General features: G+C 44.0%; 2 long non-coding RNA genes across 2 annotated transcripts; both read left to right on the top strand.

Moving 5' to 3' along the window:
• Window positions 1–18,626: 18,626 nt before the first annotated feature.
• On the top strand, window positions 18,627–110,917 carry LOC146198815 (uncharacterized). The gene is made up of 3 exons (XR_014704727.1): window positions 18,627–18,755; window positions 109,275–109,607; window positions 110,668–110,917. It is a non-coding gene; the product is annotated as an uncharacterized LOC146198815 (long non-coding RNA).
• Window positions 110,918–115,671: 4,754 nt separating this feature from the next.
• LOC146198816 (uncharacterized) lies at window positions 115,672–136,837 on the top strand. The gene is made up of 3 exons (XR_014704728.1): window positions 115,672–115,991; window positions 116,865–116,973; window positions 136,562–136,837. It is a non-coding gene; the product is annotated as an uncharacterized LOC146198816 (long non-coding RNA).
• Window positions 136,838–144,179: the final 7,342 nt, after the last annotated feature.

Raw genomic sequence — 144,179 nt, forward strand, 5'->3', positions numbered from 1 at the left:
TAATATTTTTTCTTCTGTGTTCCCGCCAACGAAAGAAAACCCACGCTGTTCAAAACCAGTGTCAATCAGATTCTTTCAATATAGTTCTCCTGAAGCGCTCATACCATCCGGCTGTGCGAGGAAGTGTGCAATATATCTTGAGTTGTGAAGAGTCATGAACCATTTCTTTCATCGTTTTGACGGCGAGCGGCCAAAGCACGTTTCCACCGAAGAGTTCAGTTTCTGTGGAGGAAATTAAAAATGTCAACTGCGAAGCAAAAAAACGGCCGTGAAAGAAGATAAAAAATAGATATATCATTCCATGTCGCCTAAGTGCAAGAATGCCGCTTTACTCGGAGAGCTCACTCAAGAAAGTTATCAAGGTCGACGTACCACTCGTTTGCTCTTGTTTGGTCATATCAGCGCAAATAAGGACCTGAGCAAAGACGTCGCAAGTTCTGATTCTTAAGGCCCCAATATAGTCCGACGTTTTCGTCGCGTCTGCCAGAGCCGGCGACGTCGGCCACGGTACAGTCGAGCGCGATTTGAAGGTTATCGCGCGAGCATCGACCAGTCTAGCACTCCAGGCACCAGGCGGCCAAATTCGGAACAGGAAAAATTATGATTTCGCACAATTCTCTCCCTCGTTCGCTGTTCCATACCACAATCATCCCCCCCGCGACAAACTCACGGCCCTTCCTCTCTATTCTAAGCTTTCCATTTGATGCGATAAACTGTCCAATTTCAGATAATACCGAATAATACATCGTGCGCACAACGATCACTGCCTGTTCGCAGAACCAAAGTAAAAAAAAGGAAGTGATATCCCAGCAGGGAGTGACGGCTGCTGAAGGAACAGCAAAAAGAGTGAGGGAAGCTGGCTTGATACCCCCCTCGCCTCGGCAGAGAATTCTGGGCCATGGCACTGTTTATGTTCCTGGTCGACGCTCGCGCGATAACCTTCAAATCGCGCTCGACTGTACGTCGGCTACGACGGGCGCGTCAGAAAACTGTCGCCTCTACAGTCTGGCGCGGCCGGCGTGCATGGCGCCACGGCGCGCATGCGCACAAGACGCCCTCGAGGTCAAGTTTTCGGTGTGCATTTTCGAGCAGACGACAGTTCACCTGCAGGGAGGAACTGGCTGCCTATCAAGGCACTAATTACTGTTGTGATCAAGGCAATGATGCTATGTGTTTACTGCGAATGTTCAAATGGCACAAAGCATGTACAGCCAGCCGTGGAGACGCCCAGCCCAGAAACGGCCTGCCCGCGTCGACGACGGATGGAACGATGATTGTGCACGTGCGTGTTTTACTGAAAACTAATCATTATTTAAGTATCTGTACGATTACAGAAGATTTAGAGATTACACAGTAATTAGCATCCCTTTCTCGGTCGGCCGCAGTTCCTGTAAAATTCCATCAATTTCGCGAATTCACTGGTAGTTGAGCCGCTGACGTTCCGTGTGGCCAAATCGTGTACGGCCTTCGATTCCAGTGTGTACCAGTCACAACTCTATGCGAAGCCGCTTCCGCAGTTTCTGGTATTCTTGCACTGAATGTACTGCAGATAAGTGAAACACCACTATCGTCACACCTTCCACACCACTGCATAATTAAAACGGGTATGGCACACGCACTGCGGCGAAGAACTCACAGCTGTGCCCTGCCGCACTGCTGACAGATTGCATCTCAGGCATTTTTTCCCCCTCTGAACGTCTCTGTAGTCGATCCGCTTGGTATCATAGATGCAGGGCTGCCCTCGAATGCCTTCTAGCAGCTTTTCCGCAACAGTGTCTGAAACGCGCGCGCGGTCGCTGTCTACATAGCAAGCCGCCATCTTCACTGCGCATGAGGAATGCTGGGATGCGTGGTCGGTGCGGCCGGCGCGGTCGGCGAGAAATAGGCGAGATTCTATTCGTGCGTCGGCGACGTTGGGCCGCGCCAGCTCGCGTTCGCTACGTCCATCACGCCGTCACATTGGACTATAGACCTTGCTTTTTCGCCGACGTAACGTCGCGGAGGCCGGCGTGCGCGCGCGTGTGCGTTACGTCGGACTATATTGGGGCCTTTAGTTTATCTAGATTCTAAACATTATTTACCCTGTTCTTGTCTCTATACGCATGTGCCTGCTCGTTGGGTTGATATCTACATAAAATCATGCACAACCTCCCTGTTGAAAAAACCTATCTAATATAGGACCTATTCATATCGGCTTATTAGACATGGGAGTTGTGGGAGTGGTAGGAGCAGTAGGAGTCGCCGGAGTTGCAGGTTATGTGCGTTGTAGAATGTGGTCAGCGCCCCTTGTTGTGGGGATAATGCGGATGCAGGCTAAAAAGATGTTCAGATAAATAAAAAATGTACGTAAATAAACAAAATTAAAAAAAAATTGCAGCGCAAGGAATCAAACCATGTTCTTACGGATTACACCGCACACAAGCCCAGCACCCTAACCACTACACCACGACGAACAATGATTACTGCGCTCAGATTCATCTTCTATTGCTACTTAGCTGTTTGCACTTTGCATCTTTTTCTCAAGTGCCTTCATCCTTCGACGACTGCCCTGTAAACGCGCTGAGCCTTGTTCTTTTCTATCAACACCGATAGACAATATCATCTATCATTCAAACGTATCAGTGTTTTGCCCGTACACCTAAGAATATGAGAATATGTTACGTACTGGCTATTTTTTAAATCGTGTTAGAGCGCATTTTTCTTTCTACTGCCGAGATATCTCGTACGGAGCCGCTTGTCATCTATCACCTTTTAGCTTCACATGCTGCCAGCGGAGCAGCGGCGGCAGTATTTCACTTCCCATCACTCCTTTTGCATATGCAAACTCTTAAATAAATATCGCTGTTGATATGCAGCTATCAATGAATGGTTCGGTAGGCGGCGACGTGTGTTTTGAGTTGTGCTCGAGCATAACGTATGTTCATGTGCAAAGGCGAATTTATTACCTGCACTTCCGTATTGCAGACTCGTCATCAGTTACAGATATGAACGTGCACCATAACGTTGGAAGACGTGCAGCGATTGTTGATTGTAATTACCGCATGCGCTCACAGCTAAGGGCGCATGCAGAGATCAAAATGCAAAATAAACTTTCATGTTCATTTCATTCAAATTTGAAAAAGGCTTACTTGTTTTTAATTCTTGATTCAATTTAGCTGGGACACCGCATGCGTATATCAAACGTTGCCTTTTCAACCTTGCATAAACAAATCCTGATTAAGGAGCCCATCCAACTCCTGTATCATGGTACGCAGGACCTATTCACAACTACGGTAACTCCTAATATATATCCCACATGTGATATACAGGAGTTAAAGGAGGGTGAAAAAGAGAAACAGGACCTATATGCATACACTGAGCCTCCTCCTACTAGTCCTTAATGCTTCTTTATAGGTCCTTTATGCCCCATTTCGGCTCCTACATACTCCCAATTATTTCATACAGGACCTATTAAAACTGCAAATTGGTTTTTTTCAATAGGGCTGGGCCAATGAAATTTTTATTGAAGGTCTAGATATTTGAACACGCATGCACGGCCGCTTGCTTCAGAACTAACAGTAAAGTGCAAATCACATTTACTATCATATAATGCTAACGGCAGTAAATAATTTATATAAGTGTTATGAATGTCAAGATTGGAGGGAGTAATCCTTTTTAAATACCGGCTGCAGAATCCAAGTGTTGACTTTCACAGTTAACAGAGAGTTTTCCGAATCCTATTAATAAATGGCTTATGTTGGGTGTCACGTGCTATTTTGTTCTGCTTTTCATAAAAGCCCGCCAAATATAAGAAGAGTTTTGTGACAGGGCGCTTGCGCGTTGCTCTTCCTAGGGCCATTTCTGTTTACCTAAATCACCTATACACTAGTGTAGAAAAGAAAACTTTGGAGGTATAGGAGATTTGCTACACTAGAGTAGGTGATGTTAGTTTAGAAAAATGGCTCTCATTATGCGATTCTCAAGCATAGGATCCGGCCGCGGAGACAGCTGTGATTACGATGACAGTTATTTTCACAATTTGCGTTCCCCTATCCGCAATTCCATCTACAAAACAACTTTAGTCTAATGCAGAACTGCGTGGCTTCTGGCCTTCTTCGTTACCTTTCTAGGCTACTTCTTCAGACCTCAACCTTGATGCAGTCTGGGCGCTTGACCTGCGTGCGTGCTTGCATCGCTCTTCGTACATGTCCGCCACCACATTTTGTCCCCACCTCTCCCTTTTTTGTGCGCGTTGCCCGACAGCGGGCGACAAGCACTGCTTAGGGGCCAATATAGGCGCCACGATGTTATCGAAAGAGAACTGCTCCCAATTCGCGTGTTTGGCCCGTCGTATAATAATGCGAGCGATGAAAAGCCGTCCCCTGGTGGTGAACATAGGTATAATGTAGGAAAGCCTCTCAATGGGCCGGAATTCTCGACACGGGCTTGATGTGGAAAGATCTAGCTTCGTTGTCTTTCAGTAGAAGAAGATAGCCGCTATCGCAGTAGTACGTGTGGTGTCACCTGACAAATATCATTAGAAGGCTTGTATTTTTGAATTAATACTAGGGTATACCTCCACTTATGTGCAAGTCTTTATGCTGTTTGTAGCCGTATTAAAATTGCAGTAGTAAGAGCATGTTAAATAAGCACTGAGACAAAGAATTAGGTCAGTTAAGCCACGACAAACAAGTAGAGGTTTGGATATGTTCTGTGCTTAGTAATAAACTGGCACTTATTGAGATCTTTCCTTCGATATATGGCAGAAAATAGGTTTGGGCATGTTGGTAGCTCATACTCAAAGGGAAGAAATAGCTCACGAGCAAAGGCGGGGCGAAGGCGAGCTCGTCCCATATTTGCTCTTGCAATATATGGCGCTCGCTGTACTCGTACATACGTTAACCGTAATGATGATCACAGGCCCACAAGAAGAAGCCTTACATTTTAAATAAATATGAACTGTATGAGGAACCAAACTAGCTCCCGATCAGCAGTTGAACAATCTATAATTAGCGCATTTTGCTATAGGGCGTCAGTATTGTGAGATATTAATAAATATCACTCGCTCGAGGGTCATGGAGGCCGTTACCCAGGGACTCCGTAATTGCTGGTCTGGTGCAAATAGCTATAGCCAGGTTTGCCATGATCCTTTATCGATGAAAGTGGTCACCTCTATTTATCACGTATTCTTCTGCGGAAAGATAGTTCACGAGCGGACTGTCCGAGTATCCACTGTTATGGCCAAATGCGCGAAGGGAAAGTATAAGAGTGTAGGGTGTCATAGTGGAAACAATAAATAACCTAAATATGAGGCAGACACCGGCATCTCCCAAATGGAAACCATCTAACGACATCCAGGCTGTGGCCGAAGCTTTGCGCACAGATCCGGCACTCCCAGAAGAAGTTTTGTGCCAGCGGCGCAAAGGCGGCTCAGCGCCACCAGGGGTCGAAGACGCCCCTCATTAGCGCGGTTTTCCCCGGAACGCGGGATAAGTACCTCCCAACGTGACGGGGATGATCGGGACGGGACGCCCATCAAACGACCGGTCGCTAGCGGAACGATCCCCACCACGCCGGGCTGCCGAACAAGCGGGCCGGCGCTGCTGCTTGTTGCTGTGGCCAGTAGAACAGATGACGGAAGCAGGGAGAATGTGTGTGTGTGTGTGTGTGTGCGGGGGGGGGGGGGGGGGGGCGGTAGCCAGCTGAATCTGAATCTCTCGAGACAGAGGCGACTAACAGGAGGCTGGTAAGGAAGACTCCGTTTAGTAGCACCAAATATGCATCACCGATGCCTCTGCATGCGCGCTTGACAATGGACACTGAAACCTACTGGGGTACTCTTGAAGAATAACCGTCGTATATTCCAAATACTAATTCATTAGTAAGTTAGATGCATCCTCAAGGTTATCTGATGTGAATTTAGATAGTTAGAAGAGGAATATATAAAACATGTCCTTACATTGAGAGGATTTCGGCTTTTTTAAGATGCAAGCCCAGAGTCGATTCTGTCCCTTACGTTCACCTGAAGATGCTGTTGGCCATTGACAGTGTTTTAGTAGACGATGAACTAACGATGAGTTCAAATTAATCCTTGCTTCACTTAATCACATAAAATTTGGGGCTTCTACACTTATTCATGAGAACTACAGCTGGTAAAGGCTCTGATGCAATATGTTATGTTTATTGCTGAGTACGCGAATAAAAGAGCTACAACGTGAAGTGATGGTCGTTTTCCTCTCCCCTTGCTTTAAAAAATCAAAAGGAAGACTTTCCTTGGTGCTATCGTTCCCTGCATTGAAAACCGCACAGTCAGATGGGAATGCCTTCCTCTTTACTGCTATCCCAATGGCATCATTATCACACAACAGCATCGAGCATGTTGTGCAGTGTTTAAAAGCTCAAAAACTGGAAGGCCAGTGCAGAAATTGCATCAGGATAATGCGAGAATATTAGCCCTGCCGCGACGCTTTTGTAATTTTTACTTTTTACTGTGGCGTCATTTACTTAATTATATTTTACCTTTCTTTCTTATATTTATGTTTTATTTATGTTATTTTAACTGTATTGATTTCATTTACCGGAATCATTACTTAATATTAGTACTTTGTAATTACAAATGACCATCATTACTGATTATCATTATTTCGTTTTTACAGTTTACTAAGGGTTTAGTAATTAGTTTATAAGAAAGGAAAGGCTCAGTATCATCCCGCTTTCTCTGTGTACACCTGACCTGCGCCGTGAGGGAAAGTCATACTACTACACTGCACTAAGGCTCACCAACATAACCTATTAAGCGCTTCGTCTGAATAGAATAAGTGGTTTGGTTGACGGTAGGACGTTCCAAAGGGAATTGGGCTTTGAGAGATAACATATTAAAAGACATCGGCTGACTTCGATACTTCGATCATCTCAGGTTGTTTAGAAAATGCACAGGCCTGCTACTGGCTCTGTAGCTGAGGCACATCAGTTGTCTCGTGCAGACAGAAGAGAAAATAGAGAAGAAAGAAAAGGAAGGGGGGCAGAAAGACGCGTGCCGCAACAACAGCCGTCGTCCACCACCGAAGCGGTGGCGGCTGCAATGATGGCCTAGAACAGATAAAAACTCTAGGCAACCCCCGCCACAAGCGGCGGTGATCTACCTGTCCCAGCTCCATCAGGGGAGTCCTTTTCATTTTCTATGCACTGAAAATTCTACTTTTACTCCCACCTTCCTCCCTTCCCTTACGGCGCGTTTCAAGGAACCACAGAAGCAAGTGTGACAGATACTGCGCCTTTGCGTTCCTGTGAACCTATTAGTTTGGTTCGGTTTGGGGGGTTTAACGTCCCAAAGCGACTCAGGCTATGAGAGATGCCGTAGTGGAGGACTCCGGAAATTTCGACCACTTGGGGTTATTTAACGTGCACTGACATCGCACAGCACACTGCGCCTTGCTTTGATGTCCACATGTAGAATTTAGGTTTTTACACCAATACTTTGCAAATATTATTTTTCTAACATACCCATATCAATACTTTGTGACGCAAGAAACGTAGCTCAGGGCATTTGGCATCGCCTAAGCGTAATTGATGTCTTGCAGTAAGTCCTTAAATATGTCCAGAGCCCACGGCCTAAGCTGCAGTCTTCGTGGTCAAGTCTCTGTTACTAGAAAAGAAACTTAAACAAAGGGAGGTAGCGAGGAACAAATAAGAATAAGCAAAAAACTGGGACAGGTAACTGTCCAACTGAGAGTTAAAGGATCACGCGATGGTGTACTTTAGAGCAAGAGCCACACGCCCCTGGTACCTAAACAACAATGTGATAAAGAAGAAAAACTTTAAGTGACCTCACTTGTCACTAGGCAGAAAGCATTCTTGAGAGGGGGGGGGGGGGGGGGGGGGTGGGGGGGGGGCTTTACAGAAGCTGTGACAGCGAAAGAAAATCACGAGAAAAATAAAATAAAATACAATAATAAGAGTACCAGACAAAGAACGAAAGCATTAAGGCCCGAAGAATGGCGAACCATAAAGGTCCCCAATCGCCTAGCTATTGAAAACGGGCCTGCCACACCCCACTCCCCCCCCCCCCCCCCCTCCCCCTGCTCATTTTGCCCTGTATCTCTTGAGGCCATTTCGGGAGACCACGACTCGCTTCGGTGACCTTACCCTGCTGAATTATCGCGCTCTTTTGGTGCACTTACTGCCCTCTAAAGCCTATCGCAGTTTGATTCTTACGTAAGGTGGCCAGTGAGACAGAGACTAAAAGCAGCGCAGGCCAGTGAGGGAAAGCTAGATTGAATTAAGAAAAGGGAAATGAAGTAAAATCAACCCAAGGGAGAGGAAGCGTTGAGAGACATTCAGTGTATTGAAATACTGATCCGCAGTGAGGCAGTATCGTCTCGCGACAGGAGATGGATTATCCATGGCCAGGTCAGGCAGAAAGGTAAAGAATATGACCATTTATTACTTTGCATATTTTTGAACGGACAAATAGCTTATGAGCTTCAGCTGTTAAAAAGATGGCTCTGGTAATTTTTACGATGTCGGACAGATTTCCAATCGCATAACTCTTCGCATGCAGCGATGAAATGTTTAGGAGACAAAGGGAATAAAGAATGTGGCGATGTCTCGTGATCTCATGGTTACGATCATGACCACGAGACATCATATACTGCATCGACTATTCTCCGGTCAGTCGTGTTATCTGCCAACTGTCCAAAGCGAAGCACCTGCCAGGTCGGTCCTTTCGCTTTGCTTATGTCTAAAACCCACTAACCAATCACCGCTCATTCTTGTGGCTTACTAACTACTAACCGCAAAAACGCGCAGCGGTTGTTTTGGTAATGTGGGGCCCCGCGGCCCCTTTTACCGTTTGCGAACCGCGCGCGCTTTTTCCTATTTGTGCTGGTGTTTGCTCGGAGTGCGCGAGTGCGCATGAGCGAACTGCTCATTTGAGAAAGCGTGGTGTTATTGGAGCGGAGGCGAGGGTAGATAATTGCTGTCGGAAGCAAGGCACGTGGCCGCGGCTTTTTGCCCGACGGGAGGCCGACAAGAGGCGGCCAGCAGCGTCACGGGCCAGCCGGACGAAGGACGGACGGAATGAAGACTTGCGAGACAAAGAGCGAAGCAGTGCCTGCAGGAATGGTTTAAGCGTTTTTGCGTTAGTTTCTGCCACATAAGAGCAATGGTCTGAAGCGAAAAGCTTCACTACGCGGGTCAGAGCCGAGCTTCGCGTGAGCCGAACTGGTGAACTATGCCCATGCGCGAAACGGAGTGACGTCTCGCACCGCGCAGGTAGTCGCTCCTCGCCGCAGCCGACTCCGTCGCCTGACCATTCGGCGCAGCCGCGCGCTACTGCGCATGTGCGTTGCCTCCTCGCTGTCGCTACAACTGTGCACTTCGCATTCTGGCCCACAGTTTGACACAACTGCCGACCGTCGCTGCAACGAGCGGTGAATTGTATGCTGTTCGACTGAAAGAAAGAAAGAAAGGCCGACAACATGGTGAATGACGTTGTGCGTGTGGCGGCTACTGCGATTCCGAGCCAAGTGAATGATGAACTTTGTGGAGTCGCGGGTGACTCTAGCCGTACCTCAGGCTCCCTTGACGTGCCACTCAAAGATTCGTTTAACATGGACTTGGTCAGTTCTCCCACTGAACAGACAACTCAAGACAAACTGCGCATTCTACGTACTCTGTAACAACCATTGAGACAGCCGCTTGCTACTACTCGGATTACCGGGCTGTCTTTATGACTGTTGAGAAACTGCAAGGCATTGTGTCCAACAATAATAAATTAAGAAGTTTAATACTGTTGCTTCTCTGTCTAACTCGTAAACATATGTCATTCAGTAATCAAGTCTACGCCTATAGACGAACAATGTATATAATACCATCTTAGCTACGAAGCATAACCATGGCGTCAAACCAAGCATAACTGAAGCTTTTCGCTTATATATCCAGGCTTAACCAAAGCTAAGCCACTGCCCATTTTTTTTTTTTGCGCCAAAGGTAGCGCCTTGGCCCTATCGCTCGCCCTATTCGCACCCAGCGTTTTGTGTTGCCGCGGTAAAGCGCTGACCACCGTTCTGTTTTATTCTTGGTGGTCCATTGTCGCGCTCCTCGACAGCATGTTTCCAGCGCAGTGGCACTCGATAATGTTCCGTTTTATTGAATGCTTTTTATTTCATCCGGAATAAACCGGTGTCTTTAAGAAAGGCTGGATTTAAGACTCGTCGGGCGAGACCATGGCTCGCGAACCCGTTTTCTTGCTTCCAGTATATATCCCTAAAATATTATGCGACAGCATAGCGTTTGCATTGCTGTTACTTACCGGGTCTAATTAGTAACAATTTGGAAGTATTCTTTAGTAGTGCTATTTATTAGTGCTAAGTAATAGGGCTAAGTAGAGAATGAAAAAAAAAAAAAACACTGCAGACTGTAATACAGTCGAACCTCGATATATCGAACAGCGCGGTGATTGCAAAATAGTTCGATATAGCCGGAATTCGATATACAAAATCACGTAGAAAACGCGTCAAAAACTAGTACAAATCAATCAATGAACCAATCGTGGCACAGTGGCGCAATAAATACTCACTTGAAGTTTCAAACAAAGTATTTATTCCTTTGGCTTAAAGTACTGTAGCAGCGTAGCTTGCTTCAAATTGGCAACCGCGTGCTTAGCCACAGCGTCCTCAACGTAGTCTAACCGGTCCACAAGCGATAGTCAAGCGCCTTCTATTGCGCCGCTGTAGCGGCGTACAAGGTCCAAAGCAGCTACAGCCTCAGTTGCAGTCGGGAGCGGGGCAGCGCTTACGGGATCAACCTCGGCAGCGTCTTCGTTTGGCCGCTCAGCAGTAACTTCCGCCGCAATCTCTACATCTGTCAACTCCGCCACTGTTCCGGTGCTGTCATCACAGCCAACGAAGTCATCAATGCACATGCTGTGTGGCTCAGCACCGACAAAGCGCTCCAACTGGCTCCAGGTTTCTTCGAGCTGGCATTCTTCCTCTGTGCCGTCGTCCAACGCTGATTCTTCAGTTGCTTGCTCGGAAGCTTCTTCAATGCGGCTTACAAAACCCGCATGCCGAAAGCAGTGAACTACTGTCCACTGCTTGACGCTGTCCCACGAGGCTTTCAGCATTTGAATGGCACCCAAAAGGTCTATCTTTAGCTCTTGGCCCATCCGCAGCTTGAGAAGCAAAATGTCGATCAGCCGACGTTTATAAATGGATTTGAAAGCGCGAATAATGCCCTGGTCCAATGGTTGCAGCTCCGACGTCGTGTTCGGCGGCAAAAACTTAATTTCAATGTTGCTCAGCTGGACATCAGTGTGGTGTGCTGTGCAATTGCCAACGATGAGGCAAACCGTCCGGCCTTGACGCGCCAGCTCCGAGTCCCATGCCTTCAACCATTTTTGGAATATCTCCCGAGTCATCCACGATTTCTAGTTCCATGCGTATGTCACCGGAACACTGGGGCAGTTGCGCATGCATCTCGGGGTTTGGAACTTGCCTATGACAAGTGGCCGCAGCTTCGTGCTGCCGTCCATATTCGCAGCCAACAGAACTGTAATACGAGCCTTGCCTTGCTTGCCGCCGTGGCACTTGTCTCCGCGCGTGTCGAGCGTTTGTCGCGGAAGCATTTGCCAGAACAGGCCCGTCTCGTCAGCATTAAATATCTGATTGGGCTCATACTTGACGAGAATCTTAGGCCACTCTTCTTCAAGCCACTTCTTGATCTCGCCTTCATTGGCGTCCTCACTTTCCCCCGAGACTGTCTTCCCGACAATGTTAAAGCGGGCCTTAAAACGTTGCAGCCAACCGCTGCTGGCATTGAAGTTCTCGGCACCGAGAATGAACGCAAAGTTCTTGGCCTTCTGTTGTATCATCGGTCCCGATACAGGAATATTCCGGGCCCTTGCGTCGATGAACCATTTGTGCAGCGCCTTCTCAACGTCTTCAAAGGCAGCTTTGCGCACCCGCCGCGCGCCTGAGTGCTGGTTTTGTTCCGCCTTGGCCTTTATGTCACTCTTGTTTTTCAGCAGAGTGCTCAAAGTGCTCCTCGGTATGCTGAAAGCTTCGGCGACGCTTGACTTTTTTTCACCATTTTCAACGCGGCGGATCACTTCCAATTTCGCAGCAAATGTCACGGTCGTCCGCTTCTTCGCGTTTGCAGCCATCACAACACCGATCACGCCGTGACAGGCCTAGGCCACCTAGGCTGCCTAGGCCACACACGATAACAACGACTGGCGCAGCACAAGTGGCGGCGCCGAGACGCGGTTAGTCGTTGAAAATCTAAATCAGGCTAGCCACCCTAGCCCGGCCAAGCCGCCGTGTGCATACGCCGCTACGTTCAAATGGCGCCCTCGGCGCGACCGATGTATGCGGCGATCGTGCGCAGCAGTCGGGAACGCCCATCGCGCCGCCGCTATCTTCGAGGGCCTTGAGGGAAAGCTCGCCTCCTGTCAACAGAGTGCACATGGTTTGGGGTGGCGGAGTTCGATTTATCCATTTGGCAACCGACGCCGTTCGAAATAAAAAATTAAAAATGCATACGATTTTCCGCGTGATATAGAATGTGTTCGATATAATCAATAATTCGATATATCTGTGTTCGATATATCGAGGTTCGACTGTATACGACTCTTCAACGCTCGTAACGCATTTTCACGGAACTGGGAAACAAACATTGGTTACATTAAGGTAGGCCACTATTTATACAATTTCAGGATGCAAGCTAATGAGGAATACATCAGAAGTGTATCGTTCAGTGATGACAAAGCGTTGCTAAGAAACAACGAGGATTAATTACAAGCGCAATCGAGAAACTTTACCGGACAGAGTAACGCATTGGGCTTGAAAAAAAATTCTTAACAATATTTCAGAAAAGAACAGTAGCAGCTGAACCCAGCTGCGGTCCTAGTGATGAACGACTCGTTTCATGGCTACGAATTTTGTCGAGTATAGCCACCTTTCTCTGGTGCTCGAGAAGGAGGTATCTATAGCATGCGGTCTTGTCCAACTGCAGGATGGTTGTGCGAGTGTTCTCTGACAATTTCACGAATCATATTCAGCACCTTACTAAGGGAACGGCTGTCGCCTTCCGCCACAATGGGGATAGGTTGCTGAGTTTGGGCCGGGTGAGGACGAATCTCACGACGATACAGCACCATGACGCGCCCTTCGGGAAAATGAAACGAATCCGGACTTGTCAAGACATCAGAAGAACCTCGCGTTGTTCCTACGATCTGATTTTAAAGATTGCTTTATGACAAGCTCCGACGTCGGTCGTACTCCTCTAGCCGATCTTGGCGTCATTACCAATACAGCCAAGTCACCCGTTCAGCCTCATTACCGTGTTTTGCCTAAATAATAGAAGCCATTAAAACGCAAGTGGACGAAAGAGTTGCACACAATATTATACAGCCGTCAAAAAGCCCGTGAGCATCGCTGGTGGTCCCGCTAAAAAAGAAAAACAACACTGTACGGTTATGCGTTAATTACAGGAAACACTCAAGTTACCAAAATGGACGTATACCCGCTTTCCGGGATTTATGACGCCCTTGGCCGACTCCGCGATGCCAGATTCTTCTCTTCCTGAGATCTCAAGAGCGGTTTTTGGGAGCCAGATATGGACGAGCGAGACTGCGAGAAAGCAGCGTTTGTGACGCCTGGTGGTCAGTACGAATTTAGGGTGCTTCTGAATGGGCTTTGCCCCGCTCTGGCCACATTCCAACGCAGGATAGACGGCATTTTAGCAGGTCTGAAGTGGCAGCCGTGCCTGATGTACCTTGAAGAGCTGGCCATTTTTTCGCCTAGCTTCGGCCAACACTTGCAGCGGGTGCGCAAATTCTTTCAAGCTCTCCAACGTTCGCAGCTAACTGTCAAGCCAGAAAAATGTGATTTTGCCTTTGAGCAGCTCTGCTTCTTGAAACTGCTGTCAGCGCACATGGTGTACTTACAGATTCCGAAAAGACCTCTGCCGTCTCCTGTTTCCCACCACCAATCGACAAGATGGTCTCTCGAGGCATTTTGGACATCTGCGCCTAGTACCAGAGCTTTTTTCATGATTTCTTACACATACCGGAGCCTTTAACAGCCTTGAATCGAGATTGCACACGTGATTTTGGGGTAGTGCCCAAGACAAAGCTTTCACGAAGCTCCGCCACCGCCTTCTAAGTCCACCAATACTAACTCACTTTGACAAGAATGCAGAAACTAATGCCCACAATTACCCCAGCAACGTCGGTCTCGGGTCGGTCCTCATTCAATGGCAGGGTGGTGCAGAATGAGTAATCGCTTACGCGAGCCGCACAATTAATCTGTAAGAAGCTATTAGACGACTGAAAAAGCATCTTGCCGTCTTCTGGGCCCTCAGTAAGTTCCGACCATACATCTACAGACGACTGTTTCGTGTTGTTAGCTATCAACACTTGTTATTAATTAAATATCCTTTAGGCCGGTTCTAAAAGCGGAGCCTATGCTTGAAAGAGTACGACGTGGTGGTCGTCTACAAGTCGGGCCGGCAGCACCCGGATACAAACTGTTTCTCACGAGCGCCCATGGAAAGGTTACTCAAAAGATTACCTAAGACTACCTCTTTCTTTGAGCCATTATCGTATACCGCATACCATATGGCAAAGCTTCTGCTGACCTGCTCTTTGTTTGCACCACTCATTGAGTACCTGGAAGGTTCTAATGCTGTCGTTCCATGCTATTTTCAGTATTTGATCAGTGATCAGTATTTGTGGTGGTATAAGCAGGCAATAAGCAAGAAAGTGGCCATATCCGCCGTTATCCAGGGGAAAATGGTGTTTGCTGGTTTCGGTTCGTCGATCTTGACGTAAGCAATCACGCTTTTACATCATGTACCATGTAGGTATCATACACTTGCCACGACAAAAAGTTACTTCAATACCGCAATAAGAAAGGCCTGTACGCAGTTTCATTACAAACGAGCCGGGGATTTAGGAGGGAATATTATTACGGAGCCCATATTCCTTTGGGCGGTCCTTCTGTGTAGTGACAGACCAACATGCTTTGTGTTGGCTGTCCTCACTTAAGGACCCCACTGGCCGTTTAGGTCGCTGGGCCTTGCGAATACAAGAGTACGAATTTACTGTGGTATACAAGTCGGGCCACTTACACCAAGACGCTGACTGCTTGTCCCGCCATTCCGTAGATCCCCCCGATTTGTCCGACCATACTGCTGACGACTACATTTTGTCCATCTCAGACTTCATAAATATCGCCTCCGAACAGCGTCGTGATCCTGCCCTGCAACCAATTATAGACCAGCTGCACAACAACCCTGATTTTTCCGCCAGCATGTTTGTGCTCCATAACGAGACATATATACAGACGCAATATGCGTCCAGATGGCGCGGACCTTTTACTGGTTGTTCCGGCTCATCTGCGCTCTACTGTCCTCGCCCAACTTCACGACGCCCCTACAGCAGGACACTTGGGAGTATCACGCACGTACGACCGTGTGCCATGCCAATGTTTCTGGCCTGGTCTCTACCGCTCTGTCCGTCGCTACGTCGCCGCTTGTGAGCTATGTCAGCGCCGCAAGATACCCTCGCTTCAACCTAGCGAGCCCCTGCAACCAATCTCAGTGCCGACTGAGCCATTTTCTCGTGTCGGCCTCTATCTTCTTGGGCCTTTTCCGACGTCGACTTCTGAAAACAAATGAATTGCTGTGGCGACTGATTATACTACCCGATATGCTGTAACCAGGGCCATCCCCACCAGCTGCGCCTCCGACGTTGCCGACTTTCTTTAGCATGACGTTATCTTGATTGATGGCGCTCCGCGTCAACTGCTCACAGATCGTGGCCGCTGTTTCCTTTCTAAAGTAGTTCATGACCTTCTCCGCTCATGCGCTACTCGTCACCAATTCACCACGGCCTACCATCCGCAAACGAACGGTATTACTGAGCGCCTGAATCGCACACTGACCGACATGCTATCTATCTATGTGTCCGATCACCATCGTGACTGGGACATCTCCTTACCTTTCGTCACGTTCACCTATAACTCCTCACGCCATGATACCGCCGGATACTCTCTCTTTTATTTACTTTTCGGCCGCGACCCTTTACGCCCCTTCGACACCTTGCTGCCTCTTGACGACTCTTCCTGTAGTTACGCTTCGGATGCCATCGCCCGCGCTGATGCCGCCCGCCACATTGCTCGAGACCGGCTTGGCGCGTCTCAGTGCTCACAAAAGCGTCGTTATGACCTACATCACCGAGACTTCCACTACCCTCCTGGTTCCCTCGTGCTTCTTTGGCTTCCGGCCCGCCGTGTGGGGATGTGCGAGAAACTTCTGCCTCCCTACGTGGGTCCTTACCGCGTCCTGCGGCAAGTCACCGATGTGACCTATGAGATCGCCGCTCTACAGCCCAAGTATCTTTCCACAACCACTCATCCAGAAATCGTGCACGTCGCCCGTCTGAAACCATACCATTCAAGTTCTCCTGTGTAGGCAGCACCGGGACGGTGCTTCTCCCGCGCGGGGAGCACTGTTACGGAGCACAGTATCGAGAGGACGACGACGCGCTGGTGTGATGTTGTGAAGAAGACGACGCTCAGGCTAAGCTGGGTTCGTTCTGGTGGCGAGTGCTTCTGACAGTCAACTAGCGGTAACCGCTGTGTACATTTTTCTTGACAATATTTTTGAAAGCCTTGATTATCAAAACGCCAAGAAATGCATATATTGAATTTTTATCGTCAGATTTTTGTTATTGCAAAATAAAAGCTGTTGATGGCGGCCAATTTAGAGACCTGCTTACGCAATTTTTACTGCTACAGAAACATAGGAGCCTAGTTAAAATTTGGGTGCATGAGCAAAAGGACGTCATTAACTCCAAGACCATGCACTTTAAGGATCACTTCTCAAATTGTGCTCTTGTACCAATGTTTTTTTTTTCTTTTTGTGGCGTTATTTATATAGGTCCTGAAGAAAACTTCAATCAGAACATGATACGTACATGTTCAAACATCGTTGCGCTTATGAAAATCAGACGCAGAAAACGATACGAGACACTGGAGCACGTTTGTCACCAACTAGCCCAATTATAAACCCTTTTGATGCTTAAAACATGATACACCGGTCATGTTCCTTCGTGGTGGCTTAGTTTCATTTGTAGTAAGAATGTTAGTAACTTTAAATGCAGATCAATGAAGGGAAAGCTCAAATGTTTGGTGTGACTATGCAGCGTGACTATAATCGGCTCCGTCCTTACCCTTCCTGATGAACCGAAAAATGGTTATCAGCTCAATAACGGAACAAATGACTTTTCCGTAGATGAAAAATTTGCTTTTGTTTTCTCCGCCTCAAAATATACAGCACCAGTTGTGGTCTATTTCATTGCATCTGTTCAAAGCAGTCATGTTAAACATCTGGTTTACCTCAGCGACCATGCCAGCCTTTGTCATTGTAATTGCTCCTATGGCGAATTGTTCTTCTAAGGACTCTGTGTTTCGTATCGGCATCAAACAGAAAAGTGGTTGCTCACTATTACCTGTTCGTCAATCGCGTGAAAGAAGACGAGAAAACAAGAGAGAGAGAGAGAGGAGTAAATTAATTATTTTTAAAGTAATAACGCCGGTGGTTCGCCCAAGTCTATAGGAAACCATTGAAGAAAACGGTCCTGAGACCTGACAGATCCTTTGCCGCTGAAGCAGGAGCTATCTACGAGTCAGGTTCTCCTCTCAATGCACATGGCTGGGTTCCTGCAACCTGTGCGCTTTACATTGCTCAGGTCAAGCTGCCGCTAACCCTTTTCTCCTTGTCTTAACCGTTGCTTTTCTCGCCTCTTTCTGCTGTGGCAAACGAGAAGTGGCCTCTGATAGTGTAGCCTGGAAGTCACGCCGGCGCAGCCACCGACAGTTTGCGATCTTTTAACATGCATGCCTGAGAGGAAGAAGCGACAGCGTGCCATTGAGTTTCCCTCTCTAGAAGGCGGCCAAGCGTGAGGAATTTAAACTACTTATTCTCTCATTGCGGGATTCTCCATCGACACTTTTTCTGGAAACCGCCAGTCGCAGCCGCGCGTCCTCGCACGCAGATATCACCTTCCCCTTTCCCCTTTTTGTGCTTTCATTAGCGGAGGAACGTGAGCCAGCATTCACGCTCTGGGACGGGCTCACTGGATGTGTACAAGTCTACAGAGGCGATGGTATAATACAAAGCTATCGTGTTCTCCTTATCAACCGTTGTCACATTTTTTCCCAAGCCGCGTGTCTACAATTGCTCCTGCCACTTTCCTACTACGCCACGCATCCCCACGTGCCCTGGTATGCTCGTCTCGTCGATCGAGCGTGCATGCATGAAGCAAACACAGCCCAAAGCCCAAACACGCACGCTCAGGAGCGTGACTACGCAGGAACGAGTGCGATGGGGTGTCACTAATGGCATGCCCGAAACAAGCATTAATTTTGCGGATGGTGCGACATTGTCGGCAACTTGCCGCGAGGAAAGGGAGCAGCTCGAAGTTCCGCCGCATTGTACACTTCGTGTAACTCAACGAGACGAGTAGAGGTGTGTTTGTGTCAGGGGGGAGGGAGGGAAGAGCGCAGGATCTATTGCTCTTTGTACGAGTGCTTCCGTGCGTGCCTCGGCATCCCATTGTTTCTGCCTTAGCGACAGCAAGGCCAGACCTGAACAGGACCGCAGAAATTCAGCGTGCTCGGTTCTTTAGTCGTGTCGAGCAGGATTGGATTGCTGGCTTTCCTTATTTTGCCCCTCGACAAAGTAGGTAATTGTATAATTGCTATTGAGAGGTAAGTTTGGAAAATGTTCGTTCTGTTCACGAGGTTCAGCTGGCGATGTTGTGAATAGAGAGCGGAAAGTTGGGCTAGTTGGTTGACATGCATACTGAAAAGTTTGCGCGCAAGCTTTTCAGCATGTTGTGGATGGAGCTCAGGCCGTGCGCTTTTGCCGTAACTAGTTTTTGTGTGTTCTTTCAGCAGTAGCTGCGTCGTATCAGTCTGAAAATTGAATTGTGCTCTGCCATTAGCTGCAGAGCCCTTGACGCTCAGACGCCATCTCTCACAATTTATTTGAGCAAATTGAAAGTCTGTGGCGTGCAGCGTTATTCTAGAAATTGAGGTTAGGTGTGACGTACGTATTCCAGGCTTGTGCAGATATCGAGCGCAAGCGCTGCTCTGATTAAGCGCATTTTTCTTATAACGAATTCTGACAGAAATATATGTATTTGATAGAAAAGAGTTGCTAAATATTGCATTGCCGCCTCAACAAATTTAATATTTAGATATTATTACAAGAAACAATTGCTTCTAATCTTGACAAACCTAGAATCATAATTGCTAACTCCATTTGTTAGATTTGCGGTTTTCTTGAACTAAGTCCACAGTCGAGTCAACATTAGGCAATGGAACAGGCTGTCATTAATTCTAACTCTGGTGCCAAAACGTCACGCGTACAGCGTAGTCGAACGTTTCCCAATAATACTGATCATCGCGTGTGAAAGTGCAACTAATTTAATACAGATCGATGCCTGCATGTCACATTATCGTAGCTTATGGTCCTGAGAATGAGCAGTGACGTACTCTATTCGCCTAGAGCTCATTGTCGACAGCGAGACAAGTACAGAAGGTGTCCTGTAAACCTTTGGATATGGAATGGAAAATAATACAGCGAAATTAACGGGAATAAAAGAAAATAATTAGGACATATCACAAAGACAGCACGTTTCTACACGTCTGTTTGCCGGGCTGTCCAATCAAAACGTGGCAGAGCTCCGGATCCGGTCTGTTCATCAATAAAAGGCTTAGGCCAGACTCTACGATACCAAAACACAGGCGCGTTGGCTAAGAGGTAAAACGTATCAGCCACTGCGTTTCCCACAAGAGGGGTGGTTTGCGGGGCAAGGGACGCAATTCGACTCGCAGATGCTTTCTTGACCAGCCGGATCCTGTACGCCGTGCTGTACCTGTGCACCACGAAGCAAGTGGTGCGATTGACGCTATAATCAGGAAAGCGACAAAGCCAACCTTGGACCTCCTGCTGGCTGCCGCGAGTACAACTCGAACGGAGGAAGTAGGCAATAGCTCTCGCTGCCGCGAATCAAGAATCGAAGACGGTCATCCTAGTCTTTCGCCAGGCCTGTGAACATTATCTGGCAGGGAAAATATCGCAGCTTGCCTCTCAAATTCTAAGACAGGCTGCAGCCGATCCAACTAAAACAAGCGTTATCTGTGCACCTGGCTACCAGAGGCTGCGACGCAAAGAGGTCTCTGATGCAGCCGGCCGAGCGTGTAGGCACTGGGCTCATCATCCTAGCTCTCTTGATTCAAAGGATTGTAAACCGCGTGTGCACTTCCGAGAAATCCTAAACCATTACTGTGGCGACCACCGTCTATACTGGGACAATGGTTAGAATAAAGCGGAGGAGTACACCCTACGGCGCCTCCAGGCAGGAACTCTTATATGTCCTGGCGTACACCCACTTTGATCCCAGCATCTATAGGCGTTGCCTCACTGTGGAGCGATCTGCGGTACCTATAACAATGATGAGGGCATGCGTTTAAAATTTCCGCCTTCCTCCCTCCCCTACCCATACCCGAGAGGCATCGGAGACTGCCCTCCTCAACTACTCCACACTGGAGGCCCAAAGGAATATAGTAAACGGGTGCCACACGGTACCTCGTCGTGCGGTGTCCCGGTCTGTTGGAGGCTGTTTTCATGTTTTCGCCTGTTTTCACCTCTGCAAATGGTTCAGTTTTGGGACGCTAGCTTACTGAACACGCCTAGCTGGATTCTATCCCCACAACGGCGACTGCGTCGATGGAAGTGCTGCTATGTGTGATATGTTTTATGGCGCATAAGCATCTAATGCGTATGCATTAATCTAATGCTTAATAAGGCTATGATGCAGCAACCACTGCGTTACGGAAGTGCTACGTTACGGTGGAGGCGAGGTGATGTAGGGCCCGTGTGCTGTGCGATATGAGTGCACATTATAGAGCCCCAGGCGGTCGAAATTTTCGGAGTCTTCCACTACGACGTCCCTCATAGCTTGAGTCGCTATAAACTATAAACCCTATAACCGCTATAAACCCTATAAACCAAACAGAAGTGAAAACGCAAAAACGTCCTTGTGCTGTGCAGTATCCGCACACCTATAAATCTGCAGGTGGTCAAAATTATTCCGTGGCCCACCGTTACTTAGAAATTTAGAAACCGCCAAGAGGGCTTCTTGGGTAGGCTGGAAGCTACAGCTTTGTAATCAACACCATAAATGACCTCTTTGGCCCACTTTATTCACATAGCAAAATGAGCACAACTATCTATGTCGTTTCCATCCCTTCACATGGTTCCGCCTCCGCGTGCATTGCATTCTCGTTAAATCACTGACATTTTTATTCGCTGTATTTTTAACTTATTTCGCCCATTTGTAATGTACGTAGACAGCAAATCAGTTTTTTCGAATTTGGAGATTTGAACGAGCTGGTGGCTTTGGAGAATATTACAACTGGTGGCTGAAATCTGGGAAAGGCTTACTTTAGAAAATAGTGCACAAGTCGAAGTTGTTAATTGTCGGCGCACTTTGACTCCCCTAGTCAGAACGCCATGAAAATAAAGTCAAAATATATAAACATGACCTCTCATTTGCCTCCTATAAATGCCCCAAAAATGCTCTAACACTCCATGCAGAGCACGATGCGCCAGGCGATCGTTCGGAGATCGACGCGTGAAATGTCCAGCGTTGGAAAAGAAAAGTAGCTGTAGTTAGCTTTATGCGCCATTGATTTATACCTGTACTGGTTTCTTCGCTCACTTGCGCTAGTTGTTCGTCCGTCATGGTCAGTGGGGAGTCATTGTATGTAGATGGCCAGAAGCTCGTAAAAGAGTATTGCCAGCAATTTACACAGCGTCGGCTAAAAATCTGTAATGACCGAGTCGCCCATGCACAGAGTAGAAAGACGAGAAGAGGCCCACGGGTGTAAAAAAGAAAGCCGTCTCTGTCTTACGGCAGATCAGACATTTGGAGAGGCTCTAAAAGGCGTGGGCTATTATCGTCCCTCCCGGCAAACTCCTGCTCTTTGGTCCTACAAGGTTTTCTCGCAGCTGTGAAGAATGGCTGGCCTACTTGTCAGTACTACCATTTACGTGCGTCATTATACAAATTGTTTCATCGTAGCAGAGCCGAAAGCTTCAAAATTAGTTTTTGTTTTAGTAAAGCGAGGTTAAATGTCAGCGCCTAAACACATCTGCTGGCAAAGATCACGAAATAGCAAAATTATGCTAGTTAGCTGGCTAACCAGTTTCCAGTAGTCAAATTTTGGCTATATATAAGTCAAGGGTCTGGCTGTAGTTGCAGGTGCAGGAGAATGATGCGGCGCTATAAAACGTACCATCCTGTGCGAGTAGCACGAAATTCAAGTTACTCGTTTAGAGAGCTAACACTGTAGCCTCATTTCCCCGCTCTCGCCAACGTTTGTCTTCTCGTCTAAAACCTTGGGCAGGCGTTGTCACTTTGGGCACTACTTTTCAGGGATGAATCGAGCCCACCGAGATTTATGAATTCCAAATGAGATAAGCAACTCATGGTCTTGAGATCGGTTGGTTTTCAGCTTGATATCATTGCCCATAGTAGTCCACCCCACGGCCATGGACATTCTCACCGCCGCTGGCACGTTGTAGTCAGCAGTTGACAAGGGGAGGGCGCACTGCTTAGTCGGCTGTTTGTGTTACGTCATGACGCAATGTGCCATGAGAAAATAAGCGGGGCAGCCAACTTGGGCGGCAATCATCGGAGGGGATTGAACTCACTTGGACCCTTGAAGCTCGAATCAGGCAGCATATTTTAGGCCATGCAGAAACGTTCGTACGGCTGGGTTAAAAGAAGTCTTTATTATATCTATGTCGGGTGGTCCTTTCTTTAATGAGACAGGCTACAAATGCATGGTTATGCGTATCTGTGACTCCAAACCGAAACCGAAGTAATATATAGTGGAGTGAATTCGTATTAACCTAACCACTCTATTCGGCCTTAACGTTTTTGGAGATTGCGTGTGGCGCGTACGAGTGCAGTGCCAAACGTTAGCATTTTATAGCATAAAGTGGGTATTTCGTACGCCACAGTTGCTCAATAAGAAATTTAAGTTTTGTCCGCTCATAGAACAAAGGTGTTTATGGCTGATTTTTTGTTTTTGTTAAGTTTAGGCGCAGAGTTCTTTCTTTCTGAATCGCCGATGCCTTGAAAGTTTTTAAGAAACTCTGGATGTGCCACAATATGAAAGCGCACTTAAAAAGGACTGTCTACGAAATTATTTGCGAATATAAATGATGGTCTGAAGCGTAACCAGAATTAGCGATGAAAGAAAAAAAGTGGAACAAGCAAATTCAGTGTGAACGCTTTTCTATACAGTTACACTACTTTGGAACATTAAAGTTCGGAAAAAATAGCGCCAGTAAGCTGAACATCAGAAAGCCTTGCGGAGCTTCACCTGACGTACTTAATTTCAGTGGACGACCTCGTTATCCTCGAGTGGTTAGTAGCATTTTTAAAATGTATAGAAAGTGTATGTATTGTGTCGCCCTGTAATTATGTCGTATGTCATCGTTCCTACCATTTTTAACCAAAATAAAAACAACGGAAAAAATACTAGTTTTGCCTACGGAAATAAAAACATGCTTTTTCGGGCACAGTGATCGGCAAGAGCCTTTGAATAGTGGTTTGAATATCCTAATATCATTACACCAGATCTGAAACATTGAAGAATAAATAAAAATTTGGTCGTTTGTTACGTGCAAAATTTGTTTTGTAGCGGGAGCTACATTGGCCAGTCTCGCCATTTCGCCGTCCCTGTCCGTGCCTCTGTGCCGTGCCTGGCATAGAAGAAGAAGAAGAACGAAGAAGAACAATGGAGAGGAGAAGAAGGGGGGCAGATAACTCGTAGCTGGTAGAGGCGGATGTCAACAGCAAGTTTCTAGGACAGAAGGTTCGTTCGAACTTTGTGACGGCGATGTGCCCAGACGTTCGACATAGAGACGATGTCATACCACTAGAAGGATCAACGACGAGAGGCACGGGGGGCTTATACGTGAAGTGATTTCCCTATGGTATAATTAAAGCTGAAACCACAGAGTAAACTACTATGTGCAAAAACTATGTCTGTACTTTCAAACAGGACCTAAGCTTAGCCATGCACATTTGTCTCGCTTAACTCTAGATATATCCACAGTTTAAACCACAGATGATTTTTATGGCGGCATGCTAAAAGAGAAAAGATCAGGCTCAAAAGAACCTGACGTCACACAGCCTTTTCACGAGACTGCATTCAAAGTTTTTTTTTATACATACTCCTTGTCACTTTCTCTAGTCCGGGCACGAAAACGTGCTTGTTGCGAGTTATTGTACTCTACAACTCGCAGTGTTAATAACTATTTGCTCAAACTTGTATCGATGATATACGAACGAATTTAAATTAAAAGCGATGGAATGCCCTAAGGCAGGTTTTACTAAGCACGATGCCCCAACAATACCTCCCCGCTTTCAGAGCTTGAAGTAATCTCCAAGACAAAAAACAGGCATCTTTTGTTTGGTATATCCCAGCGCGTCTGCGCCCCGAGCAATTTCGCCACCTCTCGTTCCCGGAATTTCTTCAATAAGGATGTCTCAAAGTAAGACAAGCCTTTTGTTTACGGGCGAAAGACTTTTCCGAGTTATTGTAGTGGGTGCTCTTGAGCTCCTCTGTACCGCCATAAAGGACTATAGTTTCGAAACATTTGATAATTTCCAGCGCCCACATCACGGGCAGCCTTCATGGACACGTCGCGCAGTTTTCCTTGCATGTTTATCGCCTTCGGGAAAAGAACGTTTCTTTGAAGCAAGATTTAAATCAGGCTCCGAGATGGTACATCGGCAAGGAAATACTTGTTATGTGCCAGGTTTTGTTTTCTGTTTTTTACCTTTTCCCTTTTCTGGAATAAATATTCATATGACATTAAGCGAACAAGTATTCACATCACAGAAGCCCATAACAGTGTCCGCCCAAGTAGAAGCACTTTATACTCTTTACCAGCAGAAGATGAGAAATATGTAACGTCATGTTGTTGCCTGAGAGGACATACCAAAACAGAAACGACAGCAGTGACAGTGACGCATTTCCAGGTGCTTTGCAGGTCGTAAACATAGCTCAAGAAGAGGCTCGAGATACCGTTAGCTCATTATTGCATACATATTTACTGCTTCATTAAGCATGCACAGAATGACGCGGTAGATCTCGGCTGTCGTGAAATATAGTATCTCATTAGCCGAGAATCTGTATTTATGCAATTACCAGAAAACATCTCTAATTACCGTACTTGGTTAAAGACGTAATTATGAAGCTCCGTGCTTGCGAGTACAAATTGTGCCTAATAATAACTATGACAAGTGCTAGCGCAACAAAAGACCTGCCCATGTAAATAAATGTTTAGAAAAGGTGTCTAATTACGTGCTGTGTGCACTTAGGAAAATACAAATGAGATTATAGCTCAAGATGATGCCCAGAGTTCCTCGCTCGCTCACAGAGTTTTCCTATTTATTACATGTTGCTACACCATGCGACTAAAACCCTGCGCAATAAGCTTGTCACCATGTGCTGCAACTGGGAGTCGCATATGATAAAGAGACCAGACGAATCTAGAGCGCTTGGGTTGAATAAACGACATCTTAAGCTGCGTTATTAGTTCTGGAAGACCTATTTCCATCAAGCTCTTGCTAATTGTCTCAATGAGCGCACTCAAATGCAGATGCCCTAATGTCGGCCTTTTTGACGGAATGAGCCAAGTCCTTTATTCACTGTCAAGGCAAATCAAGCAGTCATTTTTGGCCATAGACGGGCGTGCCTAAGGCCCCTCTCTTCCGCTGTGATTATTGGTATATTGATTTTTCTACTGTTCGAGCCTAAGAGACGCCGGTAGCCAGTAGGAGGGAATCTCATAACACATGGATCCGGTCTTCTCTTCTCGTCATTTCATTCGTTTCTCATTCTTTCTAGATATTCAGACTTTGCTCGGCTATTTTTTTCCTCTTTCCTGCCTCTATTTTTTGTGTGTGCGTGCGTGCTTATGTGCGCGTGCATGCGCGCGTTTCTATGCGCCCGATTGCGTGCGAGTCTGCATGTGCATGCGTGCTTCTGACTGAGCAAGCATATGCTTGTGAGAATGTGCTTGCATGTATGTGTGCGTGCGCTTCCGCATTGGTACACGTGTTCCTAATGCATCACCAAACAAGATTTCATTGCAGGTCCACAACACTGAATCATCACTCTTTGCACGTCTGGCGACATACAAATGACTGTAGGCCTAAGTTAATTATTAGCGCTGCAGGGAGCTTTGCGAACAACGAATGAATGGCACTCTCAGTCCACTGCAGCACTGCAGCCTTTTCACAAAAAAAGGGTGGGGGGAAGGGGGGGGGGGCGAATGCATCATTTTGTTGAAATGGTGCCTAGCCAATTAGAGCTCAACCTGAAATCGTTTATTCCTTTGTTTTGTGTGTGTGTCAATACCCAAACATCCTGCGAGTTATTTGAGATATAAGTTTAACTTACAAAAATGTGCGAACTGGCGTTGAGGCAACTGCATACCGGCGCCGAGCGCCGCCAGAACGTTTTATGCCCAAAATAAGCAAGTAGTTCGTCTTCGAATTGTTTACGCTAGGTAACGCTCTGCCCAACATGGTTGGTGAGTACGCTAGCCAATCCTGTGAAGAACAAGCAGTTCTACACCAACGAGATAGAAAACAATATTAGGTGTAGTGTCTGGTGACCTAAGACTGTACGTGAAAGGCGTTGTTATTTACTTGCCATATTTTTGCAAATGGACGAGCAGCCGCGTGTATGCTACGTCTCCTGCGATGAGCGGATATGAGTTGCCGTTTTCTCTACAGTCTGAGTTCAGTTGCAGCCTCCTCGTTACGCTACGTTGTCTGTAAATTTATCGCGTCACAGGTAAACCCACGACATTGCAAACTGGGTGACAAGTTCAACCAGCCGAAGGAAAAGTGGCACTGTTTGATGGAGGGATCGATTGGTGCGCATGCGAAAACAAAGCAATTACCCGTGGCACTGACGAGCTAATTATCCCATTATCTTACCGCAGCTCGCTTCTGTGGCTTTCCTCTTAAGCTTTTTGGTGACGCCAGTTATGTGCCTCTGGTTTACTTTGTTTTATTTGCCCAGTCTTCTCGCTGGTTTGAATTTGGGGGCTTGCGCAGCTTTGTTTTTCGTTGCGTTCATGACAAAGACAAAACATACATAAGATAGCGGTTCAGCGATATCCATTTTGCACTTACCCGAGAAAGCTTCTGCACTCAGAAACAACCCCCAACGTATAGCTTCGAATATTTACACTGCTTAGACTTGAAAAACTTTCCTTTTACTGCCAAAATTACCCCAATGGTCGGAAAAATGTTTTAATTCATTGCCAATATTTTTAGCCTGAAGTGACTAAACATTAACATAGTTAAATATAGTTTCCTTGTATGATTAATAACTAGCAAATTATATTGGTTATGACTCTACATTTAAGATATGTGAGACAACTTTTCATTTCTCTGAAAACGCTTAACAAAAACAGATTTGCATCCGAGGTTAAACGTTTCTTTTCATCTACAGAAAATAACTGATACTTGACAACGACCCTCCGTTATCAGCTCTGCGTGGTATGTAGTTTTTAAGGTTTCAGGTGTTCAAACTCTGTACTGCTATGCCTTTTTATGCATGTTTTTCTATTACTATTCGATTTGGTGTTCAGCTTATGTGCTCAGTTCTTTTTATGTTGCAAAATATTGTTATTTTTATAATCTACACATTACCTATTTATAGTCTACGTTTAATTTATCTTACTGTGAATAAGTGCTGCTTTGTATAATGATCTTGATCTGTTATTTATCGGAGGTCCCTATACAGTCACTGACTTTGGGACGTCCTTCTATATGTATATGATGCAATGTATACTAACACATACAAATAAAATTGAATTGAATTGAATACTTGGCCAAAAGGTGCTTTTAGCTATGAGATTTAGCTACTCAAACGTCCTTACCTCAATTCTTATAAACCTCTTCATTTACGAGCTGAGATTCGCAAGCCTAGGCACGCCTTATGTTTTTTCACTACCGGCACAACCATCGAAGTATATTTTACTTTGACAAAAATATTGAGATTAGCTTCATGTTATTAATAAAACGTCTACGACATGTCACTGCATCTAGCGTGCATACGTCTAAAGTCACTAATAGCAAATACTTCACTGAGCCTCTTACTAGTGCAACTTATTCAGCATCGGGAATTGCTAAGTTATTTACTCTTTGTTATTTATATCTATTGATGACTTCAGATAAATGCTTGAAAAGGGTGAAGAACAGTCAATTAAAAAAGTCATTAAGACAGAAAAACAAATCCGGATTCATTAAAGAGGAGACGCCAAGTGAGGATGTTTAAAGTGAAAAAAGAAATAACGAGATGTACATTAAAAGAACGTAAAAAGCCCACTCCGACAAGTGGTTGTATATTAGGGCGACATAATGGCTACCGACGTGCTGAAACTGAAGTTTAGAACTGATTCTATGATGAGGCGTGTGTGGCCGCATGTGGTGTACTGGAATAGAGTTCTATTTTTTTTTTTTCGAAAAGTTTGCCATAAGGCATAAGTTGAGAAAGGGGAATGGGATGCAGGAGATAGAAAGTTAAAAGGAGTGAAGTCCAGTTGCACTAAGGTATTCGCAGAGGTTGGCGTTGTAGTGATTGTCCAATGTCCACTTCTCGTAATCACAATCGCGGTTCCACCGCAGGCCCACATTCATGAGTAGCCGTTGTCTAACTGGAGCCGCTGCTGGACACGTCCACAACAAGTGACGCACATCGCAGAGGTCAGGTGGAGTCTCACAGTGAGGGCACCTGTCAGTCATTGGTAGATCTTTTTCCCGCAATCGATGTCGAACAGATGGGGTCAGAGCCGCCCCTGCCCGGATCCGGCGCACTGTCACCTCCTCCTGCCGAGTAAGACTACGGGGGAGAGGGTGCGAACACGGAGGAATGAGAGCGCGTGTTCGCTGGCGCAGAACTTGCGAATCGGAAACGTGGGACAGGAACGGATCTTGGGGAAGAGGGGAAGGTGGTGGATTGCCTGATGTGTTTATGTGCTTCATAGAGTTCTATTTGTTTGCCTTTTAGTCCCTATTTTCCGGCTGTTGACGATGTCGACGCCGCACTAAAAACCATGTAAATGTAACGGACTGCTATTACCTCCATGCCGAGGTGTAGTTTGGATCTGCATGCATTACAAAGTGGTATTTCGAAGTTTAATCTGACTAAAATTATACAATGACTTCTGCTTTTCCGCGCACCTAAAAGCAGAAGAAAGGCCAAGAAGTGGCTTTACTAATATTCTTGCATTTCATGCAGTCGGTATAAGCGTGGGAAAGTAAGGGCGCAATAATAATGTGCCACCATTCCCGTCTCAGGAGTAGGAGCAAGACTAAGGTAAGAATAAAAGAAAACTCGATACTCTGCGTGGTAACTGGCGCTCACAGTAAAGGTTCAATGCTCCGGCCCAGTGCGTCGTAACACTACAAGAAGTTCAAAAATTGTAATGTTTAATGATTTATTCAGAAGTAAATACAAATCTTGTGGTTATGTAGAAGGTTACGGAAAGAGGCCCAAAAGCTTGATACTGTACTAAGACCTCAATGTAAAAACAAAAACACAGGACAGGTACGAAGATGAAGCAGCAATGCATGTAATTAAAATTGGTTAGCGAAATTTAAAAATACGACATAATTACAACAAATACACTAAACCATAGACAAGATGAAGCAGCATTACATATAATTAAAATTGTTAGAAAATTTTAACAATACGACATACGGCCATCAAATACACTAAAACGTGAAGTTTTGATAAGGGAGCAAACCAGATAGATATAAGGGGCATCAAAATGGCATCGAGAATAAACAATGAGTGAACGGAGCTTACGTTTAAATAACGACACAGATGAGACGGATGTCATACTATGATGTAAAGGATTCCATAGCTTTATTAAAGAAAACCTTACAGTCCGAATTCCATAGTTAGTTCAAACTTTTGGAAGTGGTGGGATGCAAACGTGTTAGTATTACGATTGTTTAGTTTATAGCGCCCACCGACGTTATAAAGCGGAGGCACTGAGATCAGCGTTACCAGCCCGTGGTAAAGGAAAATAAAGAGGTACAGCGCGTGCTCGGAGCGCAAGCATGGCACGGGCTGTTCAGAATGAGAAACCTGCCACGCTGGTCATCTTACCCTGGTGATCCGCTGCGACCCTGCAAATTCGCAACAAATTCTTAGATATGCAGGTACTGTAGAGGTCCACGGTTATACGGAGAATATACCAAGGTTAAATTTTATCAGTTCTGAAATACGAAGGATATTGAGCTGATAGTATAAAAAGATAATTGAGGAATCCCTATTTAACCATGTGATTTTACGGACCACTTGGTCCTGTAAAATCTACAGTGCGGAAAGGTGAGAGTAATATGTCTGACCTCGAGAAGTGATGCGATAGTTACGAAGTTACGATGACAATGATTGCAAGGCTAGTAGAGTTCAATTAAAATATCTAAATTGAAGTAATGGCGTGTCTTTAGAATAATTCTGACGACGTGTGATATTTTATTTCGAAGTGGTTGAATGTGTGCGGTAAGTTTCAAGTAATGGTCCCGTTCTGCATCCATAAATATACAATTATAAGAGGGATATATGGGGTAACAGTTCATCGAAAAAAAAAGCTTTGACAGTAGTAGTAAGCTTTGAGCTGGACACCTTGAACTTGGATGTAGCCTGGTTGATCAGAAGTCCATTTTTAACGCACCAAGCAGCAATGTTAAGAAGATCTGAATTGAGCTCGGGTGTCAAGGTATCCAAAGATTTATGTTATAGGTAAGGGGAGTACCATACGCATAAAGATTCAATCTGTGGTAGGAGAGAGACAGGAAGATTATTTATACATATTATGAATAGAAGTGTACCAACGATATAACCTTGTAGGACACCCACATTAATATCTTTTTTTCTTAGAAAAGGAACCTGATTTAGAGACTGTACGCGGTTAGATAAAGACTATGAAATAATTTTAAAGAGATCCTATAATTACCAGAAGACATTAGCTTAGCAACAAGAATATTTTTGTGTCAAAAGCCTTAGTTAAGTCAATGAAGATTGAGCCGACCTCATTACCTTTATCTCTTTAAAATTTGCATTTCTGGACGAAGTAAGTCAAAGCAAGGTTAGTGGAGAAACTATGCCGTAATTCAAATTGTTTCACGCGCAGCGTGTCAAATGTCTTCTAGATAATTAGACAGTCTTGAGTGAATCAATTACTCAATGGTTTTACTAAAAATATAAGTGTAGAAATGGGATTGTAATTATCCCTTTTCATGAAAACACGCAAAACTTTACTTTTCATTAGCTCTCTGGGAAAAACACTAGATTCAAATATCAATTTAATATCAGAAGGCGACGTAGGGGTCAGAAAGAATGAATGCGCAGAGAAAGCGAGTCAGTCAGCGTAGGTCGAAGTAGGTTCTATAGGGACACAGGAAAAGAATTCGCCGAAAGCATTGGCAATGTAAACAGGGCTATGAACAGTTGTTACGTCAAGAATCACTGCTGATATAGATGAATTAGAATTCCTATTGAAAATGAGTTAATGAGGCGCCACTCTTTACTAGAATCAGAGCCAGAGCTAAGAATTTCGTTTTTAAAATAATATTTTGTAGCATTCTTCAAAAGTATTGTTAAGGTATGACGGTACTTTTTATAACATTGATGTAGGCTAGTGTTGAAGGCTTGAATCGAAGAAGGGGGCCATATCAGCGCCCGAGTACCCAAAATAAAGAGGGCAAGAGAGGGATGTTCAGATTTACCTCAGAAGGCAAAACCAGCTGGAATGAATATCTTCATAGCGAAAAGCGAAGAGAGGAATCCGCCCTAACTTTCATAGGTGAAGACAGGGATGGATAGCTAAGGCGACATGGAAGAACACCTTGGCGAGGCCTGTCTGATGCGTACAGGTCTCAGCGGATATAAACGCTTTCATGATTCTTTTTTAGGCTGTTCTTGCACTAAAATCGCATGTTTTATTCAATGAACTGAAAAAAACAGTTCATGGAGAAAGTAGAGACAGATTGCTCACAAAAAGATATCACAACAAAGTACATGAGGCACACTGAAGTCACCAATTCATTATTTTGTAATGTATCTTTATGATATACTCAATAACAGCCGAAACGTTATGAGTCTCAGCTCCAAATTACCGAGAGTGGCTCCGTATAGTTACTTTCGCTTTTGCGGAGTACCAATTCGCAGCATGGTTAGCTCAGCCTGTAGAGAATAAGGGATTCGAACGATGTGGAATTCCAACCCTTTCGAGCGGGGTGTGGACGTCGTCGAAAGCGAGAAGCTATCGGACGGCAGCGCAGTGGTACAAAGCCTTCTCGTGGGTGATGGGTTATTTCATGGCTGAAACGTTCCATCGGTCGGAGAGGGGTTAGCGACCATATCTTGGCTCTCTTAGCAGCTTCATTGGTCAAGCTCTGCCAGAATTGCTTGATATCAGTTAGTGATCGGTGGCTCTTGTATAGTAGCGTGCTTAATTGCTTGAGCGAAGCTTATTAACGTTATAAATGATGAAGCAGCATTTTTAGTCTTTTGATCGTTCATTTGTACCCATTTACAATGGCATGACGGTTGCGCGGTGTACGATAAAACAACCTTGAATACTTCTCTATGGGAGATAAACGCGATGCGGATCGCTGAACTCTTCGCTTCGATTACGCGTCCCTGGTAACCTGATATGGTACAAAGATACAAAATTTAGGACGGTTCTTTATTAGAAGGGTAAAAAAAAGTAAATACGTGTTTATAGCAACTCTAATGTCTGACAAAATAATACCAATAATAAAGTTTTTTTTTTGTAAAAAAAGAAAAAAAAACGTTCTCACTACATGAAATAAAGGAGACTCCTTATCAAAGAAATTGCATTTCTGATTGCTTTATTCTCAAGGCAAGGACACAAGAACGCGAACTTACTCACATCGATGACCACCAACTTTATTCTTAGCAAATGTCTTTAACGTATGCATGTGTTTCGGGTGTTATCACCAAAAAAACGGAGCCCCGCCTTCACATAAAAGCCTACAAGAAGCAAAACGAAAGCCGCGGTACTAGCAGCAGTGAACCGACCGTAAAACCTGCTTAAGTTCGGCATCCAGTGGACGCAATAACTCTTGAACAGCAAATGAGTGGGAAGCTTTTATGTGTATCGCTCCTCTGCCCGTTTGTGAAAACGACTGAGGATGAGGCTTCATTGCTACAGAGCGGACCACGCACCACACCTAGAGAGATATCAGCACCCGAAATCTCTTCTTATTTCCTTTCAAAGTTCTTTGTTGTCTCCCGAGGGAACAGTTTGAGTGAAGACGAATGCGACCCGTCGTAGCCAGAACAAAACAAGAGTAAATTGACCATGGTCGGAGATGAGCCAATGATCCGTTTATTTCCTTTGAAGTGGAAGAGAAACTAGTTTCCTTCGACATTTTCATTGTCATCTCCGCTCGAGACAAACCAACTAATGTACCTATACTGACTTCCATGATACTGTTTTCTTTCATTTTACGCGAGCAGCGTTCCCCGACACCGATTTCTCTGTTGAATTTTTTTTTCTTGTACCATTGTTCTTTAAGCGACAAATGAAAAAGACGAACAGCAGCTCATTGTAAACAGAAAAAAAAGTTTAGGTCCGCAGGAATCAAATTTTTAAGTGTTTTCTAGTTCGAAACTATACAATGTCATCGTGCATTTCAATATCGTTGTAGATAGAAGTACATTGTGGGCAAAAAAGTAAAACGCGAAGCAAAAAGACACAAGATTTCTCCCCACTAATACACAATCTTACACAGTCTTATACAATTGAAAGAATAGCGGGTCACGGCACCACTCTGATAGCCGGCGAAGCCTTTTGGTTGAGCTGGAGCGTAACTGCTCTTGACAATGCCGTGCTACGAGGCGGTAAAGGCAGTGCTATAGCGACTATTCCCGGGGCCATAATCGTCGTGAAAGGGAATAGAATTTATTTATTGGCTCTCCCGCTCTGCGGCATACCTACTTTTGAAGCGGAGGGGACTGGACCTATGTGGCAGGGACGTCAGCAAAAAGCAATGTTTTCCCCGCTCTATCGTTAAGAACTTCAATGCTTAAGGACTTGAATGAAGAGCTAGTTTCACTGGGGGAAGAAAGCTTTCCTCCTCAGCTGGATAACAGGATTCATTGTGAAAAAATGGCTGAGGCTTAGCTTGGTTAAGCCTGGTCAGATGCGAAGCATATTGATTGCTAAACTCGGCTTTCCAAGGTTACACTTGGCTAAACTTTTCTTTCCTTGGTTACACGTGCTTTTACACGGTTTAAACTTGGAATGCACAATGTTTTCCCATTGCATAAAACTAGGTAATAGCATGACTCGTTCATCTCTAATCTAACTGTGTTACCGACACGCACAACGAACATGTCGTCCCCCAGGCCAACGATACTCGATTGCCACTACGCGAATATGTACGCAAAGCAAAAGCATACGTGGTCCGCACGGCGTGCAACCGCAGCCGACGGCACGAGCCGGTCCCCCGTCTCTCCTCTGTCGTGACGTCAGTGTACCACGTGGTCCGCACGGCGTGCAACCGCAGCCGACGGCGTGAGCTGGACCCCCGTCTCTCCTCTGTCGTGGCGTCAGCGTATCACGTGGTTCCGACTAACAGCAGCTGTCTCTCCTATCATCATAATCATCATCATCATCATCCTCAGTATGACTATACCCAATGCAGAGCGAAGACCTCTCCCATATTGCTCCAATTAACCCGGTCCTGTGCGAGCTGCATCCACTTGACCCCTGCGAAGTTCTTAACATCTTCCGCCCATCTAATTTTCTGCCGCCCTCTGTAACGCTTCTTTCTCTTGAGATCCAGTTTATTATCCTAAGCGACCATCGCTTATCCATTCTTCGCGCTACATGTCCTGCCCATGCCGATTTCTTCTTGATTTTTATTAGAATATCATTGACTTGAGTTATTTCTCTGACCCACTTTGCACGTTTCTTATCTCCTAACGTTATCCCTACCATTTTTCTTTCCATGACCCTCTGGGTTGTCCTCAACTTAAGTACAACCCTCTTTGTTAACTTCTACGTTTCAGCCCCATAGGTAAGCACAGGTAAGATGCAACTGTTGCATACTTTCCTCTTGAGCGATACCGGCAAGCTGCTAGTCATAATCTGGGAGTGCTTGCCAAATGCGCTCCATCCCAGTTTTATTCTCCTTGTTATTTCCCTTTCATGGCCCGGATCTACGGTTACTACCTGTCCTAAATAGATATATTCGCCTACTAATTCCAGTGCTTCGCTACCTAACGTAAACTGATGTTCCTTCCCTAGGCCATTGAACATTACCTTAGTCTTCTGCATATTGATTTTCAAGCCTACTTTTTTACTTTTCCTGTCTAGGTCATCAATCATTCTTTGCAGTTCATCCCCTGCGTTACATAACAAGACAATATCATCAGCAAATCGCAGATTACTGAGGTATTCTCTATCTACTCTTATAACTAACTGCTCCCATTCCAAGTCTCCGAAACCTTTTTTTATAGGAATTTTGTTACTTTCTTTATGCAGAACTATGTTTGCCGTTCACCCTGTATACAAGGTTAATAAATCGACATGCTATAAAATACATTCAGCGTGAAAGCCTGTTCTTCGTTCTTTGATGCTGCTAAATTTAAACCAGGTAGTACAGACTGTATCATGTAAAGTTTATTGACATTATTAGTTCTAATTTTGCCCACTATGAAGCCATCTCATATTTTGCACTATGATGTTGTGATATGTAGTATGGTATGGTATTATACTTTTATGGAAGGCTATCAACAGGCTTTAAGTAAATAATTGATTAAATAAAAGCAGCCTTGCGCAAAAACCACCAGAAGTTGCTCGATGCATCTCCTGCCGCTACCAAGGTGGCAAGAACATGGAGTGAAGAACCATACCGAAATTGTCCGGGGTTGTCAATACGACGTCTCTCATGTCCCAAGTCGATTTCGGGCAATACAGCTAATGAACAAACGAAGAAGCCAGTGGCGGGAGCCATACTTTATGAACATAACGTTATTTACTGTTTTCTGCATCTAGCAATCGATTCCCAACAAAACGTAAAAGGAATGAATGTATCAGCGGCTACGTTTACTTGCTTTCTGCACCACAAGAAAACTTTGCGAATGCGTCTACGTCAGGTTTGCACATGGAACCTTCAGGAAGTCGCTTTTAAAAGAATACTGAATGGCAAGAGAGGAAAAGACTGAGAATCACAATAACATAAGGCACAGTATGTGTACTCAAATTGAGAAGCAAACAATTGGTTGTTTTAACACAATACTTCCAAAAGCTGAATGCCTCTGCGGAAACATTTTACCTTAAATAGAATACGCAAAAGCAAATTATTCTCCTCGTACTACCAAAAAATGATCCTCTTTCAACGAACCGTGCTACTCGCGTTGATGTTCTCCTGATGGGCACCATTGAGACCCGCCGGCATAGCATATATTTCTCCTTTGGCCTCACGTGGAGGGCTCGCCTTCCTGAAATCGGTGCTGGCAGGCTCCATACTTCCTCTGGTGAGAAAAGTAAATGCGATGAAACAAGAACCGAATGTGGGACACAGTTCTTTCAACACGACGGCGACCGCATTTTTGAACAATGTTTCCTTCAGCTGCCCAAGGTATTTTGGCTTCCACGGATTTGGCGACAGCTCGATAAGTACATTTTTCACATTCAGCCGATCCTTCTGGTGACATTCCTCGAGTTTTGAAATTCAAATGTCATCGTGATGATACTCGAAAAAAAAAATGAAAACAAGAAAAGCGAAGCAAATTGGCAAAGAAAAGACCAAAGTACGGGGGAGGCTTTCCGGCAGGTTACGCTTCGAGATGTCTGTGTTAGCAAAGCCTATTGCTCCATTTTTTCCTAAAGCGCGGAAAGACATGAACGAGTAGAGGCGGCAAAAAAGATACTTTCAATTAAATTTTATTTATAACACGATCGAAGTATAAAGAAGCATTTAGAGTAAAATTAAATACCTTAAAATGGGGCTTACATGATAGTCAAAAAGCCGCCGGTCTCACTGTCATATGGGCCCCATATGGCCGTTTGAGGTGAGGGAAATGACGGCGCATTAACGCAGCCGCTGATTACGATCTTTTCAATGTCTCTATTGCTACTGTTAGATCATAGTTAATGGCGGACGGCACCCGAAGATAAGATGTCAGATATGAAGGGCACGGTAGTCGTCACCTTCCAAGCCACTGCCGTCACCGTGAGTGTCAAGCATTTGACGTACACAATATATATATATATATATAGACATGGATTGCTTGTTACTAATGGGCCAGAGTTACATTCAAACAGGATGTCACACAACTTTCCCGATTATCCGATTGTCATATATATATATATATATATATATATATATATATATATATATATATATATATATATCGATGGCTAGCACTTACACGCACTCACTTACGCCTTTATGGCGCTTTGCAAGCAGTTGTGTATACCGCACCCTCGCCTCATTTTCGAATTGCTTGTTCCACCTAGATATGATTTTTCGCAGAACGATTTATCTTTCTTTATATTAAAGTATGCTCCTTTGTGTTTTCAAAACTAGTGAACATAAAGACAATACCTCTCAAAGCAGTAAGGCTGGTAGCGCGTACGGACCATCTTTTCTCGCAGATCAATTTTCTTCAAATAGTGCATGGTGCGGTTCGTTTTTCCTCGATTCGAAAATAATAATTTGATGATCCTTGTGGCGAATTTTTTATATATGTTGACGTTTTAGGGTTCCAATTAACGATTCCAGAGTTTGTAGGAAATTGTTTAATGGGATACTAATAATTATACCTTGATATGTGATGTGACCTAAGGGGACATACTATCTTCAGTGCTAAATATAACATAAAAGCGAGGAAGCAGCTCGTTTTAATAATGTAAACATTAAATCACACCTGGGAGGGTTGAACGTCATCCTCTGTGGCTAGCATAGAAGTGACTGTGATGCAAACCTGTTTTGTAACAATACATCCCACACAATCGCATCACTGTTCCCATGTCGTGTGTGAACCTCTGTTTGAACTGCTCAATAGCTTTCTCAGAATAGGTTTCTCAATAGGTTTTTCAGAATAACAGCTTGATAGGCGAGTTGGTGTTGCATAGTACCAAAAAATGCGGCGCAACAAACAGAATCAGGTGAATAGAAATCTCAACACAGGCGCACACTACCAACTGTAATTTGAAACTAACACACTCCTTCTTTTCACCACTATGTTGTACTGTTTTGATTGTGCTACTATCTGCTTATCAAAGAAGAGGTGTGCGAAGAGCATGTACTTGGGTGTAGAAGAGGATGTTGTGGCTGAGTGGTGAAGAGGAAGTGCGCATTCAGTTTCAAATTACAGTTGGTAGAGTGCGCCTGTGTTGTGTTTTCTATTAAACGTGATTGTGTTCGTTACGCCGCTATTCTGGGTACTACAATAGGTTTAAATACTACTTTGGGAATTCCCAGAAAATATTCTGAATTCCTGCGTATGTATATTCTCGACATATACTACACAGTGATAACGGCCCTCAGAATTTGTAAAATCAACACCGTGGGCATATTAGCACTGATGCCCCTGTTGCCTTGTTGCGCCGATGTTTGTTTCCTTCACCGGTCCTCCTCACGAGTATACCTCTGACAGGTGATGCTAGGTCGGCTGTTTGCACCTTTAGATCCTGAATCAGAGACGGGGCTCTTAGGCCATGCAGGCACATTCGTACGGCTTGGATAAATTGGGGCTTGATATCTACATATTGTGGTCTTCCAATTAACGTGAGAGATTACGACTTTGTGGTAATGACTGTGTGTAACTCGAAAACGGAATCGTAGTGAAATCCGAAATGCTAACCGGAACATGTATCATATTTTCCTCGCCATAATCAATCAATGAAATTTTCTTAAGGCGAAAGCCTTTCTTGGCTCATGGGTGGTCGCGACAAATCTTCGAAAGGAAAAAAAACTGTCTCCACCTTGAATTCATTCATAATATCTCTGATCCCGGTCAAGCGCGCACACTACTACTCCACGCCGAGCTAATGAGGAGCAGATTCTATAATTCTCCTCATCTGGGATACTTGTTAAGTGCGAGTCCGATATTATAAGCTACTGCTATGCACATGTTCATGAGGGTGGTTTATGATTACGATACTTGCAAAAAATTTGCTTATAATGTTTTTCCTGCTCTCTCAGCGATTATCTATATAGACGCCACTGAAACCCAATGCGCTGCGGAGTTTAGTTTGGCTATGAGAGACACCATAATGGAGGTCTCCAGAAATTTCGATTCCCTTGGGTTCTTTAACGTCACTGACATCGCACAGCACACGGACGCCTTGCTTTTCGCCCCCACTGAAAAGCGGCCGCCGAGGCCGGGATTCGATCACGCTTCCTCGGGCGCAGACATCGAGCACCTTAACAACTGCGCCACTACGGCGGGGCTCTCCTCATCTAGTGTGAGGTTGATAACAGCGATGAGGAGGAATACACAGTTAGTAATAATGATGAGAGTGGCGATGTTATTGCCGCTGCGGTCAGTGATAATCATGGCAATAGCGATGGAAATGACAGTGTACTAAGTTGACAATAGTGACAGTAGCGATTACAATGACAATTCAGCTAATGAATAAACTCCTAATTTAGCCATCCCAGCTCTTAAGCAGACTTAAGCGCTTTCTTGCAATTTTTTTCTGGCACAATGTAAAAGTCGCATGATAATGTTTTTTAAAAGGATGATAAGGCAAACTTCACTGCTAGAAAAGAGCGATACCTCCCTTCTCATGCAAAAATACGTGAGACGGTAAGCCAAAAAAGTGAACCTCCGAAGTATTGAAACCTTCACCATTAGACAACCTTTAAGGACAAGGTGTCCGTGCAAGCCGGCGATGGCCACAGCTTCTAAATATGAAGTTAAGTTACAGAGCACAGACAAGGACGCGTTGGCTTATTTTTGCCCCCTAAGTCCTCTTTCTTTAAATGCGGGCATTTCGGCTTTTTTCGTAGTCTGGTTGTCACCGAAGGAAATGGAAGAGATTGGAAAGGCATTCTCAGTGCTTCCATTTCCCGCCTGTAATTGAAACGCAGCAAGACTTCCATTACACGTGCCGCTGGCATTCGAAGCTTTTCTTCGGCATTGAGCACGCAAGTCAAGCAGTGCCTCCGTCGCTCTGCCTCTTACGCAAATCTTTGCTGTCCTAATTACTTCTACCTCACAGTTTTGCTTAACGTTTGCCATGATTAATCGACCTTATTAAGGCGAAAGCCATTTAGTCTCATGACTCGCCGGCGTGTCCAATCGGCTGTCTGAAATTAGAATCCAGGCAGGATATCTGCCGAAGCGGTTAAAATTCTGGCTGCCGGATAACCACCGGCAGAGCTGATTAACCTCGTCTGGACTCCGGCCCACGAGAGCCTGGAGGAAACAAGACCGAGCACGCACTGGCCCACGGACCTACACACCGGGATACCAGTGGGGTTTCGTCGAGCAGAGAGCCCTTTCAGAGAGAGGAGTTGAAAACATACCATGGTATTCTAAATCATTACAGATTAGAAAGACAGGCACTGTCTCAAGCAGACAAAATTCTATGCAGAAATGAAGAGATTATATGGAGTAAGTTGCAGGCGGGGGTTTTTCCCAACCGCTACTCGCACTAAGCAGATGGCATCCGGCGATACAGGACCCGCGGTGCAAACACTGTAACGAAATTGCAGGTATGATGCACATGATGTGCAGACATGCCCTGGATATAACGAACCAGACAGGAATATGGAGTCCTGGGAGGCTTTAAAATCATCCATTTGGCCCTGGACACCACTGAATCCCAAGGGATTCCAACCTGCTGAAAGGGGAGGAGGATTCCTTGATTGCCGTAGATAAAGATTCATCAGCACACCCCTTTGTGAGATTCTACGTGATATCGCACATTGTGACGTCATCATCTGGTGGCGCCATTGGTCATGACCGAACGTGACGTCATGACATCACATTCGGTCATGACGTCATGTCATGACAGAAGCAGACGCAGTAAAGGAGGAATCAACAGCGTATCAAATTGGTTGAAAGGAATGAAAAGGCGCAGTAGCTGTCAGACTTCTCAGCCGACGTTAGCAGAGAGAAATGACGAGTCTCAAGCATAATCACGGACGTAATCACGGCAAACAGCACCACTGTGTCATCAACCTTACACGAAGCAGGAATCAACGGCTTTTCAAACAAAGGCTTTCGACTCATTGCAATTTAGTGGACCGAAGTGCTCCTTAGAATAATTTTAAAGTGAAAGCTTTAGAAGCCTCATTATGCGAAAATCCGGTCACCGGCGTGTGAGCTTGATGGTACTACAAAACTACTTCAAGTGTCCACAGAAACAAGCCTGACAGACTGCCTTCCTGTGAACCATAACCAGGTATTCGAAATTACGCCGTAGGCCTCCACTACGGCTTCTGTTTCTCTTTCCACTTTCACTCCCTCCTTTCTCCCGTTCCTTACGGCACGGGTCAGGCGTCCACAGAAACAAGTGTCACAGATACTGAGCCTTTCCCTTCCTGTGAAACAATTATTATTCTAACAGACGGCTCGCACCGAAAGGGGTGGAGGGAGCGCAGCGGAGGAGTGATTAATGCGGTCATGTCTTGGTGCGCCGAAGCGGGACGGACGGGACACTTGCAGATGCACTGCGGCTACAAAGGGTAATACTATCGCATTCTCACACGTAGGTGGTTCTATGTGTTACTACCGAATTTTAGTATCTTATCGTATAACTCACTTATAGCTCATTCGTTTCTTGATTACAAGGTGCGCGTCATATCATTTTTGCATTTCGAAGCAAAAGCTTCACTGGTCTAGCTGCGACGTGTTTATCGTACGCCGCGGTTTGCTCTTCAGCCGACCTTCAGGCGCGTGCCTAGTGGCGCCCAGCATGCTCGCCGCCCGCTTTTTTTCGCACGTGCGGTGCGCGAAGCAGGCGGCGCTTCATTTTTATATACATCTTCACACACCTGGTAAATATCATTCGTACCGGTACGTATCGCCGGTTTCCACGGAGCGCCCGCATGACTTCATCACTTATCTATGCGCCTCACTGTGCATGCGCGGCGCTTTAAGCTGCTATGCCGCAGCGAGGGATATAAGCACGGAGAGCCGCTCGCTTGCAAAAACAGGTGTGTACGAGTCGGATGTGCTACGCAATGAATGAGGCAACAACGCTTAGTGCGAGCGTTCGCTACGGCCACCTACAAGATGAATCTACCCATCTTGCCGACATCAGTCGCCGTGAAGAGGCACTTAGGAAAACGGAAGCTGCGAGAGCTGAACGAGTGATGGAAACTCTCGAATAGCGAGATGAGAAACTCGCAAAGGGACAATGCAAGGCGGCGTAAAGACGGTATCTCAAGAACAACAAAGAAAAGACTCGGTCTCATCCACAACTACTACTGCTTTCGACTTGTATATCCTGGCTTAGCTGAGTTAAGCCACTGCCATATTTTATCATATCATGAAGAGGGCATAACACTGGGAAACAAAGTACGCGATAATCTGAAAATATACCGCTCTCCTAAACATCATATCCCATGTACCATAGCATACATTAACGAACACGTGAGTATTTGTGTGTCATATATATATATATATATATATATATATATATATATATATATATATATATATATATATATATATATATATATATATATATATATATATATATATATATATATATGACACACAAATACTATATATATATATATATATATATATATATATATATATATATATATATATGTATATAACGGATGAATGAACTCCGGCCCTCTGTCGCTTGGGACGGATGGCGAGGGGCTGGGCCTCAGACACAGGTGGCCAGACAGTGTTGGCCGGCGGCATCCCAGGCCAGTTGGACGGCGGCTATCTCGAGCTTAGGGTCCGAGCAGCGCAGCACAGTTTCCCAGAGTTGCGGCGTGAGATTTAGGCTCCTCCCGGGATAAAAAGGACACTCCCAGAAGATGTGGTCGAGGGTCCGTCTCGAGTCCAAGTTTATACAGAATTCTCTTTCTCCTGGGAGCATATGGCCCACCAGAAGCGGGTGTGGGAATTCCCCAGTCTGAAGGCGGCACCAGGCTACTGCCTGCCTGCAATTTAGGGTAGGGACTGGCGTAGCAGCCACCTGCCTAGTCAGTCGGTAGTGCTCTATAATTGCGCCCTAGGATTTGGCACACTCTACGCGACCCGCTTCAAGCCCAACCTGTCTGACGCCGGCTCGGTGGCACAGCCCTTTGAGCCAGGGCATGGGCGGATTCGTTGACGGGAACGCCAGTATGCGCCGCAGTCCCAATTATTTGTACAGTTCGCGAGATTGGAGATCGGTGTAATATTCGATTCGCCTCGGGGAATCAACCCACGACTGTAATTTCGTATGATAGTTTTGCTGTCGCAGACCAGGAAAAGCGCCTTCGTCTGGGCGCAGGCTCGAGCTACTGACACTTTCTCAGCTATCTCCGGATATCAAGTTTTCAGGGTGACTGCAGTGATCGGTCTACCGGACTGGGTCATTACCGTTTCAACAATAAAGAGGCTTGTGCCTTCGGTAGAATCTACAAAGGCTAACTTCCTCGGGCGCAAATTTCCTACTGAGAATTTGAGCTCTCTTTTCTCGACGCTCCTGGTGGTGTTCGGTATGCTTGTTTTCTGGCAGAAGTGGTATCCATTGCCTGTCTCTACAGCCTTGCCAATTTCAGATTTTGGCTGCGCGCCTCCGCAAGTGTCGATCCCTAGTTTTTCATTATGGATCTGACTTTGGAGGTTAGGTGGAGCCGCTCTACCTGCGAGGCACGCACCCCTTCCGCGATCTCATTCCATGTGTTATGGATGCCCACTTGCACGAGGCTCGCTGTGAAAGTACAGCGCTGGAGGCCTAGAGCTATTTTAATACTTTTGCGAATGAAGCTGTCCAGTTTCTCTCGTTCTGCTGCCATAAAGGATAAGTATTGCGAAGAATAGCTGATTCGAATAATAATAACTGCTTTGAATATGCGCAGAAAAGTCGTTTCTTTAAGTCATCTACATTTGCTCGAAACTCGGCAGATTAGGTTAACAGTTTAAGAGACTGCTCTACACTAAAATCACAGTTACGAAACCTTGAGTACTACCAATATTTTTCCCAACCCAAACTGTCGCTTAATTTCACATTTTGTCACAATTAAATACCGTCTCACGGTTCGAAATAGAGTAGTGTGAAATAAAGGCTTTAAAGAAAGCATTATATGCAAGGTTACACGAAGCAGTTGAAACCGAAAACGCGCGCAGAACCCGAAGAAGAGTAATCCTTTTCTTATGATCAAAAAAGGAAAGAAAAGGTAGACTCTAAAATAAGCGCACAACTGTATATGCGGTTATCCAGAGCCATAAACTGAGCGCGCTTCGATGTAAAGAACATATTTTTGCATGTGTACTGGAAAGGCCTGCATGCTGTTTCAGATGAGCACTCTGACACTCTACACTGTTCGAAAGCACTGAAACACCCTGAGCGATGTCTAGTATACAGCGAAGATTGAAGAGAGAAGAGAGAGAACGCGAAAACCTCTCAGAAAACGCACACCCACTGGAGCCCTTGTTCACGAATCATATAACTCAAGTAAACAGCTTCTAATTTTGCTTAAAAAACCACTGTTGCCTTTCGAAACTGTTTTCATTTTATGCACTGCTGTTACAGAAGGCTGTTATTTCTACCAAAAGCACGCTTTAACCTAGCCCTGTGAGCACCCCTCTGTTTGTAACAGTAACGAATAAGCAAAGTTCACCCCTGTTTAACCGATGCAAAGAGCCGGCATTCAGTCCGATTAAAAACATACTCCTGCTAATCATTTAAAAATCCTTCGAGTGCGATTTCTTTTTTGAAATGCGACTGTCCGGAAGAGAACTGCGTGTGAGTGACACGTGCTGCTTGGAGGAATGGAAAGCAATGAGTTTGGATATGACATGCACTTGGGGCGCAACGAAACCTTTTACCTAACGCCTCGCTCGGTATATTAAATGCCTACTCGCATATTTATGAAGTCTATACGGTCTGCAGTTGATTGAACTGCATATTACATATAATCCAGATGTCGACATAAAACGCATGAGAACACACTCTGATTCTCAGCCCAGAAGAGCGACAAGTGTTTACCGTCGGCCCTCTAGATAGTTTCCTTTTATTAATTATACTGACCAGCGTTTTTCGAGGAGCAATATCTCGAACATGCGTTGAACAAAATGGGTTTGGACCCAAGTAGCACAAAGTGGGCTATGACGTGGGGGCCCGCGTTGGGCCCGTGAGGGCAGCCCATACGGGCCCCATGCGGGATTTGCAACACGTACCCAGAGGGGCCCCGCATGGGCTGCCTAATTCTGCCGCTATCGGTCCCAATCTGTATCCGTGTGGGCAGCCCAAATAGGGCTGTCCGCATTCAGCCCAGGTAGACGAATGTGGGCAGCACACCAGAATCATTAATGGGTCCCACATTTGTGCAGGCAATGCCATCCCATTGATCAAGGATTTAATTTTTAGGTCGATTAATCCCTCCAATACCTGAATTATACAGGCGCGGGATTTGCGAAAGCCAGTCCGTTTTGGGCTGGCCCACGTGCTGCCCTGATGGGTTTAATCTGGCATTTTCGGGGCTGCCCAAATTCCAATAATCAATTGTGAAACATTATGCGCTATTTTTTTTCGTGTATGCGACACTCAGTAACATGAGAGAAATTTATTCCCAACACTACACTAATGTGGGCTGGTCCACATCAACCCCAACATGTTGGTCTGAATATTTATTTCGGTGGTGCGTGTAGAATAGTAATGCCGCAGGAAACATTTGGAGGTCGTTCAGTGCATACACGTAAAGCGGAACAGTTACTGTTGCATATTTTCTGTCGACACTGCATAATTAACGTAGTTGTTAGAGTAAAAATAAATAGTCTTTATTCATTGCATGGGTATGCTTAGGACAGTTATGTGAAACCTCCAGAAAGGCAACTAGTAGCTGGTATAACATGATTTACATAAATAAAATGGTGCCTTAAATATAGGGTGGAGACGTTTCAGAGCGGTAAGCCCGCCTACGGCCAATTTGGGGCCCACTGCGGCATTTCATGGGCCGCCCCAATTGGGCTGATCTTGATTTTACCGCATGGACTACGAATATATATTACAATTTCCCGCAAGTACCCCAAGAAATACCCGTGTGAGCAGCGTGGCGGTGCGGTCGCTTTTCAGCCCGGCCGCAAACCATGCGGGACCTATTCGGTTTTTGCGTGGACAGCCCCAATCGGACTAGCCTGTCATCTATTTGCTTTAGGCCCACATTTGCATCGCATCTGCCCTAAATTGCCCCGCAAGAGACCGATGCGGGCAGAAGTGGGAAGCAGCAATTACCTGCCCCGCTACGGCCCACGCGGAAATTATCTAGGTTTTTGGTGGGCAACCCTATTTGGGGCAGCCCAGGAATTTTCTGCATGAATTCCAGATTTTCGTCTGACTTTCCCTCAAGTACCCCTCAAGGGTCCCATGTAGGCAATGTGCGGGCATACCCGTATTTAGCCCCGCCGCGGCCCATGCGGGACCTATTCGGCTTTTGAGTGGGCAGCCCCAATTAGATCAGCCCATGCGTTTCCTACACAAAGCCCAAATTTCATTTGCATCGGCCCTAAAATTTCCCGAGCGGGACCCTTGAGGGCCAGATGTGGGAATATGTACTCAGTTAGCCCTTTCCACGCCTATTTAATGCCCAAATGGAAAAAACAGGGGCAAGCCCAATTTGGGCTTGCCCGCTTGATCCCTAAAGCGGGCCCTGGTGGGTGTTATTGTGGTTGCCCAAGCCCAACTTGCCCATACGGGCTTCCTGTGGGCCATGTAATGTGTGCTACTTGGGGAGCTTCTGAGAAACTTGATACCAACCACACGCTGTGTACAGAATAATTGTATATGTAGAAATTATCTTACACAAAGAACGGCGTACCAGTGAGGCCTGTGGGAAGTTCGTCTGTGCATACCTTCGCGGTGTAGTATTGTTTTGTAGCTGAGGCTGATTCCATTTATTGTTGCAATAGCTCCGTAATACCAACCAGAAAAACTAGTTTGTTACGCAGAAAGGACGGTATATTAGCACTCATAAGCGGTCCTCTGGCTATGGGTATAACTAACGGTTATAATTGGCCGATTTCTTGGATACTAGTTTTATAGTAAGACCTCAAGAAGAGTAAGCTGAAAGAAACGTAAAGCGAAGGTACAGCGCTTCTCAGACCTATTTTTGTTTGGGTCCTGTCCGCTACTGTTGGGCTGTTGCTAAAACAACACGCTATGGAGACGGGTTAACTTTGTTTCTGGATCAAGTTATGAAGAGAAATGTTGTTTCACGGCAGGATGCCCACTATATACAGTCTGGTATTCTATCGGGAATGAGCATCTGTACCGTACGCAGGTAATAGGCTCAATCTCTAGTGACACCTGCGGCATACGGGATTTTGAAACTAGTAGAATAATTCCACCGATGTGGCGGTGGACTTATATTTGCGGATTGCTATGGAAAGATGCTGTGGAGCAAACTTTCAGCCATCACTTTTCAGAAACGTTGACACAGCATTTTGCTGTTGTATCTTCGTGTTTGCTGACACAAAAAGTTAATTTTTTTTAGTTAAATCACTGGCGCGTTAGCAACTAAAAGCGGTATGCATTCCGCAGGCGAAAAGAACTGGAGCCGAAAATATGAAGCAAGATTGATGTCAATGTGGCTTGAATGAGGGAAACGCACCCACTTATAAAATATAATAATGTTGTTGAAAAAGCCTTTCAGAATGCGCCCTCACTAAAGGACTCCTCTGGCCGTCCGTTTTCAGCCCTAGTTTTCACATGATGATTGGGTGGGCGCTATCGGACATAGATACACAGAGAAGAAATGACGGGACTCTGTGTCTCTGTGTTCACTAGCGCTCACCCAATCATCATGAAGAAACTACAACTCGCCCAACCTTCCCTTATGTTAAACCTAGTTTTTTCAATTGCCTAGCACGTCGGAGATGCCAGTGAACAAATGTGCGGTCTTCAAGGAAGCCGGTGTGGGGAAGGGTAATTCGAGTATGGGGTTGGGTGGATATGATGTTGATGAAGGATATTACTGTGCCTGTAGCTGTCTCCAGTTAGCAGCTTTAAATGGGTTCAGATGAAGTGGAATAAATTTATGCAGAGATCTCTCTTATTACAAGCAAAACTGATATAGATTAGGCGTCCTTGACAGGAGCTCAGCTGCTTCGAGGGATACGAAACAACTTTTAGATATCATTGTCTCTGCAAATGAAACAATTAAGACCGTCCTACAGTGCCAAAGACGCCAGAGCTGACGTTATATGCTGGCACTAACCATTGGAAGCTTTGTTTATAGTTGTTTTGGACAGCAGCCGGTGCGTGTCCTTATCATTGTGATTGTAACGCAATGAACGACATTATTCATGCTCACTGTCGTGAGACGCGGCTTTATCATTTTCTTTGTAACGCGAGATTCACTGTGATTTTTCCCGAATGATCGCAACGAAGAGCATCTGTTTCTGTTTCGTTCGAAACGTTTCGAGATTCCCTTGACCGGTTATCTATATGGTGTTTCGCCCGTTTTAAATTGAGTGCTGACAAATGCAATGAGTATTCGTAGATCGACAACCGCTCAGCACCATTGTTGCTATCGCCGCCACCGATTGCTTAGTTCTTTCGCGGGCGCAAGAAAGAGTTTATTCCAGTGAAATTCTACCCTCCTTATATGTCGCCAACAGCATTGTCACCACTATGGCACATTATTTACAGAAAATATTCAACAGTGGAAAGTAGTGGCTTTAATGCTTTTAGAGAACAAAAGTGTTAAGGCAGTCCCATAGGAATTAGAACTTTCTAGGCGAGTTGAAAACATGGGCTCCTTAAAGTACTCGTGACAATTTTTTTTCAGTGAAAATTGCTTCTTATCAATGTATAACAGCTCTACTTCGGTATCAACAACACATCGCTAGTGGGAAGTGCTTTGAGTGTATTCAGTTCATTACTTTAATCCAATATGCGCGAGTGTCGCTCGTAATCCACAGCATGCATGATTTGGCAGACATGACAAGAGTGGAGTCAACTGACAGCACATCCCCTCACGCACACGCGCGCTCACCCCCCCCCCCCCCCCCCCCCACAGACACACACACAATGCTTGCTGAAATTGCGAAATGTGATAGTTCTTTGCGTATTCAGCCAATCGTTTTATTTTCAGGTGCTCCTTTAGAAAATATAAAATGCAAAAAGTAGTCGGGCTTTTTTGAATTCCGTGAGGCGATTTTTAAAGGGGTGTTTGTTGTTCAGGCGAGAAAACAAATTTTATGTTTAGCACTGCCCCAGCCGCCATTTGTAGCCTGCTGTGTACTGACGCCCTTCCGCTTTCATGCTCCCATGCGTTCATTCGAAGCTGGCACCATAGCTTTTCGTATATCCTCTGGTCACACACGGAGTGGCATGCATGGGTGGCATCCAGTGACGTTCGGCCCTCTATACAACGTAGGAACTGAAGCAGTTACATTTAATTTTCCTTTTACCTTTTCGGTGCTTAGGTGGACTGCCAACTGCAGTCGACTTTCATTGGCCCGTTCATACCGTGTTGCACTGAACTCTATTTGCTATAAACGCTTACAGAAAAACACAAATGAAACCAATGTAGTTATGAGCATGTCGTCTTGAAATATGGACCCACGCAGGCGGTTGTTCCGGTACTTTCAGAGTGGGTATAAAAATAGCGCCCTAATGTCATGTCGGCATCAAAGTCAGAGAGGACCACCTATAAGCAAACATTTTTTTGCTCTCATATCATAAACAGAGAAAGCATTTCACAAGCGCACTCCCACGCACGTGGTGACACAAACAGAAACTGGCTCATTGCTAAGCATCTGCGTCACGGAAGATGTAAAAGTAGACTGTTTACAAAAAGGAAATATTCTAGACGCTTATATCGCGCCAGAAGAGTCCCGCGTTTCATGGCGAAATGCTGTTTTGGACGTCCAGTTTTCGAGGGCGTAACTTTTGACATGCTTTCGAGAGAAAATTTGTTGCATCCAAAGTTGGAATACATGCACATCGGCGACATCTCGCCGCAAAAGTGGCCACCAAAAAGCCTTAAATTTTTAAACACCATGCCTCAGCCTTATGGGTTCACAGATGCACTTGACGTTCATGTTTCTTTTTACAACCAACTGCCTGCCGGCCAATATAATCGACGCCAATCACTTTTTCTGACGTTCCTAGTGGTGCTTGTTTATAAGAGCAACATTTTTTTTTAACTTTTTGTTTTTCAAATGATCACAATATATTCTCTTCTGCCAAGATCTGCTAGCGAGTCGGAAAGCACGGGCATAATAATTTGCTTATTTACAGGATCAGGAAACAATTAAAGAAAATATTTTCATTGCTGGAGGTCTCGTTCTTAACTCTTCAGAATTGCATAGTTGACGTGAATTGTTGACGTGAACTGGGTCTATATTATCACTTTACCAAATGAAGAAATCGGTTGTATGAGACATTGGATTATGATTTGCAGTGACTCTAAATGTGAAATAGTGTTAAGGCATAACGTACCGCTTCATTTTAGCTGTACCTGCGCGTACCTCTTGGCCAGCATTTATTGACTGCAGTGTGTGCGCATTCTTTGCCACACCCTTTAATAATTTTACCCTTTACTAATAGTTGGTGACTAATGAATTTAAAGTTCAAAAGAAAACAATGAAAAGTGGTAATAACCACTTGCACAGGCTTAACGAGCTCTTGCTCAGGTCTGACCGAGCTCTAGTGCCGAGCTTACCTAGCCATTATCCAGCCCCTGTCCAGTCTTTGCCCGGCAGTTCTACAGGCCTTGCCCAGTCCTCGCAAAACTGCCTCTTGCCCTTGCTCACCCCTTGCCCCACTCTTAGACAGCCCTTGTATACTTTTCAGAACACATGCCCCGACCTTGGCCAGCCCTTGAATAGCCCTTGCATAGCCCTGTCTTCTTATTTTAAGGCGAAAGACTTTATAGTCTCATCTTGCCTCGTTTTCTAGCGATCTGCAATCCCATGCGCACTTGAATGCGCGCCAAAGAACGCAACGCGGCAGGAGCGATTGTGCACCGTCCAAACTCTCACTTGCCGCAGAAAGTGCGACAGATACTACGCCTTCCGTTTCCTATAAAACAATCATGATTATATGTAGCGCTGCAACGAACGCCGATAAGATACAAACGTAGAGAGGCAAATGGTAGGAGAGGAAGGGTATGCTTTCGTCATTCTCCTGTTAAGAGATATCTAAAAGGAGACCCCCTAACTTTTTTTTTCTTGCAAAGCCGATGACACAACGGCTGAGAGCCGCTGTTGGTTTTAAAACTTTATCTTGTATATCAGTCCTTTTAGTGGGCTGAAACTAGAGCTTCCACTCCGCCGTGGCTGTAACACGCAGAACGTTTGTGCAAAAAAGCGAAATAAAGAGCATCAGCTGTGCTGACTTTTCCAACAAGGCAGCAAGTCTTCAGTGCTGTTTTGATAAGACAGTGGCGTCAAGATTTCAGAAGTTTATCACTAGCTACTTGCGGTTCAGTGGCATCGCGCTAGTGCACTGAACAAATATGATGTTACGTCTGAATGCGTTTTCGCTGGAAAGTTCGCCGTTGCTTTTCTTCTCATTGATGAAACATGGATCTACTTATAGCAATATTTTGTTGTGTCATAACTGGTGGGTCGCTCGTTTTCGCTTAGCTAGCGTAGCTCTTGCAGGGCGGTCACAAAAAGGCAATACGAAGTATAATCATATGATTATTGAATACGGGCCGGCAGCAATCAAAGTAATTTGTCATTTTGTGCTTTCCTTTTATACCCCTAACCTGAAACAACCTCCGCAATGAGGTTAGCAGTATGTATCATGTAAATAAATGAATAATGAAAGGCCAGTTTCTTCGAAACACGACCCTGCCATATTGAGTACGCGAGTCCATGACAGAGAAGTTTCAATTTCGACTTTAAAAAGGAAAGCTATAACCACCTGCAACCCCCCCCCCCCCCCCCCTACCCAGTGGAAAGCCACTGCCATTTAGAGCTGCATTTGTCGGTTGCATTCTTTGTGTGAACCTTTTCACAGTTTATGAGAAAACAGAGAAACCTGTAAATACTCATTTCTACTTCAAAAGCGCTGCCGTTTCACTAAGAACGTCCTATAAATATTGGATACTTATCGCGTAGCTAGTGATGAATGCGACAGTTATTTCATTTTTTTTTATTTTTTCTCTGATTTCTAAAAACACATATTCGCGTTTTGTAAATTTTATCGTGGTGGAACTTATAGACGCAGGAAATGCAGGCAAAGCGAAACCAGGAAAAACGCAAGACGATCCTGAACAGACCTTGAATAAATCTCACCTCTCCAAAGCCTCTAATTTGTCAAATAAGTTCATTATATGAGCTGTGCGACTTTGTCAGAGCTTACAGTGTTCTCCCCGGGAATGGACCTAATGCCACTAGTAAGTATTCTTCAATTCTTTCATTTACCATCTTAAACATGAAAGTAAAGGTGGGTGTTTTTTCTCTGCAAATTTGTAGCGTCTCCAATAAAGTCCGAGCTTACTTTTAAAGCTAACGAAACCGAACCGTAAGCTTATCTGGGAATCTGGCCTATAGGAATCCAGGCACCTGGCTGTGACTCATCGGAAGCTTCTTGAAAGGAAACCAGAGCGCAGAGAGGAGAGAAATTGCTCCCGGATGGTGCACGGTTAGCGGCAGGGATTGGGAAAGAAATGTGCGATGTCATATCGCGGTTATCCAGGCCGCATCAACGACAGAGGACCAAGGAGACTTTGACTGGGTGTTCCCTAGAGCCGTCATCATTTCAGCGGTCGGTCGCGAGAACCTTGAGCGGCGGATCAGCAGACCGATCGATAACACATATGAAAGTCTAGCAATTATTTTTTTTTATAATATTTTCTTCACGTAGCCGCGATTATCATTTGAGCATAGAGACATTAGAAATTTGTCCCAGACAGTAGAGAGAGAGAAACGTTAGCTGCCGAGGAAATTGTATTTGTCTACTTCATTAACGAGTAAAAAGCGGGATGCTTTTAACAGGGAACGAATAGGCAAATGTAGAGATTTGGGTTAGCAACAAATACGAACGGAAAGAGGTAATAATCAGCTGTCGGCAACGAGCTCACGTCGTTCTTTTTTCTGGCATTCTGCGCAGAATTGTTTTATTTTCACGGTTTTTGTAGGCGCGCCGCAGAAGCCGCCTACGCAGGCGGGAGGCGTGCGTTCTCACGATCCCCATCAACCTGCTTCTTCCGTAGCGTGGTTGCAGTCAGTTTGCGCGGCTGCAGGTTCCATGTTTGCGGCGCTAAAAGATCCTAGAAATGAAGAGGTAAAACTTAGAAATGACAATGCCTATTTGGCTCAAACTAATATCGAGATGATCAGACGCTATATATCTTACGGATGCTACCCTGCTGCCTGAGCGAGAAAAGCAAAATGAGCCTGAAGGCAGGCATTTCGGCAAAGAGTGTACACTGAACGTAATAATACCCGAGCACATTATAATCTACGCTTGTATACATTGGACAAGTTTTTTTTTTTTAATTAAGAACAATTTTTTTCTATAGTAACGCACCGTTTAATTAGCCGAAAATCAGTTCCTGCGTCGAGATATAAGAAGACCGGGGGGGGGGGGGGGGGGGGGGGAGGTACGAATTTCGGAATCGAGATTTTTACTTGTCGTAGATGTGCCAGCAGTGGAATGACTACTCGAAATCGAAAACCAGGAGCCCATTAGCATTAGTGCGCAATAAGCAGCAATTTTTTTACTGTAGTATTGTTACTACCATGTTCGAGTCGCGTGCATTGCTCCCACAAACCGGATCGGCAGCATTCCCCTTGTTGAAATGGATCATGTTATAAAATTGCCATTGTTTCAATGCAAATAGCGGCGCAGATGCAGCAATTTGATCATCTATACCTCAGTTTTCATTATATTTGCGCATGCTGGTATGGAAACTCCACTACGCGAAGCATTTATTTTTTTGCCGGTTCAAATACGCAGATGTGCTGCCTGAGTGAAGTTTGGTTATAACTGCAAATTCGGAATCAGGAACATCTATGGGTTTTCCGATTTAGTTTTCTTCCGCGTCGCATCGAAGGAAATTTTCCGTCCGAGATTATTTGAATTTAAACAAAATTCTAAAAAAATATATAATACTCACGATGTTTCACTTCAAAGGAAAAGGCAGAAACGTATTATTAACCTTCTCGCGTATTTATCCTTTTTTTTATGTGAATAGATTTATTCCATGTGTGCGGCAGCGAGTTCTTTTTTTTTCTTTTTACCTGTCATATATAGGTTTCGTGTATTTCAGACACCGTCTTTGCAAAAGCGCGTCTGTCATGCTTCCACGCTTTCCATGAGATATGTACGGCTGAGCATGACGTTTGAGCTCCTGTCATTCACATTTCGAGGATTAGGATAGGACGAGGTGAACAAGATGGCTACACAATAACAAAGAAAATTGAGCAAGGACCTAGGGTGAGCGTCAATTCAGAATTAAGCGAAACCTTTTACAAGAGGTCTTGACTTAGTTCGGCTGCCCAGGCGAAGACAAATTTTCTAGCCGAAACGCTGGATTGCAACTGAGGCTCTGCTTAAATTTTGTTTGTTCTTTGTTGTATATATTGATACTTAGCAAGGTTAGTGCACGGAGATTAGCCCAGGATGACGCAGCACACAAAGCACAGAATCACAGCAGCGTTAACCTTCTTCTAGCACTAAACGTTGCTACCACTTTGTCGTCTGGATCGGGTTGAACGCCACGGGCGTCGACCACGTGACCGAGAACCTTGAGTTCACGTCGGCCGAAGCTACATTTCTTCGAGTTCAGCTGAAGGCCAGCTCTTCGGAAGACGCTAAGAATGGCATCAGGGTGATGGAGATGGCTCTCGAATGTAGAAGAAAATACAATGACGTCATCGAGATAGCACAAGCACGTCGTCCATTTCAAGCCGCGCAGGAGAGAGTCCATCATGCGCTCGAATGTTGCGGGCGCATTACACAAGCCGAAAGGCATCACCTTGGGAGTGACGAAGGCTGTCTTCTCCCGGTCCCGTTCGTCGACTGCGATCTGCCAATAACCGGAACGAAGATCAATGGAAGAGAAATAGCTGGCACCGTGCAAGCAGTCAAGGGCATCATCTACCCTGGGGAGCGGGTAAACGTCTTTCTTTGTAATTTTGTTGAGGTGTCGGTAACCAACGCAGAATCTCCAGGTATTGTCCTTCTTTTTAACAAGCACGACAGGCGACGCCCAGGGACTGTTCGAAGGCTCTATAATATTTTTTGCTAACATCTTGTCCACTTCATCTTGTATGACGCGTCGTTCAGAAATGGCGACTCGATAAGGTCTTCTGTGAATTGGGCGGGCGTCTCCGGTGTCGATACGATGTGTAACGAGGGACGTTTGTCCTAAGGGGCAGTCACCAAAATCGAAAATATCGCTGTACGAATTCAGAAGACTCGTAAGTGCTGTAGCACGGTCAGGGCGCAAATTAGGTGCAACCATTCCTAATATGCGAGCCTCCGGAGAAGGGGACGGTGCAGGTCGCGTCGACACTTTAGCAGTAGGGTCAGGCAAAAGAGCGGCAACTGTGACGTCAGACATTGGGGTCAGTTCGGCGAGAGTAATGCCCTCAGGAAGAACGTGCACAAAAAGGCCGAAGTTCAAGACTGGAATATAAGCGTTGCTACTTTCTACGGTCACGATGTTATGAGGGAGAGCGATTCTACGCTGCAGTGTCACGTCGGTTAGGGGGCAAACAACGTAGTCGCCATCAGGAATGGATGGGAAAGGCGACATGAGCACATACACTGCAGCTTCTGGTGGCAGACGAGTAAATGTAGAGGAGCGGAGACGGAGCGTTGAAGTATCAGAGGCCTGTTTGTCAGGACAGAGTGGCAGGTCCAGATGAAGGAGTCCAGAAGAACAGTCAATGAGCGCGGATTGTGCAGTTAAAAAGTCGATTCCTAATATAACGTCGTGAGGGCAACTGGTGAGGACTGTAAATAGGACAGGGATATGGCAGTCGGCAATGGTAATTCTCGCAGTACACATACCAATCACAGTAGCTGTATTGCCATCAGCAACACGAACGGTAGATGAGGAAGCGGGTGTGAGGACTTTGTTGAGGCGTTGACAGAGCGAGGAACTGAGGACGGAAATGTGGGCGCCAGTGTCAATAAGGGCAGAAACTGAGACTCCGTTCACAAAAATTTCAAGGAGGTTACGTCTGGGTGCGAGGGTCAGTTCCTAGTTGACAGTCCGGGTCTGTAATGCAGCGTCACTCCCGGGCGCTGCACAAGCTAGTTTCCCGAGTGGACGCCGGCGTATGATGGGGAGGAGTTGCGACGAGGCAGCGGTGAACGAGATCGACGAGATGGAGATGGAGATCGGCTGGAGTGACGGACACTTGAGACGGCTTCGGTGTGAGGTTCATCTGGGTGAGCAGGGAAGTGTCCAGGTCCATCATATGCGGGGAGGAGCTGTTCAGGTTGGGCAGGGAAGCGTCAAGGTACCCCGCATCTCCACCAAGATGATACGTGGCAAGGTTAGTGCACGAAGGTTAGTCCAGAACGACGCAGCACGCAAAGCACAGAATCACAGCAGCGTTAACCTTCTTCTAGCTCTAAACGTTGCTACCACTTTGTCGTCTTCTGTGTCACTGTTTCTGATCGTTGTCTTCTTTAACGTCCAGTGACGCAGGGCATATATGTCACATTATGTTCAGGATTAGCAACGTATCAAAGTTTGCTTTCCAGCAGCTGTGAGCAAATGATCCTGACAAAAAGTCAGGCCTTTAAAAATGTTTCCTAAGACGCCATACAGATTCATATTTGTTTGTGGGCTCGTTCTAGAAATGTATATGTCCTTTCCCCGCAGTACATTAGCATTACGAAAACAGAACCTTTTCCACCTCCCTTTTACTTGTCCAGGATATACCAGAGTCTATTTCGTGTTCACATGGCTTCTAGCATAAAGCAACTACAGAAAACGAAAACACTGTAATGTAGCGTCTAATGCGCACGCTGCTGCGGCAGGCGTCCACGATAGCAGGCGGCAGGGTGAACAGGCGGGCTTGGCGCGAAGACAGGGAAGCACGTTACGTCATAGCCTCCCAGGAGCAGTATTTTCAGGCGCCGCTGCCAGATGTACCACTTGCTTGAAGAAAAAAAAAATGAAACAAAACCCGCTTTTTGATGATTCTGTGCATAGGTCACACACACATCACACATAACTTCCTACTAACAAACAAAGACAAATCTGAGTGTGAAATGTGTGGACAGGAGCTCACAGTTAATCATATTTTAATCTCATGCTCACAACTTGAAGAACACAGGAAAAATATTTTACTGTACTTCACAAGGAACACATTCCATTTCACCCTGCATTGCTTTTAGAACAAGCACTCGTCAATGTTTTTACTCTGCGCATTTCTGAAGAAAGCCAATGTATGAAATCAAATTAGGTATCATAACCCTAGACATCTGACAGATCATATAACCTTGTGTTTGGCGCATGATAGCCACTGTTGCTTATGTGCCATAAACCCACATCTAACTAACTAGCTAACTGTACGGCTAGTGTTTAGGGAAGCAAAAAAATACATTAAGATTGTCGAAACTAAGACTCAGTAAGAGCATATTTTTGCTCCTTCCTGAGGACGTCGGCGGACACGAAACAATCGACACGAGATGAACCAGTTGCCAGTCCTCCGCCATAGGTACGAGCTTTTACAACGCAGTACAACAATAGATAGTGTTGTTTTACGAACGGCCCAACATAAAAGATTTGTTGAAACTCCTTATCTTGTCAGTGGACACCAGAAACGCGAGAAGGAAAATAATCATTCGGAAACTTCGTAAAATTAATCAGAGAAGAAAAGCAACGAGCATGCCTCGAAATATCAGAGCTTTTTTTAAAACCACATATTTAGGCGAATATTATGCGGAATACTTAACCCTAAGGTATCCTAGGGTATGACACCTTAGGATTAAAGGCTAACGCCATCGGCTCTCATTGCGGTTTCTCGTTCACGTGCACATATATAGTCACTTCCAGCGAATTTCCCATCCCTTAATTTGTGCCTCTAACACCACCTTACACGAATTTACTAGCACACATTCTTAAGCCACCCCGCTAAGCAGCTACCGGTCGTAAGAGACCACTCGACATACATAAGGCCCGCTTTATTCATGCAATCCTAATGTGCCTGCATTACCATAGCAATACCAAGCCTGACTCGGCATTCATGAGCGGTGTATAGGTTTTTCCTTATTCCTCCTTCCCTTCTCAACTGAGCAACCCGAGTTGGTAGCTCCTCCCAACGTATTGATAATATGTCACCTTCCTAAGTCACAACCGATCAGAGCTCGGCAATGTCAGCTCTGTCTACCGCTGCCAGCGCCATGACCAGGATTTTGTTTTACCACAGTACAGACGAGGCCAACGTCTAAATGCAAGCGTTTCTGCAGAATAGTGTCTTTAACTCTATCATGTTAATATCAGAGTCCCTTAGGAACGACGCCTCTTCTTTGAGGTGCACTCTCACTTGCGCCTTCTAACGGCATTTATCCTTCACATTAACGCAATCGCGAAACGTGCTGTCGAATACCTATTTCCTGCTTTCAAAGAGCTATTTCAAAGAAAGTCTTCTGCAGCTTACTTTCATAGATACAACGCCGGATTGATGCTTTTCGTTTCCGACCGACAGTGTACTCTGTCAAAAGGTTCGACGTTTTGCGCTCCGCTTGGGCTACGCCGTCAACATACGGACGAAAAGGAAGAGCCCCACAACACTGCATTACAATGGAAAGTGGCATCGATCGAATGTTCTCGAGTCTGATGAATTCTGTCGCAGATGGACAAATGCGAGAGCACTCGATAACTTTGAGCTTGCACTTCTTTTTCAAGCGTGTTGCCGGTATTTTGGCGAAACCATGCGGAGGCTCCTTCTCATTTACTGGTGTTCGAGATGTATTTAGCGCACTTTTCCGAGCGGCACAGCATGTTCTCGCAACGTTAACTGAAAACGTTGTTTCTTAGAAACAAAAAAAAATCTTTCTAATCAAGGAAGAGATGCCACCAAAGGAGCCTTTGCAATTACAAACAAAATTGTAATGTTTTCTTACTACGCATCACCTCTACGTTGCGTTACAGGCATCTTCAGGTAATAGAATTCGTTTATATTTTTTGTAGGCAATGAAAAATTATTGCTTTATCAACAGTAAATTTTCCTGCTTCATGTAGTTCTGTGTCTTAGCTAGGTACTCTATTAGCTAGGTACGCTATTGTTCGGGGATAACTCAAGGCTGTAGTCGCAATAATGCTGCCAGAAATACAAATATAGAAAATACCAGACAGAAGTGCCTGCGTTAAAGAGAAAGAAGTATTTATACCGCTTAAAAGTTATAAACTCAGTTTAATTCGCCAGCACTTAAGGCAGGTCTTCCGGTACTCTGTGGGGAAGGTGCAGCTTATTCTCATATTTTAAGTGCAGCAACCGAAAATAGCTAAACAAAGCTCCCACTGAACAAGGAAAAATAACAATAATGAAAGTTTTGCGACCTAAATCTACTAAGCGAAGCATCTGATAAAGAAATTTTATATAATCTCATTATCCTTTTACAGAGTACTTTATAAAGATATACTGACAGAAATATATACACAGTTCGGGTTTTTTATACTCCGCCCACCCTGCTGATAATAGTCGCTAAGCAAACAGACAGGTTCCGTGGCGTCAAATGTTCTCACATCGAACCTCGTTGCTTGTGTGGTGAATTGTGGGGAGGGGAGATTTCGCGATCAGTTTGTACACCGAATCCCATGTCCAAATTTTGAGTGCAGGCGTGCACAGTATCTTAATAGGCAGCTGCATGCGGCAAAGAAAACCACATCAAACGAATCATCTTGTACTGGCTAGATGAAATACGGAGATAATTCAAGCATAGCTCTGCGATAATATGCGAATTGAGATTTTACTCTTCCTTTTCCTGACAGAGGCAATTTTCTTGTGAGTAGCGTGTTTTGCCCTGGCATCACCGGAAAATAATAATATTGAAGCTATTCCCAGCACGTGACCAATATTACTGATTCGCGAAATCTTCTGAACATTTTATAATTTTCCCAACCTATCAGAAAGGAACACTGAGATGTTGTTTCAAACCTGTATTCAGTAATGTTGACAAAGTTTCCCGCAACAAAGACCGGATGAAATTGCCCTGCTGTGTATTGTTTGGAACAACAGTTGTGGGAAACACTACTGGTAACCTATGCTTCACAATCGACGAGCGCCCCTCTCTCGCACAGTTAAGTGATGCAAATTAAAGAGCAGAACTTGAACTTTCTGGCCACATTTAGAAGGCGAGGAAGAGAAGAATAAAACAACTTGGTGCCAGCAGCTAGCGAAATCTCGGGTAAAAAATTAACTAAGTAACAAATCTTTCATACAGCTTTTAGACGAAGTGTTTTTTTAGGAAGTTTAAAGGTGTTCGTGCTACGAAGAAACGAGGGCGTGGCAATATGTAAAATTATTAATAAATCTTTCTTACTGGCATGAAAAAATGAAAAAAGGCATTAAATATGAAGTGCGCAACAAAACGAGGCATACTGCTACATAGACCTCACTTCAGGACATGCGTGTTCCCTTTTATTGATGCATACTGACGCGAGGAAATATTTATTTTATGGCAAAACTATTGCAGATGTTGCAAGAATATCGTCCAATGACTCAGTGTTTTAACTGTGATACACACTATACAAGCCACTTTTAGCTATCATTCCATGGCAAAAACCAGGACGTATATATAGTTGAAGCCTCGTGATATGACCGCATCTCAAGGGGTACAAGCATTCGAACCATGCAGCTATATATAGTAATCTATGAAACACCGAAGCACCATTCACCTTGTGGCTCTCCTGTACTAGCTAATTGCTCATTTAAAAGCCGTAAAAAATAACTTGTGAATTTCGAAAGGGAAGTTTGAATAGCCGGAAATAAAGTAGGAACTGCCTGATGCTGAATATATGTTCTCTAAATGAACTACACACTGTATCGGGTCACGTTTCGATAGGAACCGTAAAAAAGAACAACTGACAAAAAGAAAAAGACCAAGCCATCATGTCTCACCGCCAAATTGCAGCAAAATTCATATAAATGCATTCAGAAAACTGGACACTGTAGCAAGATAAGCCCAGCGCTCAGAAATACAGCAGCGTAGCAAATTTTTAAAAACAGATCAGATCGGCATCACCAAGAACGAACTTCCTCAAACTATAGCGGATCGCTTTCTATTAGAAGATGCTTCTGTGTCGCCCGTATGCGAAATTTATGGGCACGAGTATGGGCCCTGAAATGTCCGCAGCCATCTCGTAAACAGAACAGCATTTCATCCCATTCGTAGCAGTACGCCAGCTCCCGAAGCAATGAGAGGCTGCTTCTTCAATCCAACAATTTTATTGCACTCTCTACTTCCACAAAATTGCGGAAAGATGCTTCAACGCGTGGAACTGCAGGAACAATTTGAACATTTCAGCACCGAGGCCGAGGCAAATGTTAACTTGGTCCAAAATAAGTGCAAAGGCCATAGGCAATAGAAGTAATGCGTTCAGAGGGCAGAGGAAGCATAGCATTGGTGGTTCCCATGGAGCTGCCATACATTCGCAAAAAGTTACATAGATCTCGACGAAAGCTCCAGGGAGCAGATCGAGAGGTGGTCTGGGAAGGAATACCCGCCAATATGGTTCCGGCTATTTCCTTGTCGCTGACAGCCCAGAAGTTATTAGCTTCTACGGGTGGCCGGTAAATAGGAACCGGCGACGGCTACTGGGTCGCTACACCGCAGGTCTTTGTTGGCGTGTGACCCTTTTATCCCAGATGCGGATTGATGATTTGGGCATATAAAAACGAAAGATTGTGATAAAAGTAAAGGTATGACGATATTTTGTCACGATTCTAAAATAGTTAAAAAGAGAAAGTGAAGATAAGAGCAGCCAGATCTCAGTACTGAAAGCACCAATATTGTGGCAGCAGTAGTATTTATTTCATTCATACAGGTCCCATAAAATACGTAATCATGAAATGATGTTCCCCGCAGGAGCTCACAACAGTAGAGTTTTAAGATCTTTCAAGAATAATTCTTCTTCGGCGCCTTAGGTTCTCATTACGGGTTAGTACCTGGTTTAGAGGGGACTAGAATCTCTGCACAAAACGATGCGTCTCAACCGCAGGATTAAATTCACTTTTCTGCTACGAAGAAAACCAAACAAATAATTTATTCCGCGATATTGGGCTGTCTCCTGCAAATCTGGATTTGTAGGCGGTAAGCGGAATAGTGCACATGTGTGACTTCTGTACTTATCGAAGGTGCTTAAGGATAAAAATTAGTTTATTTAGGACGAAGTAGCCACGCGGTCTTTTGCCGGTATGCAGGTTAGTGAATAAAGGGGAGTTTTTCACCTGCATTTATTTTCGTTGAACTTAATCTTTCTTATGTATTCCTTTGAGCGGATTAAGCTGAACCGGCCGAAACACTAACAACGGGAACTAAGAAGAAGAAAGAAATAAAGGAAGATTAGTACAGGATGTGTTTTTATTATATGCGTAAAGTTGCCCTGACTACTATGCTTAACCATTGGTCTGTCGTATTATTTGTTCTGCGTTGTTATGATGGAGAAGCTTTCAAAGAAAACTACAGAGAGAAGAAAATTGTGCATAACTGTGGAATATGGGCTTAACATTCCAAATAGCTATAATGGATGCCGTGGTGAATGGGTCCGGATTAACTCAGCCACCTGGTGGTTTTCAACCTACACTGACATCACACAATACGAAGCGCGCCTTATGCCTGGTGTGTATATAGGCGCAGCCACAGCAGCGGTGGACGCACGCGCGTCTTCATGATCAGCAGTCGAGCCCTCTAACTGTTGAGCTCCATCGTGCATGAGGGTGCAATACTACAGGTAAATTTCACGAACTGTAGCTGGCCCCGCAGTCGACCAAATATTACGTTGCTCCAGTGGCATCGCCTACAACTTCAGGGAGGAGGCACATTTTCTACTGCCCACGCCATTGTTTTTCTTATAGACACCATCAAAAGGGCAGCCTATAAAACGACCCTAAACCTTCCACTAAACATATCAATGAAATGTGTTATGGTACTCGCGGTACACAATACTTTCGAGAAGCTCAGGGAGGAGTTACTGGAGAATCCAGAGCAATGCCAAACAACGCAGTAGTGTATATCCAAATACTGACAATATTGGTGCTATCGTAGACATAAAGACCTTGTTCTTTAGTTTATTGGGTTTAACGCCCCGAAGCGACTCATGCTATGAGAGACGCGGTAGTGGAGAGCTCCGGAACTTTCGACCGCCTGGGGTTCTTTAACGTGTACTGCCATCGCACAGCACAGGGGCGGCCGGCTTTTCGCCTCCGTCAAAAAGCGGCCGCCGAGGCCGGGATTCGATCCTGCATCTTGGGTACAGTAGAACGCCGTAACCTCTGCGCGACCACGGCGGGAATTTAAGAATTTGAGAGAACAAATCCTAAATGCCGACACCTACGAGAAACGGTATCCACGTAAATCCGATATCCAGACACATGCACCACGAGTGGCAGAAGGGCTGACAGAAATGAAAAGTCAAAGCCCTCGTAGAACAACTATCCAAAAACCTGGACGCGGCCTATGTTACGTAGACATCGAGGCATGTGCCGAGCCATGCAGGTTGACGATAGTTGCGGTCGACAATCAGAGGAGGCCAATTATCAGAGCTTCGATCTATGCTAAGAACCCCACGGAAACAGAATCGTTGGCCTATATAGTCATCACCATCAAGCATTAAGATCAACGGGGGAAGTCAGCGGCTGTAGTGACAGACTTGCAACAAGCTTGCGAAGGCTACCTGGATAGAGAAACTCACGGAAGGGCGACCAGGCTAATAAATTTATTCTCCCACTCGCACATCATGACATGGACACCTGAACACGAAGGTCTTGAGGGAAACGAGATAGAAGGTGATCTAGTCCGAGTTCTCACAAACCGCGTGGGCCCCCATCTCTAAGTCACACTCTTGATTGCATCGTGTGGTGAGAGACAACAATGGCTTATACTGTAAATAAGCAATTTTTCATCACCCCACAAACGACCATCACTCACAGATGCTATAGACAGGAGGAGAATCTAAACCAATAGGTTTATTTATCCTTATAACTTAAACAAAATTAGTTCCACAAAAGGCCTAAGTTACAATCTTTAGTGCGGAACAAGCCCCGCAATGTACCATGCATACCTCTTGAGAATGTCAGGACAAACCTTACAAAATATTTGATAGTGCCACACCCGACACACGAACGGTGGGAGGCGGCCCCGACCAGCGACAACCTGAAACAGCAAGCCGTCATCTAGCTAGCCCGCAAGTTAGCTACCGCCAGCAGAGCCCTGGACTAAGACGCCGACCATCTAGCTCCTGCTAATTACTACATGTAATAAAAGTTTATTCTCTCTCTCTCTTGAATCCATGGTGAGCCCTGTGTGACGGCTGCGCACTAAAAGCAATGCACGCCAAGTGGTTCTTCAGCGTTCACTTGACGACTGCAATAATGTGAATGAATTGAAAAATCAAAGCACGTTACTGTCATGTTACTGGTTTCTCAGTAACATGAGAGATAAGCTGAGAATAATTGACCAACACGGCGCAGTAAATATTTTGTGAGATTACTTTTATTTTCTAATTTCATTGACAGGAAAACAATGCGCAGTTCGGCTTCAATGGAGATAATATTTATAAGAGGTAGGTTGATAATACCATGCGAGGGAGTGTTGATGTTTTCTAGTTAGAAGTCGTGTTACACGAGGTCAAATTTGATTAAAACGTTACTTTTGGTTGCAAGAGACAAACATCAATTAAGGAGAAAAATATTTAAGACGACTGACTCACTCAGAAACCGGACCTGAGCCGCCCTCAGCATGATTATCAATCGGTATATCGCTTCCAAGCTGATTTTAACAATGAGCTATCACATCTTTTAGTACAAAAAAAAACGATAAAAGGAGTCTGAATTCAGTTATCTCAATTAGGTATCAACCGAAAAAGGTAGTCAGCACTTTTGGCATTGAAAACGTAGCTAGCTGCCTGCTTAGGAAGAGTGAAACGCAATGCAATTACTGGTTAGATGCTACTATTTCATATCGGAGCTTCCGGATTTCTTTTCAGCTGGCCTTTCACAGAGATGCTTGCCATAATTCCCATGCTAAAAAAAAACTAAGAATAACCGCGATGCTGTTTCCCACCAAATTCTTCCCATTTAGATGCATTTAGCGGCTTTTTTTTTTATCTGATCCACATTCATACCACCGCATAAGGAGCACTGATAGCTTGAACAGTAAAAATCAGCGTTGAAGCTAATCGATGTATATAAGGAAACCGAGTGACAGCAATTAGTCCCAACAAAAACGTAAATCGATAACATCCGTAAAGGGGACTCTAGCGAGAGGCCGTTCTTCAGAAAGTGTAACTGGGGCATTTCAACACATGTGCTGCTGTAAACTGTGAAGGTAAGGCGGCAGCACAACACCCGCCTTCCTAGCTTTCGCCGAAAACTTCTCCTCGTGTTCAGATTTGTTCGCTAATAGAGTAAATTCCATCGTTGCTATTATCAGCTAAGTCGAAGAAAAAAAAAAACTCTAGATCATGTCGGCGCGATCATTCACTGACTCTGTGGTCGCGTAGTCGCTGGTGAAGCTTATTTTCTTCACATTTCAGCCTTTATTTGATAATCTGTATCAGGTACAGGTTCGGTTTTGCTACATCTATAAATAAGTCGCAATTAGTGTCGGAAAAGCACTTGTCACTTTGAGTATGGAGGTCGATGGATGGCTGAGTAATACGGTGTACCTTCGTTGTCCGAAGGCATGACGGTTCACAAAGCCGCTTGTTTCTCGATAGATAAGCGAGCTACGCAACATATCATAGTTCAACGTGCCTAATTCCAATTTATGTCTACAGCGATCTCTAAGGATGGCCTGTTCTGCATTAAATGGGCGATATTGCGCCCAACATTCAGAAGAAAACTTGTTTAAAGCGCTGGAGTAGTGTCCTGCGGATCAAATCGTAGCGTGGCACTGCTCCGTTAAGGAGAATGCGCTTGTTCCTCTCTTGAATTTTAAGAATGAAATGCTTTAATGACCATTGTCATTGCACCGCTGGTTGGCCCAATACGAAGAAAAGCAGAACACGAGCATGAACCTAGAAGCTCCGTGGATCAACCACAGATGCTTACACGTAACGTGGCCATGTGTCAAGTGTCTTCTAGTCTTGAGGTGGGCGAAACCAGAGTGCGGTGCAGAAGAGTTTGTGCGCTGAACGCCGAGCTCGAGCTGCGCATGCGCATTACGATAGCACATACATGAAGAGCCAGGAGACAGCACCGAGTTAATTGCCTTCGTTACAAGATGTGCGCACCGGCTGAAACTTATAAGTCCCGAAGCTAAACAACATAGGCCTCAGGGCGTAAGCTTTCGGCATAACACTTCATCACTCGACGGCGTCACAAGAATAAACCGCATCAAGACGCTGAGCATGCTACCTGTAAGGCAGGTTGACGCTTACATCAGCACGAAATTACTAAAGATGCAATGCATTTTTATCTGGCTTCGATTTGGCCGAAGGAGAGAGCGTGAAGTCTAGTACTTTTTATAATATTTCATCTCGAATGCCCTGCAGAGAACTGCTCGATTGCTTCAAGGCAGGAGGAAGAAATAATTCTAAATACTGTTGCTGTTATGTAGCGCTTCTATCATCTCCGACAGGGTGTTGTTATGAAGTGCGAGGTCCAGGAGCTTCTCTGTAAATGCCAAATTGAGTAGACTGGATACAAATTTGAATGCTCTCCGTAGGACAGTGCCCTATTTGCTGAGTCTTGAAGAAGTGAGTTAGAGGTAACCTGCGCATGCAACGAGACTAATTCTCTTTTTTATATGATTCCATGGTGCTTGCTTCTCTACGTTGAATGTTAAGCAGGAATCGCTCGGCAGTGTAACCCATGGTGATGGTCTTTTCCTTTCCGATATACAAACCAAGGATGTTCACTTCTGGCGTAGTAAGGACACGCTGGTAATTCATAGAAACTGTGATGGCGACGGGGCGTTGTGGCCAAGTTTTGGCTACAGTTCTGAGCCTTCTCATGTCTGTGTGTCGCTGCTTGAGATCGGTACCATCAATTTTGTCGTGCCTTCGGAGGGGCGGAGGCTTGGTTATGATATACACTGTCTCCTATTCCTGCTTTCATTTGCTGAGACGCCAATTACCAGTAGTGAAATTAACGGGTGTTAACCTTCGTAAACCCTCTCTTTGATGGCCAGGTAAGTTGACCAGATTCGCGGGTAAACTTTTTTCTTGCATGCCGCCTTCACACTTTCGTAAAAGCCCTCATGTCCGACCGCTTCAGTGTCTTCTTTTTTCTGGTTTCTAATACGGACCGCGAAACACGTTTGTTGGTAATCAACAAAATCCATGTACAATTTTTCGAGAGTTACGATTGCACTGCTTCCGCAGTTACAACGACCAGATAGGAATATTTTTCAAATCTTGATTAAAAGGATACACAGTTATAGTGGCATGTCTTACTGATTTTGAAGAAAAGGCCGCATGCATAAAAAATGCCGCGAACACACACCACCATCGATGCCATGATTGTCTTGCCAGTCCGTGGTTTAGACACGAGAATCTGCCAGCCCTTTTGGCTGCATGCGATGGAAAAGCGATGGAAGGGCAGCTCCATGCTTTCCATCTTCGTGTCGTGCAGAAATGCATTAGCTGAGCTGCCGAGCTTTCTCTGCAACACGACACCCCTGGCACCGCATCTGAAAGCGATCGTTATACACACAGCACCTTCAAGCGCTCAGCACAAATCTGCCGAGCGAGTTCTCTGTAGATAGGATCGGGGCACTGCAGCGGTGGGTGCCGATAGCGTAAACATCACCACCATTTTCGCAGAAAAACATTGACAACAACGTTGTAATGCGCCGAGCAGCACTCGCGAAAGTGCGAACAAACGCTTGCGTGCGCTGGTGTACCTTCGCTGTGCTCCGCAGCGAGGCTTTGGTTTCGTGAAAATGCCAATGGTCGTCGGCATAGAAGCCATCTGCACATAGTGCATTAGGCGTTAACTCTATGTTGATAGTCGGAGGAACATTCATTTCTTCACATCGAACTGCCTTTGTAATGGCTATCATGATAAGCTGCAATTAGAAAAAATCTGCTTAAGCTTGTCATTTACGTAAACAGGTTAGCTATGTCATTTATGTACAACATACAGCAGCGAGACCCTGGTTCGTGATAAGAATCGCGCGGTTATTTCAGTGTAAGAAGTGAGTGAGTGAGTGAGTGAGTGAGTGAGTGAGTGAGTGAGTGAGTGAGTGAGTGAGTGAGTGAGTGAGTGAGTGAGTGAGTGAGTGAGTGAGTGAGTGAGTGAGTGAGTGAGTGAGTGAGTGAGTGAGTGAGTGAGTGAGTGAGTGAGTGAGTGAGTGAGTGAGTGAGTGAGTGAGTGAGTGAGTATGACCCACTCATTTGGCGTGAAGGGTTCGGAGTGGTGGCAAACTGTGCTGTACACATGAAGCACAGAATTACGAGCCGCGTTAAGGCTCAGCTTGCGTGAGGAATTCGCACTAACGTTTGGTCCTCAAAACCGTAACAGGGGGCGGGGGGACGGTGGGAGGGGCGACCTTCGGAGCCATGGTTACAAGGAAGTAGTTTACAAGGAAGTAGGATAGATGGCGCTAAAAGAGGGAGCCGAGGCGTATTAGAAGGGGCTCCTTCCCGGGAAGCTCACTGAGACGCGGTGCACTGTGGGCGCGGAGGCTTGTCCGTCTAGTCTAAGCGCACTGCGTTATACCGCCGCCGCCGCCGAGCGTCGTGTGACTAAATTGAGCAACGGATGCTTCACGAGAACACTTTGCGAGTGAACAGAGTAGTCGAGGAAGCGCGAAAAATAGTATTATCCTTCAATCTGACGTACAAAAGTTGAAAGAGGGCTGTCGTAGGTCACTTATGTTTTTAAACACTAAGAAAACAGCGCTAATTTCGTTCTACAAGCAAAACAATTACCCTACCCAAAATTATCTTCTGAATGATTGCAGTGTCGCATCCAACAGGTGCATTAAGTATCTTGGTGTTGACATATGCAGTAAACATTACTGGTATACCCACATAACATGGGTAATTAACAAAGGTAACAAAACTTTCGGCTACATTTGTCGTTATTTACGCCTAGCTTCACCAAAGGTTAAAACACTAGCATATAAAACTTTAATTCTGCCGAAATTAGAGTCTGAATCCGCCATCTAGGACCTCGCTCAACTTAACCAAGCTTCATTGAACTTGCTCAAAATTGTGCTGCTCGATTCATCTACTTAAATTACTTGTACTCCACAAAGCTAGAACGAGAGAAAGAAGATGGCTACACAATAAGAAACAGCACTGAACAAGGGTAGAGGAGGGAAGCCTCAGTTCGCAGGCCGAGCCAACATTTCGACAAGTTGACTTGTCTTCGTCGAAGAGGTGAGGGTTCGTGCACGTGGACGGCTGATCTGCAGATGGTGGAGAGTGCGGTGAGATATGCGTGCCGGTGGGACCATATAGGGTGCAGTTTGTAGATGGCGGTAAAAAAACTTGTGAAATAGTGAAAGACTGGCTATGCGGCGGCGTATCTCGAGTGGCTGTAAGCCTGAAAGGGATTTCAGATATGATACTCTGGTGCTGTAATGGTATGACGAATGAATAAACCTGGCGGCGCAGTTCTGCAAAAGTTCTAGTGCATTGCTTAGGTAAGCTTGATGTGGGTGCCAAATGGGTGATGCATATTCTAGCTTTGATTTCACAAGTGATTCGTAAGCTAGTAACTTGACGTGCACGGAAGCATCGCGAAGATGACGTCTTAGGAAACCAAGGGATTTTTTAGCTGAAGAAATGATGTTAGTTATATGAGTTTTCCAGGACAAATAAGGCTCAAACTGAGGCTCCCCCTCTACCCATATTCAGTGCATTTTCATACTGTACTACACCAATTTAACTTCCCTCATAAATAATTGATGCTAACCTAACCTTCAGAATTCAGAAACACCATATAGTTGCAAGACTCTGTGTTAAAAATTATGTCGCATGTTTTATAAGTGTCCTGTCCAACCTCCCCGAAGTTCTTCCACTCGCATAAGCCACTGTAAGGCCGATTACTCACCTACTGCTTGCACGGTTACCGTCTTACCTCCTTTTTCACAGCCTTCCCATATTTGCAATCCGTCAAATAAAACCCGGGCCATTTTATGAAAGCTATCGATGCAATGTTTTATTAACACCACGTTTGTAGCCCTCACCCCCCCCCCTCCGCCCCCTCAAGTAAATCCCTCATCGAAGGGCCATCTAGGTATCTAAAATAAAAGGAGAATCAATAGATATTGTTCACGGATATACCGCACTTCAAGCATACATCATTAATGCATTGAGGTTAAGCCTCCAGTGCACTTATCATTTAAATCATGCTCCACACATAAAAGAGTCTGCTATTCTTTTATGATCCTTTAAACGAATGAGCAGCTGTGGAAGTCGTGTACTGAGGATCAGGTTTAGAGTAACACGCATCCGCTGCAGAGTATACCATACCTGAAAAGAATTCGATGGTGTACAGCCGAAGGAATAATTTTGCAAGGACAACTACAACACCTGAACCAATCGCAAGAAAATGTGACGCAGCTCTCCGTCTAATACTGAAGCAGTGATACTTAGCATCTGTATCGCTTTCAGGGGTCGGGTTTTGAATTATAAAGTGGGCATAACTAGCGCCATTCGCGACTTGCTACGTGGAAACGTTCCAAGTTCACTGCAGCACACGCCCAACCTATGCCCGGCACGAAGTCCATGCGGGTTAATATATAATACCATAAGCTTTATCACGCATAAGGCAATTAACGTAAGTGCATTATCTTGCACCGTATAGCCTGTATGCAATGCAGATACATGGTCTTCATCTGAATGTGTGCTTAAAGAAATGAGTGGAGAAAACGTAACCAAGGTACTTTACCATAAGATACTATTACAGTCCCCGTGCAACAACGACTTAGTCTACTTCTTCTAGGCGTGCAGTGCAGAATGAACTTAGCTAATGCAACTTCATTATAACCCAGTCGCTTTTTTCTAATTAAAAGACGCCCGCCTTTGTGCGTCGGTCACCTTCCGGTTTCGATCACGGGTTTTTCCAAGTCGGCCATACGTGCCAATTAAATGCCCTCGCCTTCACTTAGTTCACTGCTAGGCCTTTTCTTCCTTAGTCTCTCATTTGTTCTGTGTACACCACGACGGCCAAAAGGCACGACATTAATTAACCTGCCATTGAGCTAGCCTAAGGAAGACGGCCGGAAGTGAGCAGGTAGCAGCTTGAGTCCGATGATTCCTGTAACCGAATTTACTTAATTAGCTTAAAACATTGCATTTGGAACTATCTGCACGCAGCTCAGCTTGATTACTGCACGCGAACAGCAATGAAAAGCCGCTTTTTTTTTTTCGCTATTAGGAACACAGTGCACGACCGAAGAAAAGCAGGCATTCACAAAACGCCGCTTATGTTATGTGCGTGTGCATAAGCGTGGGTATGTTGTGTTCTCTAGTGTGCACGTCCGGAAATGTTTTAAGATCTGCGGCAGATGCCATAATTGAAATCTCATAACTGTATACAAGCGTACCTAATCATCCCTCTGCCCCTGTATTATTTTGTTTCTTGCTGAAAACTCAGCCTGTTTGCGTCCAACTGTTCGATGAGAAAAAGGGAGTGTGGCTTAAACGTGGGAGAACGCAATTAGGATAAGTTTGAAGCCTGCCCTTCGAGAATAAGCTGTGTTTGGATACCCCAGAAGAACCTGCGAAGTCGTGGTTGAAGCAAGTGAACAGGCAGAGCATATATTTTCACAAAATACTCTACTACCCCAAACCACCCTTTGACGTTCACATATGTCCTTACAGCTTAATTGCGCTTTAGGATCTTTCATAAGCACGAACTAGAATGTGCCTTGCCTTGAAAACCGCCCAAGAATGACTCTTGCAAAGTATAGAAAGCTTCAGCGCTTTTCTATAAAATTTTAACAGAAAAAAACGCAGGATGCTTTCAACCGAATAAACAAGGATCTTTCATACACTTGTTACAAGCATTTCAACTGCGATGGTTGAAAGATATATTACTAATGCGGGCGAAACACTTGTTTTGTCGGTAAAGCGCTTTCTTATCATGTACTGCCAGCTGGATATATATACATATATTAACTGTTTTCATCCACGTGCAGCCCTGCCGCGGTAGCTTAATGGTTAGGGATCTCGACTACTGAAACCAAAGACGCGGGATCGAATCCCGGCCGCGGCGGTCAGTTTTCATTGGTGTCGAAAAGCAAGGCGCTCGTGTACCGTGCGATGTCAGTGCATGTTAAAGAATCCCGGGTGGTCGAGAATTCCGGAGTCCTCTAATGCGGCGTCTCTCATAGCCTAAGTAGATATGCAATGTTTCATTCTACAAACCAACCGAAGCCTTCACGGACAATATACTGTGCGTCGCGATTTCAGTAGTGGTGCCATGGTGACAATATTTGAAGCAGTAATCAGAGTACCAAAAAATAACGGCAGGCGTGAACTGAATAAGATTCGATTCGTTAGAATGAAAAAAAAAAGCGAAGTGTCTTAGGGTTTTAGGCAGCATTAGCTAAAGATAAATCTCGTAAATCTCGCACGTGTGCCATTTTCCAAAAGCGCACAAGTCAAGCTGGTGCTATGTGTTTGCTCCTTTTCTAGTGCGTCTTATTGATTCTTGTCTAATTAATAAAAGTCACTATCTTCTTTGTTACTTTTCAACAGAGCTACCAGAATTCGACGCAGCATAAATGGTCGCCTACTTTGACGCCAGCGCACGTGAAAAAGCCGCACAACATAGAAGTTAATTGCTCATAACAATGATGCCATTTTAAGCTTAGGGAATTAGCTTGCGAATTAAGGATCCATAACCACTTAACCCACCTGTGCAATCAGTTTCTGCCATTTGTTTGTATGTATATACCAGTTTTTTAAGTAAAACGCTCACAAAGAGCTTTTATTTTTTAACCTTTCGCAACTAATACTTTCTTTCGCTCTTGAACCGCATGTATTTCGCTTTTTGTTTACGTTGCATTTTATCGTTTTTATTTACTCTTCTTCCTGCCATTTGATTCTATAAGCCTACAAAAAGGTTCTTTCTCTCTCTGCTGATTTCGATTGACTTATTGTGACTTAGTTGCCCGTATCCAATCTCCCGCTTTTTTCTCATACACCTTGAAGAAAGTCAAGTGGACAAAGTTGTACTGCTTTTATTTTTCTCCTCGTATTTCTTGTAAGTGTAACAAGTTCATGCCCAAGGAAAGAAGTTTTCACTTCTTGTCCTGTTCCTTTATTCCCTCCTTATGTACAGTCAAGGACAAAAGTTTACGGGACGCGAGTTCAGGGGAAAATATTTTTTTCTGCTCGGTCGCGTAAATATGGAGAATGAAATTACTTGGTCACGAGGGGACATGCGCGCCCCATTCAGAGAAAAAAAAATACACATGCAAACTAGCGAGGCAAAAAAGAAATAAATGTTTTTCCACAAATAAGCGTCCCAAAAACTTTTGTCCCTGACTGTACATCCTGTGTTTCTCATCCGGTCTTAAAAGGTGGCAATTTTATTCTTTCGTGAAGGAGAATCGTCCAAGGCTCAATTCTAGCGGTGACTCATTTGTTGCCAGGCGTGGAGAAAAGAGAGGCACACAAAAATAGTTTTTAGACTTGCCTTCTCGGAAGGCGAAAGAGAGCCGAGGGTTAGAACTTTGCTCACGTCCGCAGCCGCGTCTTCTCTCCTAAGTTGCGACATCCCACCGTGCTCCTTCGGGGGATATCTACGATGACCCGATTCACCTTCGTAATCAAAAGGAAAATAATAAAATGAATGGTAATATGAAGGAAGTGTTTAGTTGCCGCTCATAGATAGGCGACACGCTGTACACTTGCTGGTTGTGTTTCATTGAGTGAAGCTTTGTTTTGGCTACCAAGAGGCTTACAACATTTGCTGTCATTACGGTGACGCACTACCTTGCCGTAAATTGCTGCAAATTTCTAAAATAATGTTACTCCGAAATGGTGAATATAAACGATGTCATTTTAATCCATTTCATTAAGGAAAAGACACCTTTTCATTTGTGTATGTAGGCGTGCCTACAGATCCTCTACCACAACAGTGTGCCACTGTCTGAATGCTGTGGTAAAAAAATAAAGGCGGCTAGTTTTCCATATGTCTATGCCGGGTCTCACATGTCTGCTTATAACACTGCCTGTTTCTCAAGGGAAATATCACATATATACAATCTGCACGACGAAACAACGTGTTGCCAATATACTGCGAGACATGTCCCAAAAACAGCTTTCATCACTTTTCCCCCTATTTCTCGCGTTTTCTTTTTACATTTCTTAATTGTTGAAAGCTAGCTTCTGTAAGGGGTCGGAATGCAGAACATACGTAAAGATTCCAAGAGTAGTTGTCAGGTGGTGGAAGTGCAAAGCGATTAAAAAATTATTGATTTCAATAAGGGTCGAGATATGAGAATTAATTCTACTGAAAAACTTCCAATTTATTCCCTTTATAAAATAGAAGCCAAGGAGGCGAATCCTACTACCACCGCTTTTGCAAATCCAGTATTAGAGACTCATTTTAGAAAATAGTTGCCCAATTTTCTTTGAATATTTTATTTCTGTTCATTGAATTGTTCGCCTGTCTGGAAGGTAAGTGAAGTGCTAAAGAGAAAGAATGAAGCCCAGTACTATAGGCAGCTAATTTAGTGCAGCAGCAATTTTTTGTCATCGTGGCGTCATTTATCTTTTTCAAAAGCAGAAAGAGTAGAATGGTTAAGTTAATGAGTGTTCAGAAAGTGTGTCGTCTGGAAGAACGTTAAAAATGCATTGCAATTGAAGCAAGCATCACTCAAAATTGAGTTGATGACTTGCAGAAATGAAGCATTTTCACAATTATTATTTTCATTTTTTTACACCTCTTATTTTGTGTGCGCCGGAGAGACTGACACTATAGCAAGAACACGAATAGCAAAAATGTTATATCAATAAGTTCTTAATAACCCAACGGTGTTGCTCTATCTATTTAGGTTCCAGTGTCTTCTGCTTTAACCACTGAAAGGACTGATAATTAGGAATTCAAAAAAAGTCAACCTGCATATAAATTTGCGATATTTATTTGCTGCCGTCGTTTCAGCTTCTTTCGCTTATAGCAGCCGAGGATAAAAAACCACAAGCTAAATAACATTTTATTAGTTAAGATTAAATTCCTGAAGATATATAAAAGTTGTATCTGTACCTACATAAACAGCAGCATCTTTAGAAGCACAACGATACTTTCACGTGCGCATGAGAAACCAAACAATATGTAACGCAACAAAAGGAGTATTGTACAACTAAATATTAGACGTCTTCATAACTCTAAGGGAAGAGTAGCGTTTACTTGGTACAGTATTAATGTAAAATGCGTAAAATTTCGAATGCGGATATTTCTTGTAAATGCGAAACGAAATGCTAAACGGCTAGTCTGATAGATATTACGAGAGTAAATGTTTCCAGTATAGAGGGGATGGCAAGTTAGACGATGTAGAAGGCGTATCCGCCATAAACATGCGACAAGGGCCATCTTTTAGTTCAAGACACTTTACTTTAACTTCCATATCTTAGCTAACACAAAACAAAGGGAACAACCATTGAGCGAAAACCTCAATCTATTAGCCGAGGTTTTGACAAGAGAGCTAGTTCGCACCCAGTTATAGATATATGGGCTAGCCGACTGAAGCTCTGCCTCACGTCGTGTTCGACCTTCATGTTATCAAGAATCCCAGCTTCCTGCTATCACTCTACACTATATCCCAGCTCAGGTTTTGTTTTGTGAATCTTTGCACAGCCCCTTTTACTTTTCCTTGTGTGTGAGCAGAGTTGTCGTCCTTTATTTCAATAAAAACCGCCGTTATATTTCACCAGATAATAACATTCCGATCGTTGTATGTTTTTATTTATTTATTCATATCGCCTCACAGGCTCCAAGCAGAGGAGCACTGTGTGATAATATAGATATCGATAATGTCAGGTGCATGAGCAGTACGTCTATACAAAACTTATTTACTGTTAGTACCGGTCGCTGAAATATAGGACCATCATTAATACAATACTTAACAAAACACAAGTAACATAAAATAAGGGTCGTTACTTCGGCCCTAAAACGAGCTAGGACACTGATACTCAAAATGTGCTCCGGAAGATCATGCCAGTGAATGACAGCCAGCGGCAGGGCGGATGAATTCTCACATGTTGTTGGGTATGCTTCTCCTTTCAATACGTTCCGCGACTGCACAAGGGACCAGTATCGCAGAATAGCCGGCATTGCCATCATCGCCGTCGCTGTTGGCTCAAGCGAGCCCTGATTGATCGACATGGTCATGACATCACCATCACATGATCTTGAACAGGCCAGTTAGAGCACCTTCTTCCCTCCCTCGGCCCCAATGCTCCCGGTAACTGTGATGCCACACATGAAATGAAAGTGAATGAAACATAACGTACAATGTGCTTTCAAGGTCGGCGCTTGTGTCAAATGGCTCGAAGTTTCAAAAACATTGATTTCACTGAAATGTAATTTAGGTGTCAGAGATGCCTCGAACCCACGACTCTTTTATTTGAGGTAGCGTGGCTTCCTTGAAAGAAAATACTGAAACAAAAAGCATTCTGGATCGTTTTGCTCCTTTCGTTCTATATTTATTTGCCCTTCGCTTGCACACATGCGGCCGCTGCGTGTCGCTTCCGTTACACAAATCCGGGTCAAGAAAAAAGCAGTACTCCGCAAACTAGACGACAGCCTGTGTGGAAATTCAATAAGCGGCGAATCAGCGGCGGACGTGCTCCGAACCATTGGGTGTGCGTGAGGAGTAACGCAGAGCTACTTGCCTGTTGGAGTGTTTGCGGAAGCCGCAAGAAGACAGGGTCTGCGTCCTCGGCGCCTCAAATGAAAAGCATGGCTTACGTAGTGCAAGTAAGTAAACTTTGAAAAAAGTCACATGATCCTAATTTGTATCAGCAAGAAGAGTGTAAAGGCGTTTGTAACTGGCTCTTTCTATAACAAGCCGATCTTCCTTCACTATTTGCAATGAATGTACAAAGATGTTTTCGGGAGTGAGGATTCTAAGCGGAAGCAAGTTAAAAACCACCAGTGAAAGTATAGAGGCATATTATATTCCGAGAGCTGGGATAGAATGTGTTAGCGATACTTCAGTTCTTTTGTATAACGCAGGAGAGACGTCCATATCAAAGTTCTTGCTATAGAGGTGGGATGCGTTTCTTTTGTTTATGTTTCCTTGCACGATATATACGTGGGCTGATCTGAGGCATTTAAGCTTTGTGTGCGTAGTAGGCTTTGTGTTCGTCCGTCTTCCCTTCCTCCTTCTTTACTTGGGACGTGAGCCATTTTACAGAAATCTATATGCCTAAATTGCCTGATCTACCCGACAGATTTAGTTGAGTTGATTACTTTCCTTCAATCTAAAGTGCACTTAAAGAAGGTCGTAGTTCTCGAGGTCTACTATTGAACGTCCTCAAGCATTTTTACCTTTTACAGAGTGAATGGTCGCACAGACTTGCATCCTTTGTGGTCCTTGAATATGAAGTTTGCCAGTTCGTAAATTAGTGAAACGTGTGGGCCTGACCTTTAAGTAATAACTTCAGTTTCATTAACACTTACTCTCATGTAACGTGCTCCGCTACAAATATTTTCATTCTTCTCAAGACAATGCAACGAACGCATTCGATGTTTGATGACAGCCATGGTATTAGGTTAATTCGAAATACATTGTGAGCATTTTTAAATAGAGGGCTGATACGGCTTTTCTCGATATGGAATTCGGAAATCTATTTGTGCTCTTTACATTATCATCCACGAGGTGGATTCCGTCAAAACGCCGTAAAGGTCAACAGTCATCTTTTGGTACAAACGCATCCTTTCGCATCGAGTCTAGCAGCACTGTTGATGCTAAAGAATTGCTCTTTCGACTCTCGTGTTCACAGATGACAATGACTGGCTAGGTACAGCCTTTGTCAAAAGTGTAGAGCCCAGAGGGTCTGCTTCTGAGCAATGTAGTGGCGCTGATTTAGACTTTGTGGACGTCCTTCTTATTGGAGAGGGTAGGACGAAACAATCTGTTCCCTAGCAAGAGATTCGCAACATTGGCAATGCATTACAAGTCGCACGAATTGGCTCAAAGGCCGACCCACTGGGCTCTACACTTTTTGGCAAAGATTGTATCATATTGTCTTGAACAAGAGGTCGTAATTTGGACTGGGAAGTGCAAATTGAAGGTACGCCTATGTGCACATTTCAGAGCAAAAGTGGAAATGGTCACACAAGAAAACACCAACTTCCTTACGGCACCTGGGATAAGAAATGGTCGAATTGAACATTTATTACGGTGTGGTCCAACCAAAACAAATTAGCGTCCGGTCTACATCGTGTCGATCGGTCGCTTTCGCGTCACTCAAAGTTCCGAATCCTGGTTAAGCTAGAGCAGGCACACTGGTCTGAGGAAAGAGAGAGAACCTTGAACGGCTGAAGAGACAAGGCTAAGCCAAAGCTGTCGTTGAAAGAGCGCGTGGTAGCTATGACACTCCTACTAGGAGCTCCATGTTATTTGCATTGAAGTTATGTGCTGTAGAGAGCTAGGTAGCTCAGAACCTGTGGCGGTTTTGAAAAGAACAATAATTCCTTTTACGTTCTCCTCGCACGTTGAGACCGTATTTATAGGGAAAAACATTTGCACCTGTGCTAACTGGTTAGTGATGGTCCGAAAGCATACCCTTTTGCAGGAAACAGCTTTTTTTGTTTGCCGAGCTTGCACGAGTGTCATGGTCGAGAAGTTATTGTCTCTTATTGCGGTGTATGCTTCTTCAGAAAGTATGAGGCGAAGTTTAATGAGCTCAACTTGGGCTTTCTTTCTTTTTTTAACTACTCTCTGGTCAGCACGGCAAATCGCGAACGGCTATTACAAACGAACTGCACTAGAAACAAGGATCCATTATTTAAGGAGCTAGTTTACCGCACTATTTTTTCTATGCTCACTTAACACATCTGCTCACTTAACCAATCGGAACAAGTATTCTTATACAGGTGGAGAGAAGCGAAAATTGTATTTCATTTCTTTTAGCCATAAATGTCTGCTTCGATGCTAAAAAAACACAGAGAATAAATTTGCTATCTTGAGCTTTATTAGACGCAGTTGTTCTTGGAGATCCTTCAGAAATAAGCTCCCTATATCTTGGTACTCCGTTTGCGTCAATGCCGTACCAAAGCGGCAGCACGAAGCAGGGCAGTGCCGATAGTGATGAGCGCAAATAATAAATTGTTGCGTATTGCGACACCCATCCTATTTACACAGTTGACAGTTAAACGGAGAGAAGCCGAGATCTTCATATGCCGTGTTAGGCAGATAGTGGGTGCAAGGCTGGGGGAGAGTGAGTGCCGAGAATGGGGAATACAGTAAAATATATTGCAAAGCAAAGCTGTAGCCACTGCTTGCTGAGGTTCTGATGCCCTTCTTGCCATATTTAATCGGATATAAGTGAAACGTTGTGAAAAGTAAAAAATCATAGGTCGCCTTAAATTCGGGTATTTATAAATAAAGTTAATAATATACACTAATTGAACCGTGAACACGAGTGGTGCCGTAAAAACCTCCATCAGAAGATGCCACGTTGAATTATTACTTCTGGTCGTAGCCGAAGGAAGTACTTGTGAGGGTGGCTCAGGCTACAGCAAGGAATGCAAAGGACCTAAAGTTTCTTGTTGCCGCTTCACTTATAGCAGCCTGTGCAGTGTGTGATATGAACTGTGCTTGAAATTAGTCAAGACGCGAACACAAAGGTTTTGATATAAGATATGCATTAAATTCCCAAGTAATGAAAATAGCCTCAGGATTTCCGCAAGGAAGCATTCTTAGCCCGCTTCTGTTTAGCCTCTACGTTCATGGCGTCTTGTTTAAGGAACATGTAAAATTCATAATTTATGCCGATGCTACTTATTATATTTATTCTGTTTGTTTCTTCAACCGACTTCATTAGTAAGGCGAATGATCTGCAATTTGGATTGAGTAACTAGTCAAAAGAAAACAAATTAAAAATAAATGCTAACAAAGCAAAAGCTAGAGGTATGCGAGTACCTTAAGTGATTTCCTAATCTTTACCTTAACTCATATCGCAATCGTAAATAGCTTTCAGACCTTAGGAGTTAATGTTTCCAACAGATTTCAGTGTGATAATTATGGGAATTTCGTTCTCCGAAATATTAGTCATACAGTGGGACTCATTAATTGGAATCATTATAACTTTCAATTCTTCGTAAAATTAATAATATTTATAGCATAGTTCGCTTCACGCATAAATTATTGTTATTTAGTGTGGGGCGCGACAACACAATTGAACCTCAGTAAGATATTATTAGAGAAGAAGGTTATGCGTGTTATTGAAAATGCATCATACATAGAACACACCGCATAATTTTCTCTGAAGCATAAAATTATAAGAATCCAACATATGTACAGATATAACTTGCTCCGAAAGTTTTATTATGTCAATAGAAAAAAATAGCACAGCATTAGCTAGCATTTCAAGCCTACACTAAGCAGTGCCTTTGCGTTCCACACGGCACGCAGAACAAACTGTGGGCTCCTAATGCTTCGCCAAAGCTTGCCTACACTCCTAAACTATCTAGAAAACCGGGACATAAGTGTTCTTAACCTAACCCCTACAGAATTAAAATCCTTCCTACGCTCGGACCTTTTCACTAACCTTCTTGCGTAATAATTGAATGTGCGTTACTTTTTAACAATGTATTAGTTTTATTCTTGTATGCAAAAATGTTCAGGAATATTTTCATAAGAAAACCACTGCTTCTCAACAATCTTTTTCTTTTCGGTGCAAATGTCTAAGTGCCGTGATTTATGATTGTGTATTAATTTTACTGTTTGTCAATGTTTAATATAATTGTTTATAATAATGTTTATAATAATGTTTATAATAATATTTATAACAATTTCACCGCTTCACTCTGCAGAGTGGCATACCTAGGAATGCTGTAAGGCAGCTGTGGTCGCGAGAGGGGCCTGGTGCTGGAGTGCATTCAAGTAAAACAGTAATGGCCGATCATGTTCTCTCAGAAAAGTGACACGCTGGAATCATAAATAATATTCCTAAACAATACATCGCGCGTTAACGAACTACACTTCTAAGGGCCTTAGAGACGGCACGTACGGGAAGACAAACGTTAGTCCTTAACCATAATAGCAATTAAGAAAAAAAAATATGGAACGCATCTGTAGGCGAGAGATAACCACAGCGGCGTTGGGTTACTTTACGCGCCTATAGTACAAGTTTTAGGCACTCGAGGACAATAGGGCAGGCACGCAGGGCATGCGATGTTTTCGGTGTCTGTATTTACGCTTGGGCGTGTCGTGCACAACTCCTTTTGTGTGAGCGATAATTAGTATCAGTAACTGTTGTGAGTACTAAGCTTGCTAATCGTCTTTGTGATGCAGCCTTTTAAAACATGTCAACTAAGACATAAAGGCATGCGGTTCATTATTATCTGCTAAGTCTGTCCATTTAGTTCGAAAACTTTCGGGGTTGAACACAATATGTAAGATAATTACTGAATAAATGTTCAATAACGGGTATTTTTCTGTGACATAAAATATTACTTGAGGTATCGCGGGAAGTTAGAGAGCTAGCAAACCAAAGATGAACACACGAGCAGAAGTTATGATAGAACAGAAAAACACAGAAAACGTTCAAAACTGGCTGTAGCGGCTGAACTGCGCTAAATAAGTTTCACATTTCTCACTGTGTCCCATGTTTTTTAAAAGGGGTGGGGGGGGGGGGGGGGTGAACGTTGATGCTGCGCCGCGTAATTCCGTTCTCTCAACGAGGTCCCTCTGAGCAGCGTCATCTGGCGACAAACAGCGGAAATATTGTAAAACGAATAAGAGTGCATTCAAAGCCCACCATCCCCGTCGCTATTCTGGGGCAATGAGGTTTACATGCAATATTTGTAATTAGAAAACTTTCAAAAAATCGACCGCCCTATGTTGGTTGTGAAAGAAAGGCATTAAAGACAAACAAAAAGCTTCCGTGGCGCAACGGTATTATGCTACTTATCTCAGCACTCAAAACATCGTTCGAATCCTCTGAGTGCAATTTTTTTCTAATTTTTTATAGAATTCACAACATTGAAATAAATTTCTAACGTCTTTCCTGGGGGGTGTTTCTCTTTAAGTTACATTATGTGATGTTTTTGATTCCTAATAGCCGCAAAAACAGCCGTGGACAGAGCCAGGAGGTGACGGTATGACAACGAAAACATTATGCAGTTATACTTCACCGTGATCACTCCCTGTCTTCAGTGAGTGTATGTTACCTATAGGTTGCCCTCAGAGGCACCCCTTAGCAACAGTCGCCGTTTAACTCTTTGAGAGACAGCCAGTGAGGAGAAAACAGTGGCGGGACCCTACCGTGGAGAGAAATGAATTACGCTGCTGCGCCGGAGGCAGTTGCAAAGGTAAAGGGGTTTTGAATAGATGTTTTTTTTTATTTACTTCATAACCGCTATGGCACTTATGCATTTTGTCGATGTTTGGTTTGTCTGTCTGTTTTTTGTACACTCCTCGTCGTGAGCATGCTCGGCAGATGGCGGTTGTCAGGGTCAGCGGTTGGTTCGACGCCGCGAAATCACTCATAATAGATGAAGTCGCCGCTGCGGCTAACTTGGGCAGCATGTTTTAGATGGGAATCGAACCCACCGGGACACTTGGACTCCGAGTCTGGCACGCGATTCTAGGCCACGCAGGCAAGTTCATACGGCCTTGTTGAAGCGGGGCTTCATGTCCGTGTCGGTTTCTTTCACATATTGTGATAAATAACGGCTCTTTGCTAATGAGTGTGTGTTACCCAAAAAATTACCCGATTCAAAGGGCTAAAGCAGATAATTCTCACTTGCCCTAACCACGCTGATTCAGCCATAATTTTAGAGCGTTAGTTCCGCTGCGTTCATTTGCGAGTCCCGCCTTATTCCTGCTCAACATGCGGTGCAGATATGGCGCCACAAACTCGTGTGCCGTAAGGCCCCTGTATGTTCCGAAGGTAGCGCGAACCAATGTTCAAATTGGAAAGTAGAATTTCCTCCCCGCCCTCTACGCCTCTTTTGACCTCTTCGCCGCTTTTTGCTCTCCTATTAAACGAGGCTTCACACGGGACGAAGAACCCGCGCGGGTTTCGTTATCGCTAAGTTATCGCGGGAAAACGGCGCCATTAGTGACCTCAGAAACACCGCTACACATGTGCGCTGTACCTGAGCGCAAAACGGTGAGCGATATGGCTCCATTGTATAGGAAGAAAGAAGAAAGAAAGCGCTTCAACACGCCGCATACTATACGGAATGAAGCGGGCGGTGGCGGCCGCGCGCTTCGCTCACTAATGGCGGCCGAGAGAGAGGGAGGGAAGGGCGAGAAGAAAACGGCCAGGAAAGGAGGAGTTTTTGCTACCTTTGGAACATACAGGGGGTTTAGTGTACCGCTGAGTCACTAGAAAATATCCGGAATATCATAAAGGTGCTTCGAGGAGCCATTTTCATTCTATATACCACCGGACATGGCCGTCCTCAGAACGGTGTGTGACCGCCATGCTTGTCTGGGAACATGTACTAGGCTCAGCAAAGCAAAACTGGACCATTTTAGTTTCTTTATTCCAAACAGTGCAATCACTAATAGTGTGGTAGCTAACTTCATCACTGTAGAGCCAGCAATTAATCTGAAACTAAAGAAGTGAGTGAGTGGATTTGTGAAGGCAGCAATGGGACTACACTCGAAAAAAAAGTCCAAATATCACCGGTCTCAAGGGCAACATGCACGCAAACTTTTATAACATCTTGAATATGATTTGTAACATTTCCAGTGAGGTTGAGGCCACACAAAAACGGATGATTTATAAATGTTACACCTAAGCAGTTTTAAGTGCCTCGCCCAAATTGTTTTAGAAACAACGCCGGCGATGCCTCTCCCGCTGCACGAAAGCCTAACAACTATCGTTTTAATTTCAATTTGTCAGCATTATGGGGTTGAACATGAGGAAGTATGCGGCGACGCTTTAAGAAAGAGACCCGATCAAACCCTTCCCTCAATCCTTGTTCCCAGTAAGTGTTCGTATTCGACTAAGAGCTGTATAAGCCTGAGCCATGCTATTCCTTTCATGCTGTCCATCTGACCGTGTGCCGTCTCTCAGTCACATTTTCTCTCCTTGGAATTCGCTCTGTTACCCTAAAGGCAACAATGGACTTTTGCTTCTATTTCAAGCCCGTCTTTGCACATTTCCACTTTTAACAGGAGTTTGTTCGCAGTGAACCACGGTATTCCATCAGAGCCTCTGCTGCTGTCCCTATCATCTTAATTTCCACACCTTCATCTTCCAAGCTATTTGCACGCGTTAATTTCATCGATTTTTATTAGCATGTATAGATATCAGCTCCACAGGTGAGTGCTAGCAAGCTCAGATTATTTATTCTAGTGTTGGTATAATATAGGCCATCTACCGTTTTTAACTTGCGAGTGTCGGCCAAATGCGCTCTAACAGAATCCTGTTGCCCTGAAGGCTGATATTCTACACGATAATTTTACCATATGTCAACCAGTCCAGGCAAGCAGTGATTGAAAAATTTTACCGAATGCCTCACTAGGCGGGCCAAGAGTACGTTCCCGTCCTTGGACGCTTGTCATACATGTAGGCGTATGATAATCCGAACCCACGATCAGCATGCAACCAAACTGCTTCCGCCGTGCGGCACACGTGGGCGCGCCTGGAGAGTATGTGTTATTTCCAAAACATACTAGAGCCGAGCCGCATTCTGCGAAACGTGGTATAGGCAGAGTGCTCGGTTGTGTTCCGCGTGGTAAGAGAAATGCGTCTCGAGAAGTGCACTGCCATTAGATTATCAATTCAAATGAACGAGCATCTATTTCCGCAATTAAAGCAGACTTGCGCTTTTTTTTTACGCCGGCCTAATCAACATGAATGTTAACATTGCTTTTCCTCGTGAAACCACCTTAAAGAGCAATGCAGATAGTTCTTCGAACGCCAAGAGGAAACGACTTTTTCAGGCACAAAATCAGATTGTTTCTCCCCCCTGGCTTCTCTCTCCTCCGACGTAGCTCCTGCCCTGCGCCGGATCGGCATGCGTTAAGCCGTATTAGCAACGTGGTATTGGAAGCACGCGGTGATCCAGGAGCAGCCTGTGGGGCGTGGAATGAGGAAGTTAGAAGGCAGAAATTAAAGACGACATCCTTTCTTGGAAGCCGATAGAGTGTCCCTAACTGACAGCTTCATGAACGTTTGCATAGGTAAAACGAAACTATTCTTGTGAAGTACAGGCGTGCAATATGATACACATGGTAACGATGGCAGAAAATGAGTAAAAGAGGTGTTCTTGATCAGAGCATATATTTACGGAACCTCCTACAAGCGGTCCCTGCAAATATAACGCGCCCATCTATGAGATTATGGAGAAGAAAATCAGAGTTTATAACAAATGGTTTATGCGCTAGAATGGTTCTGTGGCAAGGATGTTTAAAGTGAAATCCTCAGTCATCTACTGGCCTAACTTGCAGTACACGCGTTTTAACACAGCGCCAGTGCTATGTAAACTGCCGAGATACAAGCACATTGGCTCTAGCAAAGCAGTTAAGTTAACGTTTGTCTTAATCTACTCTACTTCACATCATTATAAAGCGCTCTAGACCATGCGGCATGTGACTCCATGCTATCAAGCTTGGTTAGCTAACGATGACGCGCCTGTGCCCGTGCGCCCTCCCTGGGCAGCGCATATGGCATCGTGCTTCCCAGCTATCAAGAAAGGGCAGAAGCAGTCTCCTTAACTGACCATCACCCAATTGCTGGCTCTCATCTTGGGCCTCTTTTAAATTTCTTTGCTCCTTTCTCTTCTCGATATTGTAGAACAACCAGAATGTGATCAAAAGTGAAAAAAAAAAATTGCAGGCTTATCAAGGTTAAGCCCAGTGGATGCGAAGCATGTTAAGCAGCTGCCTCAGTGTGGATGGGGCTAAGTAACGGAGACGTGGTTTTAGGTTAATCGTCGTACTTTATTCTTTGCAGCCCGACAAACATACTCCTATGGTTCGTAAATGCATGACTCTTGGTTTGCACGTCACTTACGCATACACGCCCGGCGCAAAGACGATGGCGCGGTTGCGGGCACAGAGACTGACGCGACGGCGGGCGCGCGCCGCTTCATCCCTGGCGTGACGTCACATATCACGTGATGCAGCGATGGTGGCGCCGCCGCCGCGTCGCGCGCGATGGCGCGAACCGAAGCGTGGAGGCCTCCGCCGGGCGACGTCCGACGGAGCGATATGAGGCCCCATCTGCAGCCGGTGTCACGTCATCACGTGACGTCACATCATGCGATCTCACTTCAAGGTCAATGGTGGCCACCGCCGGGAGGCGACCGACGGCGCGATATGAGGCCCCATCTGTAGCCGGTGTGACGTCATCACGTGACGTCATGTCAAGTGACCCCACTTCAGGGTCAATGGGGGCCACCGCCGGGCGTCGCGCGAAGGCCCGAAACCTACGTTAATATGCTTCGCATAAAATATATCAGTGTGCCGTTTTGCTTTAGACAACAAATTAATTCAGCAAAAAAGCACGAGACTACGTATTGCCTATTTTGGGGGCAATACTAGCCAAGCAAAGCGTTTGCGTCGCGGGCCGCGGTTGCCATTTTTACTGTCAAAGCTGATTTTACCATCAGGACGACGATCGAGGGTGAGGCTGAGAGCAAGGTAGCGGACATGATCCGCACTGAAAATAAATTAGCCAGCTTCCATACCGACAACTCGAAAGCACGTAATGACTGGCGTCACTATACAAGCATGAGTGAGCTCGGGCAGCACTTCACGCGCCGCCAATAATACCGAGCGAGATAGCATGAAGAAAGTTCGTTTCGAAGAGGCAGATTTTTGGCGCACATATAGCTATACGCATAGCAAAATATTTTGTTATGCAAACAGCCTACTATAAGTGGCAGCTGCTTTTAAGCAAGAAATGTGTGTACCTTAAGTTGACGGCGTCCTTGAGGGGACATCAAAATAAAACCAAGAGCCAACATCCGGCCACCAATGTCCTTCGCCCTGGAGCCGATTCTCCTTGATATGGGAACTGATTTCTCTTCATCCTGGCCAAGCGAGATTTGACGAGGTGAGTTAGCTCTCTCAGCATACCACGCCCTGCTTTAGGATGGCACTACGATGCTTTCCACCCACTTGCGCGCAGAACGTCAACCAACACCGTCCACTGAGGCGGCAGCACCTCAAAAAGCATTCGGGCATCTGGAATTGAAACCGTCACTGTGTTTCGTTGTCAGCTCATGGCGTTTCTGCCTTAAGCAGATGGTTGTATAGACGCTCAAAAGCACTCAAAACGCGCTTATTCTCCTATGTTCTTGTCATGCCACAGTCTGCTCATGGACGTTTACGCATCTACGCATCTCCACTGTTCAGCATTTCACTGCTGCTATTGTCAGAGCTACCTACGCCAAGCAATGCAGCCTGATGACAGGAGAGGTAGAAAGCATGCTGCAGAAAGCGATCACTTTGTGGGCTACACGTCACGACAAAAGACTGCTCGTCGCTGCCGACAATGCCATAACTATGCGGCCGCTGGAAAAGGTGACAAGGCCGCCAAGCAGCGCACCTCCCTACCTAAGGCCGAATATTTGCATGCGATCGCTTCGAAGCGACAGGAATAACCTGTAACTGCGACTGAGTGCGCTGCCCTGTTTGAAGAAGAAGCGGTCTTGGCATGGTATGCTGCGAACCACACCCATTCTAAGATTGTGGCTACACCATGTAAAACCGATATGCTACACCCGTAATCATTTTAGGCTTACATCTGCTATAGATTAATCAATAGGCACTCCTCCTTTTTGTTTTCCTTTTTTTAAGAAAGCCAATTCCTGGCAGTATTTTAAAACTTTATTTCCTTCTGCAGCCGCTCTGGGGGACCTTTCCAACAATTTGAACTGACATTCAGGTTCCATTTGTGTCGATTGTGGTGGCTGTAGATAAAATTTTAAAAAGAAAAATTCGAGTCTACTTTCCACTTTTTAATAAGTTTTCTCATAAATCTTCTCTTCTCGTAATCTGCCAGAAATTAGGCGTGACACTATCACGGCGGGAAAATGGAGAAACTGGCTATGCTACGTTTCTGCGTCACGGTGGATTAAACAAAAAAATTAAAGGTCTAAAATTTCGCAGCTAAATATTTAAGAAATAGGCTTAAAAACCACTCTGTCGGCTGAAAAATTATGCTCTTAATGCATAAACCATGTAGGCTACCTTTTATGTAGATATAAAACATTTTTTAGGCAGGCACTTAGGCTTAGTCAAGAAGGAATCTAGTATTCTTTAGGCAGACTCTTATAGCTTACAAACGTTGCAGCCATGCCCATAAAACCAGATGAGTAATATATCCTGAGGCTAACAGGTTCGTGCGTGCATGAGTTCCTAAAGTCTTTCATGTGTTATTTTTATGTATACCTACTGCTTGTGTTTCCTAAGAAGTGATGAAAACATATTCGAAATATGTATGGATGCGCTATAATTTTATATCATCAGTATTCTCCCGTAAGAAAACATTCGCGAAAGATTAGGACAGGTAGCACTCATATTGGCGAACTAAATTAAGTGCTAAGCAATGTTCTGTATGCGAAGAAAACAGGAAGGTACGAAAGTCAATTTTTAAATTTTGATGTCATTTGGTTGCCTGCATATTATGATCAACTTCTGCGAAACAAAGATCGATGACTCATTTTTTCTTCAGCGTAAACATTACCCATCAAGATTTTTAAAACTCAAGCAGATTAATAAAACGTTAGAAAAAAAGCATGTGCACATGAAGAAGCATTTTGGGAATTTTGGGACAGACTATTGGTGGGAAGAGCTCTTAAACTATTACGTGCCAGGTCCTAAATCACAGGAGAACACACGCTTTTCCCAACTTTTTCCCCCTTTCTGAAATGGAAGCGGGCTGGCCGCAGAAAGGCCAGCTGGTCTTGTAGCTAATAGAAGTATTCGAGTTTCAGCAAGAAATATAAGCCTAATGTGTAATTTTCCTACTGTGGCAATATCTTAAGGCACTTGTAATTTCTTCCTGCACTTTTGCTCACAATGAACTTGTATTTATACTAATGCGCTTATTTTTCGCAAAGGACGTCAATCAAGAAGTGCTCGAAATCCGTGTCATTTTTGTTCGAGACTTCCGACGAACTGACTTATTTTATCCTTACGTATTTCTATCCTTATGACTTATGTATGCATTGTATGACTGCTCCTGCCTAAACTCTGACACTAAGGCTGGCTGTATGTTTTTAAATTAAAAAAATAAATGTTACTGCAGAGCGCCTTCTCAGAACATTTCGCTCCCTATTTCATTCCTTACAGGTTCTTGTTTGGGAAAGCAGGCATCTAACAAAACCCGAAAACAGCATCAAAAACATTCATTAGAAACAGTTTGGTGGCAAAAACTACACACAAAATGGAAAACCAAAACTCTATACTTCATACACAAAACCTGTGTAGTCGGTACAGCAGCTGTCAGACGAGTCCTTAGTCGCATCCGGCGCAAAATGAAGAAAGCAGGCGCAACCTACAGCTTACAAAGGCGGATATGATACACGCACCAGTCGAGGCTGATAGTAGTATGACCGGCTTCGATGGTGCGGTATTGGTTCTTAAGCGTGACGTACACCGCGCGTAGAGCGGGAAGACTCGTGAGTAGGCGCCTGTGTAGTTGGTTAGCAAGACGTCACACTGTTGCTTTAGGCGCCGCCGGCGGTCCCGAAGCAAACAAATATGAAACGTTCTGTATGTAAGGGCACCAAATGCTACTTAGCTCACCTAACAAAGAAGGCGTTTGCCACTGCGACGCCATTGTGACCCCGCCGCAGCGTTGCGTGAAACAGATAGTATTCGATGGCATAAGAGCTAATGCGCATTAGTACGCTCAAGCATTCAGAAGCGGGATGTTATTCACGTTTCATATGTAGGCTTGTATTTGTCTTGAAACCTCTTATGCTCGTATCTTAAGGGATATAACTTAATAATGGGTTCTCTATAGCAAAAGGAGGGTGCGTCAGTAAACGGGAAAAGGCACAAGCCATAGCTACACGCAACACGGAAGTGATACATTTCAATTTCGCGCTGCCAGGTAAGACTATTTGAATCACGGGTAAAGCATACCGAATTTTTAAAGCGCAGCAGAAAGCAATGCTTAACAAAATGGACTCGAACAAACGCTGCTTGCAAGAAGGTTCTTAATTAACTTTTTGAGTGAGCAACCGGATTTTCAATAATAGGCATCACGGAAGGGTAGGTTGTTTGCTATCGGTCCTTTATAAGGACTTCAGCTGTACATACTTAACACGTTAGCATATGCATTTGTGTAAGCATATTGCACTAAATTGTGCGTAAGAGGATAAGGCACAGCGAAAGTGACATTGCTGCATCATATAGCTGTGTGTCAGGCTTCTCCCTGTAAAATTGAACGAAACGTTCACATTTACTGCGCATATCAGTCGCAGAAGCACATACAACGTAATCTTTTTCGTATCAGGTGTGATCCATGGTCTGCAGATCATACGTGTTTCGAGACAAGCGCTCATGTGCCACTACCATCTAGTATACTTTCGCAATCTAACAAGAAACAAAATGAAACGAAACATGCACGTCTTAACTGCTTCGTAGACGGATATCATCGCGGCACTTAGTTTTCCTTCTGGTCTTGCAGGCGTACTCTGCGGCCATCTACGATATAATATGCAGCCTCACCACGTTATTCTCATGTTCCAATTCATTCGGGCAAAAGTGTTCATCAAATTTCCTTACATCAAATTTACGCTAGAGGTGCTACTTGTTTGAAGCTATGAATTAAATACAGCAATTGCTGCCGCCACCGCTCTTCGTTGGCTGCGGCGTTCTGCTCTTCGAAGGTTCACTCTGTTCGGTTCGCGCTTTTCGGTTCACTAACCCACTCTACACTCTTGGAGACACGTATAGTGACAAAGGGAAGGCGGGCATGAAAGATTATTAGTGCAAATGCTCAAACATAGTGAAGATTCTCTATACCGCCATGGGGCTCCCATAACTATTCTCCATCTTTTAGTCACGGTTATGATTCCAAAAGGACGAGGCTCGGAGCACTGCGGATTCGCCTTGTGACCTATACCTATCACGCACTGCGGTCAGGAGACTAAGACAGTCTAAGACAGTTGGGCGAATAAATAAAACGCCGCCAGGCACTCTGTTCAGTTCACTCTTTCGGGGTGTCGGGGCTGAAAGCTTGCTGTCGCCGAGATGTCGGCAAAATTGAGCAGATGGGGTTCGAAGAAAAGCACGCGTGCTATGTTTGGCTCTACCACCCCACAGCGAAGCAGGCAGAAAAGTAACAGCAGGCGCCGTATCGCTGGAAGTGACACGCTAGCGAACGGTCGGAGGGCGCTTAAGGGGCGGAAAGAAAAACAAGCGGCGAGCTTAGGTGGTGCAAGAGGAGAGCTAGGGAAAGAACTCAAGAGCAGGGGAAAAACATTTGGCCAAAGCGAACCCGGAAAATGCTACGATGTGGTGTAACGGGGAGCACGCGTGGCGAAACTTCGTCGTCAGGCGGGTCCCTTCGAAGAACTTGCGTAAACATTGCTGCTCGCTCGCGATCGTGCCACACCCTAGGCGAGAAGGGCGCTTCCTTTCAGTAAAAAGGCTTAAAAAGAGAGACGAATAAGAAAACAAGTAAAAGGGTTATTCAGCAGGCCTAAAATTTACTGCCGAGTGGGCAGTCTGGAGAAGAGCGTCGCCATATGTCGCTTTTTATAGAGCTCATCCTGTGGATCTCTAGAGGTTCTTGAAAACGAAGAAAAACCAAAAGCTATCACTGTAGTAATGAATACGGTAAATTACTCTGGCTAAACGTGTTCCTTCAAACTTATCATCCGGCTCTCTTAAAAGAAAGGTTTTCGTGCGTTGGCAAGTAGTACACGATGTACGGCGGAGAAACGATACTTCACGGATCCAAAACATAGACGCCCCTATGGAATATTAATCAGAGACCGGAGATTGTTTCGTTTTTGAAAATATGGTCATTTCCACTTTAGGATAGTGCGTAGTCGCACCCCGCCTAAAAACATGATTTACTAGTGCTTTAATCATGGAATAAAATTAGAACAAGGTACATAAACCTTACGTTGAAATCAGTGTACTCTTTCTGTCTGAATTTTACATCACCGCAACATCCTGAATATTATCAAAGTTTAAAAAGTTCAGGGGTGGTGTCACTCGGAGCATATGAACACAAGTGACTTGCGAGAAAGTTGGCTCACACCGTGAGAAAGTTCCAAATATCAAACAGTTATCTTTTTGTCTCATTAACGTAAGGTTTTAAGAAAGGTAGTATTTCATTTTTTGCAAGGCCGTCAGTCCAGTACAGTTCAGTTGTTCAGTCATGTCCGACTCTTCGTGACCCTCTGGACCATGTCACGCCACGCTTTCTGGTCTCTCACTATCTTCCTAACATCACATAACTTCATCTGCAGTGCCTCTAGGATGCCATCTAACCATTGCGTTCGCTGCCTATCCCTTCTCCGGCGACCCTCAACCTTTCCCAACATCAAATCTTTCTCCAGCGACTCCTCTCTTCTCATCAGATGACCAAAGTAGCTGAGCTTTAACTTTAGAATTTGACCCTCCAATGAGCAGTCAGGGTTTATGGTCGACAATATCGACTAATTTCATCTTCTGGCAGTCCAAGGAACTCTCAAGAGTCTTCGCCAGCACCAGAATTCAAAAGCTTCAATTCTTCGGTGGTCAGCCTTTTTCACAGTCCAACTCACGCATCCATACATCACAACTGGAAAGACCATAGCATGAGTTATACGGATCTTGGTTGGCAGACTAATGTCTCTGCTCTTTACTAGGCGGTCAAGGCAAACCATTGCTCTCTTTCCCAGAAGCAGGCGTCTCCTAATTTCATGGCTGCAGTCTCCTTCCGAGGTAATCTTGCAGCCCAAGAAGAGAAAATTTGTCACAGCTTCCACTTCCTGTTCATTGATGCTCCAGGACTTGATAGGGAAAGACGCTATGATCTTTGTCTTTTTAATGTTCAGTTTAAGCCCAAACTTCTCACTCTCTTGTACGCGCATCATAAGACTCTTGAGTTCCACTTCACTTTCTGCCATTAAAGTGGTATCATCCGCATATCTAAGGTTGTTGATACGTTTTCCAGCAATCTTCACTCCAGCTGAAGACTCGTCCAGACCGGCCTTCCTCATGATGCACTCTGCATATAGGTTAAATAGGCAGGGCGACAGTATGCAGCCTCGCCTCACTCCTTTCTCAATCGGAAACCAATCAGTAAGACCATGCCCAGTTCTGACTGTGGCCTGTGGCCCTTCATACAGGTTCCTGAGGAGACAGATAAGGTGAATTGGAACTCCCATCTCTTCGAGAGCTTGCCACAATCTGCTGTGATCTACGCAGCCAAACGCTTTCGCATAATCAATATAACAGAAGTAGATGGGTTTCTGGAACTCTCTTGCTTTTTCCATGATCCAGCGAAGGTTGGCAATTTGGTCTTTAGTTCCTCTGCCCTTGCGAAACCCAGCTTGCACGTCCGGAAGCTCCCGATCCACATACTGCTGCAGCCTACCTTGGAGGATTTTCAACATCACCTTGCTAGCATGCGAAATAAGCGGGATCGGGCGGTAGTTGGAACAATCTTTGGCACTGCTTTTCTTTGGAATGGGGATGTAAACTGACCTCCTCCAATCCTGTGGCCACTGCAGGGTTGTCCAAATCTTCTGACATAATGTATGCAGAATGTTAACAGCGTCATGGTTGAGGTTTTGAAGCCCTCAACTGGAATACCATCAACTCCGCTAGCTTTGTTCTTAGCAAGGCTGGCTAAGGCCCATTCAACTTCACTCTTCAGTATGCCCGACTCGAGATCAGTAATCACAACCGTCTTATGTTGGGTTTGCACATTCGGGTCCTTCTTGTACAGTTCTTCTGTGTATTCCTGCCACCTCTTTATCTCTGCGGCTTCAGTGAGGTCCTTGCCTCGTTTGTCCTTTATCACGCCCATCTTAGCACAGAAGCTTCCTTTGATATCTTTGATTGTCTTATACAGAGCTCTTGTGTTCCTTAATTGGCTGTTGTCCTCAACTGCTTGGCACTCTGTGTTCAGGAAGGCATTCTTATCTCTCCTTGCTATTTTCTGAAAATCCGCATTGAGAACCTTGTATCTTTCTCTTTCCCCCATAACTTTTGCCATCCTCCTTTCCTCAGCTATTTTCAAAGCCTCTTCAGATAACCAGTTTGCTTTCTTGCATTTCTTTTGCTTTGGAACTACCTTAGTAGCAACTTCTTATATTATATCACGAACATCAGTCCACATCTCTTCGGGCTGTCTGTCTTCTAGATCTAATTCTTGAAATCGATTCTTCACTTCCACAGCATATTCTAATGGAATTTGATCCAGATCATACCTGAAAGGCCTTCTAGTTTTCTGCGTTTTCCTCAATCGAAGCTTAATTTTGGCAACAAGAAGCTGATGATCGGTACCACAATCGGCCCCAGGCCTTGTGTTTTTACTGCTTGTATAGCGCTTCTCCATCTCTGCCGGCAAAGAATAGAATCGATCTGATTCCTGTACAGCCGTCCGGTGAAGTCCATGTGTACTGGCGCCTCTTGTGCTGTTGAAAATGAGTACAAGGCCGTACAGTTCTTCAATTAGTTTAGTCATTTTCACTTTCGAAATGAGTAATGGTGGCTTACGTTTCAAGATATTATATAATATGGAGTCATCAGCCTGAGTAAATTATTTGCCTCTGTATAATTGGCCGTGCGGAGACGCAACAGAAATTCCTTTCTAAAGTTTTCACTCCAGTTCAGAATATATAATGCACATAACTATTATATTAGAAACAGTCTCATGCTATGCTACGTTATTGCTTCTTATATATCTTTTAGTGGCGAGCAAGCCGCTCGTGATCACCTGGCAAAGTTCAGCAACCTTGCCCAAATGTACAATTCTTTAAGTGGCGTATGGTCAGGATGGACTTTATGTGAATAAGGATGTTTTTAATGATATTTTCTGCGTTCTCTGCGTTGACTAACATTTGGAAACTTTTATCCCCCGGGGGCGAGCGAATATGGATTCAGGTTAGATCGACGAGCAGGGAACTATAGACTTCATGTCGAACATGTATATTCTGCTCTCAATGAACATTAGTTTCGAAAAAAAAAATGGACTCTGTCTTGTTGGTACACAGAATTTAGACGCCAATATAAAAGGAAAGGCAATTGCGTCATTATAGTGAAACGGTTTGGTGTATATCCCTTGAAATGGTAATCGGTACTTCAACTTGCAGGCGCTACAATAAAAAATGTTTTAAAGGCATTTTGGGCCACTTAAATTCCACGAGTCGAAAGCCTTTCTTTGAAGCGCCGTTGATACCTGCTCTACTGCGTCTGCTTCCGTATGCTGTGTAGTGCTGCTTTCGAGGAAGCGTCAAATGAAAGGAGCCGTACGGACGCCTAGATCGGATACCCGGCGGGGTCAGCTTCATATGTATACGTAAATCACCTGGTGATGTAATCGGTCATGACAGAACGTGATGTCATGACCATATGTGATGTCATGATGACGTTAGTTCCGGTTAATATACATGATCGGATGTGACGTCATGGTGATGTCCGGTCATCACCGATGACGTCACAAGATGACGACGCCACAATCTAGCGGTATCCCGCTGAATCTCGCGAAGAAGTGTGTTTCTTCTCGCGAATGGACACTCAAGTGCATACAAAGGCTTTCGTTTCAATAGAACTTCGTCGAAATACCTTATTCCTAAAGTTCAGTATGGAAGCATTTCACATTTCTTGCTATCAAAATGCACTTTCTAGCTTTCACACCAGGCAGAGTTTGCTGCTAGGGCCAATGTAATGTACCATAATTATTCTTATAGTCGCAAAGAAATGTACTAAAATGCACCTCTCAGCCGCTTAAGTTACTTGTCCTTGAAATCAATAAAAGATTCCTGACACAGCTAAATAACCCAAAAAGAGTCGGACAGGGTTGTACAGGAATGTATAAAAGCAGCGTTGCTGGACTTAGTTCACTTTTACTTTTACTTGGTTCAAATTTCACAACAAAGAAAGAAGACTGGTTAGTTTCTCTTCATACAGAGGTAGAATAAAATCAGATCCGTTAAACAACAGCTAGTACCAGTAGCAGATGTCGCAAGCCGAAAGGACGCGCTGACGCAATTCCACTGAGTTAGCTTAAACTACTCGGAAAGCCTAATGGCCGCTTTAGAATATTTAAGTTTTTAAAGCTTAACAAGAGAAGTCAAAAACGTAGTTCCTAAAAATCTATGAGTCCAAGAGTCGCGTAGCAACGAGGAATCGCAAACTGCGAGTTCATGAATCTCGCTAGCAGCTCTTGCCAAACACCGCGCACCAGATGTCGGAAAACGCCTCGTTCTAAAAAAAGTCAAACATCTATAAGCTCGAGTACATGCACCGGGAGAGAAGCCCAGTGCGTGCAACGCTATCCTAGAATGATTCTGTATTTTTGTTTGAACCTCTTTACGGGGTCATAAAATAAACGCAGCATTGGGGCCCATCGGCCTCAACGTCAGACTCAGAGGTAGCGATGTCGGGTTTTGCATGCCTCGTAGAGAAGCATCCGATCCGGCGGTGTACTCTTAGTAAAGGCATATTAGGCTCAAAGCTCGCTCTCTGTCGTTTTCGAGCGCAGAGTGCATTCGCAGTTAGTGTGTTTCCAAATGAATGGGATGTCAGTTACTAGGAATGGGTGCCGTGAAATGGCTTGGACCGTTTGCTCAAAGACAGTTTTTTTTTTTTTTTTCGCTGTGAAAAGCAAGAAATGGTTTAAGTTTCTGGCAAATATAGCTCAAAAAGAGATTCTGGCTCGACGTAAAATCCATGGAGCGTTTTTTTATGTTCTGAGTTTGACCTGCCCAAAAAAAGGGGAGTTTTTTGTCGGTCCTTGTGCGAGGGGGGAACAAACTTTGTTGTGCTTTTATATGTCTTGGAAAAGCGAAATGTCATGTTTTCCGAGTTTCATACGCAAACTAAGTGGCCACACAATGGCTTCTGCCTGTCTGCTGAATGCGTCAGCAAGAAAAAGACGTTACGTCTACTTGCAAATATATATCATGGCCTGAACTTATTTGAGATGTAGTTATGCGCGAAAAAGTGTGTATGGAGGCATTATAGCTTGGCGTGGTTTTTTATTTAAGCTCATTGCCTTTCTTCTCCAACCACACCATACAGTGCACCGCCTTTGAAGCTGCGCACAACTTAAGTTACCACTGTCTTTACTAATTTGAGAGGTAATTTTTGCTTGCGTTGTGCTGAATGAAGTATATATACAGAAGTATTTATAAGAGAATTTAGTGAAACCCCTTCTTCAATATTTCATTTGCCAATGGCTTGTACATGCTCATAATACATAAGCATTCGCTGTACACAGTGCCAAGTAACCGGCAGGCACAGCTATGTTATATACATGCATTGAGAACACATATTCTCAATGGCGAGTTGGGGATATTCAGTAGTGGATAGTTTGCAATTTACTGCTACGTTCCGCAAATTGAATAATTTTTTGGTTCGGGTTAGAAATAAGCTCAGTGATTCGTGCAAGCGCTTAATAGAGCCACAAAAATGCAGATGCGTACCTTTACGCCTCAAATTTAACACTGGAAAAGAACCCTTATCAGCACCGTTTTACCCCTACTAGTTTTTATGCGCTCCTATTTACCGAGCCGTACTATTCATGTAGAGAAGAGTAACGAGACCGAATAGGGATGGACAATTTCCACTAGAAAATATGTAAATGCCGATCGTGTGGCAGAGGATTGAGTTATTTGCAACGTGTATGGGCTTGATGGTTGTGAATAGAGCGCAAAGCACGCGTACAAAGAGTTATAAGCCCCACGATCACTTATGTCCTTTTCTACTTCTCCATGCGTACAATAACTTCTCAGCGCTATTCACTCCGACTGCAGCGGGGAGTCGATGTCAGTCCTGCGAGTATCGAATCACATTAAGGAACTGGGCACCACTAGCCCTCGCAGCGCGTACTTTTCCCCGCTTTAATTCACTCCTTACCATATCAACCGTTATATAGAGCTTGCTAGAGGTATTCACTTCCCCACCGTCACGCCTTATACAGGGAAGTAATAATATGGAATACAAGCTGGGCATGGAAATTATATTGCCGTTCGTTTCTCTTCTTTTTAATTCAGTACGTAAAAACGTTTGCACTGAAAGTGCTCACTACCTTTGTCCTGATAGCCGATCGACAGACAATTCTACCAAGCTTTCAGTGCTACCACCAAAAGGAAGATCATAATAATGCCTATAATCAAACGGGAAAAGATTGCTTTCAAAACGCGGGCATCGCATTCTCGTGACAGTTAAATGAAAACGTCGATGAATGAAACAAAAATTCAGAAGTATCCATAAGAGCAAGGAGACTCAAACGGAATAATCGTGCTCAAATTTTGAGGGAGTTCGTATCATCGCACATCATATGCAATATATCACTCCTTATGTCTATATAATTCACATGTCATCAGTATATATGATGAATTCTGAATCAGCTTCTTTCCCATGACGATGTTTTTGGCTGTACATATTTTATCATGCATGCATTACCATCACGCATAGACAGCGGAACCAGGGTGTTTATGAGCCATTTGCAAAGGTAATGAAAGGCGTCTATAGTTGCTCCAGAGAGACAGTAGTCCTCCACTTAACAAAATAAAACCTTTATAAGTCAGGTGATTAGGCAAAGGGACAGGGCCTGTTCAGCGCTATTTATCGCTACCACAGAAATATTCCCAGGCCTAGATTAGGAAAGCATAAGAGTTGATGGAGAATACGATTTGCTTGCTAAGTAACTTGGGGGGCGAATTGCAAAAGACATTAATTGAACTAGACTGGCAAAGCAGAACAGTGTCAAAATAGTTATAAGCTGAAAGCTGCGGTAATGTTCAATAACCTAAAAACAAAGCAGGAGTCTAGTTGAGCAGCAAGACGCTGGATGTTGTAAGATTATGCAGGAAAATAACTAGAATACGATTTGTGGAGCGCATTTTTAGGGGTTATAATATCACGAATATCAGTTTACCAGTTATCTTCAAGATGATGGTATATAATTAATGTGCTTTACCGCTACCCACATATTGGGTAGAAACGTGTAGGCTAACGAAATGGGTTCAATTGAAATTCAGGCCAATGCAGCGAGCTACGGAAAGCAAGCGAATAGGTGCACAGGAAACGTGCAAAATGGGCAAAAGAGCAAGTCTGAAGTACTGACATTCAACCCGAAACTAAGAAAAATAAATCGGCGTGGGCACGGCATATAAAGCGAAGGCAATATAACAGAAGTTCACTAGCGATAATTATTGCATTCAAAGGGAAAATAAATATTAAAGGGGCCGGCAGAAAGCTGGGGGGGGGGGGGGGGGGAGATTACAAAATTTGCGGGCAGTAGGTAGCTGCACGCATCTGGCTCAGTAATTGGATAAACACGGGAATATGGAAGAGGCCTTTGTCTTGCAGCGGCTGCGACAAACTGATGATGATGCTTTTTTGCCTGTCGTCGCCACCTAAGCGTCCACAGAAGTGGAATTTAAAGTCTCGGAGTCTCGACTGAGGTCAGGTCAGTGAAAGAGCGCGCCCTAATATTGACTCATTATATGTGACCGAGACTGCGGAATTCAGTTAAAACAACTAGTAAAGTGCAGTATTCTTTAACGTCCAAGTAACCAACATTTTCAAATGCACATCATTGAGGCAGTTATTAGAAGCACCATTTGGTCAGGCGTACTAGACGTAAAAAAAAAAAAAAAAAAGAAAAGCAACATCACAATCCCGAGAAGGCAGAAAAGATTGCTTAGATGTTGAGGACTAAACTTTTAAGGCACCGTGCTCTAGGGTTGCCTGACTCAGTTCAAGAACACAGGTCGCGGACGTAAAGATTTTTTGCTAAGTTAGAGAGAACAGGAGGGTAGTTAAGATGGACTGCTAAAACCAACTCTACCGAGATTCCGCGGCACTATACATATCGTAAATTAGCCGCAGATTAACCGCAGTCTAACTGCCTCATGTCATCATCATCAGCAGGACTATACCCATTGCAGGGCAAAGACTTCTCCTATACTCCTCTACTTAACATGGTCCTGTGCTAGCTGCATCCACTTGACCCCGCAGAATTTCTTGACCTCATCCGCCCACCTTCCCTTGGAATCCAAATTGTTACCCTAAGCGACTATCGGTTTTCCTCTGTACGCACTACGTGCCCTGCCTATGCCCATTTCTTCTTGCTTTCCACTAGACTGTCATTAACTCAAGTTACTCCTCTGACCCACTCTTCGCGCTTCCTATCTCTTAACGTTACAGCTACCATTTTTCTTTCCATAGCCCTCTGCGTTGTCCGCACCTTAAGTAGAACCCTTTTAGTTAGCCTCCACGTTTCAACATCATACGTGAGGACAGGTAAGACGGAACTGTTGTATACTTCCCTCTTGAGCTATAATGATAAGCTGCTAGTCATATTCTGCGAATACTTGCCAAATGTTCTCCATCCCATGTTATTTTCCTAGTCATTTACCTTTTGTAGTCTGTATCTTCGGTAACTATCTCTCCTAAATAGACATATTCGCCTACCACTTCCAGTGCTTCGCTACCTATTGTGAACTGCTGCTCCTTCCCGTGGCTGTTGACCATTACCTTAGTCTTCCGCATATTCATTTTTAAGCCTACCTTTCTGATATTCCTGTCTAGGTCATCAATCATTTTTTGCAGTTCATCCTCTGAGTTACTTAGGAAGGCGAACCGCAGTAATCAGCGAACCGCAGATTACTGGGGTATTCTCTATCGACACTTATTCCTAACTGCACTCATTCCAACTCTCTGAATACGTCTTACCAAAACTCCCGCGACATGCTTTTTATATTCATTTTCACTGAACATCTGTTTTGGGTTGATGTCCTGTAGCATAGTATGCTTTCGCGTCCAGACGAAAGAAACCGCGGAAAGGAATGCTCTCTTCAATACTGTACTGGATCAAAGGGCCACAACGCCGGCAGCCATTTTGCCTCATGACGGAAATTAAACTCAAATTGACGCTAAAGTACTTATAGTACAGAGGAAGCGTGGCAAGTTGCAAGGTGTTACATAATGCACCACCTCGCAACTTGCCGAACTTCCTCTCCACTATGGGTATCTTCGAGGTCGTGACTCCTGGCGTTACAATGTTTCGTCTTCCTAAATTGATTTTATTAGTAACAATGATAGCTTTTCCCTTACTAGCGCAAGAATTAATTGTCAATTGAGAAATTGAATGTCTTGAATAGAGAATGAAAGTTTTCCCGAAGGTACCGATTAGGCACCTTTATAAACCCGCAATATCAAAGCTGCATCTCTGAACATATGCGTAATAGAACACCCGTCCGTTACAGCACTCCGCACGAAAAGGCTATTTTCTTTTCTGAGAGATGCTTTGGTTGGCTGAAGTAGCATCCAAGCTTGTCGAACCTTGTAAATAGTGAGAGTTATCCATTTGGGCCACTTAATTAACTGCTGAATTCCTGCCCATTGTGCTGCAGAAGGAATCCTTGAAGAATCAAAAACGAGCTGTGAGTCCTCTACGACAGAAAAGAAGAAAACATCACTCACCACCGTTAACACGATAGCCATCATAGGTGTCGAGATGGCGGTGCGTACAGCTCAAAACAATGTTCTTCTTGCTCCCTTTGGGATTTTTAAACCTCTGAGGAGAAGCTATTGTGAACAGAGTAAACGTGGAGAAGTCCTTCATTGTGCCCCAGTATACAATAAAGGGAGCAAATATCATAACTGATCTTTGCTTTATATTCAGAAGTAAATTTGTCCACACATGGCGTTTAAATGCAGTAAATCATTTCAACACTTCATGGTTTGATCTTCGTTTGCACTGCACGGGGAAGGGGAAAGGGTTCATTTAAAGCAGCGAACCAATATAGGAATAACGATAAGTTTTCTAAAACGTCGTATCTCGCACCTGGATTCCTGGCCTTTTGCACCATATCGAACAAAATGCGCAACAATAAAAAGAACTCAACGGTTGTCCCCATCACAACATGAGTAGCACAGAGGAACTCTCTTGCGCACTGTTTATCGAGCATTCTACTGAATATTCATGATGACTATGCTGCGCTTTCTAGAGTCAATACAGGGAAAAGGGAACGACCTCAGGATTTTCTGCCTTGTCAAAATGACATCATCACTTCCGCAAACACGGTGGTCTCTTGCGTGTGCAATTCTCGCCAGAGCGTCTAGTGCTGGAAACATGCGCAACAACCTGCGCCTAGCAAGACACCTGCTACCCAGGGGAAGATTGTAAATAGTTTTCATAAAAGGGGGGGTATCAGATAACATAATCATTCTTCTGCGATCTTGTGACAAAAATGGCGAACATCATAAAAGACGTTAAATAAGTTCTGTAAAACGGCCATTAAATAAACTTATTAATAAATTTGAAAGCTTACTTACAGCTTGGCGGAAATTATAGAGTTGTCGTGTTTCCCTCCGCCACCTAATAACAATTATTTTATGTGGAGAATTATAATTTGCCTTGGTGCTGTAAGGCGAGTGATTTCGGCTGTCCTCAGAAACGGAACAGACGCGCGGCGGCCGCAGAGCGCTTACAACCGCGCCAAAGGTCATTACGGGATGCGCCATTCACTCGAGGACAAATGGGAGGTTGGCGCGGCTACCATGCTTTCCATATGCCACGTGCCACTCATCCGCCTTGAGTTCTGAATTGTGTCGACCAGTACGAAGTAAGGCATTTGAATATAGACAGATCTACAACGGATATGAGATGCCTTCACGGCCCTCTTGAATGCTCGAATTTCAGATATGATCTTTATTACCAAAAGTAGAAAGTTACGCGCCAAGCGTTGGTTCATTGCTCAAGTAACCGGGTTTTTCTCACACGTGTTGTGACCTACGCCAATATTACCGCTATTATAATCAATAATTTATCGTCTGATTTCAAACAACCTTTCTTTAAATTTAAAAAAAAAAAACATGCTCATATATAAACCACAATATATGAGTCACACTCGTCAACGAAAAGAAAATTTCCTTTAAAGGACCAATACTCCCTATTACTTCATTCAAATCTCCAACAGGCTAGTTATACAGACTTTGACGTCTTAGCATTTCGCAAATGGTAGTTTCTAGTTGTTTGCTAAGTACTCATATGTTCTGTCATTTCCACTTGCCGTTTGCTCTCATTGCATCGGCGACCATATACATAGAGTAACATTCACAACCTTTAACTAGAGAACCTAGCAAAAACGCCGATTTGATCTGAGTAATTCGTCAAAAATTTGAAATCTATATATGTCCAACAACCTTCTCTACGATCTTCGCATTCGTCTCTTTTCTTCCTTTATAAAAAAGAAGGCACGATTTCAAAGGGAGCCTGCAACCATCCAGCAAAGAGAATCCACATGCACAGTTTTATATTTGAATGAAATGGCATACAATACGGAGGACATAAAAATAAAGTATAATAACGTCACTCGACATTTAATATCTCTCCAAAGAACCGCGCTGTCAAAGTCACCTGTAAAATTGAATTTGTGATAACAGCGAAATTTGCTTTCAGCTTGAGCTCTCAGAATAAGAGCTAAGAAGCTCGGTCCTCCGTTCAGATGCGACCTTGTCAAAAGACTTAATTTCCCCTGAGAGCTCCTTGACTCCCCTTTGAAGGCACTCAAGCATTTATTATTAGCTTTTTTTTAGCAGTAATTAAACGCTTTTTTGTGCATCCCTTTATGCTGCTGAGCATTTAAGGCCTTATCGCCATACTTTTGAACTCGCGTAGAACTGAATAATTTCGTACTCAATTTTATTCGATAGACATCATAACTGGGCATGTGCAGAATAAAAATGAGCAGGTACAGTCGTTGCGTGCCTTTCCTTTTCCTTAAAGGGGGCGAGGCGCAGGGGTCTGGGGAAGGATCTAATTTAAATTTTTTCTTGATTATGAATACCTATACAACCGCATTCAGCTGCATGATTGCTCCGAGATTACCTTTAGAGGCTGGCTTTTGTCAGTGTTCCTCGGCTGTCTGTTGCACCTGTCTTACATTTACTGTGCGAGAATGGTACAGGAATAAAGATTTAGTTTCACGAATATCTCCGTTTTCCCCCCTTCAAATTAGTTTCATTTAACGTTAACATATAAGCAAGGAAGAAACGCTTATGAATGCAACGAGGCAAGGAAAAAGTACTAAAGCCACCCAGACATTTCGTCTTTCACTTCAACCGTACAACAAGTAAAGAATTGCACATGTTCAGACCGAAAAGTTTGAAGGACGAAATATTTGGGAAATTATACATATGTTTTTACCCATGTTCGTTAAAGGAACCATATAAATTGTTACAGTGACGTAACCTTGGTGCTACCACTTTTATGTATTATGTTCATTTCTTTCACACGAAGTTTTCACGAAATAGGCTCAATTGAGTACCCGGGTAGAAACGCCAAGGAGAAGTACCAAATCTGAAATAAAGAACACCCACAAATCATTGTACAAAAATATTGTGCTGAGATCGAAAAAGAAGTATCGAAGAAAATTATGAAGATTTCAAAATTTTTTTATTCCCAGTGCAAGCTTAGGAAAGGCGCATAGAACATAACAAATATTATCTACATAAGAAATATATAGCGCACATACCGATGCGCATAGACGTGACGTAAAAGGGGGAAAAATCGCCGAAACATAAATGGGGACACCAGTCCTCAAGGTTAATTATGCTCAGACAATCCTAGTGGAACACTGCGTACTGTAGTGTTTTTTAACGTAACCCTTTCTATTCTAGCTTGAAATATGTTCCTGCCAAATGTGACCTGACGCTGCTAATAATAATATGCTAATTGGTTAGTTTTGAGACAATGGTGGTACAGATCGTGCGATTAGTGTTTAAACAGAAATAATGCACATGGATACGAACGAAGAGCCATTAACGCAATGAAAAGTGGAACTAAAGGTGCCCCCTCCCCCCCTAAGTGTTTGTTGTACAGAACAAAAAAAAAACCATCTGAAGAACCGGGAAACCCGATGGAGTTCACTGAATGGCATCTTTTAAATGTGTTGAACCTCTCCTCTTCCGCTAGATAAATTAATTATTGGGTTAAACTCATTAGAGCGACCCTGGTTACGATTGGCGCCGTAGTGGAGGGCAAGGCCTAATTTCGGTGAGGACCACAGTGTTATTTAGCTTGCATTGAACTCGTACAGCACAACATTGAGAAGCAGTAGCTGCTGCCGACATTGAACTCGGGTCCCGAGGCTCAATAATCAAGTGATTTCACGAAGGGCCAACAGTCATGCCTTGGACCCGGTTCTATTACTGGAGTACCCTTTTCCTATAGGTAAAAAACGGAAAAAGTGTAGCCATGTCTAGTTCTACACTGCTTCATTTTCCCCACATACTGCCAAAAATCTTACATCCCAACGCAATTGCGAAGCCTTTTCAGCAGTGGAGAGCTGAACGAAATGTTTTTTAAATTGAAACATCTGATGCTATAGCGACGGCACAGCTCTCTCTCATAGAGGAAGGTATATTGTAATGCAAGACTCTTCACGGGAAAATAATTATGCAGGCACTAAGTACTTGTTTATCGCAATGAAAAAAGAAATTGGTCATTTAGGGTGCCGTGGGCAACCTCGTGAAAGTTAAATACAAGTTCACAGCAGTCAGTGAACAGCAAGAAACCTATGGGAATGGGGTGTATTTAAAACATGGAATTCTCGCTTTAAAATTGAAGGCGCATTATATTTTCGTTCGTCAATGCCAGTGATCTATGACGAGCTCAGAACGAGGTGAAATTTACGCATATTCGTAATTTATACTTGTACTTGTATTTGTACTTGTACTTCGTATACGCACAGGTATTTGAAAGTAAACATTTGACTAAACAATGGGACACCAAAAGCCATCAAAACTATACTTAAATGTCTCTGCTCGCTGCGTCATGTTCACTTCGAACTTTCCGAAACGTATAATATTTTCTTGCAGGATTTCAGCGCCCGGTAAAGCATTTTTACCGTTCTGATAGAAGGCCCCTGAAATGCTACTTGTGGCAGAATTATCTTGCAAGATATCTGTAGAGGTGGTCTTCCAGTATTCGAGTGAAGTTTTAAAGCTTAGCTTGGAGCAGATATTTATAAATAATTTTTAAAAGGTGCTCCTGGCGATCGCTCGCCGCCAATTTGGGTGACACATGACCGCCCGCAAACCACCTCACTGACGCCATTGGGACAGTTGGGGGCGCCTGGTCATTGGACGCTCCTAGGCTGCGCGGAAGGAACGGGCGTGGTGGTGAGCCGTCACGACGAGGTTTCCTCCTTTTGCTTGCGCTCCGGGGCATGTTGAGATCAAGGGAAGAAGAGGAACATCAAATTTGATCACCCATATATGTTCGGTGCTAATGAAGCTATCCTAAATATTATTGCGTTGCGCAGAAGGTTGATGAGATTCCTATTGGTAGCGCGCGTTTTATCATTTTCAATAAGACATAACACGTTTGAAACGTCTTCACAGCTCACAGGGGTAGAAGGGAGGGGGGATGGGTGGGGGGTGTTGGCAGTGTGGGCAGCATGCGTCTCATTTTTGAGCGGAATATCTGTTACACTCTCCTAAGATGTACCCCACTTTGTTACTTCCCTGCCATGAACTAGCAGGACAAGCAGGAACACTATTAAAACATAAGAGACGATGAGTACGGTGTGCAGCACAAAAGGGCGAGCATGCATTTCATCACTCGCCAGAAGCTAACAAGGTTATAGATCTTTCGTTCGAGGTAATCAAACATAAGTGGTGCATCTCCGAGCCTGCCGCCGGCCCTTTTTATGCTTGTTAGCCGCCAAGGCGGCACGAAACGTGAATGTTGCTTCGCGCACTTCCCGAGGGAAGGTGGCTTGATGAGTAGGGAAGGCTGGAGGAGCCCTTGTACGCCAGACCAAATATGGTGCACTGGCGGCGTTCTTGTCATACGGACACCTCTGACAGTGAGGAACATTGTAAGCTCTTTTCTTCTTCTTTTTATATGTAGCACAAAGTTCATTTGTTTTTATGATTATCAATCAAATTCTTTTTCAGTACCTGCAATACTGAACCGCAACTAACTTGCTGACTACATAGGCCATGACGATTGTATAGATTTGCTTAGTAGCGTGGTTCAATATAGGCCGCGTTTGAGGGAACTATTTACTTTTCTTGACCAGGTCATTGTTTCATTTCCATGTGAAAATTCTCCCATCGAGAAAGGCAACATAAATTTTCTACCGTCATAACACATTGCTTGCAGTTTCTCTCGGATATAACCTTGCAGTAAGAGTAAATATTTCAGCGTATAATATTCTATAGTTCTGTGCGATCCTGTTTTGTATCTATTTAACAGTAAAAACACAAAGAAGATTATACTAGAGTACTGCAAAAATACGGCAATGCTACCAGAAATTCCGCCGTTACCAAAGCATGCAACAACTTTGGCGTATTTTCCGCACGACTCTCTTCTATTATTGGACCGTGGCGTCAGTTCTCCAACGTACTTTTTTCTCGAGAATTAAGGAGCATAACAACAAAAAGGCTATTAGCATTTCTTCCCATTTTGAATTATGCTAACCAGAAAAAGACACTATTTTTCAATGCATTCATCTAGTAGATTTCAAAGCAGTTAACAAGTATGGTTGGTTGTTCGATAACTTGTTTGTGTAAAAAAGTCAAAGGTTTCAGTGATTTGAGCCTTCAAACATCTGTACTCATTGACCCATTGTAGCAAGTCACCCAGACGAATAGAAGCACCATGGGCAATAGCCAGCTCACTGAGAGGAGCTGGCTAATAGAGTTCGCTTAAAGTATATCAAATGAAACAGAAATATACAATTTGTTTTCCAGCAGTATAGAAGCGCTTGCCAGAATAAAGCCCTATGAGAAGCACGGCAATGTGCGCATGGCCATACCATCTAAGAATCATAATGGGCAAAGCATGTGTAGACATACTACGCAGAGCCAGATGTTAACTATAAAATTGTCAAACATAGTAGCAGAAAGGTCTTCAGAATAGGAGGGAAGAGCACTTCATACAGAGAGGTTGTTATTATAAAACACTCTGGAGTTCTCTTTCTTGAGTGTTGTCTGGGTGACCTAAAAAAAAAAAAAAAGAAAACATTTATAAAGTTTTAAGATCAGTTATCTCTACAGTAAACCAAAAGTGTGAAGAATTATCCGGTTGTCTAAAAACAGTACCAAGGACGCATAAGCGGTTTGTTTCATTTCTAGTTTGAACGCGACTCAAAATTTCCGATCCTGACTGCCATATATCTTGAAAATAAACAAGCAGCCTTGAGAACCGAGTAGTTGACTTCATTCTAAAAAAAAATTCGAGGTGAAATAGATTCCTAGTCTCCCTCTTAACTCAATCCCACGATACCTTCTAATCTTGTACGAAAAGAACCTTGTTTCTATCAATATTATTCTAATCATTATGAGTAAATTTAAATAGTAGAACGCTAAGTTCACAATAGATGTCTTCCATGCGTGCAACGCAGTGTGATTAAAATGTGGTTATCTAAGCATGACGGCCAAATAGCGGCCCCAAGAAACGACCTTCTCATCGAAGTCCTGCTCGTTCACAAGAAGGGTGCCGCACTAATGACGACTGCTTCCTTCTATCCTGTTCACCCCAGGGAAAGGAAAGCATACCGACAGGAGAAGAAGAAAAAAAGATGAAGTAAAAGGCAACACCGTCTTAAATATGCTCTCGGCTCAAATGTGTGGAGGCTTCTCCACCTGCGTAGCCACCCCATGAGTGTCTTGCATACCCCTAAGGAAGGCTGACTTGAAGAGCACATCAAGTGTAGAAAAAAAGACGCCACTACTAACATCATCATTTCGGACACCGCAGTCTGCACAAAAGAGGGTGTGGCTCACGACTTCTGAGTGACGAACAAGAGGCTCCCACACATGAAATCTGTATTCTCGTAACGATGCGACTTGAAGATGGGAAGAAGGGCGTCCAGGTACAGGCGAATATAATCCCGTGCTACTTACTGCTTTTTTTGTTTTGTTTTGCCTCGCAGTTATTGCGGCTGTCTTTCCCTCTTAATGGACAACTGATTATTGAACTCGACTGCATTTTCTCTGATAACTGAAAGTTATTGAAGATAATTTATTGGTAATAGAGTTTTATTGAGAGTGACAATAATTTAAAAGGCTTTGTTTCTCCACATGCGAGTGTCGACGAGTCAACAATCTCTATAAAGATTGAACATTGAAGTGACAGTTCTAACGGTGAGAAATAAAGCTCAGAACTAAATTAGGGCAGATCCAGCGAAACTTAGGCCGAATTCTGTTAGGATGCTTGAACTTAGAAGTCCCCCACAATGGCTCATCTTCAAGAATCAAGGAAACGTATATAATTTTCGCGAAAGGCAAGCTGTCACCTCCAGATGGTCGGGTTTCTAGAAGCGAGTAATGCAGGCTAATTTTATGGATGTCAAGCGCGGTGCAGTCGGTGGACGCACACATGGTATTAAAGAAACTGCAAGTCAAACTGTTAATAGAACTAAAAATCTAACTAACAGTGTTTGGATTCAAAAATCCGAGACAAAGGCGAGAAAAAAGCATTAACAATGAACATGCACTGCACTTTTCTAAAATTCATCGTAAAAATACCCATTACCATCTTTGACACCCATATTAGAATGTTAGGCCGCTGGGTAAAGGTCTCTCCGAATCACATGCTTTTGCGCGTCGTGCGTAACGGTGTAAACAGCAAAGTCGAGCACTCCTGATTGGAGGTTCTGCAGCACTAACCGCGTTAGAATCGTGCTTTGTTAGCGAAAACAAAAGGTTTTCCAGGAATATGATGACCAATATTGCTACATTTTTCATTGAAGCCGCGAAACATATCAGTCCACTCAAAGGAAATGAAGCATAGGTGAATTTTCTATGCCCTAAAGCGAGAACAGGTCTGGGACTTTTTTCATCTCTCAACGGGTAGAAAATCGGACAGAAGAATTGATACGATCCAAGCCTAAATTATGATTAAAGTATTTCATTTTCTTCCTTGCTGCGCAGAGAATCTGGAGCAAATAACTGATGACCTGGGTCACGTCCGGGAACCACACAAAAAGCTCTTTCTTCACCTTGGGGCCTGTGCAACCTCTCGGCGCGGTGTCATCCACCTAAGCCGTCCTCCCTTGGGTGCACAGACTTACTCGACACGAAATCCTACGTGACCTTTTGTCACAACTATGTCCTGGCTGTTTCTTCTCGGTTCCTCCCGTCACCGAATGCTCCAAAGCTTTTCCTCGGCTTCTTCATCGAAGAGTGAGAACTTTGCTACTTTATACTTGCTATTATTGATATCTCTATTGTTAACTCTTTTTCGTTATTGTTGTTGTGTATGCCGAGCTCCATCAGAAGCGAGGCATTTTTGAACGACAATATATCAGGGTACATTGCACTTATAAGGCGGCGGTGATATACTCTGTAGGGAATAATTATGGCCGCATCTAATCAGGCTCTTCATAAAATTTCAGTTGATTTTAGCGGCATATACGAACCTACAAATTTATTGCGTTAAATGTTCACTATATCATTCTTCCCAGTTAAGATAGATTTAAATTCTTGACATATGGATGTGGTGATTGTTTAAGCGACTCACAAATATGATAAAATGCAAATCACCATCTGCTGTGAAGGCTCGCACGCTTGAATAACTGAAAATAATCGGTGGTCTATAGGTACTTCGATTCTTACATTCTGATACAGTTACATTCCATAAAAAATATCTTTGCTGCTTTCATGAATGATACACATTAGGTAACACAATTGAGACTTGATAACCCCACGTCACCCTTTCAATTGATAAAGTGCAAAATATGAACTTGTTTTCATTTTTACGTGATTAATTTAATAAACCTGTAGCCGGAACGGGTGCCTAAAATTTCGCTTGGACAGGAATTGAGCAAAGTAGAGTTCTGGGCTAGTTGGTAATACATGATACGTGGGAGGCTTAGCGCGGAACAGACAAGGACAGGAGAGGCACACAGGACGAGCGCTAACTTACAACTGAAAATTGGAAGAGAAAAAGTACGAACTCGAGGAAAAAATATGTGCGCATGCTCTATAAAGCCCTGAATTTGCATGACTGGGAAGATAATTCAAGATAATCTAGGGCCACCCAAAGGCAGATAAAACAGAAGAAATAGAGACGAAATACCGGAAGCATACAAAAACTTACAGAACATTTAAAAACGATGCTTCCTTTTTCAACAGAACAACCGACGTTTCACTTACGCACTTATCGGTTCCTAATCTATGGATTAATGACGCCTCAAGAAGCTCTCTTGCTAATTGCACCTTAGACCGACCAAGAACTTTTGTTTGCCCGAAAAGTGGATGGCATTTGCAACTTAAACAATGCCTAGGTAGGTTATTAGATTGGGACGATTTAAACGATGCAGCATGTTCCCTTAAGCGCTCATTTAGACATCGGCCAGTCTGCCCTATATAGGCGCGGCCACAGCTTAGAGGGACTTCATACACAACACCCACTTTACAGGCAACGAACTTAGTAACATGCTTTACACTACATGCCGGTTTCTGGTGGCTTAGGCTCGTCAGAGCGCACAGACTAGACAATTTTCGATGTGCTGTGGAAACAACGTCTACATCGAACTTTCCCGCTATTCTCTTTAGGTTGTGCGTTACGCGGTGAACGTAAGGCACCACCACGTATTTCTTTTTCTGTCTAATATCAGAGGCAGTGCTTAGTGCAGGTTCGCTCTTTTCATACTACCGTAGCGGCTTAAATAAGCTTTCCGCGACTGCCGTCAGCAGAGAAACAGGATAGCCAGCATCCTTGAGGCGTTCGGCCTGAAGTACGAAACTTGGTTTCACTTGGTGAACACAGGACTTAGACAGCGCGGATTTAAAAGACAATGAGACACTACCAAGTTTCACGAGCTTAGAATGTGAGGAATGATAAGGTAGAGGGGTCTTCTTTGTGCGTGGCATATAGGCCCAACAAATGTGGCTTGTCATGTTAAAACACGGTCTTAGATCTAAAAACTGAAGTGAATTATTTTGTGCTAATTCAAAAGTAAAATTCAGGGAACTGGTAACGGCAAAAAAACCGCCCCAGGACCGAGTCAGCAACAAAGTCAATGTTATCATCCCTTAGTTGTAAAAAGACCAGGAGGTCGTCAACAGATCTAAAGACATGCGCCACACAATCATTACTCACATTCTGGCTTAACTCACGGTCAAATTTTGCTAGAAAAATTTCGCACAAAACAGGAGCTACACAAGAGCCGATACAAATTCCGCGTTTTTGGACATAACATTTTTTCTCATAGCTAACAATAGTAGAATTGAGGTAAAACGTCAGTAATTCTAAAATTGATTAATGATGACAGGAATGATGACAGGAATTGATTAATATTCACGAATTCGCATACTCTAAATAGCACTTTATTGTAAGGAATTTGAATATCACTTCATTTTAGGCTACCCCTGACATACTTCAGTAAGGCTAATGCACCATTAGGAAACATATTAGGGGAACACTTAAGCTCCACCGTGAAGGGTATTACACGACAGCATTTCACACACACGTCCGATGTTATTTCAGTGTTTAATTTGTTTTTAATTTTTACCTTTTTAATTATTATTTTTCTGTTTTACATTTTTATTGCGCTGATATTTCTCATCAGCAAACATTGGCCTCCTATTCTCAACACGTTGACACCTTTGAACACATTTTTTCATTTTTGAAGATTGAAGGACCCATTAGGCACACCAAATTTTCTTGATTAGCATCATAAAGCATTGTATGCTTGGCATTTTGACTCCATTTAATTCATAATTCAATTATTTCAGAAAATTAATTGAATAATTGCCCTCTAAATTTTGTTAGCATATATACGAAACACGTACCTTTGCAGCACCCATTCTCGTATTGGCGGCGACATTTAAGACGCGAACAAAGATCCATGTCCTCCTTAAAAAAAAAAAAAAAAAAAAAAAAAAAAAAAAAAAAACGTTTCCAAAATCGTAAGTGTATGACGAGAGAGCGTTGTTGGCCCCTTTCTGCGGCTATCATTGAGGATCGTTGAGCTCAACAACTTAATGAGAACAGCGCACAACAAACTGGACAGCTCGCTTTCTTTCTTTTGAGAACACCCTTACCTCAAAGCATTTCTCGCTGTTGCTATAACAGCTCGTACACTAGGGCAATATCGCAACAGCAGTGATAAGCTGTGCACCGCTGCGCACACATATCGACTCCAGACTATGTTCTCTTTCAGCCCAGTTCTGTCTTCATCCAAGTGATACTCCAATAAGGAATAAATGGGGAGGAGAACGGCCGCATAGTTTCGGTGAGAACCTGCCAGTAGCACAGCAGAAAAATAGGACTGGAAGCTAGAATCTAAACTGAGCTGTATAACAAACGCCTTGCAGAAAGAATAGTCCAAAAACAGACTAAGAAAATATAACCGTAATAGCAGCTTACCATCTGGAGTGGCAAAACAGAGTACGTAAGAAAGTGCAAATAGCCCCCAAAGGCTATAAAGCAGCACCCATACATTTTTCAATTGCTTTTCACCACACAGCAGCAGTAGACAAGACGTATACTGCTTCCCATTTTTATAATTCGTGCTTTTGGCGTAATATTTGCGGCGGGATACTTTTGGTAAACAGAAAGCATAGAGAAAGCCGACGAACGTTAGCTGAAATCTCGATGTCACCTGCTAGAGCAATTGAAAACGCCTGCTCGCCTTCCAGTCTGGAGGTAATTAATTTCGCAGTGTAAAACTGCACCTTAAAATCGAAAGTAAAAGCATCAATATAGTAATTTTAATTACATCTTAGCATTGTAATCGCATTCAGTTATTTAAATAACACCCACCTTAGTCTAAACTGAACTGCACAAAACGTACCAAAGTACGTTTCTCTGTTTTTAAGACAAATATCGACATTAAATGTTGTGAAGCAGCCTGCCTACGGGAGCACAGCTGTGTCAGCACTACTTTGCAGTGGAAACGCCGTGAATAATGATATTATTCGCTTAAGCGCAGCTGGTTTGTTTATTACCAGTACGATTCAAGAAAATAATTATATATTTTAATAAAATACAAGTTTATCCACAACGAAGCTGATTTCTCGAATAAGGTGTGGTGTGTCGAAAAGTTCATTTGAGCACCGATTTCAAAGGCAAGTCCACCAGACCATTCCTTTCCGTGCGAGGATGATGCATTCCTTTTCTTTGTAGACTCCCTAGTAGGCATGGAACATGGGCTAACCTTTTAAATATGTATTGGGTCAGCAATAAATACCTTAGGTGAGAAACACGCGCGAGCGTACACAGATAATGCTATGAAAGCGAGTTTTGTAGTTTGCACAACATGAATAAAGAATGTGTCCGTGTCCTTTTAAAGCAATACACTTAATTTGATAAATTTAACTTCACAAGAAATTAGGCGAAAATATTAGCAGAGATACATCAGAGAAATGTGGAGCAATATCACGCAAGCAGAACTAAATCGCACGTCAGAAAAACTGTGACACCTTGAACAAGTGCCCACATAGGCAAGATAAACTTGATCTGTGAACAATATTCGTGGCGGTAAAGAAGTTAAGCGGGTACCACACACTTTCTATTCCTGTACATGGATTTATAATTACCTCGTAGTTGTTGTAAAAAAAAACTTGGAAAACAAGCATGTACTCAGCGCACTATGCATAAGAACCTTCTGATCCAGATTACGTTTCAGTACCTGTACTGTAGCCTGATTTTAATTCTTGACTACATGACACGCGCTCTAATTTTGAGCAATGATTCCAGTGCAAATTTTATCTCACCAGGGTTCGTTGGCGCGTTTTAACAATTCTAAGCGTATTCTAAGCTCTGAGTTGAAGCGCGCAGCCATCCGGCCTGAGCACATTATTCAAAGGCGTTACATTCGATAGAATATACTAAGCAAGACTTATTATCTAGTCAGTTAAAGTTCAGAATCCTAAGTAAAGCCACAGCATGAGGCTATTATGATTTTAAAAAAAGCTTTTCTCACACGCTCCTATCTTGGTGAACACTAACGTTGGTGTACACATCCTTCACTGGGGTAACGCGCATTGCCATAACAATGACGTTAGATGTATCACCTTCTTTCATGCCGGCAAAGTTAGTTTTATGAAGGCTCCTGCAAGTAAGCTTGTCGAACTACGTATTTTACCATGCCTGTTTATGTCGAGCTCAAACAGTGTGGCAGCAACTATTCAGTTTACTCCAACAAAGCGCTCCTGCTCCACCATGAAATTTCCGAACCCAGCGCCCTGTTTTAAGCTTGAGATAACCAGCGCAGCAGCCATTGTCAAGATACCCCGCAGGCAATCAGGTAGGTTCCACGTTCGTTACCAACGCCCAACAGACGCGTGGCCATGTCAATCAGGTGCACATGTTGTTATTCGTAGCGGCGTCGACGGTAAGCCGATTTGTGTCGAAGCCCCACATTTCTCGCCTCAGGCTACACAGACCTTTCGGCCCTGCTTTTCTTTCGCCCTATTTGGTGGCAGTGTCAGTCCACTGTCCTTCCTGGCCTTCCGGTCTTTCCGCATTTTTTGTTTTGCCTTGCTGTGTATAACAACACATCAGAAGCTTTGTGGTTCTGCAAACAAGCCTACTTGTTTTGTGTAGTGGCCGTTTTAGGAAGGCTAATATTGGCGGTATGCTAGCACTTGGCGACGTGAAGGTAGGGATGCAAGCTTTAAATTGGGTCAGGTTTTTTTTTTTTTCGTTCTTGTAATGCTTTGAAAAAAAAAAAGGTGGGTGTCGAAGTATGACTTGAAGCTTCTTATACGAGCGAACACTCTGTTAATAATGATTTTGCATAGTTTAACATGGTATACACTAATTGACTTTGATTAACCTTTTTTGGTTTCTATGAGATCATGGTGATATGTCGTCACTGCTGCTGCTGATGTCTATCTTTTCCTCTACAGCGTCGGCTACTGTTATACTTTCCTCCGAAGCCGAGCTCCCTCCGGCATCCTTACGCTAAACGAGAATTATATACTCGCTATCAGGCAGTCAGTGAGAAATAGTGGTTACCGCTTTCGGCTGGGGAAGAATGATTCCTTTCCTGGCATAGACACGATGCACTTATTTCTATCTGATGTGCTCCACTGCACACGGAGTAGTAGAACTAGCGCTCTACCACCAAATGCAAGAGTGCATAGCAGCATTTCAATGAAATGTTTTCTTTCTGGAGATGTCGTCCGTCCACTGAACTACGGGCGAGAGTCCGTCTCTCAGCAATCTGAATACACCGGGGCAACCGTGTCAAGAACCGCAAGGACAGAAATAATTCTCCTCTGCTGGTAGGTGACCCGAACTGCTTCGTAAAAATATTTTTTCTATTCCTTCTAGATTCTTTCCTATCGCTACCGAACAGGAAATTTGTATTAAGAGTGTTCCGTAAGAATACAAAAATTAGGAGTCACTGGAGCTCTGCCGTTAACTAGGAGCTCAAGTACCTTATTTATCTCATATCACCTGTTGGCCCGTTCCTTCTATCTTCGTTCAACATCACCAGAAGTCTAAATTGTTCTAATTTCTATGAAAACCTGCGGTACTGGGTTAAACAACATTCATCTCTGGAAGAATGAACTCGCTCCTCCAGCCATTTCTTATGTTCTTGTACATATTATTAACTCTAATATTAATAGAGAGCTTTTTTCTGATCAACTTAGGCGTGGCAGAATAGTACCGGTGTTCAGAAAAGCTGGCCGAAATATCATGGCTAATTATCATCCGATTACAATACTACGTTGTTTTAGCAATGTATTAAAAAACTTATCGTAGCTCCGCCTAATGAACTATTTTTTATAATCCAATCTTCTTGCACCTCATAAATTTGGTTCTTGAGCAAACATATTCTACTAAACTTGCTCTAATCGAATTGACTGACTTCTTAAAGCAATTATTAGATAACGAACGGTTTGCTGGAGAAGGTTTTGTTGACTTCACTAAAGCGTTTGATACTATTAACCATATTTTCTCTTTTTTTTTTTTTTTTGGAATCCTTACGAATTTGTGATACTCCTTCAAGTTTAATACGCCGCTATCTCATAGACTTATGTAAAGTTGTTTAACATTTTAATGCCATTTCTAACCCAGCCGTCAATAATTGTGGTGTTCCCAAGGTGTCTATTTTAGGGCCCCTATTTTCCTGAAATATATTGTTACGTATATGCCACTGAAGAAGACAACAATCGACAACAGAGATAGACGATGAAGCTGAAGCAACGGCTGGTGCTTGCCGGAACACATACGCCTGTGTTCCCAGAACCTTCGGCCACATCCCAGCTATGCATATTGCTCTCGCGTAGCTCCAGGTTTAACCACAAGCTATACCACAGTTGTTGTTTTTTTTATTTCAAATGAGCGCAATTCTCCTAACCATGTGGCCACGGTTCCAATAGAAGCCACAATTGGCCATGTATACTGCGTACGATATTAGGCGTGGAGGGCCTACGTGCCACGAGAGCCAGTTTCTCATAAATGTCCAATCTGCAGTACCGACGCAAATGTATTCTAAAATGGCATTTTTTGTCGGTTGACGCCACCTCATTTGAGCTCACATGACAATTTCTTCGTAAAACCGAATTTAAGATTTCACAGTCTTGTGATGTTGTTGTTGTTGTTGTTGAAAACTTTTATTGTCCAACAGAGAAGGACCACACCGCCTGGGCCGCTCTGTCTCACCCCCCTGTAAGGGGGAGGGGACTTAGCGGCCCAGCCGCACGGGATGGTCGCATTAGATGCTGGCCGGTTTGGTTTCGCCGGAAACAGACACAGTCGATACATGACCATAGCGGCGGTAGATGGGGGAGGCACCCCCATCACGGTGGCTACCATACTAGGGAAAGAAACCGAGATAGCGGAGGAAGCTGCGATAGCGATCGCTTGCGTTGGCACCAAAGCTAGATATATTATTAGCGACAGTAAAACTGCAATCCAAATTTTCAGTAGGGGGAGGGTAAACCCCCTCACCACCAAAATTTTAACACAAGGAGTGATTGATAGGACGATCAACATCATCTGGATCCCGGCGCACGAATCTGTCAGCGGTAACGAGGCGGCCCACAGTGCAGCTCGAGATCTCTACCTCCGTGCTGTACAGGATGGCTCGGCTCAGGCAGAACATAATAGAGAAGGGCGATTAATCTCGTATCAAGACATTACAGAACACTACAGGCAATGCCGGAGGCGTTTCCCCCCACCAAACACGGCGTTAAATAGACTTATACACATCTTGACAAAAGAAAAAGGAGGGGAACCATACAACGTATATGGCACCATATAACATCCCATGAGATAGTGCCTAGCCACACGCGACCAGAGGAATATGCTGAAAGGATGCCGTGCCGTTTCTGCGTATATAAACGACCACTGGTTAAAGCCTAAGGGATCAAGATGCGTTTTTCGTCTCAAGCTTGTCTCATCTTCCAACGTAGAAGAAGCATGGTGTCACCAGGGACGAACCCCTTCCCCCCTCTTCCCCCTTTCGGCTGGTCTGCTGGTCCGAAGTCCGAACGAACGCCATCAGTATGGATTTTGCCAAGCCCTCGGAGTCATCTCGGTTGGAAGGGCACGCACATAAACCCTAGCAGTTATGTAAGCAAAAGCCCGAACTATTTTAGGAGAGATCATACCAATACGTTACAACAAGAATCACCTGAAACTCCGTTGCTGCTATGCATGGCGCGAAACCAACCAAGCTGTAAAAGACATTCACTGTTTTCCAACTGTATTGCTAACAAGATATGACTTCGCATGTGGCGTTGTCATTGGCGGGACCTTCCACGAGTATTGCTATCTATTGCTGAAAACGCAATCGCCTTTGTTGATGACAACCGAACGTGGAACAGCACGCATACATTCCTGCAGTGGAATAATCTAGGCGTAGCATGGTTTACACCACTAATTTTTTTATCCTCCTGCTTGACGTCGCCGAACGATTTTATCAAGTCTAACCCCAAGATCACTTTACAATCTTTTTACTTCGCGTCCAAGATATCGTGTTTTAATCTGAGTATCACATCCTGTGTGCTCAATACAAGTCGGAAGACGGCCATTTCATGAGGACACAAGTCACTTTGTTCTATTGTACTTTGTGATCCTAACCTGCACAACTCGCTCTATCAGTTTTCCTACGCACGAAGTTAGGGAGATTTGCCTGAGATTTTCAAGTTTGGGGGCTTGCTCGGCTTTCGGATTAGGACATTTGCCTGCTTTCATTGCTGGGGTAGTTTCCCGTTGGTCCAAACTTCCTTCATGTACTCTGTAAGAGCGATGATGAAGTCATCTAAGTTCCCGAGGATCTTGTTTGTGATCTCATCGGGGTCCGGGGCCGATCTATTTTTTAGGTTGAAACGTTCTGCCTTCACCGCTGCCTCCGTTATGGGAGCATCGAGTGTCTCCGAGATTCGCCGTGCCTGTATTAGGCCACAACTGCGCGCGCACAGTAACCATGGCAACCCGCTGCACCGTTCCACAGGTGTCCCGCCGCTGCGCTGGTCTCCACCGCTGCGCCGACTCGTGAAGTCAAGTGCCTCTTTATGCAGCTGCGTATGCACAAAACCATTCGTGGGTCAACCAGTGACTTGTCAGGGATGTACGTGGTGCACGCCACAGAGAAGACGAGAGGAGTAGCGGCATCCCAACAGATGTGCGAGCCGGCCTGAAGAGGAGAAGGAGGGTCGTTTTCGCAATGGCATGCGCGCGCCGCCGCGAACTGACCGAGTGAAACTGAAAAGCATATGTCGGTATTACATGCCCAGGACATTAAAATGGGTCCTGCATAGAACGCCGGTGAACATTGATGCGTTCAACGTGGGGTCGGTTGTGTTCGATGCAACGCTCGGTCGCCCACAGACAGTTTACGCTTCACATTCGGTGCAGCAGCGTTGAACCCCTGTCATTTTATCTGCTTTCAGTTTACAGAATAAATTTACATTTCACGAGGGAGCGTATGCAGCTCATTCCACCTAGAAGCTATACACGCCGTCTGAGACGGTTGTCGGAAAAGATAGGGTGGGCACTAAAATAGGGTAGACACTTAATCTCCACCTTTCGGTGTATCATCATCATAGGGCAGCGTTAATGGCTCGTATTTGCCGGCTCCCCATGCGGATCCTTCTTAGCGTACATGCCCTTTCTTTTAAAATATGGCGAAAACTTAAGCCGTGCTATCATGTCTACAAGGCGAACATTAAGCGTCCTCACAAGTTTTTAAAGAAACGATACATGTTTACACAATCAAGAAAATATAGGTTCAATATAATTAATATTGTTTTGCAGGAAAGAGGAAAGAGGAAAGCGCAGTATATGTCACGCTTTCTTCGGCAAGTTTTTTTGGACGGTACACTAACGCTCCTGTCGCATGGTGTTCCTTAACGCACCATCATGTACGGGATTCCAGATGGGCTCGGGATGCCGTCCTCCACACCCAGCCTCGCAACGAAACTCGTTTCGCGTTGTTACGGACCTTACCGGATTCTGGAAAAATGTATCAACGTGAAGCACTTCGGCCTTTCTCCGGACCATCGTCGCCATGGCCGAAAAACTGTACACATCGACCGCCTCAAACCGTATTATGAACCACCCACCCTATTCGGCATACAGCAGATCACGCGAGCCAGCGAAGAGGAATAATGAGAAGGGTTTAACGCTGCTGAACCGTAAATGGAAATAAATCATTAGCTGCGGGTGACCGAGCGTCCTTCTTCTTCTTTTTCCTCTTCTTCTTCTTCTATTTTCTCTTCTTTTTTTTCTTTTTCTGCTGCTTCTTCTTCTTCGCGGCTGTTCAAGGTCATTCGTGACTGCGGCGACGGGCTACGCGACGGGCCGAAACCTGGCGTAGTATATATGGCTTTCGCAATAAAACGAAGTGGAGCCTGGAGCCTGGTTCCCACTTGGGAGCTGATCCGAACCACTGTCTTCACGCCGGCTACAGCGCTGAACGTTAAATAAGCACATACGAAAACGTATAAACTATATTCGATTAAACATTTTGAGTGACATTCATATTGATTCCGAATTCCGAAACGAGCAAATCATAATATTTTCGTGATAAAAGGGCACAGGTTTCAGATCGTGTGAATTGCCTTTTTCATCTGTAGGAAGGTGATGATAGCGAAAACGTTTACTAAATATAGAGTTACATGGAAGTTGCTCTGGGGTAAGGCTTAGTGCCCTTCCCCTCACAAACAGTAGGTGGAGTCCCTAGTACGGGACACCAGTGGCTTCCGCTGCCGCCATTGCTCGTTTGACCACCACCGTAAGGGCTTCAGGTCGGAGCAGGCGAGTAGGGTCGCCTCCCAGTCCTCCTGGGTGGGGTTTGGGTTAGATGCAAAGGCAGTGTTGGAGGGGCACGCCCACACCATGTGGAAGAGGTCTGAGGACATTTCCCCACAATACGGGCACTCCCCGGAGAAAGTACGGTCAAAGTGTTAAAGTGACTCCGGGCACATCACGGTGTTTTCACTCTTGAATATGCAATTATTGGCGCGGACTGATCCAGGTGTCATAAGCAAGATGGAATATTTAAATTCAAAGAGCGCATAGCAAATATCTTGGCCCAGTTGTATTTCAGTTATGAATTGTTAATTTTAGTTGAGCTAGAAAGCTAAATATCAAATGAATAAGATGACTGCATCATTTCCAAGATGGGACCTTCAAATAAGTACACTTACATCATATACCAATGATAACTGACGAATATATGCTTTTATCTTCGCAAGGCTTTGTAGTATTCCTTGTCAACAAGGAGCTTTGGCTATTTAGGAACTTGATATATAGCTATGACGAGTTGCAATCTATGGTCCGGCAGTACCTATCTGTTTTCTACGATGAATGCCGCCGATGATTTCGGCATTACCAAATGTGACAGGGACGAGAATACGCTAACAAATTAAGGGGGGGGGGGGGGGGGGGAGACGTTTACTGCCTGCTCGACCACATTGAGCGCTGTGCGATATTTTTGCGCCAAATTCAACTTCTGAGGTACACTGAGATTGATTGAAATGATGAGCGGGTCTGACTGCTCGGCACCGCACTCCTCTCCACCGAGGTGATCATCATATGATAACTTAATTTTACTTATTCACTGATGGGAATAAATGCAAAAGATGCAGCCGAACCAGGAGAGGAACAGCAGCAACAACTGCAGCAGCAACGCTCCCGTTTTCCAGACTGTCCCGCCGGCTGCGGTAATCACTCAGAAAGAAGCTCGCAGCGGCAATTGGCTCATTAATTCACAAATATTAATTCACTGCCTTATGATGGATGTACAGACTGGTGCTGCCGAGTTCGTCGGGCCAGAATGTAGAATCTCGTTAGGCAGTAATTTGTGTTGCTAATATCCAGGGCACAACTCGCCTAATTGCCGGCCTAGGCGCGGTGCGTAATCGCGCAGATTCCGGCCGTAAATCAGGCATGTGCCTTATCATAACTGCGGGAGGGTAAAGGCAAAAAAATCGCATACATGTGTCCTCAGCAGTATGCGCCTAATTATGTGATCTGCGCGCTTACGAAATGAACCCCGAGATTAATTCCTCAAGAAGCTCTTTGGCTGAAGATGAAACAAAATATACTGAAAGAGCGTCGTCGTCCAGGCAATAACAGCAATCCTTGCTTACAGACCGAAATTCATTCGCTCATAGAGAGAAAAAAGAAAAAAAAACATCAACAAATAAATGGTGGCAATTCCATTTCACCGTGCGTCAATTAAAGCAAAAATGCGATTTTTTTTTTGGTGTTTATTGCATAGAGGCAGTGCCTCTGTTTATCCGATTTTATAACAAGACGCTAACCCCGCTGTACAGTGCCGTAGATAAAATAACACATCAGTGTAGCACATAACACACCTAAGAACACTTAAGGAAAACGCAGGCATGTACCGTCTTTGCCAAAAGTAACCAGGCTGCTCCGAAGGCTGGCGGAGCAAGCACGCGGCCGTGTGGCGGCGTTTCGCTCGCTGTGGCTTATCGGTGTTCGTCAGCTCCGAGGGTACAACAGCTGACGTAACTTCGCACCCTCACTCTCGCCCGTTGGATGATAAAAACTAGGCGCGTATGATGTGCCGGCTGCGATTTCACGTGTGCGAAGCTTGGTTGTGCCCAGCGAGGGCGCTCAGTATAGCGACAGGGCTATTCGCTCTTCTCGGCAACTGCGGAAAACAGAAAAGCAGGTGATAGCAGACACCGTGAGCTCTTGTTGTTCGTCTAGGACAAATATGTGCTAGGTTTGCCAGACAGTGTCGCCCTGAAATAAGGGTTCCGCGAGCGAGAAAGCAATCATGTGCATATAATATGGCTAAGCGTGAGGAAGGTTTCATTTAAGTTCTTTACTAAACCAAAACTTACCTACAAGCAAATGCAAAACTTTGTTAGAATCAATCATTGCACATATTTTTAAACAGCCACCCCGAGGGGCTAACACAATTTTGCAAGTCTAAAAGAGAGATAAGGTGGCTTGAAAGGGTTCACAAGCTTTCCCATATCTTTGTATCCGAGTTACGACCCTTAATGTGGCGCTACTTAAGGCACCTTGAAGGAAGCATGTTGAAATTTCGAAGTGCGTTATCATTCTTTAATGCACAGGCGCATCAAACACGTAGGAAAGCGCAATTCCGCTAGTGCGTTTCAGCAGCGGATTACAGAACACAAGCACGTATAATTATACAGCGAGAAAACGTGACATGTCTGCTTCAGGCAGTTGCCGAGAAGAGCGAATAGCCCTGTCGCTATACTGAGCGCCCTCGCTGGGCACAACCAAGCTTCGCACACGTGAAATCGCAGCCGGCACATCATACGCGCCTAGTTTTTATCATCCAGCGGGCGAGAGTGAGGGTGCGAAGTTACGTCAGCTGTTGTATCCTCGGAGCTGACGAGCACCGATAAGCCACAGCGAGCGCAACGCCGCCACACGGCGGCGTGCTTGCTCCGCCAGCATTCGGAGCAGCCTGGTTACTTTTGGCAAAGACGGTACAGCAAGCTTAATGAGAACGGCTTAGTCCGCCGTCTCAGGTGCAATCATCTCGCTTCTAGGCATCTTAAAGGCAATTTGTTTTTTTGTTTTTTTGTATTCTTTTGGTCGCACGGCGGCTGATGTAAAAGTGTAAGGAGAAGTACATATTTCTCTCACAATTTAATACAGGCAATATATGGCGTACAATCGGTGCGGCAGCAAGAATGGTGGCGGGGAAAATATTTCTTGAAGATTCCAGCCTAAATCTATGCTTCGGACATTTCACGATTGCTTCAGGCGGTGTAGATAAGCTGAATAAATTCACATTTGATGAATATGACGTTTTCAGCGATTGCCGAACATAACATGGATAAAAGAACATTTCATTCCGCGCAAACGACTCTGAAAGCAAGGATTTTAAGTTGAACTCGTTAAGTTCCACTCCACTTCAGCATTATCGTGCTAAGTACCCAAGGTATATGCCATGCATTTCTTGCGCTGTTTTGATGTCATTTTGTAACTCATTGTCATGACAATCTGTACAAAGGTTATTTCTGAACATTCCTAGAAAATAGCCACATTTCGTTTTCCAATAGCTTTCCAAGCTACTTCCAAGCGTATTATGGCTGTTATAGCTGCTTATAGAAAAGAAGGCTCTGAACAAACAGACAACCGCTCATCGTCTGTCACTCTCACCTCCAATCTGTCAAAGCTAGCGCGGTACAAATTTCGCATTGGATGCAGCCGTATTGATTGCGGTCTCCTTTAGTAGCTTTTATTTCGTTTCAGTTGATAAAATCGTCACCGTGTTAACGCTCGGTACTCAAGTGATCAATTGTGCACTTCAGCCTTTCCGTGGAAACCGTAGATTTCTATAATTAAGACCACCTTTTTCGTTTACGTAGGACTGGCTTGTACAGAGCTATTTATTGTGATGAAAGTATTGGGTACACAGAAATAATCCTCGCACACTTTACTGAACTTGACATGTACGGTGCGTCAGAAAGAGACGAGGACAGAGAACACACAAGCACAAGTGACAACTACCAACTTTATTAAGAGGCTGCCGAAACGCCGAATTTATAGAGGACCACAACTCCTTGAAATGAAGAACGCATTTCGCGGCAGCACGTGGAGTCTAGGTGCGATAAGAAACATCTCGCGCATGAGCACTTGATCAGCTATCAAGCAAAGAACGGATTACCGCGCCTGGAAAACCTTTAGTGTAAAAGCTGCACCCGAGAAAATATAACACGAATAGACCACAACATAAAAACTAGAAAGGCAAGGAAGGCGATAAGAAATATGTACAACCGGAAAAAACAATGTGACACTTCATTTTAAACCTAACGCGAGCTTACACCCGAAATAAAAAAGAAATGACAACTTAAAAAAAAAATATGAGCATGAAAATCGACATGTAAAGAAAGAAGTCCCCGCGACAAGATTAAGACATGAAAACATAAATGACACACCAGCAATAACCAGGCAAACGTGAGCAATGTATTTAAAAACCACCGTATAATGGTGTGTCGATAAAATTAAAAGCTAAACAGGCAACAAAGACATGGTAGAAACAGGGCAGATTACTGCGACAAGATTAACACAAGGAAGTTAGAAGTAAACCGGCAACAATACCAGAAAAAAAAAGTAAAAATTAACTTAAAAACACCGTTTAGCAGCGTGTAAAATAAAATAAAAAACAAGCAATAAAGGCACGACAGAGAGAAAAAATTTTAACCTGCGAGCAACGAGCCCTATACCTTGTACGAAAGGCAGCAAACAACCCCTAAGGGCAACTGCTTCCTGGAGACTGCTCACGTTCGGCCAAGAAACTTAGTTCTTTCTTCGAAAGGAATATAGACCTGACACATTTTTTGACAGTTCTTATGACTTCCTATGCTTGTACTATTTCTTAGGTTTGCTGGTCACTGTTCCTGTAGATGATAGAGCAATTCTTGAGAAGCACTCGGTATTTGCAGGACTTGAAGTGCTTGGATAGATTGCCACGCACTATGCGGCTCATTGATGTGAGCTTCTTGACACCTGCGGCATTGTGCGGTCGGACTACGCAATAGCTTGCAAGGGCGTACAATCACAGAGGACACGGTATGATCGGGATGCTTATTCTGTTCAGACCGCTTGTGCAGCATATGATTATTTCTTACACGGGAGGCGCGCGCTACGATCCTGGTGGACACACCGATTTATTGGCCACGCTGACCATGCCCTTCTTGACTCTCTTATAAGGTAGATATGGTGAGCGCTTGACTGTCTTTTGAAGTGAGGTTCTATCTCCGTGGTTAACATGTGCCGAAACTCGCAGAAAGGCTACAGTAGGCGCGGTTGCAGTAGGTGCGATTTGGGCGAGCATGAACTAATAGTATTAAAGTTGGCACAGAACTGAACGAGTTGTGTAGCAACTCAGTGGTTAGTTATCTTTCAATGACTTTTGGAACGCTCGTGCGGAATTATTCTTAAGAGATACGAACTGGTTTAGGATCTCAAGACCAACTCCATTTTTTATTTTGTTCGTTTTGAAAGTGTGAGTGACGTTGCGCTAATAACTTTCAGATGGAGTGTGCGGTTTATTGTGTCAGAGATAGCGAGTTGTGTCAGAGTATGTTCGTGTTTGTGAACCGAAGCAGGAGCCACCCGACATGACCATGAACCCTTTGATGATTTTCCTCTTTGGACTGCACAACCTGTGGGAGACGCGTCTGTTAGACCAGAATGCTGGGTCTCAGTATTCATTTAGTCCTAATGGGGCACCATTGAGAGACACTTGCGAAGATAGTGACTATCAACCGGACTTGTTCTCATCATGGATGTATTGTCTGTCCTTGCCACCGTTTATGTGAAGTTCTGCTAAGACTTGTAGTTGTGTGGTGTTGTGTGGTGTTGTGTGGTATATTTCAATTGCACTTGTTCGGCTACCGGCTGATTACTTTGTAAATAATGTGTACAGGCCTTTCCTGCACTTAAAGGGGCGTTATAAGTACCATTTTACCATTTTATTTGTCCTCTATAACAATTGCAAAAAGAAACATTAAAAAAGAGAGGGAGCCTGGACCAGCAAAAGCTTTGTCCGGCTTAATGCCAATTAAGATAAATAAAAGGGAGCAAAAGCACAAGATTATTAAATATCATGCTGAAAAGAAAAAGCAGTGGCCTTTTGATAGAGCGTCGACCTCACATTCGGGAGATACCAGGTTCGGTCCCTGGTACCGCCGGGTATCCACCGACTTTCAATGGGTACAGGCTTTCCCCCAGGCTGGTACTATGTCATGTACCAAAAACGTTGTGCCGATGGGCCAGTCATTCGGCTCGCCACAGGAGAATCATAAGTCCAGCTCATGGGGCAGAAACTCATTATGTGGCCTTTTTTTTTTTAGGTAGACCCCTCGTTTCCTCGCATTTATCCCTAAATCAAGAGTTGTAAGAATCCGAAAAGATTGATGCCTTATATATACAATGTACAATGGGGATGAATATGCTTCCTCTAGTCAAGTCAGGTTCTTGGAGATGGCCCCAGCATGTGTGGTGCCATGTGTGGCTTGATGTGTGGGCCATGAATCTTTGGCTCGTGCGTCAGCAGCATAATCATAACCCAGAAGTCCATCAAACACATGTAGATGAGAATGATAACCTTTTTCGACCTGTAAGCACTAGCTGTCTTGGTTTAGTCAACTTGCATACCCAACAGATAGTTTCAGGTTTCATGTTTTCTGTGAAATTTCGCACCCGCTATCTCTGGGCGGGCGATGTCAAGCGAACAGCCCACCGAGACAGCGATTGTGGGTTGATCCCCTTTCCAGGGCAGACGCAGCGGGCAGGCTTTGCGTACTTGCGCTTGAGCACACGCTGGCGTTGTGAAATTCGGACCAGTTTGCGAACTGCCGCTTAAAATCCCTGGACCCTGGCCTACCGGTGACGTGAAGAAACGTTGCTATGCCGCCTGGGGGCTGGTGTAGCATTCACAAACTCTTATTCTTTTGTGATAGGTATGGCAAATAGCCCTGCATGTGCAAACTGCGGTTGCAACGAGACTATAGGCTACATTCTTTGTGACTGCCCCACATACAGTGCGGAAAAACAGTGTCTCTGCCGTGCGCTGAAGCGTCTGGTTGGACACCCACTGACAGAAATCAAGATTCTAGGTCACTGTCCGCGACGATCGTCGGCGGTCAAGGCTTCCCAGGCATTGCTCCGCTTCATGAAAAGCACGGGGCTGATCGATAGGCTGTGATTTTGCTGTTATGTTACCTGATATAACTGTGAAGTGATGTGATATGACGTGATGTGGCTTTGGTGTGCTATACTGACTTCCCCCATCCCTCTCTTACCCACCACTTTTATATCATCTCACCCCCTTCCGCCAGTGCAGGGTAGCAAACCAGTCTCTTTTACAGGTTAACCTCTCTGCCTTTCCTCCTCCTCACCTTCCTCCTTTCACACCCGCTATTACGTGCGTTCTTGGAAGGGTATTTAGTTATTGTTTGACCGACTATCATTGTGTCTTCTCACGTTTTTACCATCCATGTTTAGGAGACGTAATGCATGAGGTACATTTTCCTGTCGGTTTACCAATTGTTCTTTTCTTTTCCTGTTTTCAATATCTAGAAAACAGGTGTACGAAAATTTAATTTATATACATTTCTCTCTGTTGATGTACCACTCTGTCTATTTTAGTTTGTCGGGACATGGGACATGACGTATACCTGAGGTTAAGAAAAACCTCCAGTATTACGGAAAGAACATGGAATTCGTCCGGGTACAAACCCACTCGTACAACTCGTGGAATGAGACAGCCCGCATTATAGCTCGAAATTCTTTATTTTCGGAACACCTGCGACACAAGTATACAATTGAGTTAAGTATCAAAACCCTTCAGAACTGAGCCGTTCTCTTTCTCGAGAAGTTCACGGCATCCACGACCTACCTAATGCAGATCAAAAGAAAATACACAAATGACGTCAAACGTGTCGACACAGGTGGACATTTCTCTTCTGGTCTGCTCCTGCATTCTCCGCGTGTTTGCTCGGCCACTCGTTCACTTCGGCAAGAGCAAATTCGTGTAGTCTTGCAGCAAGAGGAAACTTCATCGCTGGCCGTGGCTGCTGATTGGACTGGGGTGTCTCACTCCGCTTCCATTTCCTTTCGTACGTGACGCTTCGCATCGAACAACGCCGGTGCATTTCCTTGCTGGCTCCGACCACTTCGATTACAACGTGCCCTCTTTGGCTATCCGTTTGTCTTGCCCACGAAAGCAGCGTGTCGGGTCGCTGCACTGCTTCATTCTTGCCACTCCATACGAAAGCAGCGCCTTTGGGTCTCTGTACGACTTCACTTTTGCCACTCCTTGCGAAAGCAGCGCTTTTTGGTCTCTGTACTACATCACGTTTGCCACTTTCTATGTAATCAGTGCTTTTGGGTCTCACTACTGCATTACTTTTGCCACTCCCTGTGTACAAGTTACATGAAGAAAGTTCATCATGTATGCTTACTGAAAACATCAAAAGTGAGATATTTAGTCTTTTTCACTAATATTGTAATACGTCGGTGAATGTTAACGTGTCTGGTAGCCTAAAAGTATCCGCAGTGGTTCATTAAAGCGCTTCACATCAGGCAGCGTTGTTCTGTCGCATAAAACCATTTCTCAATAACGATCAACCCTATTACAAGAACAAATGAATACTAAGAAAGCTCTGACAAAAACAAAAAAGCTCAAGAAGCTTTATTTTACCAGGCTTTTCTTTTCCTAAAAAAATTCAGGAATTAGTGAGGAAGTTCCTAGAATGAGATACGGCCAATAGTAGTCGCGGTTTTTTTACGAGTATATAAAGGGCACAACTTTGCAAGGCAGTCTAGCCTGCGGAGTTTGGGTTACATTCATTATTGTTTCATTATTAGAGATGCGTTCAAAACCAGACCCGCTGCTGTCAGACGCAGCATAGAAACCTCGCTTAGTGAACGCGATTTTCAGAGTGAACTGTGAGGTCGACTTTCCAAGCTAGACGTAATATATTAACAGAGCGTGAATAATCGTTTTTCTTTGCATGATTGACGACATATGACCAAACTTTACAAAGACAATCCGCTGAGGAAATCAATTTTGCGCAACAATTGCCATTCTAAAAATGCGCGGAAATGAAATCTATTGAGCATTAGGCACGAAATTTTTGTATCGGTATTTATATAAGAATACTTAACTTCAGCTGGAAATATTAGCTGATACTTCTAGAGCATTTTCAAATCTAACTGATACTTTGCTTGCCAAACTTGCGCAGATATATAGTGCCAGAATATGCTTTTAAAACTCAATTGCATACTTTTGCTTTACTCGTACGCTGCAGACAGACATTATAGCCCTGTCGAATTTTTGTTCAATAAAAACGTCCACATTCACTATATGTTCCAGAATGCATGGATGTTAGTCACTGTGTAATGTATTTCTAACCCTGTACTTCGACAAAGATGAAAATGGCCTTAGACTTGCCCATTTAACCTTTTCGTTTTGGCATTATCGTTCAAAAGATTTAGTTTTTAATAGAAACGCATTCTTAATGTAGCGTCGAGAAGGTCTAGAAAAATTCACCACTCTAAATAATAATTTACTTATTGTACCAGAATTTTCGTTTACAATTTATTGTTAAATAAGTAGAAGCGAAAATAAAATGTAAGCCTTCAGAACTTCTATCCGTGATTGTCCGCACACATTATCGAGTGCAATGATATACCCGATCCTCAGGGTTTTTTGCGGGCCTATATGTAACACGAACAGTGCAAAAAAATGTAATACTTTTTAACTTTTTGAGCAAGCTATATATAACTTTAGTTCTTCATTTTTTCAGTATTTTTATTTCACATGCGATATTTTTGGATTGGTTCGTATTTGAGGTGCTGGCTATAATTATTAACGTGGACGACTTCAGGACCCTGATCGCATTTCTACACCGACACTGGAAACTTTTCATGTTGGGCCGTGCAGAAAGAAAAAAAAATATCTAAAGACGGATATTTCTCCACGAAAACTGTGTCGTATTTCAAAGTTTCAGCGTACTCATATCTGCTTTGCATACGTTTCGGGCCGCGGCTCTTTCAACTTCATTGTCATGATTCTTTTTTCAGTAAGAGTATCCAATATACCGACGGCCTGTCTCCATAGCATTCTTATTCTTGGCCTCTTTTATAGTGTCGTGTTTCAAATCTAGCCTCTAGCTACGCGCGGTCATCTCATATCAAGTGCTCAAATCAGGGGACCGAAAGTGACCCAAAGCGATCGCAATATGATATCAAAATTCTCAACACATTGCCGCGCGCTTATCCGACCTAGTGCGAAGCATTTCGTTGGCTACATTTGTACATTCGTCTTCACTTAGACGGCGATCAAAGTGCACTGATGAATTCGGGCCCTGCCTATCGCATAATATGCACGCTTTATCCGACACCATAAAAGGGCGCTCTCTGTGGTTTCAGGTTGCTACCAGACGCTCCAGTATGACAGTTCATCGAGTCATTTCAACCTGCACTTCAGTGTCTATTTCATGCTTAATACGTAGATCGAGGTGTGAAGGAGATATAGGCTTCTTGTATTTCTATTTTTCCTTTTTGATGTATCATGTTTCTGCGAACGGTCTAACTGTAATACGACTACCGGTATAATCTGACCGGCATAATCTTACCGGCATAATCTGACCGGTTTAATATCACCGCAGAAAGTGCTCTTTGCCACGCTGAATTTTCCGCCCTTTCATCGCTTAGGAATATTTGCCTCGAGATCCAACAAAAACAAAAAATTAAAAGGGGGGGGGGGGGATGCATTTGGTGTCTAAAGGACAGAAAGTGGGGAGAACTTCAAACGTTCCTGAAAGCATATCTTCATTCTAAACAATGCGTGTTTCACAAGGGTGTCCTAAAAAAACTCAAATCTAATTCGTACGCGGAAGTTGAGATATCAATGAAAGGTATTGCGGCAAGGCCATAGAAGGTTCGAAGGCTGCCCGTGGGTGGTGGGAGCCACATTCAAACCCCAGAAGAACTTCCGCGTTGCTGCTTTTCTTAGCTTGGATACGGCACTCCCATTCCTCCGCCGCATTTTGTTCATACTGGCAGTCACCGATGTGAACACTATAAAACTTGGAAGGGAAAACTTCCACGTCAAAATCAGTGCTGAAAACTTTAAACAACGCCAGTGTGAGACGAGGCATGAACGTTTAGGAGAACCAACTAGTTACACCTTCAAAGCAAGGAGACTTATTACTATGCATTTATTAATTTATTTGCGATACCCTTAGGTAGTCCTCATATGAATTTGTTTTGTATTTGAATAATCCTTTTATCTATAATTGCTCGCAACTGCCATTCGTACCAACTAACGCAATTATATTGATAGGATATCCAGAATCTGAGCTATAAGCATTAATTTTCTGAAAAACCACTCGAATACCTGTTCTATAATGACACCTTCATGAGAGAGAAACATGGATCGGAAACCCTCCATTATTTCGCCTTCCATCTCAATACTTTTCACAGTAGCATTAAATTCACTTGTCGCAGTCTTTCCTACTGAAAGCCATTAAAGTTTCGACACTACGTTGTAGATGGAAGCCAGAAACTTAAAACTTAATGCAAAGAAAACCAACGGATTGACAGCAATACGTAGATTTCTCCACTCATCATTCAAGTGTTGTAAACGAAGCATAGATTTAGGACAGGCGATATGGACCAGCAGAATAATTAGCGATAATAACGAATACATGAACGAACTTTGGTCCTTACAAACCACCTTAAGTCAAAGAAGTTATCCCTGCAACTCGCTCGGTATAGCTATCAAAAAGCAACCAGCCGAAAACGCAGACATGTGTTTCAAAACACAATTAGAAGTTATCAATGACCTCATGATGCCTTTATAATCATGAACAATGTACTGCTAAGTACCAATCCATTTTTACATGTCTCGGCCGCCTGAAGAATATATGCCACATGGCATTATTCTATGAAGGTAGGCCAAGAACCTAATAAGAACTTCTGCAACGTTCAAGTACATTACACACTTGGTAACAACAATCCAAATCAACCAAATCCTTATTCCTGACACTAACGTAAGGCCTGATGATCTTTAAAGATACAGTTCACATAAAATCAGGTTTATTATCGCACCGCTAGAAGTTACCTACCTTCTAGGATGTTCCTCCTTCCACAAGAATACGTCGGAGAGACAGGACAGTGAATGAGCGTAAAATTTTATGGTCATAGTGCAGATACAAGTAAAATTCTTCTGAAATCATTTGGAGAACTTCAATTAGGACGGCTTTAAATTTGATGAAATAAATTATTTATTCATCGATCATGCTTTATATCTTAAAAACAAAACAGGAAATAGAGGGAGGCACCTTTATTCTACAAATTTAAAATTGCAACCTGCAAGAATACATAAGCTAAAAAGCAACCTATAATCCTTGAATTATATTCCCGGGACTCGTAATTATTCCCGAAGGAAATACATTCAGCAGGAATCATACAATTTCTCTGTCGCAATCGTTCCTCGTTATGTTCTCTTCTAAGATTAGGCTTCCTATTTTTCGTCTCTGAATATCTTTTTCTTCTGGCTTGTTTGACAACTTCCACTTTGCACCTGTAGCATACCAAAAATGCTGTTTTTTTCTTGCCGTTGCATTACGAGTTCTCTTTCAGTGATCTCTTTGGATAGGAATAGTAGTTCTTCCGTTTTGCAGCTTGATATGGAACAACGCATGCACTTCCAGGCAGTCATTCCTGTTTGAAATTAACCTATACGCTAGTAAACCTGCGGTTGCACTCCGCAGCAGCACTTATACTCAGTGACCGTGTAGTCATTTAGTGTTGCACGGGGTGTGGACGACACCATCCATTGTTCGCTTTTCAGAATAAGACCAAAGCAAGCATTGAAAATAAATAATGCGACCTTCGATATAGACGAATCTGGCGGTCATATCCTCTGCTAATTGATTTCATTATCTAGCATCCTATGTCTCTGTTTCCGAAATGTAGACCGCATATTCTGTGATGCTTAATCCCAGATAAGCACGAACAAGGATTATTCGAAGATCCTCGAAGATCCTCGAAGATTTACCTATGCCTATTGACCTACTTCTAGAAATCGCTAGCATATCTGCATAACCTTAACACATCGGCGAGAGTCTAAAATTTTCAATCTACTCTTTTCTGGCTTCATCTTAAGAGCCAAATGATTGCCCGGACTTCCGCTCTTCAATATCTACTTAAGAAACCCCGCTTCCGACTTCCTAAGCCTTGAGTGAGGACGTCGGCGGACGAATCTGCGCCTGTTTCATTTCCGCTCAGTCGCACTGCAATAAGGGAGAGTGCCAGAGGTTATATCGAATGCGACGACCCGCCCCTTCGTAGCCCCACCAAGAGAGGGCACCGCATTATACGTCAGTTGACTCGAAACGAGCGGAGACCTTCGAACGGGCTCAACGGCATTCTCGCTGATGACAGGAGGCTAAAAAACGGCAGGCGCTACAAAGTAAAAAAAAAAAAAAAATGGCCGAAACGAAAGTATCAGCTTTCGGTTCGCAGTGATTCGTTTGCTTTAACAATTCAGTTGTCACTGAAAGCAGTTTAAAAATAGTGCGCCAGAAGGCGTGGGCTCACGTGACATTAACACATGCTGTCGGTAATGGAGCTCTTTTTTTTTAATCATGTTCGCATGCCAGTTAGCTATGATTAGCAGGCCATTTAATACACATGTGCGCATAGATATATTGGACATTAAAGATGCGCTATGTGATGTTACTAATTACTTTTACTGCAATGATATGGTAACCCATAGTATGTTATGCTGTACATTGTAGCTCTAAAGACAGGAAGACATCGTTGTAGAGAAAGACATCGATGTAGAAAGAATGTTATGTTACATTCTACAACGAACAATTAAAAAAGGACTACCCGTGGATTAATTCAGAATTCGATTTTTACCAATTGAAGATGATGATGGGCTACCGCTGGACATGATAATTTTATTGGGCCTGCATAGTATCTGGCGATCCAGAATACTTTTCAGGCATGCAGACGTTGATGCGAGGAAAATACGGCAGTATTTTCGCGCTGCCGTTGCGAGTGTTATTGAAGTTCTCAAGACACAAGACGAAGTGCCTGAGTGTGTGTGTGTGTGTGTGTGTGTGGGGGGGGGGGGGGGGGGGGGATAATGTTCTTTATGTGTAAAATGTTATATAAAATCAGGCAATAAAGAAAAAAAGCGCTGGTGCAGTGGTACGACGCCCGACTACTGTGTCAGAGTACCCGGGTTCGAAGCAAACCGCGGTAACTGCGCTTCGATGGAGGCGAAACAAAGAGGCATCCGTGTGCTGTGCGATGTCAGCGCACGTCAAAGATCCCCAGGTGGTCGAAATAACTCTGTAGCCCTTCACTACGGCTCCTCCTTTCTCTCTTTTCATTTTAACTCCCACCTTCCTCCCTTTCCTTACGGCGCGGTTCTGGTGTTCACAGAAACAAGTGTGACAGATACTGCGCCTTTCCCTTCCTGTGAACCAATTATTATTATTATTATTATTATTATTATTATTATTATTATTATTATTATTATTATTATTATTATTATTATTATTATTATTATTATTATTATTATTATTATTATTATTATTATTATTATTATTATTATTATTATTATTATTATTAACAGCAGGATTATTTAATGACAAATTGCATGAAATAAAACTAAAAGGACTCAAGAACGAGTCCAGTTCTTTTGACCAGCTGAATAATGAAAAGCATTGCTTAAACTCTTATTATATTTATGAAAGTGAATGAAACAGATCTGTTTAAAATGCGAAAATAAATGTGAAGCGGCACTAAAAGAACAAAAAGCATAGATACATATTTAATTCAATTCAATTTTATTTTATTTTTCAGAAAGCTTCTAAATGGTCACCTTGGCTAAAAGCAGTCATGTCAGCTTGACAAGGCCCAGGTGCCGGATGTACAAGGCAGGGCATGATGGCCTACTTTGCATAGAACAGTACAATGAAAAATAATAAAATACACAAAATTGTACTAGTGAAAAATCAACTATGATAGGACAATATGAATACATGTTTGCAACAAAATAGCAACGACATCATTCAAAGAATAGATGCAAGAGAAAAAATCTAGAGATGCAATATAAATAGGACTTTTAAAAGGAAACATAAAGGAAACAAGTACATTTTCACATTAAAGGCTTCTGAGAATCAGAATAGGAAATATCAATCGCTAAAATTAAATGGAAAAAAAAAAACTACTGCCATAATCGGTTGAGGTTGGGGCTGCTAAATTCATCATACTTATTGAGAATTTGTGGAAGATTATGTTTCAAAGACTGTAGTTTGTAACTGGTGCGGAAACGTGGAATGAGCCACAAATCAGTGCTGCGTGTAGAGGCATTACTTTGCTTATGTTGTAAGGATGTGATATATGTAATCAACTGCCTGAAAGCGGGTGATGATAAGTAAAATGAGTGCAACATACGAAATGCACAAATGTTTTATATCGTGACTATATTGCATTACGGAAAATAATATTCAGTTGAAGAGAAGTAGTCAATGTTAGCGTATCCCGGCCTCGGCGGCAGCTTTTCGATGGAGGCGAAAAGCAAGGCGCCCGTGGGCTGTACGATGTCAGTGCACGTTGAGAACTCCAGGTAGTCGAAATTACCGGAGTCCTCCACTATGGCGTCTCTCGTAGCCTAAGTCGCTTTGGGACGTTAAACCCCACAAACCAAACCTAAACCAGCCTATATTGCCTCATCGTTGTCGACAAAAGTGTCACGCTTTTCGCCAAACCAACCAGCCAGTCAATGTTAGCTATAATGCGCACAATCTTCTTTTGCAACATGTAAACCTTCGTAATGTTGCCTTTAGTTGTTGTAAACTACACTAAATTGCAATAGTTAATGCATGAGAAGAACAGTGCCTGATATACTTGAAGTTTAGTATGCACTGGAATAATGAGCGGCCGCGAGATAAGATAAGGCCCCGGTTGTTTTACTGAGTTTTGCGCAGATATAGGTGATGTGCGAGTCCCATGTTAATGAATCGAAAACGGTACTCCTAAATATTGTTTTTCTTTACAACTGAGATTCCCTCTCCATCACAGTGAAGAGTGGTCGCCAAGCTTACAATTTTACTTCTCGGCCGAAAAATAATTACGTTTGTTTTTGCCGGATTAATTTTCAATCGGTTAGTCTAACCAGAAAACCAATCTTTCGAGCATGTCGTTACATTGTGTAGCAAGACTGTTTTCTTCTGGGCCAGAAAAAAGAATGCTACTATCATCAGCATAAATAATAAATTTGCCCTCCAACCCAGTCGTCATAATGTCAATAATATACACATTAAAAAGGAACGGGCCTAGAATACTACCCTGTGGAACTCCAGTTACCATGGGTAGAAAAGAGGACTATCTGCTACCTAAGTTTACGCACTGACTTCTGTCTCCAAGGTAAGATCTGATAAGGGTTAAAAGTGTTCCTCAAATTCCATACGAAAATAATTTATCTAAAAGGAGATCATGAATGAGTGGATCCAAAGCCTTGGAAAAGTCAATAAATAGGCCAAGAATAAGCAACTTATTTTCAATATTCTCTAAAACCTTCTCTTTGAGAATCAGCAGAGCATGCTCTGTCGAGCGTCCCTTTCTAAAAAAAACTGGGCATCAAAAAAAAAGCCACCTCTCGTAAAAACATTTTGTCAACCTTAATGATAATATTTTTTCGAGCCCTTTTGAGAATATTGTTATAGCCGATATTGGCCGGTATTCTTTAGTGTCATTTTTGTCGCTGCCTTTGTGTATGACAGTTACTCTATACTTTTTCATTGCGTAAGGAAGCTTCCCATGGAGCAAAGTACCTCACGAAGTGAAAAAAAAAAAAAAAGAGAGCACGAACAAATGAGTTTTACCTCTGTGTCAAGTAGAAAGTGAATGAGCGTGGGTGGCGGCCTACCCTATCGCTATTTAGGGCAACCGGCCCTAGTTGGAGCTATAAAACACTTCAGCAAAAATGCTTCCCTGAAGCTAGAGCGAAGCCTAGAGGGGTTAGGGTACTTTATAGTATCCGCTCTGAATGACCCGCGACGCCCCAGAGGGGACAAGAAGCTCTGCGAAAACTCGAAACACGAACCACACAGGAAGGCATCCATAAAGGCGCCTACGGAGAGTGTCGCCGCAGCGTGATTAACGGCTGGCCTTACTCAAAGAGAGCTCTGAAAGCGGGCGGGGATGAGACCGGCGTGGCCAATTTCGAGGTTTATTGGCCTTTCTCGCTAGGACGTTTGACGCTAAGAGACAGCGCTAAAGTAAGATTATTCTCCTCCATCCTCCCCCACCGCTCCCGGAATGCGCAAAACTCTCACTGTTCACAACCGCGATAAGAGAGATATGAACTTTCTGCGGTTATTTATTATTAATTTTTACGAGGATAAGAGTTCAGATACATTGCGAATGCGGTCAGTTCGAATTACACGGCGGCTAACAAGTTTTCCACTTCTGTAACGAAATATTGGCTAACACTATCGCAATTTTTTTTTACTTTGGTTTTTGTAGAAAAAGATTTTTTTTCCAGTGAGTTGCAACGCTCGGTGGTACTTTTCGTCACCGGAAACTCTGGCATTCATCTGTCAGCCAAGATTAATGTTATCTGAAGCTTAGCGATCTGATTCGCGCTTTGCGCTAAAGGACATGCCTATCCAATGGGTGGTACTAATGTCACTGGGAAGTTTGCTCTTTCATGCCGAATGTTTACCTCCAAGAATAATCGTAAGAAGACTCACGAGCAAAATAAGTGAAACTAGAAAGAAAGGAGTTGTTGACCGAAATAAAACATAATGCGATAGTGAAAGTAACAGCACTGGGTCAATCTAGAAACCATCCTTCTGGAGGAAGAACCAGGTCTGAAGTGGGCTGCACCCAACGTTGTTTCAGAACTCAGAGTGGTTCAAAAACGTGTTAACCTGCTAGTGAGAAACTGTATGCAAAATGTTTTAGGTTTGGTTTGGTTTGGGGGGTTTAACGTCCCAAAGCAACTCAGGCTATGAGAGACGCCGTAGTGGAGGACTCCGGAAATTTCGACCACCTGGGGTTCTTTAACGTGCACTGACAACGCACAGCACACGGGCGCCTTGCTTTCCGCCTCCATCGAAAAGCTGCCGCCGAGGCCGGGATTCGATCCCGCGTCCTTGGGAACAGTAGTCGAGCGCCGTAACCACTGCGCCACCCCGGCGGGGTGGCGGGGTTTTAGGATCACTGCGTAAAACATGTGTCTTAACAGGTCACATTATTATTGCTGAACGCCCGGAAACGTGTTAATATACACGACTAATACGAAAGTATTTTTACGGTAACGTGCAGATAAGGGAATTCGCGGAGATGGGTTTCGCGCACCACTTTCAGATAGGAGACCAGCCTATAGCTTTTGAAATAAGTGCCATTTGTAATTGACGTTTAAATTTACTAAACAGAGCCATATGGACATAATTGAATCTGATATATGGCGAACACCGTGGCGAACACCGCGAACACCTTCTAGACTGTCTGGGTATTCATCATCATCATCATCAGCCTGACTATACTCACTGCAGGGCGAAAGCCTCTCCCATATTTCTCCAATTAATATGGTTCTGTGCTAGCTGCATACGCTTGACCCCTGCGAACTTAACCTCATCCGCCCACTTAACTTTCTGCCGCCCCCTGCTACGCTTTCCTTCCCTTGGAATCCAGTTTGTTACCCAAAGCGACCATCGGTTATCCTCTCCTCGCACTACATGTCCTGCTCATGGCCATTTCTTCTTCTTAGCAGGGTATTACCAGGGACGTATATTAGTCCTAACAGTTCCCTGTTTTGCTTCTAAGGGAAGAAGTTACCTTCTGAAGTAAGTCATTCCCTTTTAAAAAAAGTAAATTGGATAACGCTAGATTCACAATCAATTCATTCCACAGTTCGCACACACTCGTCACACACTCGTCATATGTATATATATATATATATATATATATATATATATATATATATATATATATATATATATATATATATATATATATATATATATATATATATAGAGAGAGAGAGAGAGAGAGAGAGAGAGAATTTAAAGGAGCGAGCAGTCTACAACTGCAAGGCAAATGTTGTTTTTTTATGTTTATACTGTTGGCATTTACAGGAATTAGTCTTATGGTGATTATTGGGATAAAGAGCTTTAAATTCAAAGCGGAGGTCGTGGGTTCGACTCCCACCATCTCCCGCGTTGTTTTTCCTTCGGCGTTGCATTTAATGCAATGCAACTTTATCCCAATAATCGCCATAAGACTAATTCCTGAAAATGCCAACAATATAAACATTAAGAAAAAAAAACGAAGTTTGCCATGCACTCGTAGACTGTTCGCTCCTTTAAATTCTTTAATAACGAGCCCCTCAATTCCTTTTCGTATATACCCCCATCTTACAACATATATATATATTGTGTTTGTGTGTGTGAGTGTGTGTGTGCGCGTGCGTGCGTGCGTGTGTGTGTGTGTGTGTGTGTGTGTGTGTGTGTGTGTGTGTGTGTGTGTGTGTGTGTGTGTGTGTGTGTGTGTGTGTGTGTGTGTGTGTGTGTGTGTGTGTGTGTGTGTGTGTGTGTGTGTGTGTGTGTGTGTGTGTGTGTGTGTGTGTGTGTGTGTGTGTGTGTGTGTGTCTGTGTGTGTGTGTGTGTGTGTGTGTGTGTGTGTGTGTGTGTGTGTGTGTGTGTGTGTGTGTGTGTGTGTGTGTGTGTGTGTGTGTGTGTGTGTGTGTGTGTGTGTGTGTGTGTGTGTGTGTGTGTGTGTGTGTGTGTGTGTGTGTGTGTGTGTGTGTGTGTGTGTGTGTGTGTGTGTGTGTGTGTGTGTGTGTGTGTGTGTGTGGGAGAGAGAGAGAGAGAGCTAATATGGTACAACTAGCAAGCTGACTCTCATAGCAGAGTACAGCTTTGGCCTACTCCCTCATCCTAACATTTTGAGTCCGGCATCATTCACCACTTAACAATCTACTCTCCTTCTAGAAAGAAAAAAGTGAGGAACTTGGGCTCCCAGAAGCACTGCTTCATAGAAGCCATGACGTGTGCGCTTACCCCACACCCTTCCTGCCTGCGATTTCCTGCTGCTGTTTGCATTCTGAACGCTTTCTTCGTTCCCTTTCTCTACTCTGCTTCCTCGTATGATTTACACTTTTATGTTGGCTTTTCGTGCTCGCGCGTTCATCCCCACTCGGGAGTGTACATGCTCTTCCCAGCATTCCGGATAAGGCAGGGGCGTTTGCGACGCTCACATTCCTCACAGCAGACGTCCAGGAACATTCATCACCATGGTGCAAATCTGGCGCAGCTGGGGCTGACTGGGCGCAGCCCGAGCCCCAGAGGCCCGGAGATGCTAACCGCCGTGCGTGGTTGGGCACGCAATCCCGTTGACTTCCTCTGAAAGAACTCCTGGCTGCAGTCGCTTACTCAAGCCATATAGCACCGTCCGCTTCACATCGCTCTTCGAACGTCGCCGTGCATGACACGAGCGGATGGCTCTATCTTACTAACTCTAAAGTCGTGTGCCAGTGAAGTGGCGAAGAAAAATTGTGGTTAGCAGCCTTTGCCATGCTGATGCCGACACCCTACACGGTAAAAGGGTCAAATGCGTTGCCCTGCAGCCACATATGAAGGCCAAGGCACCAAGAAGGGGAGGCCAGAAAAAGCTTTTTTGAAATTGTTCCTAAATACAGAAGACAGTAGGGTGATGACGTGTTTGTAATGTTTTTTCGTTGGCATTGAACATGACAAAAAGTGCTCACATTGTCGCTAATTGTAACGCTGAAAATACCCAACCCAATACGCATCAATTCTTTCTTTTGCCTTTCTCATATCTTCTCATCCCCTTTCTAATGCTATGCCTGGAAGCAGACATCTTGAATAAAAAACCAACATGGGGGACACTTAAGCTCCGCCTTTAAGCGTATGACGCGATAGCGTAGGCTACCAGCCCACATTTAAATTGAATCCCCGCTTTAACCAAGCCATACGAAAGTGCCTGCGTGGCCTAGGATAACGTGAATGCAATGGTCCTGTCTGGGTGATTCGGATATCCCCCTCCCATATGGAAGGAGTGGCCCAAGTTGGCACTTCCTGCCAAACGTAAAGTGAGGCAACTCTGCGTTCATTTAGTTATCGGCCATGGCAGCTGTTAGCCACGGCCTACCAGTGTTATACTCCTGATTTCTTCCTCACAACGCGAATACGGGCCGCCGACGCCAGATTTTCGGTGAACGGGGCCTTTAATGCTATCACCTTAAGAAATACAAGCGCTAGCAAGGGTAGGTTAATTAAGTGATGTATTATGCCACGATAACTGCCTTATCACCAACATTTGGCATCAAGAGCCGCTAGAATGCTCAGTCCTGATAAAGAATTGTCCAATAGGCGTAGCCAGTTCGACAAACTAGAAATGGTCTTACACAATGTTGGCGTTTCCATTTCGCGCATGAAGTCTTAGTAAAACGTTTTGAAGCAAAATAATTTTCTTCACAGCCGCATAATAGAGCCATCACGCCATCCCTGAAGGCCAAAGGGCCCCATTTAAAATTCTAGAAAATAATTTCTTACTACAGCAAAAAACTGTCGCACAGCATTTCATGGCCTATTTGTCATGAACGGCGCCGTGACGGCTTCATTTTGCAGCTAAAACAAAAATCCTTTGGCTTCAGCACTTTTTATCAAGACTGCGTCTATACACCCTGCGCACCGCCTATAGCGAAGCCATTGAAGGCCTCCTTGTATCACCTGTCGAAAGCGTATGCGTTCTTCGCGCAGCAGTGGATAGTATATTGACTACAGATATCGTCAAATTTTTAGTTCACTATAGCGCATACAAAGTGCACTAAAAACACGGCAGTATGTTTGCAATGTGGTTAAGATACTCACCGCTCTTCTGCTTTGCCTTTCAAAAGCGTGGCTATTAAAGTCATGTCCGCTCGCCACGGACATGACTGTGGTCTCTGACGGGGGTTTGTGACGCACTTGCTAAGTTGAACTGCGTACATCCGAGAGAGGTCGTCACGGTCGCCCGCAACGGTGTGTGTACGCAGTCGGCGTGCAGGCCATCGAATTTCAGGATACTGTCGCCTCATTCGAAACGTATGGGGACACAAAGAGCGTGAGGAGTCGTACATCGGACATTTGTACTTCAGCATGATAATTACTTGTGCAGATTTCGCATCGAATGCAGCACTAAACGTCGCCTAACGAATACTCCGTGAACAGCTCAAATAATACATGCATATGCCGTGATTTTGTTTGGCGACTTCAACACCATTGCACGTTGAGCATGGTAGCCTCTCGATTTAAACATCCAGCTCGCTTGTGAGAGGTGCAGGATTCGATTTCTGTTTGAGAAATAGTTTTTCTCCTTTCCTGGAGTAAAATGGTTGAGAAAGCAATGATGGACGAAATCTTTGAATTGCCGACACGCAGGCTGATGACGTAATGGTTTGCATTAAGGC

This window comes from Amblyomma maculatum, chromosome 2 (genome assembly GCF_055883805.1).
Source record: "Amblyomma maculatum isolate TAMU_Amacu chromosome 2, ASM5588380v1, whole genome shotgun sequence".
Taxonomy (NCBI): Eukaryota; Metazoa; Arthropoda; class Arachnida; order Ixodida; family Ixodidae; genus Amblyomma; species Amblyomma maculatum.